Genomic DNA, 143,803 nt, shown 5'->3' on the forward strand with positions numbered 1-143,803 from the left:
TCTGTCTGTCTGTCTGTCTGTGTGCTCAGCTTTCTACAGCAGAATCCTGGGACCTCATTATTCCAGCTCCAGGGGAATTGATCAAACAATGCATTTAAACAGGGAGCCATGATAATCATCCAACAGCCATCTAATTAACAGTGCTCAGGAAAACATGTACACTGCTCAAAAAAATAAAGGCAACACTAAAATAACACATCCTAGATCTGAATGAATGAAATAATCTTATTAAATACTTTATTCTTTACATAGTTGAATGTGCTGACAACAAAATCACACAAAAATAATCAATGGAAATCCAATTTATCAACCCATGGAGGTCTGGATTTGGAGTCACACTCAAAATTAAAGTGGAAAACCACACTACAGGCTGATCCAACTTTGATGTAATGTCCTTAAAACAAGTAAAAATAAGGCTCAGTAGTGTATGTGGCCTCCACGTGCCTGTATGACCTCCCTACAACACCTGGGCATGCTCCTGATGAGGTGGCGGATGGTCTCCTGAGGGATCTCCTCCCAGACCTGGACTAAAGCATCCGCCAACTCCTGGACAGTCTGTGGTGCAACGTGGCGTTGGTGGATGGAGCGAGACATGATGTCCCAGATGTGCTCAATTGGATTCAGGTCTGGGGAACAGGCGGGCCAGTCCATAGCATCAATGCCTTCCTCTTGCAGGAACTGCTGACACACTCCAGCCACATGAGGTCTAGCATTGTCTTGCATTAGGAGGAACCCAGGGCCAACCGCACCAGCATATGGTCTCACAAGGGGTCTGAGGATCTCATCTCGGTACCTAATGGCAGTCAGGCTACCTCTGGCGAGCACATGGAGGGCTGTGCGGCCCCCCAAAGAAATGCCACCCCACACCATGACTGACCCACCGCGAAACCGGTCATGCTGGAGGATGTTGCAGGCAGCAGAACATTCTCCACGGCGTCTCCAGACTCTGTCACGTCTGTCACATGTGCTCAGTGTGAACCTGCTTTCATCTGTGAAGAGCACAGGGCACCAGTGGCGAATATGCCAATCTTGGTGTTCTCTGGCAAATGCCAAACGTCCTGCACGGTGTTGGGCTGTAAGCACAACCCCCACCTGTGGACGTCGGGCCCTCATACCACCCTCATGGAGTCTGTTTCTGACCGTTTGAGCAGACACATGCACATTTGTGGCCTGCTGGAGGTCATTTTGCAGGGCTCTGGCAGTGCTCCTCCTGCTCCTCCTTGCACAAAGGCGGAGGTAGCGGTCCTGCTGCTGGGTTGTTGCCCTCCTACGGCCTTCTCCACATCTCCTGATGTACTGGCCTGTCTCCTGGTAGCGCCTCCATGCTCTGGACACTACGCTGACAGACACAGCAAACCTTCTTGCCACAGCTCACATTGATGTGCCATCCTGGATGAGCTGCACTACCTGAGCCACTTGTGTGGGTTGTAGACTCCGTCTCATGCTACCACTAGAGTGAAAGCACCGCCAGCATTCAAAAGTGACCAAAACATCAGCCAGGAAGCATAGGAACTGAGACGTGGTCTGTGGTCACCACCTGCAGAACCACTCCTTTATTGGGGGTGTCTTGCTAATTGCCTATAATTTCCACCTGTTGTCTATTCCATTTGCACAACAGCATGTTAAATTTATTGTCAATCAGTGTTGCTTCCTAAGTGGACAGTTTGATTTCACAGAAGTGTGATTGACTTGGAGTTTCATTGTGTTGTTTAAGTGTTCCCTTTATTTTTTTGAGCAGTATATATTTCAGCAGCCGTCTGCCACAACATTGGAACATTTCCCACCAGAATTTTGAACCCAAGGCACAGCTCAATAAGTTAGTTGTTTGTGTTGCACAGAGGGACACAAAGAGGGTTTTTGTAAACTGTCATGATGAGGACCCGAGGAGAAAGTTAGTTCTTTATACTAATCGATGGAGAGAACATTGAGACTGTCAACACAATCTGTTACTATTGTGTCATATCATTTATTTCCATTCATCACATTTCATTTGCATGTTTATGTCATGAGTGCCCTCTGATGTTCAGAGACCAGTGTGCCACAATGGAAAGTAATTCCCCCCCCCCCCCCCCCCGCCCCCCCCCACCCGACACACACACACACACACACACACACACACACACACACACACACACACACACACACAGTCTCTCTCTCTCGTTCTCTCTCGTTCTCTCTCTATTTTATGACACACATAATAATTCAAGCCCATGCCTCCAAATAAATCAATGTATGTTTTCTGTTGCTGACGTGTGCATGTCTAATGGGCCTGTTAACAACTGTCCCGCTATGCCAGACTGCCAGTTGGAGAAATCCTCCCGTCTTTCACTTGAGGCAAACCCTGTTACCAGCAGAATACCAATCCACTGCTGTGACACAGGTCTTGCGTCTGGACCCGCTCGGATGAGGATGAATCAGACCAAACCAAAATGTTCTGGAGGCAATCCGGTTAGAAGTGCAGCGGAAAGGGATTCTAATAAGCCACGTAGTGAGTAGCCTGTCCTCTGTGTCCATTTATAAATGGATACTCATAGAAATATAACAAATGAATGCCGTTGCCTCTGGCACATGCTCTCCAGTACTCTGGTCACATTCACAGCCTGATTTGGTGCATTTGAAAAGAAATGTGAGTGGATGCAATTGCCAACCTGTCACAATAGTTTGAAATATGCATGCATTGCTATCTACAAATGAACAGCACACCAATTCTCCACCCTCCCATGCCAGCAATTTGCAATTTACTAATAATGGTAAATGCTGATTGTGAGAACGTGATTCAATGCAAAAACGGACATTCTGAACTAGCCTATTCAGCAATGAAGTGGCCTACTCTCAGACTCTAGTCTCTGGCTCACTCCACATAGTCACAGCTTTACACTGGTTCAATGTAACGAAGAACCACTGAGGATGGAAAGAGCTGCCAGGGCAGATCACGGTCAGCAGTACACTGTAATCTTTATGTGAGACTACTTTGCTGCCTTGCCATGGTAGAATTCTGCTGTGACCATGAATCAAACTCTCTGAGACATCTTCTCTGAGACCACCACTATAGGCAACTCCCACTCCACACTCATGATCACTTGTCTGGCACGGTTGCCTCTGACATGGACCTGCTATGGGTCAACCTTGCTTGACCTGCCTGTCTGTGAATTTAAATTACATTTGTTATGTAAATAATATCCTTGACTCACTTATTCATTCCTTGAGTAAGTTTGACAATCTAAATGCATGCCTTGTTCTGATTCAGAACTTGACAATGACAATTCAAATGCCATGCTGTGGCTACTCTTTGTCCAATGGGACATGGTGGTCTAGAATGTAATAGGCCTGCTTTCAGTACCATTTTGACTGCTGCACTAAAGCATCCATAATTGACATCACTTCAAAAGCCTATGTCCAAACTCCTGACCTGTCAATCACTTGTCCACCTGTCCATATCCTGATGCCGAGTCACTTTTACCCTGCCTTCATGAAAATATGTACCCACTCTCTGCACATTGATCTGGTACTGGTACTCCCTGTATGTAGCTCCACATTGATCTGGTTCTGGTACTCCCTGTATGTAGCTCCACATTGATCTGGTACTGGTACTCACTGTATATAGCTCCATTCTCATGTATTTTAGTTGATTCCTCTTGTGTTTCTATTTTCTACATTATTTTTTAACTCGGCATAGTTGGGAAGGGCTCATAAGCAAGCAATTCATGGTAAAGTCTACACCAGTTGTATTCAGCGCATGTGACAAATACAATTTGATTTGATTTTGACACCTGCCGATGCCAACACCTGTTCCACACACATGTGTAGGCTATTTAAACGTCCTGGGTCAAATATTACTCAAATACATTACATTATATCTGCTCCACTCGTTTTTTACTTGTCGTTTATTCCCATTGCGCAAAGAGAGAGAATGTTGGGTATCTGTATGGAGACACAAGACCCCCTCCCTCCCTTATGTCGCGCCGCTGCTGCTTCGCTCTGCTCTCCGATTGGACCGCCGCTGAGAAGGGCTGGCGTTAATGCAGCCTCGCTGCCTGGCGGTAGTTGCATCTAGCAGCCGTAGGCCGACAGAGACAATAGGGCAAGTCAGGCTGACAGAGGTACTGACGAAGCAGACAGAAGCACCAGCAAGGTGATATTATTGTGCGCCGCTGTGCATATTGGCAACAAAGCGTTGAATCTGCACTATTCGGAGACACGATTTTGCACAGGAAATCAGACCAGTCCTGTAACGGTTTATCCTGCTATACAATTAAAGTTTCTGCTGAACGGAATGACAGCACCAGCTATTGCATGCAGCGCAATCTGAAAGGTAAGAGACATTGATAACAATGGATCATCATGGTTGGTTGGATCATAACAATTTCAATCAATTTATCAGTGCTTTTATTTGGATTTTATAGACCTGCTTATTGATTTTGCATAATGTTTCACACATTCATTATTCCTGCTGGTATGTTTTCATCCCATATTGGCATATTTACAAGCAAGTCGATGTCCTTTAAAATATGGTTTAGAATTAGCTATGTGGTTTACATTTTGTGCTTACATCTCTCAAATGGTTATTTGTTGTGCATTATTGTCTTACTGTAACCTATTATTTAATACATCTACGGCATCGTAACATGTAGCCTGAGACCAGTATAGTAAACAGTAGGGGAAGGACAATGGGAATGATAGCCTATGGCTGAAGCTATTTGGCTTGATAGCATCATAGTGAAATAGCCTTCCAATGAATTGCAGTGATATTTATGTATATTAATAAATACCTGTGTAGAAGGCCATTTCAAATGTATATGATGCTCTCAAGTGCTACATCGGTCATTGTAAACTGTTGTGTATTGGTATGGATGTTCCTATGCTCCTCTCCTCAGTGCCTTCCTTGTCTGTCCCCCCCCCCCCCCCCCCCCCTCCCCCCACACACACACACACACACACCACACACACACACACACACACACACACACACACACACACACACACACACACACACACACACACACATTTACCTTTTACACAAATGATTTTCCTATTCCTAACACCTACAGTAAAGTTCCATATGAATCCTCCATGCTACTTGTAGACACAACATGTCATTGTTCTCGTCAGATGCTGTAGATAATAGCGTCTATGCTTTGTCTGTGCTGGGACATGTGATCCAAAGACTTGTGTGTTTTGTGGTCACTTAGCCAGAGCATTCAGAGGATATTTATTCTACCCTTTGCCTTTGTCAGCTTCATCTCACACTGGCCATACAGCACTGTGAGATACTGACCATACTGTAGATGTAATGGGGATCATATTCAGATACTCAGCATTACCCAGAGTAGCAGGTTGGATTGCTTTCCTCTCAGACAGACAGTGTTATGTAAGCAATGTGAGTGAAAACAGTTGACTTTGCTGTTGGTGGAGGTTGGAGAAACCCCTCTGGTGATTTTTCATGGTTTGTGAGAGACAACAGAAACCCATCCCTCTCTTACAACGCAAACTTCATTCTAGATGTACCGTTATATCATTCAAATTGTGAGCTTTGTGATTTGAGAGCTGCTGGTTTGGGGGCATTGTGGGTGTTGTCTTACTGGCACTCACCTGTTTGTATTTGACAATAATAAGCTAAGGGCATCAAGGTGCCAGTCTGTCTGGCATTTCTCCTTGACTGTGAGAGGAAACAACAGTGGCACACAGTTCACCTAGTCCTTGGGATATAGCCTATTTTACTAGTGGACAGACCCCAGGAGAAGGACTTCTGCACTGTTCTGCACTGTTCTATCTTTTGGTCTAAATTGCTCACTGTTACAACACCAAATAAACCATGTTGACCCGTATTATTCATAAGTGTTATGAGTCATGACTACTAAAGCACCCTCCACACAGGCAGACCTGTTCTGCACATTAGTTCTGGTACTATACAAACACACAAAACTATATTCACATCCCCTAGCTGTTTGGAAATGTAGGACAATGTACTTTTTTGAGCATGGTAAAATGGGCTGTGTTAGATTTGTTCAAACATTTACAGCAAATAGAGGCGAATGGCCCCCACTCCTCAGTTAAACAAAGAAAACAGTACATTGGCTGGATGTTCTGTTTGGGTTTAGGACGTACTCCAACAGCCTGCCAACATGGTCAATGGCCCAGGTAATTGAACTATCCACCAGACCAGCAGAACTCAAATTGCAATCTCACTGCATCAACGGCCTTCAGTCCAGTAAAGCTGTAGTTGGACTTCTCTAAGTAACTGTTATACCTTTGTTGGAATACCTACTGCACTGAACAACAACACAGAGAACATGCTATGCACACACAATCAACTGTAGATAGATGCTGTGTTGCATCCATGGATTAATACATTTTACAGCATCAAAGACCATGTCACAATTTCCATTTGAATCTAAATGGCTAAGTAAGACAAGGCAGTGGAAGTGTGTTACAGAGGACATGGGACATGTTTATAAGAGTGCCAGACTCCTCATTTAATCATGGACTGGGCGGCAATCATCCACATCGTAACTGTGGGAGACAGGCAGGGCCATGAAGAATAAATCACAAAACTGTGATCCCATTTCAGTTCACAGCTCAGTCTCTTGATTTGTGTAGATTTTGACATGTTAATCAATCATTTACATGGTTGTTTTGCCTCTAGAAAATTCTACTTAATCACATCAAATCTTGCTAACGAAGCTTGAGATTCACCGTTTACATTGCATATCTACAAATGAATCACTCCGGCTCATATTACAGTGATGGTAACATTTTGTAGGTGGATTACCTCTTTACTCCCAGATCTATTGATTAGACATTAGACATTATTATTAGGTGTAAATACTCAAGAATGGACCTTGGCAGGCAGAATTGATCAGCTGGCCAAGGCAGCTCTTGCTGTGCTGCTCTTTCTGTTGTGTGTGGGCTGTGTTTGTGTGAGTGTAAATGTGTCTGCGTGCACGTGTGTGAGTGTGGAGAGCAGGAGGCAGATGACCATTGCTCAGCACTTTGTGCGGGTTGTCACGTTTCCTACCTATAGTCACATAGCACCCAGACTGTAAGTCAATATTCCTGGCATCGCCAGCAATTAACTACAGCCTGCCTGCCTGCCTGTCTGCCCTCTATGAGCTGTGAGCTGCAGCAAGGCGACAAAAAGGTCCTCAGTGTCCAGGCCTCTCACTGCACTGCCCAGCCCCTCCCCCATCTGCAGTACTACCCAGCCCCTCCCCCACCTGCAGTACTGCCCCTTGGGCCCTCCAGTCACCAATCCTCATCGACCACCTTTTCTCCAGTGTGTTATGCAAAGACCAGCGTCACATGGGGATACAGGAGGAGGGGTGGGGATGAGAGCTGTGACTCAAGGTACACCAGTCAAACTGTGCACCGTCTGTGCTTTGAATACAGATGAGCTGAATCCCATTGAGGAGAGACATGGCACGGTGGTCACAGTGCTCTATCTGTGTGACAAACAGAGCTTGGTGCTCCCAGAGGTCCTCCTGGGAATAGCAGTGGCATGAATATTCCGGGGACCGGGAGCGGCGAGGGAGCGGGCCTGGTGGCTGAGTCAGGGCTGCAGCAGAGGAGCAGAGCTTAATTACCACTGTTTGACTCTCCTTTCATCTCCAGGCTCTTTGATATGACACAAACCATGCAAAAGTGTGTGTGTGTGTGTGTGTGTGTGTGTGTGTGTGTGTGTGTGTGTGTGTGTGTGTGTGTGTGTGTGTGTGTGTGTGTGTGTGTGTGTGTGTGTGTGTGTGTGTGTGTGTGTGTGTGTGTGTGTGTGTGTGTGTGTGTGTGTGTGTGTGGCGCTGGTTCATCTTCATATGTAGAAGAGAAATGGGACTGGGCTGCCTAGGCTGTTGTGTGTTTTAATAACCTTGTCAGTGGGATGCTGACTGGACTGCTGCTAGTAGTCATAGTACTGCTCTGATGGACAGCCAGCTGGCTCCCCTGTTGAAACAGCCCCCTCAGTGAATTGTCACACATGTACAATGCATAAACTCACAGAAAAATAAGTCCCCCCCACACACACACACACACACACACACACACACACACACACACACACACACACACACACACACACACACACACACACACACACACACACACACACACACACACACACACTGTGGAGCCGTCCCTGAGGCATACACAGATGGACTAGCCACAGGATCTCTCGCATCCTGTCTCATTCAACACATTCTTATCTTCATTAATGAGAGATGGCACAATTCTGCTGTACCATCAGGGCCGTGAAGTTCATTCAGTCATTCAGAGATTTGTCTGCCCTGGGTGATGAAAGAAAGGATATTGCAAATGAGTGTTTCTTGGCTTGTCGTTACATGGTCTTGGATCAGACGGCCAACTGAAACAGATCTGCAATGAGCTGAGCTGACAAAATTTTACTGGCAGGCAAGATAATAAAAGTGTCTGTCAAGAATTAACCACTGTTGTCGCTGTGTCTCTCCTTTGCCATGCAAGTGAATGTTGAGTTGGTGCTCTGAGTAATTTGAGGCTCAGACCTAGACTAAAGGTTTTGTGGATCTCACAGAACTCTAACAGGAGACATTTTGAAACAAAGTTTTGGAGGGCACAGAAGAGTAACAGAAGAAGCATAGCCAAATGATCTGAATCCAGAGTGCGAGTGACTAATTAGTGAAGTGGAAAGGGAATTAGCTGTCTCTGTTCTTTCCTCTGCAGTGGTTGTGTGTTCCCCAGCACTGTTCTCTGGGTGGAAACAGAGGCCTGTGATCTCGGTCACTTGAAAGGGGCTTCACACAGCGGAAAGTAGATCTGTGTTTAACGCAGGATGCAATGGTTACATAAGAGCTTATTTGTCTCGGATACAAAACACTCAGTGTCTTTGATGTTGTCGATAAACAAGGTGTGTGTCTCTCTGTGTGTAGAGAGAGGTGAGACACAAAAGCCATTGGTGTATCCACCATTTTCATTGTATAGGCTACGTGCCTATCTCTCTTTAACCTTGCATTCCTTCCTGCTCCTCCTGTTAACTTCTTTAGGAACAACAGCAGTCACCAGATCCCTGTGCTCCAGGCATCTCTCCTAGGCAGAATGAGCTCCTCTCCCCATGGGTCCCACGGGTCTGGGTCCCGCGCCTCCATCGACATCCTGGAGGAGCTGCAGCTCATTGCTGCCCAGAACCTGGAGAAGCTAGACATCAGCAAGTACTATGAGGTCATCAGAGAGCTGGGTAAGGGTACCTATGGGAAAGTGGACCTGGTCATCCACAAAATCAGAGGTGAGTTTGTCTCTGATGGAAGCTACCTGTGCCGTTGAGAATAACCAATGTGTTATATTCATGTCGGTTGGTCTATTCCAGACAGACCATCAACACAGCGCAACAAAACAGAAACATTGCTTGCTGATGTGAAAACAACCAAATCATATTTTTTCAGGGGTTTTATGTGTTTACAATCAGAACATTTAGATTCACTTCAGATTCCTTCTAATATATATATTTTTTTACATGTTTTCCATGGTCACAGTAATCTTACACATCTTTGAAGTATTTAGATCGCTCCACTCTTTAAAGAATTCATTTGTGGACCATAATTATAGCGAATGCAGCATCCCTAGTTTCGGAATAGCAGTGAAGCACAAACCCCATCCAGATTGCTTATCAAAATTACCTATTTTAGCAAATCTTTTCAACCTTTGTGACATAAAATGCAAGCCAAAATGTCAACCATCTGCTCAGTCCACTTTACAGTCTTGTTTAACCAACTCAAAAGTGTGTGGGGGGAGCAAATGACCCTCCTACATCTAGAGGAATAATGATATACACAAGCCACCAAAGTGCACAGTTTATCTTCTGCTCTTTTATAAAGCAGTGAAAGGACACACCATCTGGAAGTATCCAAAACCACTATCACTGGGTTGTCATTAGACCTAAATCATGTACAAAAACACTTACATCCAGGCTGTATCACAACCGGCCGTGATTGGGAGTCCCATAGGGCGGCGCACAACTGGCCCAGCGTCGTCCGGGTGTGGCCGGTGTAGGCCGTCATTGTAAATAAGAATTTGTTCTTAACTGACTTGCCTAGTTAAACAAAGGTAAATTAAGTATTTACCCAGCTCTCGGATCCCACGCTGCCATCATATTACATTCCCCAATTCAAACATTTGACGCTATCAGCTCAGGACATAAATAATGAAAAGATTTCTTGCCATCAGAGATGTGTTGAATAGTATTTATATGATGACTTCTAAATCATGCTGCTGTGTAATTGGGCTTTAGTGAGGCAGGCCAATTTGCTACCCTATCAAAGATCTGGGAATTAGGGTGGCTGTAAATTTGGGTATGAGTATAATCTCAGATTAGCATGATTCATAAGAGAGGCCAATCTTTATTTTATAGTTTGATGATAGCTTTGATAATGCTCACTCAATCCATCATACAGGTGTATATTAGCTTGAATGTAGACCTGTAGTGTCACGTTCGTCTGAAGGAGACCAAGGTGTAGGTAGGCGAACATTTTTCCTTTATTCAAAATGAACACCGTCAAAACAACCAAAACAATAAAGCACAAACGAAACGTGAAGTGAATGGCGTGCTCACAGGTAACTAACCAAAAAACAAGATCCCACAAAAACCCAGTGGGAAAAGGTTGCCTAAATATGATCCCCAATCAGAGACAACAAAAGACAGCTGCCTCTGATTGGGAACCATATCAGGCCAACATAGAAATAAAAAAACCTAGATATACATAATCTAGAATGCCCACCCAAATCAGGGTTAGGGTTAGGGTTAGGGGCGTGACATGTAGTTCTGGAATAATTCATTGCATATCAGTCATCATGTGGGATTACCAAAATTCAGCAAAAATGTATATTCGGAGATCAAATTTTGAAGGAAGCTATCAAAACAGTTCTATACTTTCAAATCTGATTTAGTTAGAATTAATATTCACAATTTCTCTGTGAGTGAATATCCATCTAAACCTCTTCAAAATGTACAGTATGTTCAATTAATATTTAGTGTTCACTTTTGTATACGACTATAGAGAGACAATATTAGTTATCTTGTATTTGCAGTGCAAATATTTTCCCAATACAATTTTGTCTATTGATTTTAATAGTTCAACATTCCGTTTTTACCAACATTCTGTTCTTACCATATCAACGATCATATCATTTGGTGTAGTTTTAGTTTAATTTATTCACTCAAAAAAAGACAAGTGAAAGACAAACAGTGACATTAAAAAAACAAGGTACAGTAAAGATGTGTGCAGGTGAGGTTGGAAACCCAAGAGGACTTTTATGAAAACCAAAAGATATACAGTGCATTCGGAAAGTATACATGTTGTTATGTTACAGCCTTATTCTAAAATGGATTAAATAAATACAAATCCTCATCAATCTACACACAATACCCCATAATGACAATGAGAAAACAGTTTAACATTTTTTTTAGCAAATGTATTAAAAATCAAAACAGAAATACCTTATTTCCATAAGTATTCAAGACTCTGCAATGAGTCTTGAAATTGAGCTCAGGTGCATCCTGTTACCATTGATCATCCTTGAGATGTTTCTACAACTTGATTGGAGTCTACCAACAGCCTCATTTCATTGGGGCATGGACTCTACAAGGTGTCGAAAGCGTTCCACAGAGATGCTGGCCCATGTTGACTCCAATGCTTCCCACAGTTGTGTCAAGTTGGCTGGATGTCCTTTGGGTGGTGGACCATTCTTGATACAACTGGGAAACTGTTGAGGGTGGAAAAACCCAGCAGCGTTGCAGTTCTTGACACAAACCGGTGTTCTTGGCACCTATAACCATACCCCATTCAAAGGCACTTAAATCTTTTGTCTTGCCCATTCACCCTCTGAATGGCACACATACACAATCCATGTCTCAACTGTCTCAAGACTTTAAAATCCTTCTTTAACCTGTCTCCTCCCCTTCATCTGCACTGATTGAAGTGGATTTAACAAGTGACATCAATAATGGATCACCTGGATTCACCTGGTCAGTCTGACATGGAAAGTTGTTCTTAATGTTTTTTATACTGAGTGTATATGAATCACAGGGATTTACAGACAGGCAAAGGAAAAGCAGCTCCCCCCTCCCAATCATTGACTCTAATTTTATTAGTGTTGCACTTACTGGCTCTATTTCAGTACGTGTTTACTGCAACACTTTTGTATGTAATCACTTTCAATTTACTGCCAAATCCGCTGCATCAAAGCTGAAGTGCCCATGCAGCCCCATCCCCTCCTCTCTGTAGGTAAAGAGGATGGTGTTGTGACTAAACTATTCTGACAGAGGCTTTGGAATATTTATAAATCCCCCTCAGCGAAAAAAAAAATGTGGTCTTGGATGAAATCCTGTAACCTCACTAAATTTAATTAATCCCAGACAGGTTTTGTAATTAATATCAGTTTAATTTATTTACAAGCCTAAATTTGGTGCAGCTAACTGTCTCATAGGACTCACAGAACATTTCTCATCCAGTACTGTACGTTATATTCTAGGCACTAAGATGGCTCTGAAGTTCTTGAGGAAGAAAACAACCAAACTGAAGAGCTTCTTAAGGGAGTACAGCATCTCTCTCTACCTGTCTCCCTGCCCCTTTATCATCAACATGTTCGGCATTGCCTTTGAGACAGACGACTACTACGTCTTCGCTCAGGAGTATGCCCTGGCAGGAGACCTCTTCGACATCATTCCCCCTCAGGTGAGATGAACAGAGATGTATTCATCTGCTGTTACAATAGAAGGCTCGCAACATAATGTCTGAAATATGAATAACATGAAAGCTATTTTATTTCCAGCTGAAGGATAATGTACAGATTTGACATGATAAATGTTCATGTGTAAAATTAATGTGAGATATTGGTGCTGTATATCTATTTTTAGAAAAAGCTCAGATAGCAACATAATCCAAGTCATTATCTAACCACTCGTCATCCATTGAAGACTATTTATAGAAAGTTATTTTCTATAACTAATATAATACCTGATAACCCCTAGTCAAACTGTAGTGTGGAGAGTTACATAAAATCCTTGGCTTATGGCCAAACACACATTCTCATGGACGGCTTAAATCTTTTACTTGCTGGTGGATTGTTTGACCTCAGTGTGTACTCGTCTCCTTTTAGGTGGGTCTTCCAGAGACGGTGGCTAAGCGTTGTGTCCACCAGGTCGCCATCGCCCTGGACTACCTGCACTGTAAGAAGCTAGTCCACCGGGACATCAAGCCTGAGAACATCCTCATCTTTGACAAAGAGTGCCGTAAGGTCAAGCTGTCAGACTTCGGCATGACGCGGCGTGCCGGCTCCCCAGTGAAGCGTGTCAGCGGAACCATCCCGTACACGGCACCGGAGTTGTGCGACGCCTCGCAGCACGAGGGCTTCTGCGTGGACTACAGCACTGACGTGTGGGCCTTTGGTGTCCTCCTCTTCTGCATGCTCACTGGCAACTTCCCCTGGGAGAAGGCCCTGCCGTCGGACGCCTTCTACCAGGAGTTTGTGCGCTGGCAGCGGCGCCGGACGGGCACGGTGCCCTCTCAGTGGCGGCGCTTCACAGACGAGGGGCTGCGCATGTTCCGCAGGCTCCTGTCCATTGAGCAGGAGCGCCGCTGCTCCGTTAAGGAGGTTTTCAGCTACTTCAACCACCCCTGGATGCTGGACAATGAGTCGGGCAGCAGCAGCGTTGCGGGAGGAGGGTCAGTGGGCAGTGGGCCCCAGGTAGAGCTCAGCTCGTCGTCATCTGAAGAGGATGTGCTGGTGGACAGGCTAAAGCAGCAGAGCCTGATAGAGCCCATGGGCGGACACTACTCCTCCACCGGCTCCCCCTCCTCCACCAGCAGCTACGAACGTGTCTCCCGTGACAACGGAGGGGCCGGACGCATCTTGGTGGCCACGCCCATTGAAATCTGTGTGTAGAGATTGGCTATGTGCACACACATACACACACTGTATGAACACAAACATACGAAGGTCAAATAACAGAGAACGATCTTCCTGGTTAAAGGAAGAGGTGGGAGAACAGCCTGGTCTCATAGACTAGAAGTAACATAGTAAATGTAAATCCTCGATACTGAAATTATTATGATATGTTACTTTTTGTATGGTTACATAAGACAGATGGTTACTTAAGGCAAAAACGAAAGTAGGGTGGTTGGTCGGGCTATAACTCGAATGTCTAGCAACCCAAAGGTTGCAAATTTGAATCTCATCACGGACAACTCTAGCAACTTTTCAACTACTTACTACTTTTTAGCTACTTACCATGTTAGCTAATCCTTCCCCTAACCCTAACCTTAACCCTTTTAGCTAACCCTTCCCCTAACCCTGACCCCTAACCCCCAGCCTAGCTAACGTTAGCCAGCTACCACCTAGATAGAATTCGTAACATATAGTACGTTTTGCAAATTCGTAACATATCAAATCAAATCAAATTTATTTGTCACATACACATGGTTAGCAGATGTTAATGCAAGTGTAGCGAAATGCTTGTGCTTCTAGTTCCGACCATGCAGTAATATCTAACAAGTAATATAACCTAACAATTCCACAACAACTACCTTGTACACACAAGTGTAAAGGAATGAATACGAATATGTACATAAAAATATATAAATGAGTGATGGCCGAACGGCATAAGCAAGATGCAGTAGATGGTAAGAGTACAGTATATACGTGAGATGAGTAATGTAGGGTATAAAACCATTATATGAAGTGGCATTGTTTAAAGTGGCTAGTGATACATTACATCAAGATGGCAAGATGCAGTAGATGGTATAGCATACAGTATATACATATGGGATGAGAATGTTGGGTATGTAAACATTAAATAACGTGGCTAGTGATAAATTGATTACATCAGTTTTTCCATTATTAAAGTGGCTGGAGTTGAGTCAGTATGTTGGCAGCTGTCACAGGTATCGTCGTCGGTGAAGGAGGACCAAAACGCAGCAGGCATGCGGTTGTTCATTTTGAATATTTATTAACTCCAAAATGAACACAAAAATAACAAAAGAGAACGAACGATAAACTGACAGTCCTGTAATGTTGACACACACTAAACACGGAACACATGAAAACCAAACAGTGCCCAAAAACCCTGGAATACTTAAATCAAATGCCCCTTCAACAAACACACCACCCCGAACCACATAAAACGAATACCCTCTGCCACGTCCTGACCAAACTACAATACCAATTAACCTTATACTGGCCAGGACGTGACAGTACCCCCCCCTTAAAGGTGCTAACCCCGGAAGCACCTTAACAAAAATAACCCCAAGCAACACCAAAAAAGAAAAATTCCCCCCTACTAAAGGGAGGGAAGGGAGGGTGGCTGCCGTCAACGACGGCACTGTGCTACACCCCCCCTCCCCAACCCACCTATCTCTGGAGGTGGCTCCGGCTCTGGCCGTTCCAGGCAGTCTGGCCACTCCGGCAGTTCAGGGCAGTCTGGCCACTCCGGCAGTTCAGGGCAGTCTGGCAACTCCGGCAGTTCAGGGCAGTCTGGCCACTCCGGCAGTTCAGGGCAGTCTGGCCACTCCGGCAGTTCAGGGCGGTCTGGCCACTCCGGCAGTTCAGGGCGGTCTGGCCACTCCGGCAGTTCAGGGCGGTCTGGCCACTCCGGCAGTTCAGGGCGGTCTGGCCACTCCGGCAGTTCTGGGCGGTCGGGCCACTCCGGCAGTTCAGGGCGGTCGGGCCACTCCGGCAGTTCAGGGCAGTCTGGCCACTCCGGCAGTTCAGGGCGGTCTGGCCACTCCGGCAGTTCTGGGCGGTCGGGCCACTCCGGCAGTTCAGGGCGGTCGGGCCACTCCGGCAGTTCAAGGCGGTCGGGCCACTCCGGCAGTTCAAGGCGGTCGGGCCACTCTGACAGTTCTGACGACTGTTGACTGGCGGGCAGCTCTGACGACTGTTGACTGGCGGGCGGCTCTGACGACTGTTGACTGGCGGGCGGCTCTGACGACTGTTGACTGGTGGGCGGCTCTGACGACTGTTGACTGGCGGGCGGCTCTGACGACTGTTGACTGGCGGGCGGCTCTGACGACTGTTGACTGGCGGGCGGCTCTGACGACTGTTGACTGGCGGGCGGCTCTGACGACTCTTGACTGGCGGGCAGCTCTGACGACTGTTGACTGGCGGGCGGCTCTGACGACTGTTGACTGGCGAGGCTGGGTTTACGCACTTGAAGGCTAGTGCGGGGAGCGGGAACAGGACGAGTCGTACTGGGTTGACGCACTTCCGGGTCCGCACGAGAGACAGGAGCTGGAAACCCAGGGCTATGGAGGCGCACAGTCGGTCTTGATCTTACCTCCTGCACAACCCGTCTTGGCTGGATGGAACTAGTAGCCCTGTACGAGCGGGGTGCTTGTACAGGGCAGACTGGGCTGTGCAGGGGCCTGATGGTAGCCGTGCGTAGAGCGGGAGTTGGGTAGCCTGGTCCTCGGAGGTGTACCGGCGACCAGATGCGCTGCGCAGGCATCCTCCTACCAGGCTGGATGCCCGCTCTAGCACGGCACCTGCGAGGGGCTGGAACAACGCGCACCGGACTGTGCGTGCGTATGGGTGAGATAGTGCGCTCCTCAGCGAAACATGGCGCTCTCCACCCCATACGCTCCTCCATATAACCACGGGTAGCTGGCTTCCGGCTCTTCCTATGCCTAGCCAAACTACCCGTGTGCCCCCCCCAAAACATTTCTTGGGGGTGCCTCTCGTGCTTCTCCCTCAGCGCGTCCATGGCCTCGTACCTCCGCCTCTCTGCCTTGGCTGCCTCAATTTCCCACTGCGGGCGGCGATAATCCCCAGCCTGGTGCCAAGGTCCGGCCCCGTCCAGAACTTCCTCCCAGGTCCATTTCTCCCGCCAGTCCAACTCGAAGTCCCTCTGCTCCTTCCTCTGCTGCTTGGTCCTTAGTTGGTGGGAGATTCTGTCACAGGTATCGTCGTCGGTGAAGGAGGACCAAAACGCAGCAGGCATGCGGTTGTTCATTTTGAACATTTATTAACTCCAAAATGAACACAAAAATAACAAAAGAGAACGAACGATAAACTGACAGTCCTGTAATGTTGACACACACTAAACATGGAACACATGAAAACCAAACAGTGCCCAAAAACCCTGGAATACTTAAATCAAATGCCCCTTCAACAAACACACCACCCCGAACCACATAAAACGAATACCCTCTGCCACGTCCTGACCAAACTACAATACCAATTAACCTTATACTGGCCAGGACGTGACAGCAGCAGCCACTCAATGTTAGTGATGGCTGTTTAACAGTCTGATGGCCTTGAGATAGAAGCTGTTTTTCAGTCTCTCGGTCCCCGCTTTGATGCACCTGTACTGACCTCGCCTTCTGGATGATAGCAGGGTGAACAGGGAGTGGCTCGGGTGGTTGTTGTCCTTGATGATCTTTTTGGCCTTCCTGGGACATCGGGTGGTGTAGGTGTCCTGGAGGGCAGGTAGTTTGCACCCGGTGATGCGTTGTGCAGACCTCACTACCCTCTGGAGAGCCTTCCGGTTATGGGCGGAGCAGCTGCCGTACCAGGCGGTGATTCAGCCCGACAGGATGCTCTCGATTGTACATCTGTAAAAGTTTGTGAGTGTTTTTGGAGACAAGCCGAATATTGTACGTTTAGAAAATGTGTAATATATAATATGAAATGTAATTCGTTATATATCATACGAAATGGGTGATGGACATCCACAAATTATACATACCATACGAAATGAAACGTAGCATATCATGCTAAATGGAGTGTCACGGATTTATGTACAGAGTAATACGAAATGCTCTGAGACCAGGCTGGGGAGAAAGGAAGATGAATAAAAATGATGGTTGGTGCTTGAAGGAGGTGGTTGTTTCACTATAGATTCTGACAAACATTCCTATTGACGATTAACTCTGAGGGAATGACAAAAGACAATCACAACCAGTACTGATTACTGAACAGATGTGTGTGCGTCTGCAGGCATTTATTGATGTATTGTACTGTAGCTATATTCAGACTAAAATATACAACAAGATCGGACAGAGACAACAAACATGTGAAGGACAAAACAAGCTTTTACAAAATAGCAACATAATGTCATGGTAAGTTGTATTGGAGCTCACCAGATCCTATCGTAAAGCAATATGTTCAAGCAACTTCTCTGCAAAAATGACTTCTCTGATAAATGGTTCATGGAATAATGGAAGAAATGAAACCATTTTGAATCTGCTGTAATTGCATCAGTAAAAGATAATTGGAGAGTGTAAAGTTGGCTGTCATTGTGACTTTTACCATAGTGCAATGTGAACCAATGGTACTATGGTGTGTTTGTATTGTATACCCTTATGTTCTGTGGGTATAAGAGCTTTATGTAATGTCGTTTTTGTTAATATTATTTATTTGAGTCCTTGATTTCTGAACATATATTTTTGCTATTTATTTTATAAAGTAGCATTAGAGATTTGACTTTTTTGATACTTTACGTTTGCCAATGTTTTACTGCTAGCGCAATTTAAGCAGCCATTTTGAAAAGGGAAACTGCATTTGACCTTCCCCCATAGCAATGTCATATAATCCCATGGAACTGCTTTTCATCTCATGTGAATGGATTAAGTTGATGTTGGCCATTACCTCTATAGCAGTAGGTATAGTGCATTATTATGTCAGTCAGAGTGTTTAGTTCACCTCCTCTTGTCTGCGTGCTATGCCTGCTAGGCCTGGTACACCATGACAGTAATGCAGTAATGGATAAGAACACCGATGCTGACTTTACGTGATAGCCTGCAGTATACATAACCATTAGAACCTTAACGCTACTATGGTTTTACTTTAGTTTATTGACTGTTGTGTCATGGTGACATGAGGACGAAATGTCCATGTTTTATGTAAAGCATAAAGTGGTTTCATTTTGTTTTCTCAGGTATACTCTTTATAATGTATTATACCATATGGGTAAAAAACTGTTAAAAGACTATGATAGTATATGGCCAATACACACCATATACATCCTCTTTTGGGGATCATTTAAAACCTCCAGCTGAACCTAAATGTTCTGTGGGCATGTCGTACCATAACTCATTTGTTATCTTTTAGCTTTTAACTGTAGTTAAAGAGCAGAATCCTAAAAATGAATTTCCTTGACTGGTCTTTTATTTTATACATTAGTTTGGCAAATTTGTACATGCAGATGTCAGATGAAAGCATCAAAGGATGAATGGATGAGCATTTTTTTAATTGCATGGTTAATAAAGAAAACATTTGTGAAATCAGCTCGTACAGTAATTGTGCCAGTGAAAAATATGTGCAAAAAAATGGTTGTATAGTGAACTTTTGCTGTAGCACAAATTTGCATAATTTGATATTGTTCTCAAAACAAAATCTAGGGCTGAAATAGCAAAAAAGAATTGTTCCATTGTATTTGACGTGCTATATTTGTATAGGCTTCCATCACAAGATCACAGACGATGTAGTTGGACTATGGGGATACTACCTACATGTCCTCAAGCACGTTTGGGATGTGACTTGAATTATTTGTTTTATTTTGTGTGACTAACCTTTAAAATGGAAACATTTCAAAAGCTGGAAAACAGGATGTGATACTGGATATAATGTCCACCATGTAAATCTGAAATACATGAGGCATTTGGGAGAAATGCACAACAGCTCATTTTGGAATAGACTCTACTCTCTCTATGTGTTGTGTTTTTCAGAAATGTTTGCATGAATCAATATTGCTCTGGAGAAACGCTGTTGAAATAAATCTGTGAAAAGTTGCAGTATTTATTTTTCTGCCACTGGAAAAAATTGTTATTGTATGTAAACAGAGGCAAACACACTGGGCCCTATTTCCCCCTCTGCCACACCCACCACCCCCTCAGAAACACACTAGACTGATCAGGAGAAAAATTTATTCAGCACTTTTTTGTCTATAAATAAACATCAATGCATTTTGAAAGCAGCAGTCCAGTTCTGTTGCCTCTCAGCTGCTGATATATTCCCATGAGTAGATATTTCATAAATCTGTTATTTATGTGTTTTGTTATTAGTAATGTTATGGGATTTCCTTGTCTTTCTGTGCCGTGTAATTTTACCACGCTGCCGTGTTGTGGAGTTTGTCTGTAGAACATGCGCTGCTAGAACTCGTCTCTTATTCAGTCCATCCAATAGAACGCTGTCTTCCCTAAACTTTCCTCTCCTTTCATTCAAAATGAAATAAAGCAATCTGAAATGAAGCTTGAATCTGTTGTGTGGTTTTGAAGTTTGCGGTGCCTGAGAGGCTGCAACATGGCTGGCTGGTGGCAACAGAAAGGAGATGTGCTACTAGACTAGATCACGGGGGAAATGACCCCTCTGTATTTTGTTGAAAGTATAATTAATCTGGATGAATCATGGTTCTGGTGTTTATTTAAAAGGTATTTTAGAGCGCTCACTCAATGATGCCCCACTCAATTCTGAAACCACTGATGCATTGTTTCTGCTCAGTTGTGATGTACAGTAATGTGATTCTATCCAAAACAGGGTTGGTCTGTATTATACAATCCCAGATGGGTTTTTGGCAAATGTGACCCAGGATTTCTAGTTAAACCACGTTAAATCCTCACTACTAATCAATAACTACTTGCAAAAGGCTTATGTAGTCTAATAATGTAGAGTGTAGTTCGAAGACTACTGGCCACAAAATGTTGCTAGCTCATTTGAAAAATATATATTTATATTTGATTTTTTCTCCCCAATTTCTATCTTGTCTCATTGTTGCAACTCCCCAACGGGCTTGGGAGGCGAAGATCGAGTCATGCGTCCTCCGAAACAAGACCCACCAAACTGTGCTTCTAACACCCGCCCACTTAACCCGGAAGTCAGCTACACCAATGTGCCTGAGGAAACACTGTTCACCTGACAACTGAGGTCAGCCTGCAGGAGCCCGGCCCACCATAAGGAGTCGCTAGACCCGCCAAACCCTTCCCTAGCCCAATTGTGCACCGCCCTATGGGACTCCCGATCACGGCCGGTTGTGATACAGCCCGGGATCAAACCTGGGTCTGTAGTGACGCCTCTAGCACTGTGATGCAGTGCCTTAGACCGCTGCGCCACTCAGGAGGCCTGAAAAATATTTGATATTCTTTCTGGGGCCGACACTGTGTATCACAATGATGGAACTTGTGGAGATAATGAGAGTGGGTGAGTGAATAGGGTGAGCATCAGTGCTTGAGACAACCAGTACCAGGGCAGGCCTGTGGATCTGCTTGGATGCAGCACAGCAGGGAAACCAACAGTTCACCCTGGCCAAGGCAGTGCTGCTGCTGCTGGAGTGGAAATCATCAGGGCTGCATGTTCAGCATAGCAATTACTATTGAGTACTGCACTGCACACCTCACTGCCTCTCCACTCCACTGTCATGTTTACTGTCTCTACTGTAGCTGTGGCTAGCAGGGGGAGAGTGGCTGGGAGGATAATGGTTTGATACATCCTTAAATACTATCTGAATGTTACTTCTAATGAAAAAAATACAATGATGTTCAGTCTCTTTAGCTAATCATGCACACAGAGTGTAAGACCACTGTCACGACTTCCTCTCCTTGTTCGGGCGGCGTTCGGCGGTCCACGTCACCGGCTTTCTAGCCATCGCCACTCCATTTTTCATTTATCCATTTGTTTTGTCTTGTTCCCTGCACACCTGGTTTTCATTCCCCAATCACACTACATGTATTTATTCCTCTGTTCCCCCTCATGTCTTTGTGTGTAATTGTTTGTGTTACGTGTCAATTTTGACGCGCTAGACTGGTGTTCGTTTGTTCCGTGTTTTATTCACGAGATATGTTTATTTGTTTGAACATAATTATTGTGACTGTTTGCGCGTGTTGCACTTTTGCATATTGTCTGGAGGTTTTGACGCAGTGGCGTCCGTCTGTTGGTTTCTCCTGCCTAAATAAAGTGTGTGCCTGTTCACAACTCTCTGCTCTCCTGCACCTGACTCTGCTCCCAGTACGCACACCACTGACAACCACAGAGATGAGCTGTACAGATGTAGGATCTTAATTCAATCACCCTGTTGCAGGAAAACTTGTAGTGTTTTCAAGGTTTAAAAAGGCTTCTGAAGTTTGTAATTTCCATTTAGAAATTTCAGACTTGATTTTGTGTATCAACACCAACAAAAATGTCCATTAGTTATAATCCACATAATAATTCCCATTTCCTGTTGCTGCAGGATTGTTTTCCTGCTGTAGCAAACTGTCTCAAATGAAGATTTTACATATTTAGGTGTGAATAAAAAGAATGTGATACTGTATCCAACTCTGAGGGATATTAAACTGGCCACAGTGTGCCTGTTTAGCCTGTGTGGACGAGCCTTTATAAGAGCCTTGAGCAAGTGTGTAAGAGCGTGTGAACTCATTGCCAAGTAGAGAGAGGAATGGCTTACAGGTCTAGTGGAACTGTGCATTTCATCTCCAAGTCCTGGAGGTTGGAAAACCTTGAGGGGTAAACATGCAGGAGGCATCCACAAGAGTATATTGTTGGGAGCAAGTTCTCTACGTATAGACATCTCAAATCAAATCAAATCTAAAATCAAATCACAGTTTTGTAGATGTTATTGCAGATGCAGCAAAATATTTATGATTCTAGCTCCAACAGTGCAGCAATATCTGCCAATACCAATAGACACATAATCCAAAAATTAACAAAAATTAAAAAAAGATGGAGAACAAGAAATTAAGACATATCACACAGAAAAATATGTTTGGCAAAATATAGATAACTGGTGTGAAATGGACTCAAATTATAAAAAAATTATCTGACTCAAGCAATAAAATATAATCTGACTCAAATTATAAAAGATAATCAGACATAAATTATAAAAAATAATCTATATTAGGAAATTCTCCATTACAACATGAATAACTATTTTTCAAAGAGTAGATTGAGTCATGGTTACACGACAATAAAATATTAATGTGAAGGTGATTCCACAACTTCTTTCACTGAGGGTACTACTGAAATATTTAACACTATGGCAGCAATAAGCATGCATGTTTCTATTACATGACATCTTCAAGGACATACAGTACAAGGTCATTGAACCCAGGGGAGAGAAGAAGCCTTCCCTCATGGTCCAACATTTATCACACTGTGTCCAACACCGTTAACCTGATGCACTCCGTAATTCTCCAGGTTATTTTTGGGCTTCAACAACACAAGCCAATCTGTAATAGTGTGGTGAAATATTGATTCTCGATTGCGTGCTGCCAAAATGACTGGCACCACTGACAAAGTACAGAGCTGTAACCTATGTCACGGTGATATACTCTGGGGGCACTTACATGATTTGCAAAGATGGTGTTTGATCTATTATGCCTGGATTGATGCTGTCTGGTTGGTGGTGCATGTGTGCCTCAAATGTGTGACATCTGATTATGTAACAGAGAATTTGTGAGGGCAGATATTTTGGCAGAGATAAGAGTTATAATGATGTTATTTTGTGCTTTCACATTTTGTGCATTATTACAATATTTGTGAGGAAGAACAGGGCAACTCTGCTGCCAATGAGCACTCCGCAGGCAGAATGTACTCAAAAATGATGGCGCTGTGCGAATTTATTACGATATTTGTGAGGAAGAACAGGGGTACCCTGCTGCTAACGAGCACTCTGCAGGCAGGATGCACTCCAAAATGATGGCGCGGTGTAGACAGCATGCTTTCCATCTGATCCTGCAACCTCCACTTATAGTATGCTACAAGCAGGCCGTATGATTGCTCTGGTCTCCAGAGAAGTGACATGATATACCCCAAGTTGATATTAGCTGCTAACATTAATGAATTTCAGCTATAAATGCAGGTATAAAACGCAGTTATGTAGTCTATATTGCGTTTTTAAAATGCATCACTGTTTATGGCTGTAGTGACAGGCTACATTTGTGCAGCGACTGTGCGCGCATGTTCGTGTGTACACATGTGCATGTGCTTGCATTGGGGTCACAGGTGTTGTACCAGTCCTTAATCGGGGTCTGTGCATGGCCCTGTTGTGCATCCTTTATTTTGTGACCCTGGATGAGGAGATTCTGAGTGACCTGCAATGGCATTGTGCTGCTGTGCTGAGCTGCTGAGATAGTGGGAGGGATTGTGATCGAATGAGCCTGTCAGAGTCCTGGGAGCTGAGATAACACTGCGCCCAGAGCTAAGGCTGCTGCATGCACAGAGAGAGAGAGAAAGAGTGAGTGAGAACGAGACGGAGGGAGCAGGAGAGAAAGATTGGGAGAGAGATGGAGAAAGAGAACGAGTGAGAGAGAGAAGTGTGGGCCTTAGGCATAAACACTATAATGAGACAACTTAGCGTGACAGAGCTCTCCCTGTCTCTCTTAACTTAATCTCTAAGATAAACAAGAGCGATTATTTATCTTAGATACAGCTAAAACGCTTGTCCTAACAAACCACTTGATACATAGTTAAATGATAGCTCTCATAGGTCACTCCATTCACTGAAATGGCCCAAAGTTAAACAAGTTTAGCAATTATGAGGCTGGCATTTTGCTGTGTTTACAACTTACACCTACATTAAATACATTTTTCTTATACCGTCAACATTTGACAAGGCTCTTATCGTGGAACTGCCCTAGTTACAGCATTATCTGATGAGTTCTACTGTGTTTACAACCTACGCCTGCGTTATATGAATATTTTTTATACCAGGTCAACATTTGAAAAGGCTTTTATCATGGAACTGCCCTAGTTACAGCATTATCTGACGTGTTTTGCTGTGTTTACAACTTACACCTACGTTATATGAATATCTCTTATACCCGGTCACAGCATTAACTGATGTGTCAACTTGTTGGATCCCACACATTGGTGATAGAGGACAGGGTTGGGGAAATACTTACAGTAGGGTACTGTAGGGAAAATGTGAAATGTCATGGTATTTATGCAAGAAGCAATATTTCCACTGTCATAATGGCTGAAATACAACCCACATTATGTTGGATGATGCAAGTGTTTCATAATTGTCCAATGAGGCATAATACATGTTTGGTATTTTCCACCAAACTCTTCAGCATCTGTCATCTTCAGACAGACAGCCAGCAAGCACCATCAGTCACCTACAGGTGTAGGATCTTCATTTGATCTATATTGTCACAGGAAAATAATTAAGCCAAAAGTAGGCTACATGAAAAGTGCTACTGTTAATACCTTTGGAAAAGTATTCAAACCGCTTTATTTTTTTCACATTTTGTTGTGTTACAGCTTTATTCTAAAATGTATACAATAGTTTTTCCCCCTCATCAATCTACACACAATACTCCATAATGATGAAGCAAAAACATGTTTTTTGAAAATGTTAAAGTAAAAAGACTGAAATATCAAATTTACATAAGTATCAGACCGTTTACTCAGTACTTTGTTGAAGAACCTTTGCCAGCGATCACAGCATTGAGTCTTCTTTGGTATGATGCTACAAGCTTTCTGAAGACACTGCATAACCATGTGTTAGTGTGGGTTTTCAGTGAATTTATGTAAATCACAAAGTTCATCGGTACTTCCTGCAGTGCAGGAGCATTCTCAGCAACAAAAGTGCTAAAATTAAGATCCTAAGAGATGAAACTGTTAGCATATGGAGCTGCCATTCCAAATGGCTGGCCATGTGTAAACCCTTGTAATGAAAGGCAGCTAAATATAGTCTCATCTTCCATGGGGAGGAAATACAACAGCTGTTTGAATATTCTCTTTGAAATTGGCTGCTTAAAATGCAGAGATTTGCTCAGTTAAACCCTCTGCATGGAGACAAAGCCACAGGTCTCTCACACAGGAATGGGATGCCAGTCTATTTTAGCAGGTGGGAACAGTTATATTCTGAGTTCAACAAGGTGAGATATGCTCTTTGAGCACCACCCACCAGGTCAGGATGACACCCAGTTAAAAGTGAGGCAGACACGTTTAGTAAAACATTGAGCGCAGATTATTCCTGATAACAAAGGTAGAGGAATAGAAGAATAGGTCACAGAAGGCGTCTGAACAGTTTGCAGAATAATTATTCATACAAGGAGAGGGTGAATGGTTCAACATGACTGTAGCAGTCTAGAATAGGGCAGTTATCTACAATTACTGTACTTACATAGAGAACATAAACAGCGCGGATACATCCAGACTTCCCTTTGTTGTGTGCTACACAAGTTCAACATATGTTCGAGCATTTTTATACAGAATATCTTAACCTAACCTGTCCCACTGAATCACGGCTACATCTAATAAAAGAGATTCATTATGATGAAAAGGATCACATCTTAAAACAGGGGACATACACAAGAATGTCAGCTTTTATTCAAACAGGTGACAAAAAGGCAACAGTTGCAAGCTGTTACAGACAATTCATTCCATGTGTTAGCCATCTCTTCCTCACACATATGTAAGACTGGAACACCCATACATTTCCTTAATGGACTGCATTAACAGAACCCAGTATAAAATCATAATCTCTAGAGCCAATGATATCAGGTCAAATTCAAAATCACTTCACACTGGGCACAGACGTCAATGCAACGTCTATTCCACCGTGGTTCAACGTAATTTTATTAAAATGACGTGGAAACAACGTTGATTCAACCAGTGTGTGCCCAGTGGGTTGAATGTACCAACCTTTGCAAACTTTGTGCAAAACAGACATTGTACCTTTTCCTCATTGAGCAGCACTACCACCATGTCAGCTGAACATTACATAAATAAATATGCACGACATGATTAAATCATAAATAGAAAATAAATATGTCTTCATGACTGCATTTAGATAGGCAGCCCGATTGTGATATTTTTTTCACTAAAATGGCTTTTGACCGATCTGATGTGAAAAGATCTGAAGTGATTGGTCAAAAGACCAATTAATGGAAAGAATATCCGAATTGGGCTGCCTGTGTAAGCGCAGCCATAGAAGCCTTTCTGGAGATCCATCACTTCCTCTGTTGACATTTAGATCCGAATGATTACCAAAGCATACTACCAGGATAATCTGAGATGCAAAAATCCTTATAGTAACATACAGAAATCTGAATTTCAAAGTAGCAATCTTGCAAAACAAGTCATATTATCAGGGGAGTTACTGGTTGGCCTTTCAATCACTGTTAATTAGGATGAATACTGAACGGAACTATTGTTCTCTCAGGGTTCCTATTAAATAAAGGTTCCTATCAAATAAGGAAACAATAGCAAGTCTGTCACACATTGTGAACACAAAAACATGTCAATCATACTTTCAGTATTAAAAGGTAAAAAAACCAAACATAGATATAAAACTTCAACAAAATAAAACAGAGGACCAACAGTGATATTTTGGTCTTTCAACAAAGCAAACAGCACAACAAACCTGGCAACACAACTCTCAAGCTTCTACAGTGGAGATGGGCCAAAAAGACCACGGCCATCTGCAGGCAGACACAAAATAAGAGCATTTGGCTTCATTGGAACAATCAATTCAGAATCATTAATAATACTAAAGTAACATGGACTCAATGTAAACATTCAAGAGATAAAAGAAAACATGAATAGAATGTTGCAGTTCTTCCACAGCCTCTTCTCTGGGTTGAAGGAGAGTATCTATCCGATGGCTGCTGCCAATGAGGTTTAGCTGTCAGGGAAACACAAGGGAACAGTGACACACTGTTATAGAATTGGACAAAAATAATCAGTTACTCAAGTTTACAGTACAGCTATATAGTAGCTAGGGTCACACACTGAAAGTACATATTTTCTGCACCACATTCACTCATTTATCTCTTGCCCGAGATAAAAACATATACTTTTTTTTACAACTGCAGAGCAAATCGAAATCAGTTTCAACATGGTATGTTATGAATGTTAACCCAGAAGCCCTTGCAGCAGATTGAGGATATTCTTTTAGCACAGTTGGCAAATCAAATCACACCTTGTTCTGCCAGGGTCCCAATCACTAGGTATGTTCTCATGTTCCACACAGCTCATCTCACTGAGGGAAGGTCTACCTACACTTCTTAAATTAAATTCAAACCTCTTTAAACTTCAAAGTAATTATCATGGTTTTTCTGCCATTTCTGTGCACATTCCCTGTCAAACTGACACTGTAGATTGTGTGTGTGTTCCTTAATCAACTAATAATCCAACTTGAATTTAGAATCCTTTAGAGCAGGGGTGGCAAGTTTGAATCCCAGAGCCAACTATGTGAAAAATCTGTCGATGTTGTCCCCTTGAGCAAGGCACTTAACCCTAATTGCTCCTGTAAGTCGCTCTGGATAAGAGCATCTGCTAAATGACTAAAATGTAAATGTTAATGTTCCCAAACTTTTTAGCTTCGCGATCCACCTTAAGTGTTTGAGCTGTGAAAAAACATACACAGACAGAACAAGTAAAAAATACAATATAAAAAGAATAAGTGGAGAGAAACATTTTACGTTTTGAAGCTCATTTCCAGCAATTCTACACATTTTGCCGTAAAGTTTAAATAAAATGTTGCTTTATAAAGCAAATGTTCTTCTGCAGTTGTATACATGTTGCAATGGAGCTGGGAGAAAATGTGGCAGATCTTAAGCACATTTCCTGCAATTCTACACATTTTGACAGATTAGTGCTGTATTCCTATGCTCAAACATTATAACAAAATCAATGGGGCCTGGTTGTTTAGCTCAAAGATTATAGGCTATTATTTACAAATATATAGGTCCATTATATTTTCTATTTGGTTTTAATCATTTAAATTCACACAAAGCATTTTTCTATCTCAAAAATGTATCATCAAAAAAATTATGTTTTTTGGTAAAAATGCAATGGACAAAAAATGTAATCCCGCGACCCACCTGGACCCCTGCGACAACCCACAAGTGGGTCCCGACCCAGTTTGGGAACTACTGCTCCAGAGGATCGTTAGCACGAACTTCTTTGAGTTTGATGTCACTTTGAACAATAGTGAAATCTTACCCTAAGTCCTGTTTTAAACATACTGTGGGTAAAGATGCTCAACTTATTTGTGGAGAAAACAATCAAATCAACACAGTCTTAGGGAAGCGTAGCTGTTCCAAACACTAAAACAAGCTCTAACACGATGCACAATCACAGATCTCTCACAGTCTGACTGATGAGCATCAATGACTAAATACCGTCCTATTTACAAATAAACCCGGAGCCCTTCCAAACACACATCTATAGTTTGTACATTTTAAACCGTCTGGTCTCACATGATGAATGTAACATGTCAAGGGCATAAAAAATCACATACCTTCCATGGTGTCCAATTCCTTCTGTCCTGTCATCTGTTGTCTGGCATGTTCACACCTCTGAATGATTTATTCTGGAAAGGACAAAAGTGCAATATTTCAGATATAATTGCCTAGATCGCCGATCAAAAAGTAATGATCTTTAGGCAACCCTATATTTTAAGGGTCCATAATAAACCATTTATAAGGCATTTACAAACCGTTTGCTCACCATTTATTAATCATTACTCTTACATTTGTAAATGTTAGTAAGATAGCTATTCACAAATATATATTTCCTTAAACATCCTGTGTTTTGTTATTTTACCAGGTACTGCTGGAATGACAATTGCTACATCTACCTTGTGCTTTGGACATCTCATGGAGAAGTTTTCCTCGTTAAGCACACAGCCTGCGAAGATAGATAGAAAATAAAGCATTTAGTCAACACAATGTTTCTTCATTGACATAATTGTACATAGGCAGAGCAGGACAGCTTCCCACCTGACTGAGCTGCACAGCTGTAGTGGTACTTATTGGGGCACCCTTTCTGGAAGCAGCCCATGGTTGCACCCGCTGCGTGGCATGTTGAACACACCTGGAGAAGAAAGGAAATGTAAAAAAGCATATTTGCATAAAGCTGTATTTGAGAGGCCAATGACACAGTGAAGGAGTAAGGTATTGTGTGTTACCTAGTCACAAGCATAATGGTCCTCTGTCTATCTGAGCTGCTTCAGTTTGACCTTGTTTACATATTTTGATAAAGTGAGGCAGACCGAAGCTACATTTCAGGAATGTGAGGAAGACACCAATGCATTTTGATTTAGCATACACAGCAATATGATCATATTTTCAGTTATGTTCTCATCTATGTTGCACTCGAGATACGCAAGCACAAATGCACATTATCTCAAACAAAGAGGTATCGTTGAATTTGACTCACTGTTTCTTGGGCGAACCTAACAGCCTCCTCCAAGCCGTAGAGCTTTCCTTTAACTAAGAAAACACCTGTGGACCATATGCCACAGTCCTCGTGGATCCAGCATTCATTGGTGTTGTGGGGTACCACAGGCAGACTGTGGCCATCCATCAAACTGCCATTTGTTCTGAGCTTTTTGGCTGAAGGCAATGTGGAGCTTTCACAATCACTGACTGTGATGCAGCAGTCATCAACTACAGCCTCTACTCTAGGCACATTGCTCAGTTCATATAACCCATTCTCCCCTACCTGGCCACATAGGCCTATCTTACAATCTACAGACAGTTCACTGTCCTTGTATTCTTCCCTCTGGGCCTGCTGTTTGCCTTGTTCCTCCAAAGCAGGTCCAGTTGGATAGTAAGGTCCGTGTAGGTCCCCTAGGCCCACAGCATTAGCAGACCCACCACACAGGCAGCACACCATTAGGGGCTGACACTTACTCTTTGAGTTGAGGCGACCCAGACGATAACAAGACGTCTTAGGAACGACACCAGACAAAGACCCAGTTGGTTGTTGTTGCTGTCCTTTGTTACGCCTCATATCCTTCTCCTCCTGCTGATCGTTGATCACTGTACAAGCAGAGTACTCCCTCTGCTCCATGTGCACAAAAGGGCAAAAGTCCTCTGATTTACTGGCCCTTTTGTCCTGTTTGTAGTTTGCATATTTCAGCTTGATTTCTGCCTCTTCATGGGAGAACATGGAGGATGAGCCGGCTTGTTTGTGTTTCTCCCTCTGTTTTGTTTTACTTGCTGCTGCTTTTCTACTACTTGCGGCCTGCTTTGCTGGGCTTCTCTGGTGGGTTTTCTGCTTGGTTCCTGACCTTTTGCTCCTGGGTGAAGAGGGCTTTGTCCACTCCTGTTGGATGTCATCCACATGTGTGGCCTTGAGTCTTGACTCTGTAGCAGGTGATGATCCTCTCTGTGGCCTTCTAGAGGATCGTAGGCTCTCAGAGGGGTCCTGTCGAACTGTCCGACGGTCCACATCAGAGTCATCAGATTCTACTACACACCTGTACAGGTAGACAGTTGGCTGTAACCAAGACTCATCCTCTGAACTAGATGACTTCTCTTTTGAGTCCATTGTGTCGCCAGAATGTTCCTTGGGTAATATTCTACTTGAGTTTTTGGTATGTATTTTTGAATGATGGCGAGTGACATTGTTGGTGAGTTTCTGAGCGCTGACCCCAGGCTGTATTGTTCTAGGATGTGGAGAAAGGCTTTTTTTTACAACATTACTAGCTTCACCTGTCAGCCGTTTCTCATTTTGAACATCAACAGGTAAACTGTGAATCTTTTTATTTTCATTGGTGATGGGAACTTCAATGACATCACTATCATCACTTGAGATATCTGCAGGAGACCTGACATATTTCCCATACACAGCAGCTAATTCCGACAGGTTAAGAACAGGTTTTGCATTCACCGACATCTCTGTGCTTTCAGATGAATCTTCTGAATATGTATTGTCAGGACTGGGGGAACTCAGTGTCTGGGGCAGTAGAAAACAACCTTTAGCTTCACCCAAAGAGACAGCGCCAGGGGATGGAGAATCTACTAAGGGACTAACAGATCCCCTGTCTAAATAGTCCTGAGGTGAGGGTGCTTCCTTAGAACTGGAAACAAGCAAAATGACATCAGAGTCACTCTGACTCTCGTCTCCCTCAATACTTTCAGAAATGGGGCTCTCTGCATTTAGGCTCTCTGTAGGGTGTGGCTCGTACAACCCTGAGTCCCGTAAGCTTCTGTCCATACCATTATGTAAAAGGGGGGAGCGAACACAAGTCCTAGTCCCATAGGAAAGTCTGACACCTGTGTCTGTTAATGTTTTCTCAGAGAGGAGCTGCATGCAGGGCATGGACACATGGTCGTCAGTGATGCTGTGCCAGCTGGGCTTCTTCATCAGGTCCAGAACCTCTGTGGTCCTGGGATTCAGATGACTCTTCCCACATCTCTTTGAGAGATCCAAAGCCATAGGATGAGGGTCTTGAGACGACAGCTCCATAACCTTAAGACAAATAGTCACAAAGACGGTTAGGCCCATAGGTTATTCAGTGGGCAAACTTCAAACCTAGCCTATATAGGCCGAATTTCAAAAGCAGCATTTCTACATAATAGCTACAGATGTAGGATTTTAATTTGTGGCAGTTTGCTACAGCAGGAACATAATCATGAAGCAACAGGAAATGTGAATTATTAGCTATGTGGATTCTAATTAATGGACATGTTTTGTAGGGATTGATACATTTTTCATTAGGGCAAATCATGTCCGACATTTTAAAGCTAAATTACACATTTTAGAAGCCTTTTAAAACCTTGAATACACGATTAAGTTTGTATTTCCTGCCGTGCAGGAAAATTCTCAGCAACAAAAGAGTGATCAAATTAAGATCCTACATATGTACTATTAATGCATCACTATAACAATAATTTATCGTTAAACCAAGCATTAATATTATTATTGATGATTATTAATTTGCAACTCGTGACAGCAAATTCAGTCTACAAAATGTAAAGTCGCATTGCGTGATACCATTTCGAGATAGAACCAATTTCTGAAATATTATCTTTTTCTAACGTCGTTACTAGAGAAAAAATGGGAGCTGCCCGTTCAACGTAGTACCGGTTACCTACCCTTCGTCGTTCCTTGCTGCAGGTGAGTGCACTGATGATGGTAGCTGGCTAGTGGCTAGCTAGCTACTTGCATCCAGGCCTTTGTAAACAGTGTGTAAACAAAGCCGCAATATAACCACAGCTAACGTTAGCCAGCGACTGTGTTGACCCGACTTTAGCTAGCTAGCTGGAGTTAGCTCGCTATTCATCCATAATAACATGCGTTATAACAAACATGATGCCGAGGACCCCTTATATTGGAAAATAGTTGTAAATGAACTAACTATTTTACCTACCTTATTGAAATTAATAAAGTAAGCTGAAGGGGTGCTTCCTTTCCAAAAAGGGCATCTCGTAGTTTACTTGCATTGGTGAAGAACTCAGCTGGCAGCTGGTGGTAAACGGGCAATGCATTATGGGAGATGAGAGTTTTGTCAGTTTCATTTGATGTGGACCTGAACAAATATTTTATTAATAATGATAAACGTATGAATTTCCATTCATGATAAATATGTACTTTTTTTCGTTGTAAAATATAATATAATACATTCATAGAATATTTTGTATATTTCCCTGTCCTCTGATGATTTGATTATGTGATGATTATTCAGTAGCAGACTGATAAAAGGTCACACAATTATTTAAAATAAATCCATTTAATTTATCATTAGATTACTTGACATGAATAAAGAACATCAAAATGTGTACTAGCAGGACCAAGATAAACGCATACAAATAAAACCACCCACACACAAACAAATAATACTTTTACATTATAGACTCAGATGGTACATACATACTTTTTCATGTATTTCACAGGTAAGAAAAGCAAACTTAATTTGAGTTGTCTTTAGAAATATCCCCGTTCAATAACTGGATTGGACATAGCAGTGTAATAATTCTACACATTTTACAAACGTCTTGAGATAAATGTTCATCGGGAAAGGAAAACGTCTACAAAATGTGCGTTTAGATACAATGATGTAAAAATACAGAATCCTCAAATAATGCGCTTTTAAAATTCTGTAGTACAGAAACGGTAGATAGGACATAAAATGTTTGACAATATAACTTTGGATCTCTAAGTGCTAAATGATGTAAACATGGATAGACCGATGAACAATCCATGTTGTGCGTTGTGTCTTGTTGTTCAGCTGCAGTTATCTTCCTTGACACTCTACGGAGAAAGAAACAGATATCAGAAATCAGATCCAGCATCATGACTATTAAGTCATAATGGTAAAGCTTGTGTTTCAAAAGTGATTACTGTCAGGCCACATAAAGAATCACCAACAGCTTTTCTAATACTGCCATGACATAGTATTTTTTCCGCTGTCACTCCTACATTTAGCAGACATGCAGAAAATATAAGAACATTACACCATTCATTGAACTTGTAGAAGATTATTCACAAGATGCAGCCATGCACAAAATGTTGGCTACATTACCAGGACAGTCTGTTCTATTATTCAGTCTAACAGAACTAAGGAGTATATGATGGATGAAAGAAGGATGAAAACCAACTAGTTGCCGCCAATATAAGGATGAAAACCATTAGTTGCCTCCAGTATAAGGATTAAAACCATTAATTGCCTCCAGTATAAGGATTAAAACCATTAATTGCCTCCAGTATAAGGATTAAAACCATTAGTTGGCTCCAATATAAGGATGAAAACCATTAGTTGCCTCCAGTATAAGGATTAAAACCATTAATTGCCTCCAGTATAAGGATTAAAACCATTAGTTGCCTCCAGTATAAGGATTAAAACCATTAGTTGCCTCCAGTATAAGGATTAAAACCATTAATTGCCTCCAGTATAAGGATTAAAACCATTAGTTGCCTCCAGTATAAGGATTAAAACCAACTAGTTGGCTCCAGTATTGAGAGGTCAAATCACATGTATGAGGGAGAATATCGGACAACCACACCCCTAAGAGACACTGTAAAGGCCCATGAAAGGGCAAAACAGATGTTTCAGATATTTAGTATATATGTGTATCCAAAGGAGATCTCTATAGGGTTATGCTGCACCACTGTACAATATGACTTCTAATAAGAGCCTCTTTCTTTCACTTATGTAAGAAATGGACAGAACGTCACAGGTTTTTCAAAATCTAAAGGACTAAGTGACATGCTACAGCAAACTGCACAGATGACAGTCAGAGGATTTAGATACACCCAATATTATTAAGATACATAACAGGTTATTCAAAAATTGTCTGTATTACGCAATGAATGACATCTATATGATACAGACTAGTGATGCTGCCAAAACCAGAGGTGGGTGGGGAAACATCCAGCGAGACTTGGCTGTCATGCAGGTTTTGGCCTAAGAGTGGCAGCACTCAACACCTTGTCGTTTTCACATCAGTGTTTCATCTCTGAATCCCTGAAGGCCGGGCCACCAGCATAATGTCATGTATACCATTATTATCTGTGTCCACTGCAGGTGAGAGCTCTCCTAGTGCTTTGTGGGCCAACCTCAGGTTCTCCCTGAGCTGTCCCAGGTCTCTCTCTGCCTTGGCCCTCATGATGCTTAGCTCTGTGTAGATGTCCTTGTACGTCTCTGTTGCATACCTCTTATCCTGGGGGGAACAGGGATTAGGCTATAAACAGGCACTATTACCAGGTTAAATAGAGTATGACCCATGCTAATATTTGTACAGTAATACATGATAATAGCAGGACAATAGTGTTGTCCATCTTATGTCTCCTAGTCATACATTTATACAGACAAAGGCTATTGTTATTCTGCCAGTGTGTGCTGTGATCTCACCCTGTGGGCTGTCTGGAGTTCATCCTTGAGCGAGGTGATCTTCTGCTTGAGGCACTGCACCTCTGACTCCTTCACACGCAGGGAGATCTAACAGTCAGACAGAATCACAGTTGATTCCTCAGACACAGGTACAACACCAGACACAGGTACAACACCAGACACAGGTACAACACCAGACACAGGTACAACACCAGACACAGGTACAACACCAGAGGACCAAGGTGCCATAGATCAGCACAGAATGTACAGCACATGAGTATGTCATATGTTTTAGAGGCTGTAAGTTGGTCATGTTGCTAAGGGTGACATCTAGTGGCGTTACCAGTCAAAGGCAGATACAGTTTACCTTTACATCAAACTTTACTTGACTGGGCTAGATAAAGATTATATCCAACAATTTTTTGTTATACTTAAGCAACATAGCTATTGTGCAGTGAAGTACTACTGAAGACTTACCTCCAGCTCATACACATCTCTCTCCTGACTAAGAGGGAAGGTGTTCTGCTTGGCCAGAGAGCAAAGTCTGGTGATCTCTGCAGCTAGATGGCCACTCAGCTCCTGGAAAGACAACCAGCTTCATCATTACTAACACCGCTACTTTGTATCTGATGACGAAGACAGAATTGGGAAATACTAAGGGAAATGTAAGGGACCCTCAAGGTTTTGTTGCAGAGTGTTGTAACAGTCTGATATGAAGTTTATAAAAGAATGCGTTATGCATTCTACTATGTGTGTTAAGACAGAGGACCCGGCAGCAGATTTAGATGGCTTGGAGCAGAAACACTTGTGATGGTACATGGTCATAATGTGACTGACCTGGTTGCAAGTTCTGAGGTCCTGGTTCTCCTGCTGACACTGACACAGAGCCTGTCTCTCTGCCTCCAGGGCCTGGCCCAGGTGGGAGCTCTCCAGACACTTTAGAGAGTACTGCTGGGACAACACCTCCAGCTCCCTGTGACAGGAGGCCAGCTCCTCACTACACACACACACACACACACACACACATGATCCTGAGAGCTGAAAACCACGGCCAAGACTAGACACAAGGTGCACTGTGTGTTATACAGACAGACAGATACAGAGCCAAGGACAGGGAGTATGCAGATTATCAGTCCAAAACTCAGTGTTTGTCAGCCAATCCAGTGTACTATCCGGTCATGTGCTTTCCTTGACGATTTACAACCACATAGATCAACAGGTAGTACATTTACCTGTGTTGCCTGCATATCTCTCCAAGGTTCATGTCTCCTGCATTGTTGTTTTCATGGCATGCCCTCTGTATCTCTCTCTTGAGTTCGGCACGGTGAGCGTTCTTCATTGCTTCAATTGCTAATGCCACAATAAAAGGGGATATGTTCACTCCATTAGAGTGGCATGGGAACGTGAGCTTATCAATATTCTGAGAAACTCTGCCTTCACACATACTGTAAATATCCTAAAAACGTTTAACCTTTAAACATACACACACACACACACACTGTCCCCCCTCACCTGTGATAGTAGCAGCCGTCTCCTCCTCCAGCAGTCTGTCTGTGTCTAACTGCAGGCGCTGCAGGTCCTGCTGGTGTCTGTGCTGCAGTTCCCCCACGATCCTCTGCTGGGACTCCTCCATGGTGACAAATCCATGCTCATATGTGGCCTGCAGGGGCAAACACAGACGCAGTGGACTGTTAGGTGATTCATCCACAGATCCATTGTTATAATGGTCACTACTCCCTGGGGTTGGTTCATTACATCTTAATTCTAGTGAATTCAGGAACTACCAAAAATCCCATTGATGATTATCGACAATTGTTATTATGGGAGTTGTCCTACCTTTAGCTTTTCTATGTCCTCCTTATGTTTCAGCTGGAGAGATGCCATTCTCCAATCATGCTCTGCTTTAATGTTGGCCATGACAGACAGCTGCTTCTCCAGATCCTTCACACGACCTCTCAGTGATGATAACACATTCTCCAGCTCCTCCGCCCCCAGAGTGTTTGCTTCTTCATGGGGTTCAGTAGTGCTCCTCTCCTCTACATCCTTTTCAGTATCAACTTCCTGGATTCCTTTCTCTACCTCATCTACCCTACTCTCTACCTCATCTACCCTAATCTCTACCTCATCTACCCTACTCTCTACCTCATCTACCCTACTCTCTACCTCATCTACCCTACTCTCTACCTTTATCATTGGACTCTCAATGCTGTTGGTCAGGAAGTCACGCTCCACCACTTCTGCACACCTAACCCTGCACACTTCCTCTACTGCAGTCACTCCCTGGTTTGGGCTTTCCACCTCCATTTTACCTGCAGCATTCATTGCAGGCGTCTCTGTCTTCTGCTCACTTGCAGTGTCTAGTAGCTGTGTGGCTGTTTGCTGTGAGTCTATGTGTTCTCCCTGCCTCAGGGGGGTCAACCCTAATCCCACTGAGGAACTCCCCTGTCTCTCCAGGTCTGACAGTCTGGCCCCAAGCTGCTGGTTTTCACTCAGCAGCCCAGCACATCTGTTGCACATCAAAGGAGAAGAAGCAATGAGCAGTCCCTGTTGAGTCTCTTGAAATTGGCTCTTGTGTAGAGTGTTAAGCCTACTGAGACGATAGGATGAGAAGGCTTCCATGGCGGTGCAGTGTATGGAAGCTAACCGGGGCTCATTTACATTGTGGAAATGACAAAGTCTTTGTGCCAGGGACTGGAGCTCGTCATTGGCCGAGGCTCCGACTGAGGAGGCGATTTGGTTGAGCAGGAAAATTCTCTCCTGTGTGATCTCTGTGAAATGTCGGCTTATGAAGTCATCGGTGTCATTATGCTGGTTGTACACATTCCATATCCTCTCATCATCATCTTCCTCTTTCATTTCTGAACCTGTTTCACCTGCTGTGTTTCCAATGATGTCCAGGTCTCTCAAAGACCTGCATCCATTCATCCTGTCCAGGCCTCCAGTGTTTATGTTTAAATCTTTCTTATTATGAGAAAAAAGACTATGAGCTAGGAGGAGCGTCTGCTTTTCCACTACCATGTGTTCTAAAATCTGACTTAGAATCACATCTGTGAGTTTATCCTCATTGGACTGGGATGGGTTGACCTTCAAACTGTTCAACAGCCTTCCCCAAAACTCCTCCTCTAACTGAAGCTGCCTGACCACTGTCTGGTTCACCTCCACACACTTTCTATCTAATGGCATCTTTACCACACCCATATCTGACCTGTCAATCACCTGCACTACTCTCCCTAAGGTTCTGGACATCAACCTTATCCCTTCCACCACTTGCTGAACCCTTTCTTCACCTGAATCCAATATTACCTCCTGCCATTTTCCTTCACTGCTACACCTCAATCCACTTTCTTTCTCCACCGTCCTTTCCTTCTCTACTTCCTCATTAATCCTTACGATGTCAGCCTCTGCCTCCATGGCTCTCTGGCTGTACAACCTCTCAGCCTCTCTGAGTTGTGTGTTGTGGGCCTGCAGCTCCCTGCAGGTCTGTTCTGTGTGCTGGAGCTGTCTCTCTAGTTCTAATTGCTTGGCCTCCATGGCCTGCAGACACTGTTGAAGGTGTTCCCGCTCCTTCTCTCCAAGGTGGTGTGTGTTGATATTCTCTTCCTCAGCTTCCTCCTCTTCATCATCATCATCATCCTCTTCTGCTGGGAAGCCCAGGTCTTTGAAAGTGTCCTCCCTGAGCTGCAGCTGTACCTCTGTCTCCTTCAGACGCTGGTCCATTGAGGATAGTAGGGACTGGGCCTCCTGGAGCTGCTCATCTCTCCTTCGCAGCTCCTTCTCCAGGCCTTCCACTTTGGTCTGGCTGTGTTGCTCTGCCTCAGGGAGGAACTGAGGCCCACTGTACTGAGTGATAAGCTCTGCTTTCAGTCTCTCTATCTCTCTGTCTGCCTCTGTCAGCTGGTTGAGCATCTCCTGGTTGTGCTGGTTGAGGGCCTTGTTCTGGCTGCTGAGCAGCTCTACCTCCTGGGATAGTCTCCTCATCACGATGGCCTGGTCTGGGTCTACGTACTCCTCCGTGGGCCTGGGTGTCTCACAGCATAGTAGGTTGTCTATTCTCACGCTGTTGGCTCTTTCCTGAGTTTCCTCCATGCTCAGTGAATCTGGGCTCCATGCACAACTTTTTGTGTGTGATTCTGGAATCGATGTCTGTTGATGGCTTCCATTTTCAAACTGTGTCGGAGAGCTAGTTTCACTGCCCAAGTTAGGCCCTCTGTTCTCACTTCCATTCTGAGGCACAGAGTCAGATGAGAGTTCTGTGTCTGAGGTTGGTGACATGACAGGTGTGTTTACTGATATAGGGCAGTCAGGGAACAGATCCTCCAGCTCCTGGAGCTTTCCCTCGGTGTCATGCAGCCAGATGCTGGGTGGTGGTGATGGGTGAGTTCCAGGGGAGCGGTGTTTCTCCAGAGGGGCTGATGACAGGGACAGGCCAAGCTGCTCCTGGAGCTGCTCCTGTATGTTCTGTCTCTTCAGCTCCTGTTGCTGGAGGAGCTCTCTGGTCTCCCTGTACATGTCAGTCAGGCTTTTCAAAGAGGGAAGATCATCTTCTGGGCACATTGGGGCCTCAAGCTTACAGGAGGAGGCAAGACAATTGTCTATAATTAGGTAGTTATCATTGCTGCAAAGTGGAAGTATTATAGATGGAAATACAGAGCATATCCATACTATGTATAGGCTAAGATATATTTTGCCTTACCGGCAGGGAGGCATGATGCTGGCATCCTAATGCAGTGCTCAACTGAGCCTTCAGCTCAAGCCTGCGATGGTCTGACTTTGCCAACTGGCCCTTCAAATCCTCTACCTTTAATCCCACGACACAGAGATACAGTAAGTCCACCGTTAAGCCAACCAGCAGCAGAGAAAGCACCTCATAACGTTAACATTGTTCCTGTTAGGAATCATTTTGAGACACACAGACTCACCCTCCTGTGGTAGGTCTCCAGTAGAATCCCCATATCCTCTTTATCCTTGCCCTGGGACTCAGTGTACAATGGAACAGTCTTCTCCTGTCTAAAGGCAGTCCTTTCCACCTGCTGCCAGCATTGTTCAATCTCCCTCTGCACCTTCTGGTGAGTCCTGGGTGACCTGGGACTGATACCTCCTCTGTCACAGTCCATCTCCCAGCCCACAAGGAAGCCTAGCATGCTGTCATACCTCCTCCTCCTCTCCTCTCGCCTCCTCTTCCTCTCCAGATCCCCTACCTCCATCCGAAGAGGCTCCTTTGTTTCCTGCTGCACCTCCTGCTCAGAGGCTAGCAGGGCCATAGGGCTGAACTCAGTCCAGTCAAAGGTCTTGGAGCGCCCTTCGCGTCTCCTCTCATGGATGCGGCTCTGTTTGGGCCCCTGGACTCTCTCTGTAGGGACCTCAGAGGAGGGGGAGGAGTCCTGGGTCACGTCTGGCTTAGGGAGGGGCAGGGACTCTGTTGGGCTGCAAGGGATGCGATGGACTGGCAAGCTGCTTTACAATCACAACAGAATAACACAAATACTTACTGACTGAGGAAACGAGGCATTCTGCCTAAACAAAGGCAGAGACCTTCCCATCACTACTATAGAATGGTGGTAGTCTACGTACATGTAGTAGTGAGGCTGGTATTACAGACGCCATTTACCTGGCTACATCAGGAGCGTTAGATGGATGGACATTCTTCATGAGGGCCTGGATCCAGTTTCTCCGTATCCCTGCAGTCATGGCTGACAGAGTAAAGACACACTTCTGGGTCTGAGGGAAGACATTAGGAATATTATTTTGATTGAGTATAGGAGACTTACTGTATGTATAGAATGGATCAACATTCATCTGTTGATTTACATTTTTGTAGGTATAGATTTAGTCTTACATGGATCTGAAAGCCGTAGTTCCTCTGGACCTGGTACTCTGAGACATTATGACACTTGGTCAAGTCAATCTCCCCCTCCAGATCTGAGTTCTAACAAGAGAAGATGACAAACATCAATTCAAGACTTGGGGTGAAAAATAACAAAAACATGTTTCCCTGTCCTCACAAAATCACATATCTGTGTGTACAGCATTCAGTGAAAATGAAAATGCACATGAACTTGCCTCCTCTGCGAAGGAATCCTTGTAGTACCTCAGACTGTCAGCTGACAGCACAAACCAGTATTTCCTCCACTAGAGGGGAGCAGACAGACATTATGATGGATAGTAGATACAGAAACCTACATAATACATTTGAACTGTCAGGCTTCACCTTCATAGCAAGGACCCACAGCACCTTAAACATCACTAAATGTACATGCACACATTCAGGATCCATGCGCCTTTGGGGTAGAAATGTGGGAAGGTGTTCAGTGACGAAAGTAAAAGACATTCTTGATCTGTCCATTCCTATACCTGATCCTCCTTATCCAGTTTCATCATCCACCCTTTCTTGAAGTTCAGCAAATCAGGCTGTAAGGAAGATAAGACAGTAAGTTAGTCAGGAGGTCAAAGAGGCACGGTCATACAGTTGTTTTCAGACACTTCAACATAAAAGTAAACTGCCAGCAATCCACCTGGGGCTTTCATTTATACTTGTTTAAATTATGAGAGCATCCTTGTTTGAACTGTGACAGTTTTCTGACATGTTTTACAACTTGACCCCATGCTTTCAGTGCACAGAAATTCCAAAAGTAACAAGCACTCACAGTCATGACAGAGTCCGAGGTCCTGCGGTCCAGTGACTTAGCTCTTCTCTGAGGAGGAGGGACGGTGAGTTGACCTGGGCTTAGATCTCCACACGACTGCAGTTTCTGGGTGTAACAACAGGACACTATCAGTTACTGAAGTAACAATGTAGAAGGTGTAAGATGGATTAGCAAATGTGATCATGTCCTGTATTACTGTAAGCTTGTTGCAAATAAAAAACAAGATTATGTCGTTTATCATGACTGAGACAGCTTGGACGTGTGCATTGTATCAAGCAGAGAATCCACAAGTCATGGCAGGTCTCTGGCAGGTCTCTGGCAGGCAGTGTTGCGAGATGTAAGGCTTATTTTGGGACACAGCAGGAGAGAGGAAGTGCTCTCTATACAGGGGCTATTAAACCTTACTCACATTAAGAATGAGTTCCACTCTGGTGACTGGGCTTGGCTGGGGAGTGTATGAAAAGACTTTGGAGGCTGTATTATCCCTGATGGCCCCTGGCATCCAGTCTCACAAGCCCAGGGATGTTAAAAGTCCCAAATCTCTGTCTTGACAAGATTCCCACATCCCTGACTGTTACCTACCAAAGCTACCTTATATTGGGTTTCATCCTGGCTAACTAAATAGCTCTAAAAAACACATCAGTGAGTCCCTTTAAATCTAGATTAGCCACCGCTAAATGAAACTAGAGACAGCGGCACCATATGAAACAAGATTATTTTCTCATTTACTTGAGCCTTCAAAAGCCTCATTCTTTTAACTCTTACGTAATAAAAAAAAAAAGGAAAAAAGACCACTTCAGTAAATCCAGAACATTCTTCGTCTGTGCCCAGCTATTTGCATAGAAAACTATCCAAGGACACATAACATGAGGGAGAGAACACTCTGCTCCCGCCAGCAGTGTGAACTAGCCTCCTGTCTTCTCCAACAAACACTGACCATTCTGGACAGTTGCTGTCTTCCAATGAAGTCCCTTTTCCCTAGGATAGGATGGGAAAGGGGAAGTGGGACTATCTGGGGAATCTGAGACTGGAGGACAGAGTGAACTGTGAACAGTTCCCCCCCCCCCCCCCCCCACAACAACAAAAAAAGTACTGGAGGAACATAAATGATCACATGGGATACTCATAAATGATCACATGGGATACTACGTTCCGTTGGGCAGGAATTTAAGAGAAAAATCCTACAGAGGGATTTAATCAGAGATTAACATTAAACCTTTGACCCCATGGGATGGCCATACTGTGTATGATGTGTCTAACTAAATCATATTACTGGGTTCAACAGTTCATACAGTATCTCATAATATAAACAGAAAGATATACAGTACACCAGCCGAAGTCTGTGAAAAATCAAATACAAGCAGCCAGTTGTACCTTAATTGAGGAGGACGGGCTCATAGTAATGGCTGGAACGGAATAAATGGAATGGTATCGAACACATCGAACACATGGGAACCATGTGTTCGATACCATTCCATTCACTCCATTCTAGACATTATTATGAGACGTCCTCCCCTCAGCAGCTTCCTGTGACATCAGCAGTATGTTTTCTACATATAGTACAGCGTGCATACTGTGTACCAGTATGGACTGTACATGTGTTCTATACTGTAGTGTTAATCCTAAATGCTGGTCATGTATTTGTTGTTGTCAGGAGTAGACAGACTGATACTTTAGTCACTACCTTAATCACAGAAGCCAGTCTGAGAACATGGTGACTGTCATTTCACAAACAGATGTGCACTTGACTCAGGAGATACTGTACAGTGATAGTGCCTCCCAGCCTCAAACACATGACCAACAGCAGCTCCCTACAGATACAACAGCTCCCTACAGATACTACAGGTCCCTACAGATACTACAGCTCCCTACAGATACAACAGCTCCCTACAGATACAACAGCTCCCTACAGATACAACAGCTCCCTACAGATACTACAGCTCCCTACAGATACTACAGCTCCCTACAGATACTACAGCTCCCTACAGATACTACAGCTCCCTACAGATACAACAGCTCCCTACAGATACAACAGCTCCCTACAGATACTACAGCTCCCTACAGATACAACAGCTCTCTACAGATACAACAGCTCCCTACAGATACAACAGCTCCCTACAGATACAACAGCTCCCTACAGATACAACGGCTCCCTACAGATACTACAGCTCCCTACAGATACAACAGCTCCCTACAGATACTACGGCTCCCTACAGATACAACGGCTCCCTACAGATACTACAGCTCCCTACAGATACTACAGCTCCCTACAGATACTACAGCTCCCTACAGATACAACAGCTCCCTACAGATACTACAGCTCCCTACAGATACAACAGCTCCCTACAGATACAACAGCTCCCTACAGATACAACAGCTCCCTACAGACACAACAGCTCCCTACAGATACAACAGCTCCCTACAGATACAACAGCTCCCTACAGATACAACAGCTCCCTACAGATACAACAGCTCCCTACAGATACAACAGCTCCCTACAGATACTACAGCTCCCTACAGATACAACAGCTCCCTACAGATACAACAGCTCCCTACAGATACTACGGCTCCCTACAGATACAACGGCTCCCTACAGATACTACGGCTCCCTACAGATACTACAGCTCCCTACAGATACTACAGCTCCCTACAGATACAACAGCTCCCTACAGATACTACAGCTCCCTACAGATACAACAGCTCCCTACAGATACAACAGCTCCCTACAGATACAACAGCTCCCTACAGACACAACAGCTCCCTACAGATACAACAGCTCCCTACAGATACAACAGCTCCCTACAGATACAACAGCTCCCTACAGATACAACAGCTCCCTACAGATACTACAGCTCCCTACAGATACTACAGCTCCCTACAGATACAACAGCTCCCTACAGATACTACAGCTCCCTACAGATACAACAGCTCCCTACAGATACAACAGCTCCCTACAGATACAACAGCTCCCTACAGACACAACAGCTCCCTACAGATACAACAGCTCCCTACAGATACAACAGCTCCCTACAGATACAACAGCTCCCTACAGATACAACAGCTCCCTACAGATACAACAGCTCCCTACAGATACAACAGCTCCCTACAGATACAACAGATCCCTACAGACACAACAGCTCCCTACAGATACAACAGCTCCCTACAGACACAACAGCTCCCTACAGATACAACAGCTCCCTACAGATACAACAGCTCCCTACAGATACAACAGCTCCCTACAGACACAACAGCTCCCTACAGATACAACAGCTCCCTACAGATACTACAGCTCCCTACAGATACTACAGCTCCCTACAGATACAACAGCTCCCTACAGATACAACAGCTCCCTACAGATACAACAGCTGGGTCATTGTACTGTAAGATACCATCACTGTTATGAGTTAGCAGAGGTTTGTCTGGGTCTTACAGGCAGATCCCTAATTACATAGTATCCATGTTTAGGTAAATGGAAAATGTGTCTAAGAGGAATTCCATTCTGAGATTACAACACACAACATGAAGTGCAGACGGAGCCCTGTCAGAGCATTAAAACCAGCTAAGTTAGAGAACACAACATAGTCCTGAATTATTCACCTTCTTCTCCCTGTCTTACTCACACACTAACACATGCCTCAACACGGCCGATGGGAGGCTGACTTAGTCATGCCAAACTCCTGCATTTCGGTATGGAACTAAACACACATATATTGATACACATGGCACACACACACACCTGACAGTGTGGAATGTAAGAGTAGCGCTTCATCCCTGTCCATGAGCCTTACACACCATGCAATCAGGCCAGAGCCGAACCGTTTGAGGTGACGTCTTTGCCTCTCCAACACCTGGTTTTATGAGTCATGTCCAAACAAGTCCAATGGAGAACCAGCGGGAACAGCTGTGCGGTGTACACGTGTACGTTACCTTAACAATGACAGACTCCATCAATGGTGTGTAAAATACCAATCTATATGTGTAGATGTGGAAACACTATTCACTGGACACTGTCCTAAAGAGGTCTGCCGAAAGGGCAATGCTTGTCTTGGGCCGTCCTGGTGGGTAACAGGTGTTGCTATTCTTAAAAGCTATGGCTACTCTTTGGATTATGAGGTGTGGTTCAAGTGATGGTGTTATAGTGGAGGAATGTGACAAGCCTTACCGAGAGTGGGAGGACTGACTGCAATGTAAAAATACTGGGACGGTGTGACTAATACCTCTCTCTGGTTGCTGCGAGCTTCACTCCTGCCCTTCCTGGATCCAGCCTGACCCAGGTCCTCTCCCACAGCACTCCTCGCAGCCTTCCCTGGCTCATTGTAGCAGCTGAAAAGCAGGAAAATCAAGTCTGTCATTCAACAAACAGCCATGGTGTCCTCCATGGCCCCTCACAGGTGGGCTGTGACATCACTTCCTGCAGGAACAACTTCAGGATGACAGCTGAATAATGTCACCACCACTTATTCTGTACCCCCAAGCCGGGCCTAGACTGAGGACATCCATGTCACCTACATCCATCTAGTGCTACTGTTGAATTGGAATTTCAAGTGACATCCTCACCTCCAGTGTCATGTTTTGTTTAGAAAGAGAGCAGATATTACATAGATGGAATTCCCTAGAAGAATCCGATAGAGAGTTTGTATATACAGTTGAAGTTGTACGTTTACATACACTTAGGTTGGAGTCATTAAAACTCGTTTTTCAAACACTCCACATATTTCTTGTTATCAAACTATAGTTTTGTCAAGTCGGTTTGGACATCTACTTTCAGCATGACACAAGTAATTTTTCCAACAATTGTTTACAGACAGATTATTTCACTGTATCACAATTCCAGTGGGTCAGAAGTTGACTGTGTCTTTAAACAGCTTGGAAAATTCCCCCAAATTATGTCATGGCTTTAGAAGCTTCTGATAGGCTAATTGACATAATTTGAGTCAATTGGAGGTGTATTTGTGGATGTATTTCAAGGCCTACCTTCAAACTCAGTTCCGCTTTGCTTGACATCATGAGAAAATCAAAAGAAATCAGCCAAGACCTCAGAAAATAAATTGTAGACCTCCACAAGTCTGGTTCATCCTTGGGAGCAATTTCCAAACACCTGAAGGTACCACGTTCATCAGTACAAACAATAGTACGCAAGTATAAACATCATGGGACCATGCAGCTGTCATACCGCTCAGGAAGGAGATGCGTTTTGTCTCCTAGAGATGAACGTACTTTGGTGCGAAAAGTGTAAATCAATCCCAGAACAACAGCAAAGGACTTTGTGAAGATGCTGGAGGAAACAGGTACAAAAGTATCTATATCCACAGTAAAACGAGTCCTATATCGACGTAACCTGAAAGGCCGCTCAGCAAGGAAGAAGCCACTTCTCCAAAACCGCCATAAAAAAGCCAGATTACGGTTTGCAACTGCACATGGGGACAAAGATAGTACTTTTTGGAGAAATGTCCTCTGGTCTGATGAAACAAAAATAGAACTGTTTGGCCATAATGACCATCGTTATGTTTGGAGGAAAAAGGGGGAGGCTTGCAAGAACACCTTCCCAACCGTGAAGCACGGGGGTGGCAGCATCATGTTGTGGGGGTGCTTTGCTGCATTAGGGACTGGTGCACTTCACAAAATCATGAGGAAAGAAAATGATGTGGATATATTGAAGCAACATCTCAAGACATCAGTCAGGAAGTTAAAGCTTGGTTGCAAATGGGTCTTCCAAATGGTCAATGACCCCAAGCATACTTCCAAAAATGTGGCAAAATGGCTTAAGGACAACAAAGTCAAGGTATTGGAGTGGCCATCACAAAGCCCTGACCTCAATCCTATAGACAATTTGTGGGCAGAACTTAAAAAGCATGTGTGAGCAAGGAGGCCTACAAACCTGACTCAGTTACACCAGCTCTGTCAGGAGGAATGGGTCAAAATTCACCCAACTTATTGTGGAAAGCTTGTGGAAGGCTACCCAAAACGTTTGACCCCTGTTAAACAATTTAAAGACAATTCTACCAAATACTAATTGAGTGAATGTAAACCTCTGACTGGCTGGGAATGTGATGAAATGAATAAAAGCTGAAAGAAATTATTCTCTCTACTAATATTCTGACATTTCACATTCTTAAAATAAAGTGGTGATCCTAACTGACCTAAGACATGGAATTTTTACTCTGTTTAAATGTCAGGAATTGTAAAAAACTGAGTTGAAATGTATTTGGCTAAGGTGTATGTAAACTTCTGTCTTCAACTGTATAACCACAAAAGCGAATACTATCTTTAATAAACTGTGGGTGTAGCATCTGTCCTGTTATAAAAGGGATGGTACATTCTTGTTGAGGCATGTATGTATCTGTATGAGTTGGCACAAACATAATACTGTGCCTTCAGTCAGTGTAATGTCTTGCCTTGACATTTCTCCTACTTTCTGATGACTGGCAGTTTGTGAGAAACTCAGAAATAGAATTCCTTCAAAATATCTAATTACACAATCCTTTAGGAATTTCGAGGCCTTATTCAGGGCAAGGATTTTGTCTGTCCTTAGAAGGCAATGAATGAAAAATACAGACCAAGAAGGTATTCCCGTCACGTAGCCCAAATAGTGTATGTGTTGTTAGTTAAGGAACAAACTGGGAGTGCTTCTATAAGCTAAATTTAAAAACCGTTACCTCCCTAATGGAAGAATATGGATCTTTGATGTGCTGTTGGGCTGTGTGTAATGTGTGTACCATTTTATACAGAGAGAAACAGGGAGGCATCTGCTGTCCTTTAGTGCTAATTGCTAGCACATTTGGTCCTAGCCCATGCCAAACCCGTTATATGCCTGTTAGCAATTTCATGACAACACACAACAAATACAAAACCAAATAAATAAAATTGTAACTAATGTCCAAGAACATTGCATTCATTATAGATCTCCCAATATCAGACACAACTGATAACATGTATTCTCCATGATTCTCACCTTCTCTCTGCCCTGTTGTTCTTGTTGGCAGGTGGGTGGTCTCTGTATGGCATAGGCTCTGTGGGCTGGCTGTTGCTGCTGGTGTCAGTCCCCTCGCTAGCCACAGAGTCCAGGGAACTCACAGAGCTACTGATACAGGAGCCGTTGGAGAGCCGCAGACTACTGTCAAAGGTCAGGGAGTCACTGGATGCTGAAGGGAGGTAGTGGGGATCATGACCTGAGGAGAGTTGTTAAATTAAGAGGGTTGTTTTCAGACTGTGACTGCACAGGTTAGGTCTATGTTTTGCATGATACTTTAGGTCATTGCTTTTGGACCGAAACACAAATAGCAGGACAGTGGCAAGATTTTTATGAGAATCCTCTTCTGAAAAATAAAACTTCTAAGACTGTCTCCCATCTAAGGAAGTGTCACGTTTGACCATAGTAGACATTTGAGGGACACCCCTACATAGTGTCACTATAAAGTTGCACCTAACAGACCACAGCTCATTAAAGAGATGCCTCCAGTTTGTTTTCCGTTTCATCTGCTCCCAGGCCATGGAAAAGCAGCTGTAAAATCTGTAATATACATCAGCCTAATGAAGTCCCCTACAGGCACAGTCTGCACTACAGGAGTTGATCCTGCTCTCCGTTATACCCTAGGCCCAGACACACCAATAAGTCTGCCTCCACATAGTTAGTGTGCACTTACCGTTCATCACATGACCGCTTTTAAGAGAAATGTCTGCTCTGCTCGCATAATTAATCTTAGTTGTGTCTGTGAAATATATTAGAGATTATTGTTTACCATGAGCCCTGCATCCTTTTCTACAGTCTTTCAATAACACTACTACACTGGTAATGAATCTGTCCACTAATAAAGGCCAACTTTCTCATCCTGTATGCATGACCACCTGCAGGAAGTTAGGACACTGTTAGAGGGCAGGAAATGTCTGTGAATGTCTGACAGACTTCAAAGCCTGTCTGAGTGTGTGTGTATGTGTGTTGGCTGGTTTCTTTCCTCCACACCTGCAGAGGTCTCGTCCAGGCCCAGGGGATCAGTATCTGTCACTGTCCAGACAGGAGCCACATCCGGACCCCCACTGGGCCGCTCTCCCTGCCACAGGCTGGAGTGAGGGTCACCACTTTTCATGACTGAGAAACTGGGCTCAGTGGCAGCCATCTTTGCTGGGCTGGGCTCCTGATGAACACAATGTTTTCATTATCATAATGTGTAAAGGCATAACACATCATTGACATATACAGCAGTTGACATATATTTCTGCAATATTTTCAAACATGTATTTAGGCCACCGGTGACCAGGCATCTTGGTTACAATGTTATGAGAAGAAGAAGTTGTCACCTGGGAAGTAGTGGGTTCTACTTTACGTTTCTTCTTCTGATTCTGCTTATAAGTCCGTGGGTAAACGGCTAGTTGTTCACTCCAGCTGGTAAAAAGAAAACAACACGGACATGACAGGGATTCAAAATATTGTCCATTAAAGACAAGAATTTACAGAAAAGATAAATCAGGAGTGATATCATATCATACTGTAATATCAGAGAAGTTAAGTCAGGAGTGATATCATATCATACTGTAATATCAGAGAAGTTAAGTTAGGAGTGATATCATATCATACTGTAATATCAGAGAAGTTAAGTCGGGAGTGATATCATATCATACTGTAATATCAGAGAAGTTAAGTCAGGAGTGATATCATATCATACTGTAATATCAGAGAAGTTAAGTCAGGAGTGATATCATATCATACTGTAATATCAGAGACGTTAAGTCAGGAGTGATATCATATCATACTGTAATATCAGAGAAGTTAAGTCAGGAGGGATATCATATCATACTGTAATATCAGAGAAGTTAAGTCAGGAGTGATATCATATCATACTGTAATATCAGAGAAGTTAAGTCAGGAGTGATATCATATCATACTGTAATATCAGAGAAGTTAAGTCAGGAGTGATATCATATCATACGGTAATATCAGAGAAGTTAAGTCAGGAGTGATATCATATCATACTGTAATATCAGAGAAGTTAAATCAGGAGTGATATCATATCATACTGTAATATCAGAGAAGTTAAGTCAGGAGTGATATCATATCATACTGTAATATCAGAGAAGTTAAATCAGGAGTGATATCATATCATACTGTAATATCAGAGAAGTTAAGTCAGGAGTGATATCATATCATACTGTAATATCAGAGAAGTTAAGTCAGGAGTGATATCATATCATACTGTAATATCAGAGAAGTTAAATCAGGAGTGATATCATATCATACTGTAATATCAGAGAAGCATCACTGACCCATTGATGATCTCCTTGTTCTCCCCCCGGATAAAGAACTCCTGTTCAGGTGTGATGATGCACAAAGCGTTCCTCTGGCCTGTCTTAGGCTCTGCATCAATCACCGCTGTACACAGATTCATGTTCACTGTTCCTTGTGGCAGAGTGCTTGTCTAAAGGAATGATACACAATGTCAATCATTTTGTATGACTGGAAATTCTGGCAGAGATTATGATGCTAATCATGGTATATTTTTTACACCATCTAGAAATATCAAAAAAAATATATAAGGATATTTTGGAGGGTTAAAGGCCATCATGAACAAGACATTACCCATTGCAACTGAGTTTTTATACAGGCTATATAGAGTGACATGAAAGAGAGCAGAGCAGGAGATTTCAGAAGATCAGTGGGAGAGGGGGATGTGGCATTAGAGGACAGATTAATCCCAAATCATCTGCTCTGGTACCACACACAACATCTGGCAAAAAGATGCATAGTGAATCCTCTCATAAAACATTAAAACATACATCAGGACAATATACTGTAGTTAACCTCTATTAATGTTGGATGATCTGGTTTGCTTAGCTTTTTGGTGTGTGTGTGTGTGTGTGTGTGTGTGTGTGTGTGTGTGTGTGTGTGTGTGTGTGTGTGTGTGTGTGTGTGTATGTGTGTGTGTGTGTGTGTGTGTGTGTATGTGTATGTGTGTGTGTGTGTGTGTGTGTGTGTGTGTGTGTGTATGTGTGTGTGTGTGTGTGTGTGTGTGTGTGTGTGTTCAAATACAGAATTTCTTACCAACTCATCCAGTGCAAAGCTCATGCTGCCATGTTCATACAGGATGAAGAATCGTCGCTGCCATTTCTGCCATTTAGAGATAGAGTTGTTATGGATAATGATGCAATAATGCCTACAAATATTGAATAACTTGCAGGTCTATCAGAATATAAGCTAGTACTACTGATACATTTCTGTACAACCATAGTCCAAGACTAGATAGTTATTTGTCATTCTCTTACCCTTGACCTCTGAATTGGATTGTCAAAGTCTGTCCCCTCAGCAGCCAAGCAGAGCCAGCCTCCATAGATGGGTTTGGCCTGTCAAGCATGGGAACGCAAGGAGAAATGAGTTGGGTCTTGACCTGTGAAGGTTCTATCTGATGAAATCGTTTTTCTATGCCATCCTATGGGTCTTGGCTTTTTCTGGCAGGGAGCATCAATACTCTTTGATTCATGTTTTGAATGACAAAGGAATAACAATCCTATCTTTTTAGGGAATGTCCTTTGTAGGATTAGCCAGTGACCGTTCGTGATTCAGTGTTTTTATTGCATGGAAATACTTAATCTAATCATACTTAATATGCTGCATTTACAAAGTGTGTGAACAAATTAAGTATGACCATGCAATAGGCCATAAATAAGAGGCAGGGATAGTCTTGTTGACATGGAAAAGAGAAGATAAACTGCTCTTTGTGCTCTTTTTGAGATGTCCCCAAAGACTGGAATGTTCTGACTCTCTGCCAGTTACTCAACTTGCGCAACTCTTTGTCAGAGAGTTTTGTTTCTTGTTTTATGAGTGCCTCTCAACATGAGATAATTCTTTCCTCAAAACTTCCAACAGACGTGGATACTTTATACTTAACCTTCACACCTGAGTCAGATGCTTTAAAACAGGAGCTTAGCTGAGTTTCATTGACCAATGGCTCTAAATTTACAAGGCACACAGAGATGAGCACAAAATAATCAGATAGCAATGGTGTATATGTTTTCTAAAAGAATAATAACCTGTTGTGACCTATGGCATGCTGAGTACTGACAGTTGGACTGTCAACGGTCTCTTTACAACAGTGTGGGAGGTGTGTGGTGACAAATATTTGACTCATGCATGTTCTACAACAGGTAAATTAGGCTATTGCGTTATGTTCATTCAATTTCATAAATTAACGTGATAGCTGACACAATATGAAGGAATGTCTCTGTCTGATATAACATTGAGTGCATGCCCATCTGTCATCCCTGTCATCAACATTCAGAAGAGTAATAGCCAAAGTATTAAAACTAATAAAACATAAATATGTTTGTTCACTTACCTGGTCCTTACCATGATCAGTTGGAAGATGCAGCTCCCGAGACTTGAAGCAGTTCTGACATTTACTTTTATAAAAAATGTTCGCTTGGAATTTATTACACGGATTCGCACTCTTTTGTCCAGACATTTTGTCGCATATAGGCTACCACTATGTAAATCCGAAATGCTGCACAATTCTCTCTTTGCGGTGCAGTTTATCCGATTCGAACATCTGTCAAATCCTGTGCGCTTTGAGCTCTCCCCGACCGGTCGAAATCTGGGATGTCCTAGGCAGCTGAGAAGTTGGCTATATAAATCCAACCTGGACTCATGGGTTGACGTAATATATCAAACGAAAATCCGTGAAGCTGAAACCAGTATGATACGTCACATTTGGTATGTATTCATTTGTGGATGTCCATCATCCATTTCGTATTATATGTTATGAATTACAATTCGTATGATCTGTTACAATTTGTATGTTATCTTACGAATTCTAATCCGTACTATATGTTACGAATTCCAATTTGTTGTGGCTAACGTTAGCTAAGTGGCTAATGTTAGCGAGGCTAGGGGTTAGGGTTAGAGGTTATGGTTAAGGTTAGGGTTAAGGTCACAGATGGGCAGTAGCTCTGTTACAAGTATTTGAAATATGTACTTTAATTACTTCTGAGTATTTTGTCATTTGTATTACACTGGGTTGAACTACACTCCAATGTATTTTGTAATAAGATACTTTCGAGAGCTATAAATTGTATTTACAAAATACTTTTCAATATATTTTTTTGTAGCGGTTCACAATTTTGTTGCCCCCTTTCACCCTGCATTGGTATCATACGTCTCATGGCACTATGGTGTGATAAGAGCGTCTGCTAAATGAGCTAAATATAAATGTATATGTAAAAATGGACAATTGCAAAGCATGCTAAGTATTATTCCAATGAGCTCCACCCCGAAACAAGGTACCTTATTATTACAAGGTAATAATACCCAGTGTGCTTTGCAGTTCATTTTGATATGTTCATTTTCACATATACATTTTGGTCATTTAGCAGACACTCTTACCCAGAGTGACTTACAGTAATGGCATTCAACCAAGGAAGATAAACAACAACATTTCACAGTTATAGCATGTAAGAAGTTTCTTTAATGTTATTGCTATTCTGGGCTAGCTAATTGCAAATATATTTCTGTATTTTAAAATACAAAATACATGTATTTTAATTAAATACATTTCAAAATAGAAGTATCGTGTGGTTTAATTTGATACAATATTTATGGTATTTTGTGTAATCATATTTTGTAATTGTATTTTGTAAATTTTTCCCATCCCTGGTTAAGATTAGGGTTAAGAGTTAGGTTAAATGATTAAGGTCAGGGTTAGGGAAAGGGTTTGTTAACATGCTAAGTAGTTGCAAAGTAGCTCAAAAGAAGAAAGTTGTTGCAAAGTTACAAATTAGCTCAAATGCTTGTCCGTGATGAGATTCAAACATGCAACCTTTGGCTTGATACACATTTGTGTTATATATACCCTCCTTTCGTTTTTGCCTGAAGTAACCTTTTTTCTTATGTCTTATTAACATATTATACTAATTTGAGTGTCCTGGATTTTCGTTTACTATGTTATGTCTAGTCTATGAGACCAGCCTGATAAAGCTCAACTTTGCTGCCTTCTACTGACCAATAGCTGAACTGGTAATCAGTCTGGTGTGAGTTCACAGTATATTCACATTTCCTCACCTGATCTGATCTCACAAGATGCCCCTGTCCTGAAATTGACATCAGCCTTATTTCAAAGCAACAATAATGATATTATAGACTGACAGAGGATGCAGGCATTTATTCAAGGCATGGCAGTGGCAGGTTAGATGTGTACATAAAAATGCTTTCTGTTTTGGCACATTCAAAACCACATTTACAAAAACAGTATTTATAATTATTTTGAATCAATGAACTGCATTTATTTAGTTGAAAGCTGATTTCCAATGTACCCATAATGAAGCATACTGTTTTTGTTGTAATCGTATGTGATATACAGTACATAATAAAACACTCAAAGGTCGTCTCACTGTAATGATGAATGGTATGAATTACTGTCATACGACACAATGTTGGATCAACTCACGTCTGCAATTTTCATGAAGCTTAAAAAACCTTTGGGTAAAAATAAATAAACCAATTTTCTTCCATACAATTGCGAAAGCATCAGATAACAAAAACACAGGATATACATTAGCTACATACATTATTTACATAAATTAAAAGCACATCTTCTAAAATCTCGTATTTTCCTGTAGGATAACCAAATATTTCTTATTCAAAAAACTATGCATAATGTCCATTTCTATTGCCAGTATGGTATTTTTGTAACCTTGTAATTTTTTGCTACAATCTAAATGACACAAATTCTTAATCCAGAGCACGAACACAAAACAATCTGCACATTTCAAGGTTATGAGTTTAAACAACAGTGAAAATGCCCAAATCATGACTTTGTTGAAACAATTGTTTTGTTCACCATTTGTCATTATTAGTGTTGAGAGTGTTTTTCTAACACAAGTTTTAGGTGTTTGAGTTTTAAAAACTTCAGGATTTTGGGAATGTTTTCTACTTCCCTAGTGAGATGAACCTGTGGAAACCATTTTTATGTCTCTACGTGCAGTTTGAAGGAAGTTGCTAACTAGCGTTAGCGCAATGACTGGAAGTCTATGGTACTTGGCCCGTGAAACTACCTCTAACTTCCTTCATACTGGATGCAGAGACATAAACATGGTATTCACAAGTCCATCTGACTCTGGGGGTATACAATAAGACTTCACTGTTAGTTACTTCTCAGAATCACACAGTGAAAGTATGATAGCTATCAAATATAGGTACATCTCGACTTAACAATTCTTTAAGTTAAGAGACAAAATAAGAAAACAGCTTGTGCTCAGAATAGAAATCTAATCATTTCACTTTTGTATCATCTCATTGACTCCAGAGTTAAGAAAGACAGCAACACTGGCTATGTTACAGTAGTCTGGTTTTAGATCTAAGTACACATGACATTCATACTACTTCTGCAAAGGGAATTCTACACAAATAGCATGGTTTTATTTATTTGTATACATTTCAGACTAAATTCATTCACTGCACACATCTTTTTTGTTGGTGTAATATATCAGTTAGAGTATCTAAAAGACGCATGTAAAAATCTAGTATTTTTTTCCCAAAAATCTGTACTACTGTAGTAAATGAGGATAGGGTTACAACGTACTAGCTGTGAATACTGGAAAGAGAACACACGATACTGAAGAGCTGAAACCAGGTTTGAGGAAGCAGGAGAGAGGAGGTCCCAGATAATTCCATGTATTGCCTCCTGTTTCCCCTCTACCCTGAGAACTCCTGTCTGTGATACATGTCTGGATCATAGTATTTGGTGACCACCACTCTGTTGGCAAACTTGCGGCCAGTGAGGGCCTGCATGGCTTTCTGACAGTCTACAGCAGAAACGTACTCCACAAAGATCTGAAACAAAAAGAACCATCAACCTCATCAGGATCCAAATAGCAAATACATACGTTACTTCAACAACAATTCATACTTCATGTGGTGTATTACAGTTTGTTATTTTGTTCAGACCAATTACTTATGTTTAACAACTGTGAAGAGCAGAGTCTCATTCTGTATTGAATAACCTCAGTTTAGCCTTTTACCTTGCCACAGCCAGGGACCTCCACTCCATCGACAGGCCGGGGAATCTCGATGGAGCGCACGCTGCCGTACTTGCAGCACTCCTCACTGATGTCCTCCAGGATCTCCTCGTAGTCCTCGTCATCCACCAGCTCCTCAGGCATCACCATGTTGAGCAGGCACAGCACCTCCGTGGGCAGCCCAGAGTTCTGAAGTCCCTGCAGCCCAGGCACCTGCAGTGTCACCGGGGTCTCGATGATGGCAGTCTAGGTGGGAGGAAGGAAAACAGGTCAGACAGACGACACATTTAGACTGCTGGTACTCACATTTGTTTCTTGCAATTCAAAATGCACAAGGGAACTGCGCTCACCGGATTGGCGTTTTTGGCCCCCACACTTGCTCTCTGGACGATGAGCTTTTTGTCACCCAGTTGCATGCCATTGAGCCCAGCCACCGCCTGACAAACATACACAGAAACTTTTAAAATATGGAATAGAACCTTAAAAACAAGATTGATTTGACACCAAAAAATGATAAACCATAACCATGAGAAAGCATAGTATTTGCTCATCCGTACCTGATCAGTAGCACTGATGTCAACATATTCACAAAAGGCATAACCTTTGGATAGTGACGTGGCACTGTCCTTGACTAGGTTGAAAGCTTTGAGTGGTCCGAATGATGTCAAGAGCTCCTTCACCTGCATAAGAGATGAAGACAAGCAGAGGCATAAGCAGGGTAATATGAATCCACCACATATTCTACTGAATGAATTCTAAGCCTCCATTTCATAGTCATGAGGAGAGAAATCATACCAAGGTGAATGGCCTGGAGAAGTGCAATAAATGACATGGTCAAAGAAAACTAAATATTTGTATCTTGTATTAAAAAAAAAAATTCTAATTGTAGAACGTTTATCAGTTTCAGTGTGATGAGATTAAGATTGCTTAATTACGAAGCAAATCAATTGTTTGTTAATAATTTGTTAATAATTTGTATATGCATACAACGGCTCATGTTTTACAGACGAACTCTATTTAAGTATGACATATACTAAATCCACAATAATCCAGGGAAACTATATATGAGATTTTTGAAAGAGCCCTGAATGACTGATTTTCTGTATGACAAAACATTAACAGGTACAGATAGACAGAACTGGATTAACAAACTTTGTGTAATGTATTTCATTTTATTCATATTTTACCAGACATTCATTTACTTAACAATAATATAAAGTTATTAAACAGTAATAACACACGTTGTGCTGAAAATTGGGCACTGACTATAAAATCCAATACTTGTATTTGTTTACTACTTCACCTGAGCTATGAAAATGATGAACCCATCATCAAAGTAAACTGATTGGCTATCACTTCATCTACAAAATGCACTTGTTTCATGACAGTACATCATGTTAACACAGTCTTAACTTTATTTTTAAGGCTGAGAACCACCCCAAAACCTAACATTTATCGGGTATCTGTTTATTTTATCCCACCCCTAACTAATTTAGTCCTTAACGCGTTTCAAAAGAGTGATGGGAGAGAGAGAAAGAGTAGCCAGGAAGGGAACCTGCTGGCTAGGAGTGTATCCGTGGGAGGAACGGAATGTCTTACTTGCCTTGTGTTACATGTTGGCATGGCAGCAGTAGATCAGTACTACTGAACAAATTATGAGCGCAGACTTAACGATCTTACAGGCCCCTAGCTGGGGACAAAGTGGGGGAACAAAAATGAAAGAGCTGTGAGTATCAAAGCAGTAGCAGTGACTGCAAGAGTAAAAAAGAATAAGAAAATAAACACCAGGGTACAATCAGGGTACTGTTTAGAAAGAAATCAGGAGGAATGGAAAGTTAGAATCCAATTCATTTAGTGCACAACAACATTGCAGAACTCTGCCGTTTCCCAATCTCTCTGGAACTTGGAGTGAAGATGTAGCAGTCAGGGCTTAATATGTTTGGTGTGAGGAATCATGGAATACGGTTGTTGGCAATCATTTGACTTAACCAGGAATTTTACTCAAGCCTTTTGTGATATCTAGGACATGTTACCTCGCTGCATCTTATGAACTGGACTTTGCTTACCTTTGTCAAATAAGCATGGTTAAAATGAGAAATTAGCATACAGCTGAACAGTTACAATTTTCACTCATTGGAGTACTGATAATCAAGCCTATTAACCCACCCCATTCATATACTTATAGCTCCTGCTAGCAGGTGGTCACGCATTTATCCCATTCAAAAGTATGTTTTCATGGGACCATTAGTGACTATAAACTACTTATCTGATAGAGATGCTATTGTTATCTCTGAAATCAAGTGAACGAGATTGAAACTGGGTTGATGATTATGCATAAATAATATATGTAAATATTCATTCACAATTTAGTTCAGTCATGAAATCACTAGCTGAGTTTTTATTCAAACACATTAGAGCGATTCATGGAGTGAAAAATAATGTGTTCACATTAACTAATGCTAATGAATAATGCTAATGAAATGTAATCTCATGATTGCTAACAGAAGTGTAACAACAAACTGCATAAAAGGAGGAGTTACTGGCATCTTCACAAATATCAGACATAAATACTACATTCATATTTTGATTTCCATACAACACTGGCCAAATTGTAGACACAATGAAAACAGAACCTGAAAAAATATGAATTTTAAGAAAATTGTAATTCAATTGAAGGTCAATTATTCAATGTTTTTCAAACAGCAACTTCTCCTTTGGGTAGGGTGCACTCTTACACCTGCAGGGTGTGACTGAAGCAAATGATGTCAGTGCTGAATGTGTTAGTTCTTATAAGCAGCTCTACACTACTAGACGCCTGCCATGCACTCAGGGCCAGGGAAAGAGCGTCAGCTACAGTTAAATTCATACGGTCTACTTTAGGCCAAATGTTATTCCCATTGTTACTCCCTAGTGTGTTTTATTCACGTGTGCCTATAAGCTCTATTTAGCTCACAGTATCTCAACCAGTGGAGGCTGCTGAGGGGAGGACGGCTCATAATAATGGCCGGAAAGGAGCAAATGGAATGGCATCAAACATCTGGATACCATTCCACTGATTCCGCTCCAGTCATTACCACAAGCCTGATCTCCCCAATTACGGTGCCACCAACTTCCTGTGGTCTCAACATGGTTGTAAGTGTAAAGGACAAAGGTCACTTCTCCCCCACCCAACCAGAACACTGTAAGTCTGTCACTTCAGTGACCAGTTCAACAAAGTAATACAAATGAGAAGGGTAAGGTATGCTTGTGTTGTCAATGTGAAATGACTGTTTGAGTGAAGTACCTGATCATCATTGAGATAGTTGGGTAGGCCTCCAATAAACAGTTTATGTGGGGAGTCTGGTACCACTGTGGACACGACGCCTACAGAGACAAAAACAACAATAAACACATTCAACTGCAATATACCTGTACTGTAGCTGATATCTACTGGTGCTATGAATGTGAACTACATAACTAAGAAAGCGTGTTGCCACTGTACAAACCTGGGACATGAAAAGCAGGTTGCTCTGAAATGCCAGGTAGAGGCCGGTAGTCATGTGGTCGTCTTATCTTCAACGACTGACCTTGGAAAATGATTCCATCGAAAGCCATGGCCTGTGTGGTCTCATCGACAGACCGAAACTGGAGAGGAAGATGCCAAACAGGGAGTTAGACAGTTTAAGTAAGTTATGCAAGGCAACTAATGTTACACACCAACATATACAGAAGAGAGAGGACACAAGGCAACCTACCTCTAGGAATGCAAAGTTTTTATCCTGATTTATCTGCACAGCAAGCACAGGGATGCTAGGGGCTTGCGATAGGCCTGCAAGCCTCATTTGGGCATTGAAGAACTCTGCCATGGACTCCTAAAAACAGAAATAAATAAAGGAAAAAAGAACAGCTGAAACCTATACAGTAACTGCAAAAATACCTTGAAATATGATGTTGTCACTTCAATGTGCAAGACAATGTATGTCCACTGGGAAGTTTACCTCTGTCACACCAAAGGGAATATTGCCAACATAGAGACGTCGAGCCTGCCTAGTCATCTGACTGCCAACTATGGGCACTTGGGTGGGTGTTACTGCCAACCCACTCGTGGCAGATGATGCCAGCAGGGCTATTGTGGGTATCTGCCCAGCCGCTGAAGGGAAAAGTGGAGAGTAAGAGAAACTTCACACAACCTTGGTAACTGGCACTGTTATTGACAATTCATTCTTATATGTATGAACTTAACAGGAAATAAATAAAACAGGGGAACATTACAGTGGGATATTAGCCACTTAACAGGCAAAGAGAAGCTGACAGATACCTTGCAAAGCTTTGTACTGCAATGGTGTGATGTGTTCAAAGCCAGGGGGAGGCACATCCCAGTATCTGCAGGTCCTTTTCCTCCTTGTTCTTCGTGGAGAATAGCTGAGTAAACAGAATACATGTTGGCTCATTGTTGGCAAAGGTAACACTGAAAAGGCAATACCTTAGTATACCTGACATGCTGCTTTCTGTCAGTGAGTGGCTCGGTACTGTACCAGGGGCTAAATACTCACCTGTGCTTCTTGTGATCCCGCGAGGTGCTCCTCTGCTCCCGGCTCTTCCTGTCTCTACTGCGGCTTCGCTTCTCTCGGCTCCGGTTTCCCCGGTCTTTGCTCCAGCTGCGATGTTTCTCACTGCGGCTCTGAGACCCACTGCCGCTCCTCTTCTTGCGTCTCTCCTTCTCTCTCTCTATGTAGGTGGGAAGAGAAAGGATGGAACATAAGCCAAGCTTTTGGTAGCTATATACAATCATGTTTCAGCATCATTAAGCACAATGGGTCACTATAATACACCTGACATAGCTAACATGCAGAGAGAGGTTGTAATAAGCTAGTATGAACTCTTGAATAAACTTAACTTGATCGGGGTAAAATACACAGAAGCTGCTTCCAGCTATGTGAATAGATTTCACAGAAATTAGTTCATAACATTCCAGTGGTATGCTTATTATGGACCAAGATATAGCTAACCTACCAGCAAGCTGACCAAGCAAACGAAATTGATCAGTCAGTCTGGGATAGCTAGCTTGATTATCTTGGTAACTAGCTAGCTAACTCTAACTGGCTAGTGCAATGGATCAGTGAGTGCATCTAGATATCTGGTGCAGCTATAGTTAGCTAGTTAACTAACTATCAATTTAGCTAGGTAACGTTAGATAAGCTAATTCACTCGAACTATAGCCATGCCATGTTTGCTAATCAATAAATTAAGTGGCCAATGGTTAAATTAGCTAGCTAGTCAAATAAGCTACATCTGAATATAGCAGGACTAGCTCTTCTAGCAAAGCTATCTAGTTAACTTGACAACTAGCCACAAAACCACAACAATGCATGCTAGTTAGCTAGCTAATGTTAGTTAGCTATCTAAAAGCTTCTAGATCGCTAGAACCATTGCAACACATCCAAAATCGAAGGCTGAAATAAAATGGGAAATCACCCTGTCGGTTCTCGCTCAGCTGTTTTTCGAATTCCTCAAAATCAGCCATGATTAATGCAATATTTTAAACCGATGATATTCTGTATCTGCCTGACTGCCTTGACGGATCAGACTTGGCTGTCCAGAGTCCAGCTAGCTGTAATTGGACAGTACTGTAGTAGACGGCTCCATGGATTTTTCCAGTCGACCAGGCAAACTGCTTGCGCTACCCATTCCACAGAGTGATAGAACATAGCTACACAGCAGCAACCCAGATGAGAGAGTAACCAAACATTCCAAGAGTGTGCAGATCAGGGAATATCATAGAAACGACGCGCAAGGGGAACGTTCAAGAGCAATCACACTTTGTACGTAGAGCAATCGCACTTTGTAGAGTTTTAGTCAATCCTGTAATCGTAATCAATATGAGAAACTGAATGCCACGTGAGGATTAATTAGTAAAAAGATGAGAAGATAGCAACATGTTTTCTCTACAACACTTATAAGGTTTATTTGATACATGTTGGAGATGGAGACATTGGGTCAACATTTGGCATGGAATAAAACAGCTCAAAGAAGCTGTGAAGCTGATAAAACTGTGTGTGTGTGTGTGTGTGTGTGTGCAGGGCTGGACTGCACATCTGGGGCCGATGTGCAATGAGACTTAGAGAAAATCTTGCAGTTTTAAAGCATTTTTTTTTAACCTATTCTATATATTTTGCCATGGCTAATGACATGTTCATTTGCTATCTGGAGGGCCCTCAACTGATGTGTTCATAATATGCCATCTGGAGGGTCCGACCTCCAGGCTGCTCTCAACGCCCCAAAATAAAAAAATAATATTAACTTTTCGTTTGGGGGAGGGGAGGGTTGGAGTCCCCTGGAGGTCGGGGCCCCATGGCACGTGCCCTGCGTACCCGTTCGGTAAGCCGGCCCTTTGTGTGTATGTGTCTGTCTTTCTGTCTGTGTGTGTAGGCTATGCATGCTCACTGGTACGTCTGTGTGAGTGTGTGTGATTCAGTTTGTTTTCTATGCCATATCCTTGCTTTGTGGTGCACTAAATGAAAACAGAGGTAAATAGAGCAGGGCCTTAGCAATGGGACACCATCTCCCCCACGACCTCTGCCTCCTGGAGGTGTGAGCTGCCTTGCCATGCTAAACATAACATGTATACAACATGCATGGAAAATGACTGACTCAGCTGTGCGCTATTAAAAGAGCTCAAATCCCAAAGTATTGCTGGGGGGATGGGGACTGCTGGTTAGAGCTACACTCTGAATGGGCTGGGGCTGGGAACATTGCCCCAAATGAGAAGACCTAACCAGGAATACTAGCAGACATTTTTCCACCAGAGGTCTAGCCAACCCAAACCGTAAGTGGCAGTTGTGTGAATGATATCAAACCATACTATAGGTGTGAAATGGAGACAGTCAGCCAATGACACCCGGCCAGGACAGTATTTGCACGTTTTGTGTTGAGACACAGGGAAACTTGTTCTGATTTCATTGTAGTTGTGTAAGGATGGCAGGATAACATCTATGATTAAGGTCTTTAGTTTTTTTCACATTGTGTCTTTATTGCATTTGTTACATTCATGTTATTCTTGGATCTATTAAGTTTATCTTGCAGTTGTGCTGATGTTACCGTACAGCTTTTGAAAATAACGTTGCTATAGTATTTCTAGGTCAGGGTATATTTGGAGCCTCCCTTTGGACAGACACACACTGTACAGTACATGGTAAACTGTGGCTTAAGCGCTATTACAACACCCAGTAGAACAAAAACTGTGGACCAATCACACTTAAACTGTAATGGGACAAACTGGGATTGTCGTATGTGGTTATTGCAAAGATGTAGTAATCTGAGGAGAGAAAGTTACTGTAAAGTGACTGTATCTTATACTGTATGAATGAACTATGAAATGTTGAGTCACCTTGACTGTCTGACATATTCGGTATGCTTCACATTGACGCTGTCCTAACTGAAGATGGGTTTCACTTTGCCCTTTGTGATAATTTGAGGTCATGTATCAAGGAGTATGTTTAGCTCCTTCTGATGAAACAACCAGACAGCATTTATTAGAGTGATCATAAGCTCTTATCTTTTTACTTGCTCTGTCACTACAGTACATGGTCAATATCTGTCTCTTCTGTTTCCATTTCAGAGTTATAAGAGTAACTAAAGGCTTAAAGGCCCAGTGCATTCAAAAATGTGATTTCTCTGTGTTTTATATATATTTCCACACTATGAGGTTTGAATAATACTGTGAAATTGTGAACATGATGATAACGCCCTTTTAGTGTAAGAGCTGTTTGAAAAGATCACCTGAAATATCAGCCTGTTTTGGTGGGATGGAGTTGTGGCCTGCCTGGTGACATCACCAGTTGGTAAATTAGCTAATAGACCAATAAGAAAGAGAGCTCCAACACTCTCAGCCAATAACAGCTAGTTTTCAGTTTTCCCCTCCAACTCTGACCACTCCCAGACAGTCCTAGCTAAATTCTTATTTGAGAAATTGCTCTTTTCTAAAAAGCATTTTTTTCTTCTTTTTGACCATTTTAATTGAAAACAATGACAGTAAGGTACTAATTGTTGCCCAGAAATGATTTGATATTGAAATCGAAACATCTGCATTGGACCTTTAACGGTTGTCTTTAACAGGGTCTTTTGGATACCAAAATCATGGACCTGGAATATCTGTTGGTATGAAATACATTTTTGAGAATGTTCAATATTTTCACTTTGATTATGTAATCACCCATAGAATTTGAATTGAATTCTTATTCTATGTAATCACTCCTCATCCATTAGTCAATCCATTGATTATTGATTCATCTTGAACATGCTTTCATCACATCATATAATGGCCTGTAGACCAACGTGTATTTCTATAAGAATGCACTGCATACTTCCGAACAATACATTTACTGCCTGTATTTTTAATTCAAAATTATCAAGTTTTCTCACTGAACACTAAAACATGGCACTATATGCTACTGAAAATGATATTCCCATTGGTCTTTTCCAGAGTATGGACCCAGCTGCTATTCTGCTGGTGCCTGTTGTGGTGGTGGTAACAGCAGCGGTTATTTTCCTGCACAGTCTGGTGCTCAAATTCTTGTCCACAGCAACGGTACGCAACAAGGTGGTCGTGATAACAGATGCCTTAACAGGACTGGGAAATGGTAAATCCTTTGTTTTGATTTGGGGAAAAAAGCTCAGATATGAAGTGCACGTAGAAAACTGTTATTCCATTGTTACTAAAACAGTATTCTGTCTGTAAATGTATTAATCCAAACCTTTGCAGAATGTGCAAAGATGTTTCACGAGGGAGGAGCTAGAGTCATCCTTTGCGGAAAAACTTGGGAAAAACTTGAAGGTTTTGCTGATAACCTGACTAGCGCTGCAGACCCTAAATTAGTAAGTATGTCATAACTCTTAAACCCAACAGAGCAATTATATGGTATTTATATGCCTGATACAAAGTTTAGTTTTATTAGCATTTATATCAATATGCATAAATTGTAAAGGGATCATGAATATCTTAAAGATTAATAACCATATATTACGAGAATTTGGTCCTGCATCATTGTGAAATCCTCTTTCCCTTTCCTAGACCTTCCCTCCTAAGCTTGTGCTGGTGGATTTCGGTGACATGAACAGCATGCCAGATGTGATCGCAGAGACGCTGGAGTGTTATGGCTGTGTGGATGTGCTCATTCTCAACAGCAGCCTTAAAGTCAAGGCCCCAGTACAGAGCACATCACTGAAGATGGACAAGCTAGTTATGGACAATAACTACTTTGGCCCTATCACATTGGCTAAGGGTACTATATCACAACAGAGCATAATTGAACTCAGTTAAAAGGAATTTGAGTTTGTGAGTTGTGTTACATTGGTCCCTTCCGCAGGTTTTCTGCCATCCATGATGTCGAGGAGGACTGGCCATGTGATTCTGGTCAACAGCATCCAGGGCAAGCTGGCTATGCCTTTCCGTGCCACTTGTGAGTTCAGTCATTTTCATACCGACAGTAGGCCTACTTCTGAATGTAGTTTGATGAAGTTTGAATTAACAGGTATTCAGATGTACAGTATGAGTTCCCTCAATAATGAAACAATAGTATGAGCGGGAGATCAGGGTCTGAATTTGGCTTCTGCTGGGTTTCAGATGCTGCCTCTAAGCATGCGGTCCAAGCCTTCTTTGACTGTCTGCGGGCTGAGGTCCAGGAGTATGGCATCTCTGTCAGCACTGTCAACCACACCTTCATCATCTCTCCTCCACCTGGGGAAAAGACCAAGAAGTCCATCTGGTCAAGTAAGCTGCTGTCTCAGTTGATGATCTTAAAACTGTGTGTTGTGTTGGTCTGACTACTCTAACCAACCTTATCCTGCCCCCCCTCCCAGTCTTCTCCAAACAGAAGGTTATGGGCATCACACCAGTAGAGGCTGCCAATGAGATCCTGAAGATTCTGAACAGCAAGAAGAGAGAGGTGGTCATGGCTCACTCCCTCCCCAAGATGGCCATCTATGCCAGATCCCTTTTCCCAAATGTATTTTTCGCTGTGATGGCTGCAGGAGTGAATAATGCTGCAGGAGTGAATAATATTGCAGCTTTAGCAGACTCAGAGGAGCTGTAGTCAACATAGCATTGGATTGGCACTGGATTCTGGATACACACCACATAGAACTGGGGATAAGATGACGTGTTTGGCCAGCACTTATTACTGTCAAATATGGAGGACCAGCTGAGAACGGAATGAAAAGAGAAGAAGACAAAACGATTATTGAAATGTTAGAATGTTTTCAATGCTGAATGGACACAGGTGACTGAAAAAGATGTTAGAAAAATGTTTACTTGGAAAATAAAATAACTTGGGTATCTCATAAGGTACACAACTTGCTTCAGTAGAACTGTCATATAGCAGAAATTAGGGAAACTGTTATTTGTGTTATTGGGAACCGTATATTAGGCATACTGAGCCTAGAAATAAACCTTGTTTTGACCTCTGTCTCCTTGTCTTTACCTTTCATAATATATGTAACATTGGTAAAGAGACCACTTTGTAGCCTACAGATGGAATTGAAGACTCATAATTGTATTTTGTGACAGAGGTGGATGGTAATTTAATTACAATCTCAACTCATTATAGTCATGAAGAACTATTTTACGCCGGCTAGTGGGCATCAATGGAATTGCATTGGGAAAGACGGCGCACAGCCACGAGCGAGAACTGACTCGAGCAAGAATATCGACATGGCTTTACGAAAATTGCTTTTTCGCGTCTATGCATTGAACAGCACACCTCATTCTGTAAAGGTCTTGAATACTCATATGTCTGCCTTTAGTGTATTGAGTCCTAACAGCGACTTGAGAGTAAAACATGACCGACACAACCTCTGCTTTTCTATCACCATGGACGGCGAAGGTGAGCGTGAAACAGAGCAGGGATTGCCATTTACAACCAAGGGGTTATAGTAACTCGAGGCCGGAGTTCATGCATGGCCCACTTGGGAACGTTCCTAGTTAGGAACGCATGACTGCGGGGAATATAATATGTTACACGTATAAATAACATTTTACTCTCTTGGCACAGGACATCAGGATAGCGCGGTGCTGCGCTACAAATTTACGAGCAAGAAGGAGGTAGATCTACTGTCAACTTATGTACCCGAGTCTTTCAGGGGTAAAGGTGTTGCAGCTCTTCTGTCAAAGGTAAACTGTCATGACTATGGAATCCCATTTCCGCCACCCCAAAAAAATGTAAAGGCCCAGCGAAGTCAAAAACGTGTTTTACTGTGTTTTATATATATTTCCACACAGGTTTGAATAATACTGTGAAATTGTGAAAATTATGATAATGCCCTTTTAGTGTAAGAACAGTTTGAAATGTCATTCTGTTTTGGTGGGATGGAGTTTTGGCCTGCCTGGTGACATCAACAGGCAGTAAATTAGTTAGTAGTCCAATTAAATATTGTTCCAAACTACTCAGTTTTTCCCTCCCTACTCAGACCACTCCCAGACTGTCCTAGCAAAATTATTGCTTGAGAAATTGCTCTTTGCTATTTGAAAACAATTTTGAAAACAATCACTGTAAGGTACTTAATTGTTACCCAGCAATGATTTGATATTGAGAATTTAAAAAACGTCTGCATTTGACCTTAGAAAATTATTATACTATCTAAACATTTCTAGGTAGTATCTACAAATGTTGAGATACGTTTTTTTCTAACCTTAATTTAACTAGGCAAGTCAATTAATAACTAATTGTTATTTACAATAACGGCCTACCAAGAGGCAAAAGGCCTCCTGTGGGGATGGGGCCCAACTTGTTTAAATGTAGGACAAAACACATATGACGACAAAAGAGACACCACAACACTACATAAAGAGAGACATAAGACAACAACATAAAATGGCAGGAACATGACAATACATGGTAGCAGCACAACATGACAACAACACAACATGGCAGCAGCACAACATGGTAGCAGCACAAACATGGTACAAACATTGTTAGGTACAGACAACAGCACGAAGGGCAAAAAGGTAGAGACAACAATACATCACGCGAAGTGTCAGTAAGTGTCCATGATTGAGTCTTTGAATGTAGAGATGGAGATAAAACTGTCCAGTTTGAGTGTTTGTTGCAGCTCGTTCCAGTCGCTAGTTGCAGCGAACTGAAAAGCGGAGTGACCCAGGGATGTGTGTGCTTTGGGGACCTTTAACAGAATGTGACTGGCAGAACAGGTGCTGTATGTGGAGGATGATGGTTGCAGTAGGTATCTCTGATAGGGGGGAGTGAGGCATAAGAGGGTTTTATAAATAAGCATCATCCATTGGGTCTTGCGCCGGGTATACAGAGATGGCCAGTTTACAAAGGAGTATAGCGTGCAGTGATGTGTCCTATAAAATGTTGAGATATTAAGTCCTCGCCCTAGGGAGGACTCCTGGTCCTTTACACAGACTCAGAGACAACAACTGTGAGTGGTCAATAGAGCTAACAGTGCTGAGCTTGCTTTATGCAGGGTTGCATCATGTAGGACTTTGCATCTGTAATTGAAAAGTTAATCACACAACAAACCATCGCTATTGTGTTGATTGATTAATTGCAGTCAATCATTTTGGATTGAAAAGGTAGCTTAGCCGCACAAAGTTCAAATATAAATCAAATTTGATCACATTCATATTTTCTCTTAACACAAATAAATGGGCCTATATTTAATATATAATTTAGGTTGTAAATACGTAGCTTAGGCTATAAATACATGACGTTATTGCTTTGTTTCACTTGCCCAGAGGGAATCTGAGTGCTTAGGCTTCTCTAAGCTACCTACAGCTGTGGTTGTTTTCAGTACGCTACAGTTGATCAGTTTGTGCTCAAGTTGACAGATGGAAATCACCACACAATGCTACAAAAAAATAAACATGGCGCGGCAGGTAGCCTAGTGGTTAGAGCGTTGGGCCAGTAACCGAAAGTTTGCTAGATCAAATCCCCGAGCTGACAAGGTAAAAATCTGTTGTTCTGCCCCTGAACAAGGCAGTTAACTCAGTGTTCCCTAGGCGTCATTGTAAATAAAAATGTGTTTTTAACTGACTTGCCTAGTTAAATAAAGGTTAAATGTGTAATATATATATATATATATTACACATTTAACCTTTATTTATTTACACATTTAACCTTTATATATATATGATTTACCATCTCTACATTTTAGATAGTATTGACTTTTTTTATGTGGTGTGAATTGGCTTCCATACATGACTCATGATGTCTGTGGTAACAATAAAATAGTTGCATGTTTGGTCATATTTTTTAATTGCAATATTATTATTATTATTATTTGTTAATACATTTGAACCATTCTCTCCTCTATTCAGGCTGCCATGGATTTTCTGGTGGAAGAAAACCTTAAGGCCCATATATCTTGTTGGTATATTAAGAAATATGTTGAGGAAACCCCACTTCTTGGTTATAAGGATCTTATTATATTCTGAATAAGCTGCATCCTCGATGAATAGTGATTGGAAAGCATGGTAATTGTAAAAATACAAAATACTTAAAAATAATGTATTCAGTATATACAGTACTAGTCAAAAGTTTGGACACACCAACTCATTCAAGGGTTTTTCTTTATTTTTACTATTTTCTACATTGTAGAATAATAGTGAAGAGAATCAAAACTATGAAATAACACATGGAATCATGTAGTAACCAAAAAAGTGTTAAACAAATCTAAATATATTTTAGATTTTAGATTCTTCAAGGTAGCCTTGATGACAGCTGACAGAAACGGAAGTCCACCATTACTTTAAGACATAAAGTTCAGTTAATCCGGAAAATGACAAGAACTTTGAAAGTTGTACAGTCGCAAAAACCATCAAGCGCTATGATGAAACTGGCTCTCATGAGGACCGCCACAGGAAAGGAAGACCCAGAGTTACCTCTGCTGCAGAGGATAAGTTCATTAGTTACCAGCCTCAGAAATTGCAGCCCAAATAAATGCTTCACAGAGTTCAAGTAAAAGACACATCTCAACATCAACTGTTCAGAGGAGACTGCATGAATTAGGCCTTCATGGTCAAATTGCTGCAAAGAAACCACTACTAAAGGACACCAATAATAAGAAGAGTCTTGCTTGGGCCTAGAAACACGAGCAATGGACATTAGACCGGTGGAAATCTGTCCTTTGGTCTGATGAATCCAAATGTGAGATTTTTTTTGTTCCAACCGCCGTGTCTTTTTGCGACGCAGAGTACGGATGATCTTTGCATGTGTGGTTCCAACTGTGAAGCATGGAGGAGGAGGTGTGATGGTGTGGGGGTGCTTTTCTGGTGACACTGTCAGTAATTTATTTAGAATTCAAGGCACACTTAGCCAGCATGGCTACCACAGCATTCTGCAGCGATACGCCATCCCATCTGGTTTGCGCTTAGTGGGATTATCATTTGTTTTTAAACAGGACAATGATCCAACACACCTCCAGCTTGTGTAAGGGCTATTTGACCAAGAAGGAGAGTGATGGAGTGCTGCATCAGATGACCTGGCCTCCACAATCACCCGATCTCAACCCAATTGAGATGGTTTGGGATGAGTTGGACTGCAGAGTGAAGGAAAAGCTGCCAACAAGTGCTGAGCATATGTGGGAACTCCTTCAAACTGTTGGAAATGCATTCCAGGTGAAGCTGGTTGAGAGAATGCCAAGAGTGTGCAAAGCTGTCATCAAGGCTACCTTGAAGAATCTAAAATCTAAAATATATCTTGATTTGTTTAAGACTTTTTTTGGTTACTACATGATTCCATATGTATTATTTCATAGTTTTGATACCTTCACTAATAATCTACAATGTAAAAATACAAATAAAGAAAAACCCTTGAATGAGTAGGTGTGGCCAAACTTTTGACTGGTACAGTATATATATATATCAAGATATATTTTAAATTTTAGATTCTTCAAGGTAGCCTTGATGACAGCTTTGCACACTCTTGGCATTCTCTCAACCAGCTTCACCTGGAATGCATTTCCAACAGTTTGAAGGAGTTCCCACATATGCTCAGCACTTGTTGGCAGCTTTTCCTTCACTCTGCAGTCCAACTCATCCCAAACCATCTCAATTGGGTTGAGATCGGGTGATTGTGGAGGCCAGGTCATCTGATGCAGCACTCCATCACTCTCCTTCTTGGTCAAATAGCCCTTACACAAGCTGGAGGTGTGTTGGATCATTGTCAATTTATTTGGGCTGCAATTTCTGAGGCTGGTTACCCTTGAATGAGTAGGTGTGGCCAAACTTTTGACTGGTACAGTATATATATATATATGGATTATCAGCCTACTTTCAGTCTACCTTATTTTGCATTCTCTGACCATGCCTTTGAGAAATATTTATTCAGGAGTACACGTTCATTGAGAGGCCAAAATAAGCAACCATGTTTGAGTCACTTCAAATGTAGCTTACTATTTCCATCAGAAAGGAAACATTATATTGATAGAAAGAATTCTTCTTTATAAAGTTGTCTGTTGTATTACTTGCTTGTTTAAATTATTTGTGAATAATCTCTTTTATATTTGTTTGTACATTTTTCATTGATTGAACAATTGTCATTTCTATAATAGATTACATTGATATCAAACACCCTCTCCTTGTCATGTCTTCAGTAGAGAGATACCCAGTCTAGTCCGGGTCTTCATAATGTTGTTTTTTGGTTCTCAAGAAATATAACACCTGCAGAATAAAGGATAGACTATATTGATTGAATCATCACAATTCAGGATTTGTACAGAATAAAAATAGGATAAAGAAACATGATGTTTTTTGCAAATCAGATTACAGTTTTTAATCTAGTCATAGATAGGGATCCTGTATTAATCTCTGAATACTCAAGAAGTAAAGAGTAATCTCCTTTAAAATATTATTATCTGGAAGTGACAGTGGGTTTAAGGGCTTTAGTTCTAATCAAAAGGATATTGCCTTTCAGGACAGCAGTATAGTGCTCAGACCTTATAACTCTACAATTACTAGTGTACTAGGGGGATTTGGAAAGTAACCTTATCCTTTGGACCGGTTTTGGAGAGAGAAAATACGGTTAGTGTAATGATACCGCACTGATGATATAAGGACAATGTTTGTTGAAAAAGCTGCTATTACTACAGTACGTCACAGACACTTTTTAGTTCCAATTAATGTAACATTTTGTATTAAATATTCATTGGACATGTTGAGGGCAGTTATATTGTGTGATAATAAGGAAAGATTATTGTGGACCAGTGGTGACTAATTCATTTTCTGGGGGCGTTTTAAGCTTACATGATTGGGTATAGACCAAAGATCCTTGAAGAGCAATACACCTTTTGAAAATAACACGACATAACAATCTCTTAGTACTCAGCTCAGAGGTCAAGAGTCTTATCTGTGATTGCAGGATGGGGAGGCGTACAAGGTAAAAATGTCACATGTGGGGCCACATTAGCATACTATTGTGAACAAGCCTCTGCATACATTTAAGAAGATCTCTATAGGTAATCGACTGGATTCAGAGAATTGGATTGAGATTCAGCATGTTGAAAGAGAAGAGGAGCGGGTTCTATAGAAACAGTTAACAACTACTATTATAGTCATTTCTCATAGTATACCTATTTATTTAAGAACATGTTTAGGAAAGTTTACCTTTACAAAGCACTAAGAACTAAAACAGAACCACAAGCCATGAAATAAATATTGGGAAGAAGTATTACAGCACAGTATTGATTTAACCTCACAACAGACCAATTGCCTTGGAGCAGCTGTGAGAAAGACCTGTCATTTCAGTTGCAGAAAAATATCTTACTGTTAACTACAGAGAAGCAGCTCTACTTGGTTATGAAGTAAGAAATAGCACATATATATTGATCACACTTACATCTATCTCCCTTCAGAGTTTGAGTGAGTTACCATCTTTATTTCCTGAAACTAACAATTTAACAGATGACACTTACCACTTAGCAGCAAACCTACAGTGGACAAATATCTCTATCACCCATCTAACATGATTTGAGTGTCATAATAGTATTGCAGTGGTACAGTATAACATTAACTCAGCAAAAAAAGAAACGTCCTTTCACTGTCAACTGCGTTTATTTTCAGCAAACTTAACACGTGTAAATATTTGTATGAACATGACAAGATTCAACAACTGAGACATAAACTAAACAAGTTCCACAGACATGTGACTAACAGAAATTGAATAATGTGTCCCTGAACAAAGGGGGGGGGGTCAAAATCAAAAGTAACAGTCAGTATCTGGTGTGGCCATCAGCTGCATTAAGTACTGCAGTGCATCTCCTCCTCATGGACTGCACCAGATTTGCCAGTTCTTGCTGTGAGATGTTACCCCACTCTTCCACCAAGGCACCTGCAAGTTCCCGGATATTTCTGGGGGGAATGACCCTAGCCCTCACCCTCCGATCCAACAGGTCCCAGACGTGCTCAATGGGATTGAGATCCGGGCTCGTCGCTGGCCATGGCAGAACACTGACATTCCTGTCTTGCAGGAAATCACGCACAGAATGAGCAGTATGGCTGGTGGCATTGTCATGCTGGAGGGTCATGTCAGGATGAGCCTGCAGGAAGGGTACCACATGAGGGAGGAGGATGTCTTCCCTGTATTGCACAGCGTTAAGATTGCCTGCAATGACAACAAGCTCAGTCCGATGATGATGTGACACACCGCCCCAGACCATGACGGACCCTCCACCTCCAAATCGATCCCGCTCCAGTGTAACACTCATTCCTTCGATGATAAACGTGAATCCTGTCTGGTCCAGCGACGGTGGGTTTGTGCCCATAGACGACGTTGTTGCTGGTGATGTCTGGTGAGGACCTGCCTTACAACAGGCCTACAAGCCCTCAGTCCAGCCTCTCTCAGCCGATTGCGGACAGTCTGAGCACTGATGGAGGGATTGTGTGTTTCTTGGTGTAACTCGGGCAGTTGTTGTTGCAATCCTGTACCTGTCCCGCAGATGTGATGTTCAGATGTACCGATCCTGTGCAGGTGTTGTTACACGTGGTCTGCCACTGAGAGGACGATCAGCTGTCCGTCCTGTCTCCCTGTAGCACTGTCTTAGGCGTCTCACAGTACAGACATTGCAATTTATTGCCCTGGCCACATCTGTAGTCCTCATGCCTCCTTGCAGCATGCCTAAGGCACGTTCACACAGATGAGCAGGGACCCTGGGCATCTTTCTTTTGGTGTTTTTCAGAGTCAGTAGAAAGGCCTCTTTAGTGTCCTATGTTTTCATAACTGTGACCTTAATTGCCTACCGTCTGTAAGCTGTTAGTGTCTTAACGACCGTTCCACAGGTGCATGTTCATTAATTGTTTATGGTTCATTGAACAAGCATGGGAAACAGTGTTTAAACCCTTTACAATAAAGATCTGTGAAGTTATTTGGATTTTTACGAATTATCTTTGAAAGACAGGGTCCTGAAAAAGGGACGTTTCTTTTTTTGCTGAGTTTATGACTGTTCACTGACAGAACTAACCATGTACACACACACACACACACACACACACACACACACACACACACACACACACACACACACACACACACACACACACACACACACACACACACACGATGCTTGGGGCATGTGAGGCTGTGGAATGTAAGCCGTAGGAAGGTGAATTCAGTAGAGGGTAGCAGCAGCATCCTCACATCTTCACCCATCATTTCTCCACCCTATAATCCAATGTGGTCATTTTCCAGAACAAACAGGGATTTATCTGAGATAACAGACGCGTAGACATGTCTCTGCTTTCTAAAGTGATCTATAATCCCTACGTATTTACAATGCACCGGGTCTTATTAAACAATGATCCCAGATGTGATGCAGAAACCAGGTCACCCTGCACTGCACAGCAGGTATCCCGTATGACTGTAACGCCTCGATCACACCGACAGCGTTATTGTATTTTGGTACACCAGAAGTACATTAATTTCCAGTGGAATGCTGCATTTGCCTTGCAGCATTGTGTTGCAGAGGCATTGCAGTGCATTCTGTGTGGCGCATACGTTGGATTTATCGAATGTATGCATCATACTGTGTGCGTAAACGGCTTGACAGAAATTGTAGCAGAAGGTGAATGTTGAACACACATATCCAGCTGATGCTGTGTATTTTAGGAAACCAGTGATGGACACAGTCTAATTTAGATGTAGATGAAAGCCTCTATTATTTTTCCAACCTTCAGATGTGAGTCTGGAAGAGAAAGACAGGGTCCCCGTATTGAAGCCACATCATTGGTGGCAATACCTTGTGCTTTCACAGCAAACTGTTTGAATTCTCTCTTCAAATGAAATGAAATCAAATGTTATTTGTCACATGCGCCAAGTGCAACATGTGTAGACCTTACTGTGAAATGCTTACTTACAAGCCCTTAACCACCAATTCAGTTTTAAGAAAATATAATTAAGAAAATATTTACTAAATAAGATAAAGTAAAAAATAAATTACAAAAATAACACAATAAAATAACTTGTCCTATCTCACATGATCCTTGCTTCAAATGTAACAATAAATGCTTTGTTTAAACTATTGTGTTCCCACTGGGCAAAAACTGGTTGAATCAATGATGTTTCCCCGTCATTTAAAAGAAAATCTTTGTTTAAATGTGATGATGTTGAATAAACGTGGAAAACTGATTGGATTTGAAAAAAGACATCAACGTAAGGGAAAGTAGTCATTTTTTCACCCAACTTTTAACCTAAATCCAAAGACATGGTGGCATGTTTTGTTGATTTCATGTTGAATTCACATTAGTTGACAACAAATGTAAATCAAAACTAGACGTTGAACTGAAGTCTGTGCCCAGTGGGTTATTTTCACTGATATTTCCACAGCATATTATTTGATCCAATATGAATCTCCTGGTGCCTTCATTTATACAAAGCTTGTTAAGGCTTCTCTCCACCTGAAGGCTTGTGAAGGCTTCTCTCCACGTGAAGGTTGTGAAGCTGTCTCTCCACGTGAAGGCTTCTCTTCAGCCTCTTGCGTCTATTGTTTGTTCTAGCTTTTCACTTATAAGGATGTGCATTGGATTTCTGGTAAACTACATCTGAGTTTGAATCAGAAATGGCATTATTTGATTATAATACCATGGATTGCTCTTTAAAGGTTCCACCAGAGTACACAGATCATATTAAATTAAGGGACATAAGTGGAGTTGTCTCCAATGTCAGATTGTACAGTGACCATTTCCTGGTAAACCGTGTAAGCTTACAATACACAGTTTCCTGTTCAGAGGAGATTTCACAGTATCAGAAGTGACCCATGTGACCCATAATGCAGTCATTATTGGGCTGTCCTTCCATAAAACAAGATTTTCACTATGATGCTACAAAAACAAGCAGAATCAGACACAAACCCCCTCCCTGTATTACTTAATACCTCTGCCTGGAGATTATCCTGGTTGTATTACCAACGCTTCCTATTACGTCATGATGCCTATGTACAGGGCTTTCTGTCTGTGGATGCAAAGAACAATATTCAATCATTGCAAAACAATAATGTGTGGTAAGTCATGCAAGGAACCCCCCCAAAAATCTGCATGATCAGCTGTTCCCATATATGCCTCAAACTGTAATATGAATTGCAAAAAAAATCTCTTTAACAAGTATCCTACTTTATTCACGCATAAATAAATATTTATTGAGGAAATTGTGACCTGAAAATGATGTCAAAGCTGAAATGAGTTGCCTTGTGGTGTTATTTCCCTCCTGACCAACATAATACCATAGCCTGAGGAAGGAAAGGAAATTGCCTGTCTAATGCAAACATTGAGAAAGAAAGTTATCCTAAAGCTGCTGTTACTGGATCATGGCTCAACAGTTTAAATTTGAGCAGTGAAACCCGCCTTCTCTACCATCCCTCCAATCAAGGTAGAGCAGCACTGAAAGATGCGCACAGCATCTCCAGATGATGGTTAATATAGCAGTGTCAGATGAGCAAGAACATACTATACTAGCTGTGTGTGGAAACATTACACCGTCGTTTATGTCCAAAAAAATATTGTTATTATAGAGAGAAGGAACAATTTATTGCGTTGAAGTGTTTAGAGATCAACAACGTGTCAGTATGGGATGACAAGCGTATTTGGCACTTCGCTTGGAACAGCCGGCGCACCATGTTTTTGGGCATGGAATTATGATTATGTGCTTTTGCTTACAATAATACCATATGTACCGAAAGAAGAGATGTGTTGTTCATAGAATGGCCTCAATTTGTTTGTGGGAGAAGGTATGGCTGGTTCTCATCACCTTCAACAAGACGTTCCGCGATTCCTGCATAAACTTCTCTTCATGTTCTCCCTTGCTGTGGTTTGCGCGTCGCTGTACTTCATTCTCTCCGGCTGCTGTGATTTTATTTTAGTGGATTCTGCGAAACATTTGAAGCAAACCTCTCAACTTTTACCGTTGACTGAGCTGTTTCAAAGGAAGAATGCCTCATTTGAGAAGAGGGCTACAGATGTCGGTGCGCGCTCAGCATCCCCCGTCGGCAGCACAGGTGCGACAGGTGCAGTTGGTGCGCAATCAGCCAATGTTGGTAAGGACTGGACCGCAACAAGGAGACTACCCCAAGCAATCATCATAGGGGTGAAAAAGGGCGGAACACGAGCTCTTTTGGAATTCCTACGACTTCATCCTGACATTCGAGCACTTGGCTCTGAACCCCACTTTTTCGACAGACATTACTCACGTGGGTTGAATTGGTACAGGTATGTACCTACCTACCTATCGATGATGATGATGATGATAATGGTGATGATGATGATGATGATGATTAGAATGATTATGATGATTAAAATGATTAGAATGATAATGCTGAAACACACATTTGTGTTTGGTTGATATTTGTTTATATATATGTGATTGAAAGGAGGGTTTCATTGTTTGCGTTCTGATTATGTTTACAACTTGCAAAAGGTGAAGAATGATGCACATTCCTCCTTGGAATTGCTGCTTGCGCATGGTCAGCCGTGTGTATTGCAAGTTAAAGGGGTTATTTAATGGCTGGGAGAATTTCTCTATGGGCTGTCCTACATTTACTTATTTTTTTTAAATGTATTTAACCTTTATTTAACTAGGCAAGTCAGTTAAGAACAAATTATTATTTACAATGACGGCCTAGCCTCGTAAAACCCTAACCCGGATGACACTGGGCCAATTGTGCACCGCCCTATGGGACCCCCAATCACAGCCGGTTGTGATACAGCCTGGAATCGAACCAGAGTCTGTAGTGACACCTCTAGCACTGAGATGCAGTGCCTTAGACCGCTGCACCACTCGGGAGCCCTACATGGCCCATACATACACTCCGAAGAACAACTGTAAAATCAGTAACACAAATATTATGGAGCAATGTTCTCTATGCCATTATGATTTTATCATTTTGACTGTTCTCCAAAAACAAATAAATGTACCAAACATTCCCCCAACTCCTGAACCTAACATCTACATGATCAATCAATCAAACTTTATTTATATAGCACATTTCTTACAACAAATGCATTTCAAGGTACTTGGGAACAGTGCCCCACAATATGGACCTTGTTTGATGTCTTGTGGTGAGCGGTTATTTTTCGTTTTTTTTTAAACAACTAATTGACCAACTTTGGTTCAATTATTTGAATTCCATTTTGTTCAGTTTTCTTGTGTGCGCTCAATGCGCTCATTGTACAGTTTCTATAGAGATGCATCAGATCCAGCCTCAGCTGTGCGATGTAGTAAGAAGTTGTAGTTTCCAACAGGCCAATATTCTATTGTTTAGTGCGTAAAACGTGAGAATTAACTACAATGACCACAATCCCTTGCGCATCTACTGTCCGGTCTTTGTTTCTTTTACGCCTGCTATGGAAGAGACAGAAGAATGTGCGATCATGAGGTGCTATAGAGCAGCTGTTGCTTCACGAGGGTTTATCTCTACCTGAAAATACTGTACATGATTGATATTTGGCATTCAGCAGTCATAAAAGTATGCCTTATTTACGTTGAAGGACTACAAAATTGTGATTTTGTCAGACTGCATAGACAGCAGCTCAATAGAGATGAGATGATGACTTAGAATTAAATATTAAAGTTATTAAATAAAACATATGTAATATACACAACTGAAATATTTTATTAAAGTAATGTGAATAAATTATGGTTGATAAGGGATAAGCAGTAATGGACAGTCACTACCATCATGTGACTTTTATTAATTGTTTTATTCTGTCTTGTTACAGCATTCAGGCCACACAATGCATAGTGCATTCAATGTTTCAAAAAATTATTGAAACTTGAAATTGAAAACCGTGATTATTTTTTTTATAATCGGACCGAACTGACCTCAAAAAGCACTAATCGTCAAAAACCATTAATCGCTCAGCACTGTTGATGTCTGAAATATCATACTGTCTGTTCCCAAAATGGAAATATTCATCAAGCTGCTTGATCAAAGTATAGCACCACATTGTCTAATGAGAATATGCACTGCAGTATGCATTGTTTCTGCTGAGAGGAAAATAATCAAGGCTCTTTATTGAAACACTACCCATGGAATTGAACTCGATCTTGATAATGGTTAGATAACAGTTCCAAGGGAGAGAAGCTGAGTGCAAATGCCAAGCGAGTCAATGCAACACAAAAGCTACATATTCTGACAGTGCCAAAATCTGTCTCCAAGGAAAATCTAAAGTGGGCTCACTAATGGAGTTTGCTTGTATTTGTGTGCTCCCTCCCTCCTCCTTTCTCCCAGTCTCTCTTTCTTTCTTCCTTCCTTTCTTTCTCTCTTGTCCTTCATTTGGATTTCTATTCTATTCTATTCAGGCAGATAGCCGAGTGTCTCTCCCTGGTAGCACATGCTCTTACAAGGGGTGTGTACGAGTTTCAGTGCCCCTCAGCCCTCGTTTAGTTGAATGGGAGTGTATTAACATCCGGCAGGGAGGAAGAGCTGAGTGAGGCTGGAGAGCACACTGGGGAAAACTATATAACACCATGTAAATTATTAAGAACCAGCAGGCCTGTTGGCTTCATTGGCACAGGATGACATAGAGATCTGTGGGGAGTGAGCATGACCAGATAGGTCATGGTGTTAAGGGATTATTCAATCCCTTTATTTGGCTATAGGATTCAATCAATAGTACCTTGATTGGTTGATGGTTATTCAAAGAATTAACCCTCTCTTCGGTCTAAAACAAATGGATATGGTTATATTCTATTTTGGCTGTATTTTGTGTATTTGATATAAGATTGAACAGCCTCATTGTCCCTCTCAGGAACCTGATGCCCAAAGCTCTGGAGGGCCAGGTGGTCCTGGAGAAGACACCCAGGTACTTTGTGACGGCGGATAGCCCCGGCCGGATCCACGCCATGTCCCAGGAGGTCAAACTGATCGTGGTGGTGCGTGACCCTGTGACCCGCGCCATCTCTGACTACACCCAGATCATATCCAAGACTCCGGGCGTTCCCAGCTTTGAGACCCTGACGTTCCATAACGGGACGGAGGAGGCGTTGAAGGTGGACTCCCTGTGGAGCCCCATCTGGATTGGCCTGTATGCTCTGCACCTGGAGAGGTGGCTGGCCCACTTCCCCTTGGAGCAGATCCACTTTGTCCATGGGGAGAGGCTGGTGAGCGACCCTGCAGGAGAGCTGGGCAGAGTCCAAGACTTTCTGGGACTTCAGAGGATCATCACAGACAAACACTTCTACTTCAACAAGACAAAGGGTTTCCCCTGCCTGAAGAAGCCAGAGGGCAGCAGCAAGCCCCACTGCCTGGGCAGAACCAAGGGCAGGCCACATGCTGACATCCACCCTCAGGTCATCCTCAGGTTACGTCAGTTCTACCAGCCACACAACCTGCGCTTCTACCAGATGACAGGGCAGGACTTTGGCTGGTAGGATGGGAGCCTACAATGAGGTGGAAAATAGATGGTACCATTGTTACCATTCAAAACACAGGCTGCATGAAGAGGATGCAGGACAAAGCTTGAATTGGTGTATTTTGTGACGGTCCTGATGTCATCTGGAGTAACTCAAGTCCTCATGAAACCTGTATTGGCAAACAAATCAAAACAGACACACTTTATTTTGTGACAGTTAAACCGCAAGAAGTAACGTGAGTAATGCCATAGGCCTACTGTGTAACACCATGGACATACAGAGGAAAGTGACAGCGACATCCACGGTCGGAAAGCAGGTCCTCAGAACTCATGTGAACTTACCCTTTACTCCACTAGATGGCAGTCCTTCACCAACAGAGGCTTAGACGTATTGTCGAAGTACTGTAAACGACTTGGGAAAATGTGGATATTTAAATATTCCCACGTTATGAGGGGCATTTAAACCCATTTCCTCAATATTACCAAGAATCATAGGCAGATTCACAGTCTGTATTGTCCTTAATTTCTGACAAAGTTTGTGTTCAATACATTTCCTGTGTATGTTTATGGGTGCTGCCTTTTTCTTCATTACATTCTGAAGCAAATATTAAGATCCAACTTTCTCTCAAACACAAACTTACATACAGAACACATAAACATAAGCACCATATTGTAACCTACTGTACGTGTTGGAAATAGCCGTCTGTACACCAAGCATCCATATGGCAACTAGACTTGGCTGATATTTGCAGCTCCATGCCGAATGTGGCAACAAAACTACTAACATAGCTTGTAAAAACAGCTTTACCATCTGCTCCAGAATAACAGTCATGATAAGAATAGTCATGGCCTTGGCTCTAGAAACATACAGGAGGAAGTTGAGGACAAGTGTTGTTTATTCAGGCAGCTCCATGTTCCTTTAGCCATAATATTAGTAATGATCTTCTCAATGGGATCCATTATGCCCTATATAGTCCAGTGAGTTTGGGATCCTGTATATGAGCGCCAATTTATGGTCATTTTAATGAAGAGGTCACCAAGCCTGGTCCTGTAAAGCCTTATAGATCTCGTAGGCCCTGTTCTGATACTGTGAAAATGCATCCTTTCTTCCTCCCCTTTGTGTTTTGAATTGGAACCTATCCAATCATGTTGGAGCAGTCATAACCTCAATGAAGGGAGGATGGAAGGTACATTCTAACAGTATTGGAATGGGGCCCTGCAGGCCCAGGGTTGGTGACCACTGTCTTAGCAGTAAGCCTCTCCCTGTGGTTCTGTCATGCTGTCCAGGCCCACTACATTGGCTGCTCCAGTGGAGGGGTTGTGCCCATTGACAGGGAGGTCCAGATGCCCAGCATTTCCTTCTCTACTTGCAGGCACAGCCGTCAGGTACATGTCCCACATCTGCTCTTGCAGGTCCATCTCCAGCAGCTTCTGCTTGATCCTCAGCTTCTTCTCAATGTTCCGCCGCTTGTACTTGAACTCTACGATGGTCTTGGTGTACCTGTTCAGTGCTGTCACCGCAGAAGCCATGCAGGTGGCGAAGGAGCCCCATGCTAAGCTGGGGAGGGGGAAGAAGAAGTACAGAGGGTGTGAATAACCTCAGCATACATGCTCTCTCCATCATGACTGTGCTACTATACATGGCCTCAGAATGCTAGCGTCGCTTAAAATTGCACGAGTATCACATAGCTGGGTATTAGAGTTTAATCAGAGACAACTCCTATTGTTCAGCACCTAGTGTAATGGTAAGTGACCTAGTCAGTACATACATGTAGGACCAGCTGTAGTCCCAGGTCTTGGGCCTCCAGTCCTCCGGACCCATAGCCACAGCCAGCTGAAAGGCCGTGGTGAACATCATGTGGGCAACCATCCCCAAAAGGCCTGGATCCCGAGGGACACAACACAATACAAAACGCAAATAAAGTTGGTGAATGAAAACCTGAGATAATATATGAAACTATATATATTTTTTGTATAATGGTTGTACCTTTCAAAAGCACTGGTATAAGTACAGCAAAAAAATTGTATCTGCAATTGATATTAGTAGCCACACATGGCAGTATTGTACACATTATGAATTGAGGGCTATCAGTTTGGATACCTTTCACTTATTTTAAAAACCTTGCATGAGGACAGGTGTTGGTGTGAACAACATTGAGTGCAGTCCATTCATTTTCACCATGATCATGCTTCCTTATTCACTGGATATTCAGTTTATAGTATTACTGGGGAAGCTGATAGATTACATTAATACAGTTGCAGCCATTCCCCTTCATAACAATGACAGATAGAAGAGCGAATGATGAAGAATCAAAGCTCACCACATCACAGTGTTCCCTCTACTCTCGCTTTCTCTGCTGCCTCTTGGCCATCTCTCTGCCAACATTCTGCTCGTCTACAGCTGCTTTACTTGGGATTAATGCCCTAACAACCAGAGGAGGGGGTCAGGGGAAGGTGGGAGGGGAGGGGTGGGGGTATTCCTCTGGGTAGGCCTTGTCTTGGCCCAAAGCCACTGCCCCATCTCCAATCCGATTAGTCCAGAAACCAGCAAATCCCCAGAGGTATTGGATACACAGACCATAGACCACTGCTCTACGCGCTATGTTAGCACTTAGCTAGGCTAGCTTCCCTACAACTGTACCTCCCTGAGCAAGGCTCCCATCCCACCCTGCTACTATTATTGCTCTGCTTTTCTGCTAACAAAATCATATTCATATTCACATTCATATTTGTACCACAGACCCAAGGAGAGTTAGCTGTAGGGATTCCACAAATTCTGTGGTGCTAAACCCCATTTTAAATGTGTATATTCACTCCTACTTACCCCTACAATACAGTTTGACAGATGGATAGCAACACAATAACTATTATTGACAATACAGTGAGTGAATCTAAATGAACATGACTCCTGATTGACATACATTTTCTCAACAACATCTTGATTTCCCTCCTATCAGCTTTGGAAATGGTCTTTGAAAGGATGAAAACTGTAGATTCAGCAGTGCACTGAATATCGTATCTGTAAAATTTAAGTAATCCATTTAGGATATGGACTAGCCACAGTCACTCTGGCCGGTCTCTGCCTGCCTGGGATGGTTAGTGGGTTGCTTGCATGGTATTAGATGATGTAATCCCCTTGGTGGGTAGTGTTACACACAGACACGCTGGCCTCTGCTCTACTGTGGAGCTGGGACTCCCAAAGCCTGTCTACTGTAGGCTTTCTATCGAATTTGACCAGCCCAGTGCCAGCCTTAGTGTGATAGCGTGGCATGGAGGTTGACATGGCCTCTGGTCATTGAGAAACAGAGTCAGGGGATGTCCACTCACTAGTGTGCCCCCTCTGTGAAGCCGACTTCATAGTTAAGGATGCAGGGAGATAATCAACTCCTCAATGGCTGGTGATCAGCTTTGAGTGACTGTATGAAAGTATTCTTTGATGACTTGTTCATTTGACAAATGGTGAACGTCACATTTTTTAAAATAAATATGACTGTGTACATCATTCCCAGGCACAGATGTGTTACCTGACAGTGCGGTGAACATAGCAGCAAAGGCGTTGAGCTTCAGCTTGTTCATGATGCTGAGGCAAGGACACAGCTCTAACCACATGAGCACACCGCCCGTGAACAGCAGGATGAGGTAGAGACACTCAGCTGTGATGCACAGCCACAGGACCCCTGGGAATAGAAGGAAGAGAGGAGTCAGTCAGAGTGAGTACTACTGTCGCCTCTAGAATCCACTTCCCTCTACTAAATAATCCCACCTATAGGAAGGGAGACATCAACTCCACAGACCCAGACAGGAAGAGACCCCTGAGCTCTCTGTAATGAGGTGCGTACTGGCGGCAGAGAAGTCAGGCGCAGGAGAGCGAAAACTGATTTACAACGGTGTCGTTTAATAAACATAAACCACCGTCAACAGAACAATACATGAAAGGGGTCAAACAAAACCCAGTAAACCAGCATATCGTGCACAAGCACTACAAGAAACAATTACAGACAAGGACATGGGAGGGAACAGAGGGTTAAATACACAACATATAATTGATGGAATTGGAACCAGGTGTGATGGAAGACAAGACAAAACCAATGGAAAATGAAAAGTGGATCGGCGATGGCTAGAAGGTTGGTGACGCCGAACGCCGAACGCCGCCCAAACAAGGAGAGGGACCAACTTTGGCAGAAGTTGTGACACTCTCTGTAGGCCTGCTCTGGTGGGACTTGGATAGAGACGACAGGTGCCACTGATAATAAGATGAAAGCTGCTTCTAATGTAAAACTACTACAACAGCTTTACTTTTGTTTTTAGACTGTTGTTGTGGATTTCCTATGGAAGCCCCGATTGCACGGTAGATTATGTTCCAGTAAAAAGCAAGAGTTGACGGACATTCTAAAAAAAGTTGCAGAGGAATAGTACACTTATGAAAAAAATGAAATAAAGTCTATATATACTACCAATAACTTAATGGGTTGTGGGGTAGTGTCGCGTTAACCCATTTAATTATTGGGAGCACATATAGAGTGTATGACTGTCTTTATTTCTTTTCACAGTAGATTATGAACAATTGTTGATGCTTCATATAGATTTTGTTAAGAGAGTGAAAAAGGGGACACTTGCAAATGGCATCATCCTATAAAATCACTGTCTTGATATATTTTTGATGACTGGACTTATATAAAGTTGTGGTCAAGAGGACAATATAGATTTATCAGGGCTTTACACTACTAGACTGAAAGATAATCGTTTTACAAATGGGTTTTACCTACCTTTTTCATGGTCAGGTGCAATGTCTTTAAAGTCTCTGCAGTTAAATCCTGGAAGCAAAGAAGCATTCATTTAGTTCATGTTGTCTTGTTCTTTTTCTTATCTTCTTATGTAAATTGTAGTTGTAGAAATAGGTAATGCAATCAAAACTAATTTTACCCTTCTTCGTTATTTTCTATAGATGAAATATAAATGTGTTAGTATGCACAGAAGCATCAGCTAAATGGTTATGATCAGGATTTTCACCTTCATGTTGTTTGACCGATTACTCCCCAAGATAAATCTCCAGTCCTCATGTCTTCAGTCCTTTTTCTATCCCACTAAGCTGTTTGTAATGTCACACCTCAGGACTGGCTACTGCTGACTCTCACAGCTGTTTGTTCTGTCACACCTCAGGACTGGCTACTGCTGACTCTCACAGCTGTTTGTTCTGTCACACCTCAGGACTGGCTACTGCTGACTCTCACAGCTGTTTGTTCTGTCACACCTCAGGACTGGCTACTGCTGACTCTCACAGCTGTTTGTTCTGCCACACCTCAGGACTGGCTACTGCTGACTCTCACAGCTGTTTGTTCTGTCACACCTCAGGACTGGCTACTGCTGACTCTCACAGCAATCATAGCAAATCAATGTTGGGTCACAGAGTTCTGCAAGCATTTCAATTCTTGCACTCAATGATCTCCATACTGTAAAACTCCTACTAAAACTGATGCATCGTTATAACATCAGTCCATTTCAGTAAAGTCAACACAAGTAACCTGATACCAAATAGAACATTACTTTTTGCTTATTTTATCAAATCTCAAAGACTAAAAAAAGACAAAACAACATGATGATGTAATTGTGCAAGTAAATAGTAGACTGTCAAATCATTTGCATCTTGATCTTATTTTAGTCTCTCCCAATGTACTTCCTCCTTCACTTCCTGTTGTAACGTACCCAAACCACATCAGGTTTAGAGAGCATGGTCACACAGGACCAGCTGCTGAGCGGCCAACATAGTCGCATGTTCTATTTCAACATTTCTGCAAGTTGTACATGAAAGTTATTTACCATTCATGTCAGCAGCCTGCTCACAGGAGAAGAAGATGCCGGTGTGGAACTTCCTCATCAGGAACTTCTCTTCTCCCGACTCCCAGATGTACTGCACCAGCCTGCTGTCATTGATGTTACTGCTGTTGAAGCGAATGCAGTACGACTGCCTGGTCGTCACCGGCCCCGTGCAGAAAGGCTTGACCACCTTCCTGGTCCCCTCGCACCAGAAGCTAGTGGTCACTGCTGACAGGGCACACGTAAATGCTACAATGTTGAGGGTGAGCGCCAGGGACCCCCGCCTACTACACTCTGTCCCCATGCTGGAGGTTGGGCAAAATGAAATAAAATGAAAAAGCAACTAATCCAGGCTTTCGATATGTCGCTGCCGTGTTTCGCCTCTCAAATATATCTCAAATCTTCATAATCTTGTGGCATTTGAGGTTCCTTGAGTGATGCTGTATGTACATCTCTCCTGTGGCTCTAAGGATGTGCTGCCTGCTACCTTTATTGAAGGATTTGTTCTCTTCCTTGCTTGCGCTCCCTTATACTCCAATCCTCCAATCACTCTTTTTGTCTCTCCCTTGTATATTTGAACTCTCTCTCTCTTTTCTCTTCTGCTTGCTGTGGTCTCTTTTTCTCCCATCTTTCTCCACCCACTCACCAAATGCGTAATTTATTACTCAGGACAAATTATATTCTAGACCTCCATTTTATTGTCATATCTAAACCTAGGCATTTTTTTTTAGCATAGTAATAAAAAATATTAATTTGGGCTTACTCTTTAATCTGGAACAAGGCTCTCGCCAATGCAACATTGGACTGGACATGTTCTGGCATAGTTGGGCATTACTGATGCATGTTTTCACAAACTACAGTGAGTGTACAAAACATTAAGGACACCTGCTCTTTCCATGACATAGACTGACCAGGTGAATCCAGGTGAAAGCTATGATTCCTGATTGATGTTACTGGTTAAATCCACTTCAATCAGTGTAGATGAAGGGAAGGAGACAGGTTAAATAAGGATTGTAAAGCCTTGAGACAATTGAGACATGGATTGTGTATGTGTGCCATTCAGAGGGTCAACGGGCAAGACAAAATATTTCAGTGCCTTTGAAAGGGGTATGGTAGTAGATGCCAGGCGCACCGGTTTGACGGTGTCAAGAACTGCAACGCTAATGGGTTTTTTACGCTCAACATTTTCTCGTTTGTATCAAGAATGGTCCACCACCCAAAGGACATCCAGTCAACTTGACACAACTGTGGGATGCATTGGAGTCGACATGGGCCAGAATCCCTGTGGAACGCTTCCGACACCTTGTGGAGTCCATGCACCGACAAGTTGATGCTGTTCTGAGGGCAAAAGGGTGTACAACTCAATATTAGTTTTGTACACTCAGTGTATAATTTCATCATACTGTACCTGCTATCATAAAGGTCAGATCAACTCAAAGTGTGACAGTGACTTTAGGTTGTGAAACACACATTATTGCATGAGGCTGCAGATCAAGCATCAACATGTGTGCATGCAAAGTAAATCTGTTCCTATTTGATAACCTGGTGATTGGCTTATGCAGGATGTTACATGCAAATGTAGGAAAACTGCTTTGGGAAATAGGCTTAAGAGATGACAGATGTTGGGAGAAAGGATCCTGCATTTTCTTCAACTGATTTGTCTTGTCCATAACTACTCTCCACTAGGCCAAGGAATACCAAGAGGGCAGCAAGTGCCACTTCCTTCACTGATCAGCAGTTGTGACCTACCTATTGGAGTTCAGTGCATGGAGCTGACTTGAGTGACACAGAATGGACACAGGGTCACAGGTATCTAAACATCTCCACTGTGTTGGTGAGGTGCAGTAATTCTTGACATGGAGCTAACATCCAACAACACTGAATGATTGTTTCTATTTTGATACTGACATTTGTACTCAGCTTCCTGAGAGACCAAACGTTTCTGCACAGACCGTAAAAACAAAGGACCCAGAAGGATTGTTAGATCAGGGAATGCGGAATGAATTCCTCATGGCAGAAGTTACACACTACACTGTGGATCTACCATGATAATGCTTAGTAATGATATTACATCTTATGTAATACCAAGCTTTAAATGTACTCTCTTGTGACTTAATGTGGCAGTGTCACTTAATAGATCCAACAGAAAACAGAGATGACAGAGATGACTCTGCAGATTCAAGTGGTGGGGAAAACAGGGCAATAAAACGGATGTATAATCAATCAATATTTGACATAATATTGGACACCTATTGGAAAGTAAGGCAAACCCAGTGAGCTGAGAGTATACGATTGAGCACAACAATGTTTTGTCATAAATTCTGTAAACATAATCCATATGTTTGTATATTGCCTTCCATGTGCTATTTGCCTTAAAAAGGCACAAATACCAAAACATTACTTTCAAGTGAGTGGAACCAGACCAAGGGTCTGAGACATTTTTCTTTGTATTCTTGTAGTCATCTTTCAATTCTGTAGTATGTTGAGGGTTGGGTAATATTTTCCCTAGGAAATATAGTCTACCCTTGATTATGGAGCCATCTTAGTTGATTTACAATATTATGTGCAATGATATGCTAATGACCCAATTATTTTGAGTCCATACTGTTTGAGGGGATTTTGATATATAATTTTGGAATGTACACTTGCCAAATGCCCACAGTCTATATCTTCACCAGCTTCAGAGTAGTGCTGAAAAACATTCACCAACAACTATCTACTTCCAATTCCTCCTATTCTTATATAACAACCAATAAAAAAATGAACATGATTTCCCCTCTCAACTATGCCTGTATTGTTTTTGTTTTTTGGCCAGAATCCACAATTTACAGAATCAGAAATGACCAGCAGTAGATGAAACATGCAACCTTAAAACTAAAAGCTTACAAAGGTATTCCAGCAAAAATCATGATTATCCTCAATCTGAATCCTTTCATGTTTGCCAGGCAAACTGAGCACCATTGATGGATGAGGACATTGACCTTGTTCAACCCCATGTAGATACACGCTGCTCTGAACACGTCAGCACGCTCAGCTGTTGTCCAGGCTCCTGGATGTCATGAGAAACATGCATACACTGGGCTGTACAGAAGCAAGAAAACAGAATACAGGAATACATTTGGACCTGATATACTTGTGAGAGTTTAGATGCCAATGTAAGAAATGTTCATTTTGGCATCATGATGGTACTGTAGGCTGCTATGTCCTGAGGCTCTACAGAAAACACCACTCAGTGTGTTGTTATGGATTTAGATGTCCACTTCTTTCTTTTGCTGTAAATAGCCAGGAAGTTATTATAACTGGAACTCAACTTACACTATTATATCCTGACCATTATAAAGATATAAACATCAGTAAAGACTAAAACATCAATCTAATTTCCCACCAACACATTTTTTACAGTAGTATTTCTTAATGCTGCTTACATATATTTGAGATACTGTGATTGGGTTAACTTGCCATCTGATAATGCCCGAGAAATTCCAGATTGATGGCATAGGAGTGCTTTGAGTGCTTAATCCATTAAAATGTTCAGTACATAAATATGAGTTAGGAATCCATCTGGCTGAACATTGTGCTCAGCAGTTATGATTTGCACAACTATGTTTGTGTCCCCTGTGTCACACTGCCATCACGTCAGACATAAGCTGGTTACACTAGCTTCATTCCCTCTATGACGTCAGTTGGTTTTACTAGGTAACACATTAAATCAAGACCTAAGCTGATATGAGCTCTACTGGCGCTGCCAAAACTAAAATGAGATGCAGTTAAATTAATAAAACATTCACACACACCATCCCACCAAAATACCCTGAAAACCCTGAAAGTTATTTAGGTACGGTATAAAGTTCTAAAGATATACGGTATAAAGTTATAAAGATGCTGACATTAACATCAATACCATTTCCCCCATTGTGTCATAGATGATCAGACGTACAGTACTGTAAACGGGTTGCTTAGACTTCACTCTCTTGTAACAAGAGGGCAACGCAAATACCTTGAGCTGAGCTCAGCACAGTGACATCTTAGCCTGGTACCTACACAACATACCACTAACACCATAACACACATAATGCTAATTGTCTCACTATCATTTACAGTTTTTATGCTGTTAATACCATTGCCAGTCATAACAATTTACTTGAAGATGGTATTATAGGCTTCCATATTATTGATCATTCAAATAATAATTCTGAATTTCAAATCAAGTACTCCAGAGAACGCGCTTCCACTGCTCCAGAGTCCAATGGCAGCGAGCTTTACACCACTCCAGCCGACGCTTGGCACTGCGCGTGCTGATCTTAGGCTTGTGTGCAACTGCTCAGCCATGGAAACTCATTTCATGAAGGTCCAGAAGAACAGTTCTTGTGTTGATGTTGCTTCCAGAGGCAGTTTGGAACTCGGTAGTGAGTGTTGCAACTGAGGACATACGATTTTTACGTTCTACGTGCTCCAGCACTCGGCGGTCCCATTCTGTGAGCCGTTGTTGCTCCTAGACGTTTCCACTTCACAATAACAGCACTTACAGTTGACCGGGGCAGCTCTAGCAGGGCAGAAATTTGACAAACTGATTTGTTGGAAAGGTGGCATCCTATGACGGTGCCACATTGAAAGTCACAGAGCTCTTCAGTAAGGCCATTCTACTACCAATGTTTTGTCTATAGGGATTGCATGGCTCTGTACTCGATTTTATACACCTGTCAGCAATGGATGTGGCTGAAATAGCTCAATCAACAAATTTGAAAGGGTGTCCAAATACTTTGAGGATGTAGTGTATAACAAAGTTTCCTTGTTTAAATCACTACCTTCTGTAACCAATACTGAAATAAAAATGAAGACTTGCTTTACAACACTACGTAAAAAACTTCACATCTGTCAATGACATGGCAATGTTGACATGGTCTGAGCAGGGTCATCTAATATGGGTGTCAATATTGGCAAAGACTCTGTGGAAACATTCATCATTTTCAGGAATTTAATCTAAATTAGCCAACTTTTCTAATTCCGCTGAGCATTAGCCAGTTCTAGTAGAGGAGTGTATGATGCTGTGACAGAGCTGTCAGAGTAAAGCCATCACTCTCACAGCACAGCACTTACTCAGCTCAATTACTGATTTCATTGAGGTCCAATTACTAAAACAGCAGATGGTCCAGTAATCTGCCATGAGACTGTTACAATGGAGAGACAATTCATCTCATCTCCCTATGCTAGCTACAGGGACAGCCCCGAGCTGCTTCACAGACATGAATACCCTGCTCTACAGGTGGGCTGAAACTTGCACACCTTTCACCCTGCTCATTCACATATCTTGTTAACCACAAACCAGGTAGCCGGCAGGTAGCCTAGTGGTTAGAGCGTTGGACTAGTAACAATAAAGGTTGCAAGATTGAATCCCCAAGCTGACAAGATAAAAATCTGTCGTTCGGCCCCTGAACAAGGCAGTTAACCCACTGTTCCTAGTCTGTCATTGAAAATAAGAATTTGTTCTTAACTGACTTGCCTAGTTAAATAAAGGTAAAATAAAAGTTAAGTCAGTGAACATCACTGTAGTGTCAACTACAATAGGTGAAATAGGACGGTAGTATCAGTATTTTTTTTATGGAAATCATGTAACATCGTTATTTTGGCAACAATGGACATATTACATCCAGAAAGCTCAATCTAATCCTTGGCTAATCTTAAACTGTATCAACCTGTATTATGCAAAGCTTGATGTCATTGTGCCTGTATGATGCACACACTACTACCTCATTGGACCCTAGAAAATATGTCAACCTCGTATGACGTAGTTATCCTCTTTATCTTCAAGACAGCTTGTCTGGTATTTAAGTAGCGATGACCATAATCCTGTTCAGCACATTGTGAAGTGGTCAGGGTGAGAAGGAGAGTCAGACCAAGTCAGGAAGAAGCCAACAGGAGGTTTCCTCCAAGTCAGGTGAGAGAGGTAGTACACACAAAACAAGAAAAATAACAATATTATCCCTTCACCATAGTGTTTCTTTGCAGCATGGGGAATTCTAAGAGTGGGGCACTGTCCAAGGAACTTCTGGAGGACCTGAAGTCCAATACTAAGTACAACGAGGCCGAGCTGTGTGTCTGGTACCAGTCCTTCCTCAAGGAATGCCCCACAGGCAGGATCACCAAGGAGCAATTTGAGGGCATCTATGCCAGCTTCTTCCCTAACGCAGACCCTACTGAGTACGCAAGGCATGTCTTTAGGAGCTTTGATACCAACGCAGATGGTCAACTGGACTTTAAGGAGTACATTGTGGCCCTGCACCTTACCTCCGGAGGCAAGACCCTGCAGAAGCTCGAGTGGGCCTTCGCACTCTACGACGTGGATGGAAACGGAACCATCAGCAAAAATGAGATCCAAGAGATTGTTAAGGTACAAAAACAAACAATTTCTCTGCCTCTAGTGTGTAGACACAGTAGCGGTGGTGGTAGTTACTGAACCACACAGTATACAAAATGGACATAAACAAATATTTTAGTTACAACCAAAAAGTGCAACAAGATGAATCAAATTAAAAGCAGAACATATATTATTTCATACATTTGTGAAATGATAAGGTGAATTGTTTAATATTCTACGTATTCAGTCATCCCGTAAAAATATGATGGGAGAACAATCTTCATGGAGTCTGCATTTCATGAACTGTGCTATTATAGAACATGTGCTGAATTCAGTATTTAATCTACATTTGAAAGTTACATGTTTTTCCTTATTGTTTGATTGCTTTACAGTCAATATTTAACATGATCCCCGAGGAAGACCAAAACGACCTGCCAGAAGATGAGAACACACCTGATAAGAGAGCAGACAAAGTCTGGGACTTTTTTGGAAAGAAAGAAGATGGTAATTTTGATTGTGAAGAATTTTCTAAATCTGATAGGATGAGAAGTTCTGGCATGACAGACTTCTTATGAGTTTTGCACAATTAGACACATTAAATAAACAACCATAATAATGTTGATTCAGTAATGACATTTTCTATGTTTCCTTTCCAGACAAGATTGCAGAGAGGGAATTCATTCAAGGAGTGATGGACAACAAGGACATCCTACGGTTGATTCAGTATGATGAGCCCCAAAAAATCAAGGACAAACTGAAGGAGAAGAAACAATAGCTTTCCGACAAAATCATTCTTTTGAATTCTATAAGACTGTTCAGAGCTTTACTGTTTACAAACCCAACTCTCCTGCCAGACCTGGGCTCTTTGTGCGCTAGACAACATTGGCATACACATTGAAGTACCGCACATTGTGGTGGATGACCTGTTTGTCTATGAGCCACCTGGACTTTTCTTCCCACTCAAATAACTGTTCCGTGCTCTAGAATTATGGGTATTCTTTTCTATTTCGTATTGAAATAATGGTTTCCAAGATTCTGTTGCCTGCTGCTGTGTTCACTTGCGTTCATTAGTTTAATAAAGAGAAAGCCACCAGGAAAGGACCCACTGGGCACACACTGGTTGAATCAATGTTGTTTCCATGATATTTATATGAAATTATGTCGAACCAACATTGAACTGACATCTGTGCCCAGTGGGGAGCTTCTTATGAAGGGAATTAGGATGAAGTTAACAATCCCTGTCTTACTATCAATCCTATTAGTATGTGAAGGTCAGTTTAGAAACATCCTGGCAGAGGTTTCTTATTAAGGTAATCATGTCTATAGAATGTGTCTTATAATGTGCTTAGCAGGACTGAAACCTCATACAATGTACAGTATTCAACTGGTAGAACAAAGGAAAAGGAGTATTTTTCTTGAATATTGTTGACATTTTGTTGACGCTGTCAGAGACTGCTGGAAACTATAATACAAAACACTGTGAAAAAAGACATTATAAAGCGGTTCTAAAAAACGTTTAAATGAATAAATATATATACTGCTTTGAGTGAACATGCAGATTGGTCACTTCAGGTAGCTATGTTTTTAAAGGGATTTAGGTAGAGAAAACTAGTAAATGTGATATGTAATATTCATTTTTGGTTGAAAGATTCAATGCATTCTAAAAAGAGCAATACAGATGTGCTTTCAAACATTGTCTGCCTGGTCCTGAGGGAATGAGATTTCTCTCTTGTTTGCATTTTTATTGACCTTCAATAAGCGTGTATTTAAGTGTGTAGAGTTGTTACTTTGTTTAGAAATGGTATCATCGTGAATTTGATCATATAAAACACCCTATGTTGGTTTATATTGTTAAAGAGACATACTATAGTATCAAATACAATAACTGTCTTTGTTTACAAGAACAATAGTAAACATAACTAAATTACCATAATTGCAATCTAAGAGAATGGCTCAATAGTGTTAATGAGATTGAGGAGCAGCCTCAAACTATGAGAATAGAAAGGTTCAGAACTTTAGTGAAAAATATATGGCAAGTAGAAATCAAAACTAGAGCTAGATGGGAGGGACTAAAGGGTAGCTGAAGGGTGGGACTAAAGGAAGAGGGATAACTAAGGTATAATGTACTGTGTCTGTAAAATGTATTGTATAAGCAGGAAGTATAAGTCTAAGTATTGTTGTCCATTAGTTTACTCCAATTAGGAGAGGGGTGGTAGGGTTAGGGGAAAATAATAAAGAAGAAAAAAATATATATTGGATATGATGCAAACAATTACATTGATAGAACCCACAATCTATCTGCAATATTAAAGATGATCTAGATTGAGGAGCAGCCCGCTCCATACATTACACACGTCAAATAATTCATTACAGAACATGTGCTTTAACTCCAATCATGTCATCTTGGCACTGAACTTGTCCAAGCTGTAAGGTCAGAATTACAGGGCTTGACTCGTTCTCTCTCTAAAGCCTGATTTGGCTCCCAGTAATGCATGGCCTGGTTTCATGTCAATATTCCCCCACCTGGCCTATCTCCCTGGATCTCCCTGGCCAATCCACAGACAGTCAGAGGGAAGGGGATTGACTGTAAAAGCCGGAGGCAAAAAACTGAATTTCATCTGCTTATTGGGATGAATCCAATTCATTTAAACATGTCCCAGAACTTGAAGTAAGCCAAACTGTATGTAAGCCAGTATATGATAATGAAGCAAAACCCTTTTAAGTCTTGTCAAATCGTATTTCAAAGGAAATGATTTATTGTAGACACAGCATTCTACAGTATATTGTCTGGACAAAGGTCACCAATGATTTGACATTTCTTTAAAGATTGGAAACATTTCAATTGATGTACATGAGAAATGGAAATCAGTTAACAAAAGGCAATTAAATCAACATTAACATTACTACAAAATGACTGGTTAAGTTAAGTACATTAACTTCTAATGTAAGAACTTTACCATAACGCATATAACATTGACACATACTGTAGCAGGATAACTTATACAATAAGTACAACATTTCAATCTGTATTAGTTTGGGGTAGAATAATGCAAATCATTTCAGTGGTATTTTCATATTTTCTCATCGAGAAACAATGTGGATAAGGCATGTATATACTGAATAGATGTATTCTCTGTATGCATGTCTTGGCATAGTGAATGTATTATCCACATTTGAATATGAAAGGGATGATAGTTTGAGGAGATGGTCCATAAACACAATAAATCCCTGCTTTGTTACACTTCGAGAATAACTAACAGACAGCAAAATACAGACTGACAGACAGACACACAAACATGCAGTATTTTATATTATGTACGCTTGTTTAGGTGGATATGTTGGCTAAAGGCTATGCTATTATCTGTTAATAGGATACTGTATGAAATGTATGGACAAGTACAGGTTCCAGTGCAAGTAACACTGACCACTTTTTCTGATGAGCTTTGCGAGTCATTAAAATGTGACTTGGAGCTTCCAACTGAGCACTCCTCTTGGATATACAAAGTGTACTGTATTTAGGATAAATGCAAAATAGCAATTCCCAACTGTAAGCAATGGTTGACTCACAAAGTGCCCGTGCAAAATAAATGAATGATTTTAGAATCTGTTGACTATTATCCTGTTATAGTTAATTGACAAACAACAAGTTACAAACATTTAGTTGACCGAAAGTGCAAGGCCACAAACAGTTAACAGCAAAATACATCTAGCTTGTATCTACAAATATACACTGATGCAGAATAGAATATATCAAGAACATTCCAGGTACTGTTTATAACCTTGAGGCACTAAAAGGTGTTCATTGTAACATGGATCGTCGTCATCATTGTCTCACCACTGATCCAAAATAGACTGTTCCAATCTGCCACATGAGGTGACTTGTGACAAACATGCTGTTTCACAATCCTAAACATCTTACCCTATTCATCTTTGAGAGGTTGTTGTACATAAATTCATGTTCCTGACAAACCTTAATGAGTTGATTCACTCTTGTTCATTGAGTGCAGTAACTTGGAGTATATACTTTCTGTAAACACATCCCATATACATTGTACTACAGTGCCAAGACAGCCATCATACTTCACATATTTCACAAATATGCACTTAACCATATACAGTAAATGTTAGATATTTTCCCAAAACATGCATATCTTGACAGGTAAAATGAATGGGCGTAAATATGAAAATATATCATATTTAATCTAGGATATCACATAATGTTTCATATTCCAGTATCTAAAATAAAGTGAAATGTTAATAATTAGTTGTTCAATTTATATGCCAAAATTCTAAGGTTTTACAATGCATCCAATCTATTCCTCAAATACATACAAATGTATCCTTCTTAATCGTGTAAACTTCTAATTTTACAACAGATAAAAAACAAAATTATTGTTTAAGCTTGTTTAGTGGCATTCATTATACAGAGTAAAACTATCAAACATTGTATTACTGTAACATGCTGGTATTTGGACTGTTGATCTATCTCGTTTTTCCATTGTAGGTTCAAAAGCACTGCATTGGGAATGCTAACTTTTCTCCAGTTATCACAGTGATAACATTGTGCTATTCTGATGTCATCATAGACAGAATGTACAGGCCTCACCTTATCCTGAACATACATGCACCTGTAGCTGTAGTTGGAATGTTCTGTGAGAGGCCTGGGATTCTGACAGTATGGAGGTGGAGGTGTTGCCTCTGGCTGCTTGAGGTACGTCAGTGTAATTGACTATATGTCCATGTCCACAGGGCGGAGCTCCCCGGTCTTGTGCTCCTGCACCCACAGCTCTCGGTCTTTGGCTGGGTCCACACTCTGAAGCAGCTGATCCACTGGCTCCACCGTCTGCCCCCCCCCCCCCCCCCCCCACACACACACACACACACACACACACACACACACACACACACACACACACACACACACACACACACACACACACACACACACACACACACACACACACACACACACACACACACACACAGGCTCATATGGACCTTCATCACACATGAAGCCAACACTGACACATCTCATAGACAATGTAAATGCTTAGAGAACTCATAGATGCTCATACAGAACACAGTACAATGAGGGGAGAGACAGACACTTCTATCCATAGTGGACAGGGTTAAGCTTACTATTTTTGGAGACACATCAAGCTGCCTTCTGCTAATACAACTGGAGGCAAAGAAGTGTGCCAGCAGGTATCAGCTGAGCTTGTTCTAGTGGCCTTCTAAAGGACAACCTCCTTATTAGGCTGATCAGTAGTGTGCCACCTGTAATTGGCCTTCACCATCACCCAAAGTGGCACTACCCTTGGTACGGGACCCTAAACGTCTCGTTAGATCTGCAGGTGTTCGCACCTCCTAAATGAGGAGAGCACCTGGGTTCATTCTCCCTGTTCAAGTATGGCCCAGTGAAGCAGCCAGCAGGGGATGAGAACAGCTGGTGAAGGGGTGACAGAGGTATGGTGATCGAGTTTGGAGGCGGTGAAATCCTTTTAACTGTTTGTCCAGCATTTTCACAACAAACATGCTTGCCAAAACGTTGATCTGAGTATATTGCACAAATCCTTTGTATTGGGATACTTGATCTAGAATTGTTTACTAAAAGGATCTGCTTTAAAAAGACAAATCAACATACACCACACACTCCAAATGACCTATTTCACTGATGACCAATTTGTTTTACTGTAGCACTATGCTCTCCAAAAGAAGGTCATCATCACAAAGTGCAACCTATGTTGTATATTTCATTATTTAACATAACAGTTAAAAACTGCTCATCAATTAACTAGGCTGACCATGGCCAGGCTGGTCTTACAGACTAGACGTAACATAGTAAATGTAAATACGGGACACTCAAATGAGTATGATATGTTACGTTTGGCATGGTTACATAAGACAGAAGGTTAAGGGTATAACGCGAACGTCTAGCAATCCAAAGTTTGCGTAATCGAATCTCATCACAGACAACATTAGCAACTTTGCAACTACTTACTACTTTTGAGATACTTTGAAACGACTAAGCACAGGGGTCTCCAACAATTCTGAAAGTACATGCATTTTTCACGTTCCACCGCAAACTGAGAAACAAATCTCACAAGTATCAGAGACCGCAAGCTCCCAACTACAATCTAATCAACGCAGCATTGACATTATCCCACCATTGGTTAGCCACTATTCGCTTAAAAAGCCAAACCTAACACGATATCTGCCAATGAATTTCTTACCTGACAGAAGTACTCTATATGATGAGTAAGTATATCATTTGTGTCTATTATTTGCAAACGTTACCATTAAATAAGCATCAGTAGTACAGAACCATTGCTAGACCGGCAAAATCGATGTCACATTGCCTCACTCTCTAGATGCGCAATTAAAGGGCCAGATGCACAATTAAAGGGGAATTATACTCAAAAATCTAAACGTGTAGTTTTCTTCCAGACCAAAAAAATGAGTCTTCTGATGTGATTTAAGCATTGACATGGACTCAGAACATCCAATGTCGTTGTTTCTCTATGAACAAGTGTCATTTTGAAATTAAAAAACCAAAACAATCTTAAACCAGGAAAAATAAAACTGAAAAAACATAATTTGGGAAAATATAAAACAATTAGGATTTTATATTTTAGATTTGTTTATTAACCATTTTTTTTACCAGGTTTATTGACAGAAAACATAATGCACTACTTTCTCCTGTACACTAAGGTCCCAGGGAAGAGCTGGAGGGGAGAGAAAAATAGCTGAAAATAGGATTTTATTACCGGCATAAGGCTTGTTTTTTTTTTGAGGCAAGGAAGGAGCTGGTACGATGTACATTACTGTCGGTTTTAGATTTTAGTGATGTTATATATATGCAGGCCTCAGCCACTACCCTGAGAGCACTTGATTCAGTGTATCATGCAGCCCTCAGGTTCATTACAAATCAGAAACGTCTAACACATCATTGTGATCTCTACAGCGCTGTTGGCTGGTCGTCATTGACCTTGCGTAGGCTTAAACACTGGTATACACTGATTTATAAGGCCATATTGGGTAAAATGCTATTTTATCTCTGTTCTTTTTTAGTCAGGTCAGTAAATAAGTATCAATTACGGTCCCATTCTGATTTGCTTCTAACAGTACCAAAAATTAGAACAGGTCATGGTAGAAATAGTTTTAGTTACTTAGCACCGTGGTCCTGGAATTCTCTTTTGAACATTTTAAAATGTGATGATCTAGTTTCGTTGGCGGAGTTCAAACACTTGATCGATGTATATATTATAGAAGAGTGTAATTGTTTTTAGGCCAGCTGTTTTTAGTCAAGATGTTTGTGTTTTTAAATGTAATATGTTTTTGTTGTACTGTATGTGTGTTTATAGTTTTGTTTAATGTTGTGTGAGTGTATGTCATTTGGTTTGTGTGAAACGTTGTTCCCCTTGCTGCTATTGGACCAGATCTCTCTTGGAAAAGTGATATTTATCTCAATGAGAATAAACCTGTATAAATAAAGGTAAAATAAAATAATAAAAAAGGAGAAGAGAAGAAAGTGACTATTTTAAAGCTAGAAAAAAATGAGTAGCTCGTGACATGTTTCATTTTTTAAAAGTAGTTCTCATGTCAGAAAATGTTGGAGACCCCTGATTTAGCATGTTAGCTAAACCTTCCCCTAACCTTAATCTAACCCTTAACCTAACTCCTAAAACTAACCTTAACCATAACCTTAAGCCCTAACCCTAACCCCTAGCCTTAGCCACCTAGCTCACATTACAATTCATAATTCGTAACATATCATACGTTTGGCAAATTCGTAACATATTGTACAAATTGCAATTCATCACATATTATACGAATTGTAATTTGTAACATATCATACAAAATAGATGATGGACATCTACAAATTAACACATACCATACGAAACGTTACATTTCATGCTAATTGGGGTGTCCCAGATGTACTTTTACTATGTTACGTCTAGGTCTGTTACGGTGACCGTATTCTACCCTTGAGTCCAGGCTGTCATGACTGACAGATTGGTTGTCTGACTCCAGCAAACAGCTACATGTTCTGTAAAGCTGACTCAAGGGAACAGCCACTTGTACTGTAAGTGAAATGGACACATGGCTCACACTTTGGTTGAACATGTCAGTTTCATGTCGCAGCGTTGTGTACTGGCGTAAATTTTGTCGTATCATCTCCACCCTCTCAACCTCAAGTCTCTCCAGCTCCTGAAGAACAGAGGGAAATAAATAGACAAGGAATCAACCTCACTGTCAAAACAAAGATAACAATGAACATGATCAGCTTTTATTGTTTGTTATCAACAATGAGACTATGAAGAGTTAGTTCAATTGTTTTACCAGGCTTGTGGTGACCATCTCCTCAAACCACTTGGACTGGGCCCGGTTGTACAGGTCCACATTGTGCATGAGGTCATCACCTGTAGAGAACAGATTCAGTGTGGTCATTCAACACAGTGTATTTGACAAGGAGGTAATACTCAACAAATCAACATTAAGTTTCTGGTATACCTGTGCAGTTAAATTGAGGTAGTTAAAGATGAAGTACTACGGCTTTGAAGTATTTACTACATTAAATGTAGGCCCTAAATTAACTTATGCATGAGGAAAAGTGTGCATGAACTCAGTCCCTATGTCTCCAGCAAAGGTCACTCAGTAACCATGCCTGTTGCAGTGTGGGACATCTCTATCAATGCAACGTAATGCAAAGGCTAACCTCTGATGCTAACCTCCAATGCTAACTTCAGAAGCTAACCTCCGAAGCTAACCTCCGAAGCTAACTTCCGATGCTAACCTCCGATGCTAACCTCCGATGCTAACCTCCGATGCTAAGTCTATAAAAGCTTGGTTCAATAGGGTTGAAGAAAAGTGCAGAGCAAATGTGACCTAGAAACGTTCTTCTACATTTCAGCCTAATTTATTGGACATATATTACAAAGGCCTACTGTAGAAAGGGTGTAAGAAACAACCTAAAACAAAACTACAGAGGAAGTTATTTTACAATCCAGCCTCTCCAATAATAGCACATCTCAATCTATATGGAAATGAGGCCATGGTTTTTAATGATATTTGCCCCTGGAAAAAGTGAAAGACACAAGGCAGACATCATCTAAAGCGTGCCTAACGGGATCTATTGATTAGAGCTGTGAACTGAGACTAATTACCTGAGTGGAGAGAGAATGAACAAGATGCCGGCTTTTATTTATTTATTTTTTCGTGCTGGCTTTTTCCTCTAAAGTGTCTGCATAGATATGTAAGGAAAAAGCAATTACGTGGCACCAGAACTATTTGTACCAACATACTATCTGGAATACAGAGAAATGGGAGCCCCAGGCATTGTACTGCATGGCTGATCATAGGCTCATGTTATCTGAATTAAGCATATTCACTATGATTCCACATTCAAATATAAATGCAAAGCAAGATGTGTTTGTCTCCTAAGCACATGATAATGCAATGTTTTTGAGATCCACAGTACAACACAAAACACTGGAAAATAGACTTGCAGTATAACAGATGGTTTTAAGTATAAATGAAGAGACATTGCTCAATATTTTGACTAAGCTAATTGCTTAGTATCATTACATTACTATTGGCTGCTGTTGGCAGTGAGCTTTAGTGTTGTCGGCCTCCTGTCTGAGCTCTCAAACCCCATCCATGTCTGACTGAACTCCCCCAAATTCCCTATCTGACTGCAGCACAGCCCCACCTCACCCCCTCTGCCTCCTGCTGGGGAAAACATAGTCTTCTTAGGCAACACAGTCTGGGAATCCACCCCCAAGTCTGAACCCTGAGCGTGTGAAACATATCTGCACTGTCCGCACCCTTGTCTCTGCTCCATTTACACAACAGGCCTGGCCATGTGATCCATGTTGCCAGATCTGACTGTTTGGGATGCCTGGCTGGTCTGGATGGGACAAGTCCTCCATTGATACCCTTGTTCACTGCGACCAAAAGATTAGCCCTGGGGATTGTGGGTAATGGTCCTCTCCCAGCCGACTTATTATCCCACCACAAAAATAGATCATTAAACTTGTTTCCATGTTGAAATACTACTGGCTCTCTTTTGCAATGTTTTCTGGTGTTGTGCCAGGGGGTGCTTCCCTCAACAGAGTTCTCACTCTGTCGGCTATGCCTCTTGCTGTTGAAAACACCACCACAACTTTACACAATGGCAGCACAACATCACAAGGTTAGGCAATTTGCGTGCAACGCAAGAGTGGCCTCAAAAGCGGCTAACGCAAAATAAAAGTGGCTGCTCAGCGATACAGGGCTGATTTATCAAGAAACACAGCTGTGGGTGAATTGAACGGCTCAGATTTGAAAGGAGGCAATTTGTCGCGTTTAGAAGTACACTGTGGTAAGATGCAGCATGCTTTGGGTGCATGTTCTCTCTTCTCTGGGGGTAGAATCGGCACTGCTATGCTGGTGTTTTATGGAACTGTGACGTGCGGCTGCTCTACACATACACATACACATACACATACACATACACATACACATACACTGTGTGTTTAACCCCTGACCTGCTTGTGTGGATTTCCGCCGGGCCTTCTTGATGTCCTCCTCGTGTTTGTTCATGTGCTTGATGTCCAGCTGCTGGGTCTTCACCTCCAGATCTTTCTGCCGGTCTGCCAGGGCTTTACGGGCCTACAGCAACCCAAGTAGCAGTGTGAATACAGAAACAATATGAGTAATTTCATGCTAATCCCCAGATCTACTGAACCTACAGCTATTACCACAGCCATTGCAGCCCTTTCATGTCGGCTACCTATTTCCCCACTCAAATCCCGCCCTCAGCCCTTAATCTATTCTTATTTCACGTCACAGGATCTTCCTTCATCTTCGTCTGTTGAGGCAATTCTCCAATGTCATGATGTAACACTGTTGGAAATGTAAACACAGCACTTGGCAGGCACGAACCGTAAACCCACAAAATCTCCTGTGTTTAATGGATGCCAACTAAAATAAAACGAACAGGACGTTATGATCGTATGAAGTCAATCGATTGATTAATCTAGTCTATATGATTACGATGGGGAGAAAGATAGGCAACAAAAAGCAACAGTTTTTTCCTGAGCAAAAAAACAGTTCATCTTATAATAGGTTGAATGGTTTCCATAGTCCAACAGAATAATGCTGTGGTGTAGTCAGATCATCCCTAAAGCACTTCTTCTGACATACACTTTGGATCGTTTAAAGCTTCTCTGGGAAAACCTGAATTGTAGGACAAGGATTATAGGATGCTTTGGTTTAGAATGGTCCATACCTTCTCCACACCTGCATAGCGGCTGGCCAGCTGCTTCCTGAGGTCTATGATGTGGTGATCGTACTTCTTCAACTCCTTCTTGAAGTTGTCTCTGAATGTCAGCAGGGGCTTCTCCACCTCACACTGGAGCTGAAGAGGTACAGTCATTACAGTTGTAATTGATATGTAATCATGTGTAACTACACTGTACCTGCCTATCTAACTACTATATAAATACACCGATTTAGAGTCCTGGTAGGCCTATACAGGATATATGTGACCTAGCTGCATAAAGCATGGATACAAATAGTCATGAAAAGTGCCCTTAGGCCACTATATTTTCAAGAGGATTTCTCACTCTTCCGCACGTTACCTAACCCCATCCCATCAGCCGGGGTGTCTCCGAGCTCAGAGGAGAGAGGATCATGGCGTGCTGCATGTCCGCAGCCTGGGGCTCATCAGAAGACACCACTAATTAGTCAGACAATGGAGGCTATATAAAGCTTCAAGCCTACCTCTGCTTTATTTTAAGCATTCTGAAGACCCAGTAGAGTTTTTTCTTCTCTGGTAATTGCTGCTGTAAGCTCCCCCCCCTTTGTTCTTTGCCCATGTCAGAGCAGAGTGAGGTAAACAAACACCCCAGGACGTGGCCATAGAGACCTTGGATTGACCAAAGGAACACATAAATAAACTGATTGCCAACTAAGCCTTCTCTAAGGGCTCATAGAAAATACATCTTATAATGTTATTGAGGGTATGAGTGAAGCAAGGATGTTGTCCACTTCTGTCGGGTTCACATCGAGATTTTAGAATTTTCTTGGTCTGTTACAGTACATGCAATCTATAACATCCACAGTATCTTCTAGCAAGACAGTAGGCTACCTTGTTGGAGAACTTGAGGTGGACTTCAGCCTCGTCATGACAACTCCTCTTCAGCTGGGCCCAAGCTTCCCCAAGGGTTCTGGAATGGGCTCAAACAAGAGACATCAACCAAACTGGATAGAATGGATGGGAAAACACCCAGGTAGCAAACAGGTATATGGTGAAGAATATAGAACCAATAGAAATCTATTCTGTTAACTCACTCACCCTTCCTCCTGAGCAGCCAAGGGGCTCTGGGAGAGCTTGGAGAGGTTCTTAGAGTATTCATCTTCAATCTTTATCCTGCAACAGACAAAGACAGCCATGGGGCTCGAAAGTATGGGACTCCAGGGAAGACCAATAGAGGATAATTTTTTTAAAAGCTGACAGAGTTTCAGAGGAGCATTGGGGCATGGAGACACTGTCCTCCAGTATATCACCGACACCCAAAGACATATTGGCACTGTGGCCACTATGATGTTCAAAGGCAGAAGCGTATTATTCTGTGCTGAGAAGATATCAAACAATATCCTGTGACAACAGCCTGGATATGAGTTAATGCACTTTCCTGTGGAAAGGCCAGAGATGGGCATGATGTGAGGCTATTTACTCATTGCCACCCTGAGGGCGACTCAGAAAGGCCAGCCATATTTCTGTGACATTCAATTATCCCACAAATACCCATTAACCATACACATCTGAGTAAACCTGTCCTCTACGGGAGGTCACTAAGGCCATTCCAAAGAAATGGATATGGCCAGAATCTGACATCAGGTCAGCTGTCTCACTGAACCAATGAAGAAAGGTCAGCCCTGAATTAGAATGTTGGGGAATGGGGCCTTTAAATGAATTGTGTGAATACAGTCAGGGGAAAAAGTGAAAGTCCACTTAATTCTCAATTCTATTGAGTCAATGGGAACTTTTGTTGTGGGCGCAAAATGGGGCCTCTTGCTACGCTGAAGCCTATGAAAGCATATGTTTAGGATGTCCACTTTATGTACGTCTACAACTTAACGTTATAAATCTAGTACGGTACAACACATTTATCTGAATTCAAATGTGCATGGGGATGATATACCTGGGGCGGCAGCTAGCCTGGCGGTCAAGAGTGTTAGGCCAGTCCCCAAGTCGACTAGGTGAAAAATCTGTCGATGTGCCCTTGAGCAAGGCACTTTGTAACGGCCGTCGTCGCAATGAGACCAAGGTGCAGCGGAGGATGTGTATTCATATTCAAGATTTAATAAACCGAAATAGAACACTATACAAATAAACCAAAATGACAGCCGACAGTTCTGTCAGGTACTCACAACGAAACAGAAAGCAATCACCCACAAACCCCAAAGGAAAAACAGGCTGCCTATGTATGACTCTCAATCAGCAACAACGAACTACAGCTGTTCCTGATTGAGAGCCATACACGGCCGAAAACAAAGAAAACCACCAACATAGAAAAAGAAACCTAGAACGCCCACCCATGTCACACCCTGGCCTAACCAAAAATAGATAACAAAAACCCCTCTCTATGGCCAGGGCGTTACACACTTAACCCTAATTGCTCCTGCAAGTCGCACCGGAGAAGAGCGTCTGCTAAATAAATATAATGTAAATATATGAATAGATTCTATAGAGTGGAGCCAAGTTGTCAAGGACAAAATAACTCATGCTCTACAATAACATAATGATAAAGACTAGAGAACCCTGTTTCACCCTGATAAGACACGACAAACAGTCCAAATAAGATTACGATCAAAAAGATGCGATAAAGAAAATCAATAACATTTCCCAACACACAAAATACACAGTACCACTGACCCCTTCCAAGCTGACTATGTTGTGTTACCTCTCCCGGACGAACTCAGCCATCTCTTTCTGCATCTGTTTGCCCTTGAGCTGTTTCTGCAACAGCACCTCAAAGCCGCCCACAGAGGGGGTCCCCTGGGGGTCCTTCTTGTCAGTCTGAGGGAGAGGATGGAGCATCAATCACACACGCAGACCAATACAGCCACAGACTTCATTTCATGGAGAAAATGACATTGTTTACATTGAGTGTGTGTGAGTGGTTAGGGGTGTTTGGGAGTGTGTGTGTGTGTGTGTGTGGATGAGTGTATGAGTCAGAGAACTACAAATGTATGTGTCAAGACGTGCATGCGCACATGGGTGTGTTCGTCATTTGCCTGTGAGTTATGAGTGTGTGTGTGTGTGTGTGTGTGTGTGTGTGTGTGTGTGTGTGTGTGTGTGTGTGTGTGTGTGTGTGTGTGTGTGTGTGTGTGTGTGTGTGTGTGCGTGTGTGTGTGTGTGTGTGTGTGTGTGTGTCTAAGGGTTGAACAAGGAGCAGCACATCCCACTATGTGAAACAGGATGTGGATAGGACAGGGAGTGATGTGGTAGCCCCACGTGAACCAGAGGTGACAGATTCATTTCACACAATGGGCTTGAGCTTTGGCTGAGTGGAGCACATAATGCCACAGAAATACAGACAGCCACTGAGAACATGACTCAGTGGAACAAGAACAACCATCCAAATCACAGTTCAGTGAAAAGAGGCTTCTGTTACAATCATGTTTGTAGACACATGAGTTGGCGTTAATATGACAGACAAAATCTACCCTATTGGATTCAAAGTCATATGTAACAGGGCTGAGATTCCTATAAACATAGGAAGTAGGGATCTTATTCTATGAGCTGGATAGTGGTTTAGAGGTGTCAGGCGCTATCTTACCCAGAAGTAGTCACAGTAGCTCCACTCATTGGGCTTCAGTAGCTGCTGCTCTGGCTGATCTGGCGTCACACTGGGCAGCGGGAAGGTGACGCAGTTGATCTGAATGCAAAAAAATAGTGAGACGAATTCAAGAGAGTGAGAGACAAGTGAGAGAGGTTTCTGTGAGACATCAGAGGGAGAGGAAGAAAGAAAGGAGGAGGAGGAGGATAAGAGACTAATTGCCTTCAACTCTCAGGAATTAATGTGGGAGAAAAGCGATGGTTAGAGCAGACATCAAAGGTGTCATTTGTGGGAGATGTGCATAGAAGCTTCTCATTTGGAGACGGGACATGGAGGCTCGGTTTGTGTCTGTCATGAGGATGGGAGTAAAGGTCAGGAATGAGTAAATACTCTCAGGGGGTGTTGGTCATCAAGATGATGATCCAGAGAACCCTCGGTGGTGGAGATGGAGGGAGAGGGAGGGGAGAAATGGAGGGGACAGATAGAGGGGAGAGGGACAGAGAAAGAGGGAGAGAAAAGAGGGGGGGGGGGGAAGAGAGAGCACAAACTGTCCAGTCCTGGCCTTATGATCCTTACACTTATTTGTGATAAACTAAAACAACATCATAACGTAGAGAAAGACCTACAATTAGTGATACAGAGGAAACAACCAACAACAACCCAAACCACTGTAGAGTGGAGTCACAGCTAAACACACCCAGCACTCAGACTGAATACACACTCTGGTCCACAGCGTCTTCAATTACCCTTAGAAGACTGCAATTATGTAATGTTCACCATCTGTAACCTCTCCCTGCTGGCACAACAACCTGTCCTCTATCTATGCCATACTGCCAATGATGTCCCAGAAGACTACATGAACATCCAGACATGCTGAATCTCAGATGCACAAATATGTATTACATGTTCACTGCTTGGCTAAAGCACACGACGAGGAAAAACACACCGCAGATTTCTACTAGCTGATTACCATATTTGCTTATGTAACTATGACATTGTTTGAAGCTTTGTGTTGCAAATCATTGAGCCTATTGGGAGTTGAAACTATTTCGAATTAGGGAGAGATTTAGAGAAGTCAAACAGTGGAAGCAAGCCCTTAAAGCTATTCTGTAATAAATATTAACACGAGCTCCATTCTTTCCTAAAGGCAACCAGCCGTCTGCAGAGATCTCCAACTCCTGCTTGAAACCAGTTCTATCAATGAGCCCTGGACATCTAATATGTACACACTAACACCCACATAGAGACAGGCAAGAGAAAGGAGGTGCATCAATCACACACACACACACACACACACACACACACACACACACACACACACACACACACACACACACACACACACACACACACACACACACACACACACACACACACACACACACACACACACACGTCTGCATAATATGCATGCTTCCACACACCACATGAGATGCAGTAGTAGAAACACACACATAGAAGTGTCGTAGACTCTTTCTAACACTACGCAACCGGATTTACATAGTTGGTGGAGCCCAGTCACTATGTTCATTTTCTGCCTGAGAGATCAGACTGATTGTCACGGACACCAGATTTTCCATCACACTGACCCGCCATCTATCACTGCTGTTGTTTATCTCCTGCTCACATCCTCCAGAAAATGAGACCATTTATCTGCAGCATGGCTGTCTCTATAGCTCACTACTCTTTTATGGGCTCTTAGTGGGGTGCTACACTGTTAGGACTCAGAGAATCATATTCATTACCTCTGGGAAAATCAGGGAGAATTGTATGGCACTGTTGGCACTCTGTGTGGTTTAGAGTAGTTTATGTTTTTGGACAGTCAGCAAATCAAGGGTGTTATGGTTCAGCCTGACAGTGTTATAGAGATTCTAAGAGAGGCAGGCAGGGTCATAGCTTATGAATGATTCACATGATGTATGGTCATTCCTGTAGTTTAGAACAGACTAATTACACTTACCCCCAACAGCAGACAGTGTTGACAAGTGCCAGTTTGCCTAGTTAACCAGAGGGACATTCTGTCCTCTGCCTGCATTCATTATACAGTCATTTCTACCCTAAATGCTGAGGCAAATGTAGAAAGGTTCATTTATTACCTGGACGTTTAAAAATTGTGAGCTGGACCTCACACATTGGAATGGTTTAGCTCTGCTGAATAGACACAAATATCACTAACAGCATGGAAAATAACCCATGCTTAAAGACATAAAACACAGAAAATAACCCATGCTTAACCTGTCTGGGATAGGGGGCAGTATTTTCACGGCCGGATAAAAAACGTACCCGATTTAAACTGGTTACTACTCTTGCCCAGAAACAAGAATATGCATATTATTAGTAGATTTGGGTAGAAAACACTCTAAAGTTTCTAAAACTGTTTGAATGGTGTCTGTGAGTATAACAGAACTCATATGGCAGGCAAAAACCTGAGAAGATTCCAAGCAGGAAGTGGCGTGTCTGCGAATTTGTAGTCCTTCTGTTGCTTCTCTATCGAAACTACAGTATCTGAGCTGTTTCGTGACACTTTGTAAGGCTTCCATTGGCTCTCTAAAGCCTTCAGAAACCGGATTGAGGCGTCTCCTGTCTATGGGCAGATAATAGCAGCTCAGTTTGTGGACTGCCTGGTGACAAAGAGATTGGAGATGCGCGTTCACGAGACCTCGCCATTTTTTCTCTTCCTTTTTGAATGAATTCAGCATTGTCCGGTTGGAATATTATCGCTATTTTACGAGAAAAATAGCATAAAAATAGATTTTAAACAGCGTTTGACATGCTTCTAAGTACGGTAATGGAACATTTTGAATTTTTTTATCTGGAAATGCGCTCGCGCGTTACCCTTTGGATAGTAACCTGAACGCACAAACAAAACGGGGGTATTTGGACATAACTATAGTTTATTTGGAACAAAAACGACATTTGTTGTGGAAGTAGCAGTCCTGGGAGTGCATTCTGACGAAGAACAGCAAAGGTAATAAGCCCCGAAGTTGGCGGGTGTCTGAATCGCTAGACTGTGATGGCTGAGCTATGTACTCCAAATTTTGAAAAATCTGCTTTCGCCGAAAAGCTATTTTAAAATCTGACATAGCGATTGCATAAAGGAGTTCTGTATCTATAATTCTTAAAATAATTGTTATGTATTTTGTCAACGTTTATGATGAGTAATTTAGTAAATTCACTGGAAGTTTTGGGTGGGAATGCTAGTTCTGAACATCACATGCTAATGTAAAAAGCTGTTTTTTGATATAAATATGAACTTGATTGAACAAAACATGCATGTATTGTATAACATAATGTCCTAGGAGTGTCATCTGATGAAGATCATCAAAGGTTAGTGCTGCATTTAGCTGTGTTTTGGGTTTTTGTGACATATATGCTTGCTTTGAAAATGGCTGTGTGATTATTTTTGGCTGTGTACTCTCCTAACATAATCTAATGTTTTGCTTTCGCTGTAAAGCCTTTTTGAAATCGGACAATGTGGTTGGATTAACGAGAGTCTTATCTTTCAAATAGTGTAAAATAGTCGTATGGTTGAAAAATTGAAATTATTGCATTTTTGAGGTATTTGTATTTCGCGCCACGTTCTTCCATTGGATATTTGGCGAGGCGTTCCGCTAGCGGAACGTCTAGATGCAAGAGGTTTTAAAGACATAAAACACATAAATATAACCCATGCTTAATGTCACGACTTCTGCCGAAGTCAGTCCCTCTCCTTGTTCGGGCGGTGTTCAGCGGTCGACGTCACCGGCCTTCTAGCCATCGCCGATCCACTTTTCATTTTCCATTTGTTTTGTCCTTCCTTGTTTTACACACCTGGTTTCAATCCCCCAATTACTTGTTCATTATTTAACCCTCTGTTCCCCCATGGTTGTTTGTGAGTGATTGTTTGTTTGTAATGGTCTGTTATTGTGGGCTCGATTTATTGTGTTGTATTTGTGAATATTTGAGTAAATTACGTTTATTACTCATAGCCAGCTACACCAGCTACACACAGGCCCTCTTACACTTAAAGACATAAAACACAGAATATAACTCATGCTTAAAGACATAAAACACAGAAAATAACCCATGCTTAAAGACATAAAATACAGAAAATAACCCATGCTTAAAGACATAAAACACAGAAAATAACCCATGCTTAAAGACATACACAGGGTGTCAACACATAAATCTCTTGCCACCTTAGCTAACCCTATCAGAAAATAACTCTTCCCCCGGCACGCACACACACACACACACCACACACACACACACACACACACACACACACACACACACACACACACACACACACACACACACACACACACACACACACACACACACTGAGACTGTAGGGTGCTCAGCCACTGTTGCTAAGCGACAAATTACTTTTGCTGTAAAGGCACAATCCCCATAATGTCTCTAATGGAGGGGCCATGATCCATCCCATATGGGATCTGAGACATGCTCCAGTGGTGGACGTTAAAGTTGTTCATCTGTCCATGACAGCTGGAAGACAGGACGCGTGACGCAACATGCACCATGGCACAACAGAAAAACACCCTCCTGGACTGGCACCATGATGAACACCATATTCAGCATCAACGACTACAACCTCCCATTATTCCATCAGGCTACCTGGGGCGGCAGGTAGCCTAGTGGTTAGAGCGTTGGACTAGTAACCGAAAGTATGCAAGATCAAATCCCCGAGCTGACAAGGTAAAAATCTGTTGTTCTGCCCCTGAACAAGTCAGTTAACCCACTGTTCCTAGGGTGTCATTGAAAATAAGAATTTGTTCTTAACTGACTTGCCTAGTTAAATAAAGGTAATAAATAATAATTACACAACATCACTTCTTCTATGCAACAAATGAGTCACTGAACAAAGCCATGCATATCAATTATCACAGACCAATTACCCATTCATGCGATTTCTCTTTACACCGCAAAGTATAAAACTGCATTATAATGGAATGAATGTAGCCTAATCTAGTGGTCTCCTTTTCTGAGATATTCAGTGCTTCATCCATTCATATTTCAACAGAAGACATGACATCATGGTTAAATGTTGAGGATGTGTACAGACTAGTAAAGCACAGTAACCATCATGGCTTATGTAGGATTGGATAGTACACTGAGGATTGAGGTGAACAACAGCAGATCTACATATAAAAAAAAAAAATGTTTTCTATTTTTCCACAATATCAATTCAATTCGTTTTCTGAATGGCTCCAGTGTTTCCTATGGCAGTGTTTTCCATTTCAGCACCATTAATCAGTGTGCTATTGCTTTTGTAACCATGGAAACTGGCCTTGCTGCATCTCTCTGTGCAGGTTGGTGGGGCTTCACAATAGGCAGACTGACGGCTCCCGTGGCTGGAGCAGGTCAGCGAGCCCACCGAGCAGAACCAACACTGGGCACACACAGAACTGTCTGTCAGCCCTCAGCCCAGCACTCACCATCTCCTCCTACATTCCTCATTATAGACCCATAGGTTACATAACCACGAGGTCCAGTGTCAGAACAACTTAAACACTCTGAGGGATGTTTTATATAAATCTGGTTACATGTGGTCCACACAAATCCCTAATTTGCTAGAAATGAGTTTATATATTTCTGAGTATAATGACTTTAATGAATGCTAGTTATGGATACGTGGGAGTAGGAATTCAAGCTGCTTGTGTGATGTAAATGTTTTCATTAGCTGTTGTTGATGGAGAGTAGAACGGAATTATAATCATGGCTGTAATGTGGAAGTGCTGATGTTGTGTTCTGGTGAATGCAGTCCTGGGTGAACGGTATTGTCTTGCAGCTAGATGTCGGGTCCATTGGGGGATGGGAGGGATGCAGCATTACGCTCATATAATATATTTCTATGTCTTCTAGAGAAGAAGACTCAGAGGGCTCGTCAGATTCTGGACCTGTCAGAGAGAAATATACTCTAAATATACCCAGAGATGTCAACTGCCAGCTACAAAGGTCTTGTGCTTTTCAAGAGAAAATCAAAGCCCATCATACATTTAAAGAGTATGATAAAATAAAAAAAATACTTTGCTGCATGGGATACCTATTCTTACTCAAAGTCTGCGGCAGCTTCTGTGAACTGAGAGAAATCTGAAACTCTTCATTTCTTGAGGACGCATCTCCTGTGTGTAAATGCAGCTTGTGCAAGCCTCAGTCCCAAACACACAAGACTGATAGAAGGGAGTAGACACAGTACAGTCCATGAGAAAAAGATTAGCAGTTGACCTGTGGAAACCCCACTGATTAAGACTGATGTTCTATCCAATAGGCTGTTTGGTGTGGTGGCAGTGTTCCTGCACTGTGGGTTCCCCCATTACTCCACAGAGATCTGCAGCCAAACACAGAGACTACACTGCTACACGGACACACTGTAGCATAGTGGGTAGATGCAGTACATTTTAACGTTGGCCGATGGTCGGATGAAATACACAAACATCTAGCCTATTGTCAGGTAAAACATTATCTTCTTTCTTCTGTTCAATTATCTCGAAAGGGAATAATCCTAGCTAAAAATAAACATTCTGTCACGTCTGCTGTTTCTCCCTGGTGATATTGGTGCACAAGATCTGTATCCTAAACACAGTCTGAGGCTTCTGCTGCTCTGGGAAAGAAAGGAAACAATAGAGACAGACAGAGAGAGAGAGAGAGAGAAACAGAGAGAGATAGAGAGTGAGAACAACACAGAGAGAAAGAGAGAGTGAGGGAGACACAGAGAGAGATGGGTAGTGAGATGGAGAGGTTCTGGGTTTGGAGCTCCAGGGTACTCACTGTTATCTTGGTCTCCTTGATCTCCTTGTTCTGCCTCTTGGCTGGTGAATTGTTCCCCGGGTTCTGTTGGGAGAGACAGGAGGCATCGTCAACGTCAAAGCTCTCCTCGGTGTCAAAGCTGGCCGCCTCCATCATCACACAACACCTCTTCTCCTCCTGCTCCTCTCTCTGCTCCTCACGGGGAAACCCTGCTCCTGCAACTGAGGCTGCCTCTCACAGCCTGCCTGACGTGGTGAGTCGAGTGGAGACGCGTCACGGGGGTGGGGGGTGAGTAGGGGGCTGGGGAGAACGGAGGGGGAGGTGTGGAGTGGGGGGAGGGGGTGGAGGCAGTTGGTCGTAGTCCTAGCAGCGTGACGAGGCTAGCCTCCGGTTAAACTGCTGTCACCCGAGTCTGGAGGTTGACGGCAGGGGGAGGATGCAGCGAGGAGCCGTGTGTCTCCTTACTGTCCATACTGAAAACTACTGAGACAACACATGGATGGAGCCAGCGGAAGACAGCGAGAGAGCAATGTCAACATATGTTCCCCATGCCAATAAAGCCCCCTTGAATTCAGTTGAGAGATGGAAGACTGAAGGAGAGGTGGGGATTTATTTACACATTCGATCACCATTCCTCCCTCTTCCCTCTTCAGAGATAGAAAGAGACAGAGAGAGAGAGGGAGGTTGGGGGAGAGAGAGAGAGAGAGAGGGAGAGAAAGAGGGTTTTGAATGAGGGAGGAGAGGATAAAGAGAGAGGAGAGGGGGCAGGGTCTGAGGGAAATGGCTTAGTAATGATAACTAGAAGGCTAATTATTATTAGGAGGAAAGTTGGAGGAAAAGAAGAGGAGGAGGGAGAAAAACACAACCAATGAACAGCCTCTCTAGCCCCACATGTGTGTTTATGAGCTTTAGAGCTTTGGTCGTGTGTGTGTGTGTGTGTGTGTGTGTGTGTGTGTGTGTGTGTGTGTGTGTGTGTGTGTGTGTGTGTGTGTGTGTGTGTGTTAGCGTAATGACAATTCAGAGCGGTGTGGGTACAGGATAATAGTGTGTGGGTACAGGATGTCTGATAATAGTGTGTGGGTACAGGATGTCTGATAATAGTGTGTGGGTACAGGATGTCTGATAATAGTGTGTGGGTACAGGATGTCTGATAATAGTGTGTGGGTACAGGATGTCTGATAATAGTGTGTGGGTACAGGATGTCTGATAATAGTGTGTGGGTACAGGACGTCTGATAATAGTGTGTGGGTACAGGATGTCTGATAATAGTGTGTGGGTACAGGACGTCTGATAATAGTGTGTGGGTACAGGATGTCTGATAATAGTGTGTGGGTACAGGATGTCTGATAATAGTGTGTGGGTACAGGATGTCTGATAATAGTGTGTGGGTACAGGATGTCTGATAATAGTGTGTGGGTACAGGACGTCTGATAATAGTGTGTGGGTACAGGATGTCTGATAATAGTGTGTGGGTACAGGATGTCTGATAATAGTGTGTGGGTACAGGATGTCTGATAATAGTGTGTGGGTACAGGATGTCTGATAATAGTGTGTGGGTACAGGATGTCTGATAATAGTGTGTGGGTACAGGGTGTCTGATAATAGTGTGTTGGTACAGGGTGTCTGATAATAGTGTGTGGGTACAGGATGTCTGATAATAGTGTGTGGGTACAGGGTGTCTGATAATAGTGTGTTGGTACAGGGTGTCTGATAATAGTGTGTGGGTACAGGATGTCTGATAATAGTGTGTGGGTACAGGGTGCCTGATAATAGTGTGTGGGTGTTTGTGGAGGTGTGTTCGGCAGGTGTGTTTGTGGAGGGCTGATGCATCTTTGGATGTTTTTCAGGGGTTGGGGTCCAGAGGGTGGATGAGTGGAAGAATTGATGTACACATGTGTGAGTGCATCGTATGTGAGTGCGGAGGGAGCCGAAGGGTGGGTGTGTGTTTACCCACGCGCGTGTGGTGGTGTTATCTGTGTGGGCAGGGCTGTAGCCACACTTATCCTCTCTCTCTCTCTCTCTCTCTCTCTCTCTCTCTCTCTCTCTCTCTCTCTCTCTCTCTCTCTCTCTTTCTCTAATGATAGCGTTCCACCAGAGGCAGCAGCATGTTTGCAGCAAAAAGCAGAGCTGCCACCATATGTACACGTGATCGCCCCGAGGACACCACCCCACTGTGTCCTCCTCTCCACCCCTGCTTATAACACCCCCCTGCAGAGGCCAACACAACAACACAGTCAGCTGTAGTAACCCAGTGAAAGCCTCATGCTTCGCATCGACGCACTCTCACCTTCCTCCTCCGAAACATGGCGCCGTTGACCAGCACCTACCGATGTGTCCGGGCTGCTCAGAGCGCGGCGATCCAGCCAGCGGACTTTCCCAGAAACCCAGGACGCCCAGTTCTCCCAGTTTGAGCTATAAAGATTCTCTTGCTGGTGTCCTTTCAAAAGCTGACAACAAACCCTGCGGCGTGGTCCAAATCTCAGCTGCCCATATGGCCCAAATCTGTCCATCTATTCTCCCGTTAGCTGATGACGGGCTACTCACTAACGGTGAGTAATTAGTCACGTGGGTTGGCGTGTAACACTTCTTGGCCCGGGTTCATAGCTGCTCAAAGCAGGACCATAGAGGACAATTTTGTCCTGAAGAATGTTTGATGTGTGCAATGGATTTCAAGCATACCATATCAAGAATAAACAGTGAATTATTGCATTCAAATAGTAAAAGTGTTAATTAGCTTGCCTGCAACATGTTATAGGTGTTACAGGAACCATTATTGAGTTTGAGCTGCTTAATGTTGATGTGAAATCAAAATCAGACAACTATTTCACTCCGATCAATATGTTGAGCTGATTGCAATGTTCCAACCGTAATAGACTTAACGGGTTGGACAAAATATAGGTGTATCAGGTGAAGTCCCTTTTAAAAAGGGTATTGCAGACTGCAGGGCTGAGTTGAAAGTCTCACCTGTTTGTCCATAGTGGCTCTCCGTAGGGGCACGCCAGGGGGGTCCGTGGGATGCATAGCACTTCCTGTGGTGTAACGTGTTCCATTGACTACAGGGGAAAAGATCATAAATGTCATTGAGATGATTGACAGATTAAACCCGCTCATTACTGAATCAGTTCAGAACGATAAACAGATGAGGGAACATACAACTCCTTCATGTGAAGGACTGTGTATCAATCCATTATAGTAAAACGGTCAGGTTTTGCTTGTCTTAAAGTGGCATCTTAATGTTATGGAGTCGTTTGCATCCTAACAGTAGGGAATAATACATCCCCATTCATCATCCAGACAGAAAGCAGTTTGCACTCCCTTATATCCCTCCTTTGTCCCAGCTCCAGTCCATCTCACTGGGCTACGGCTCAGTACACAGCATATCTCATAGGTGTTTTTATCTTCTTCTCCCTCTGGCCCATAAGAAAACAATGGCCTTAAAATAATGCCAACAGCCTAAAGGGAGATGCTCCTGTGTGTCTGTACGTGTGTGTGTGTGTGTGTCTGGGTTTGTGTGTATCACAGCCCTGCATACGTCTATGGTAATTTCCCTACTCACATCCTCCAGGGTTCTAATGGTTCCTCATCAGCCGTGATTCATGGCCTGTCGCTGCATATCAAGGCAGCCCATCTCAAAATGAGCTAGAGTATTATTACAGTTGAAGTCGGAAGTTTACATACACCTTAGCCAAATACATTTAAACTCAGTGTTTCACAATTCCTGACATTTAATCCTAGTACAAATTCCCTGTCTTAGGTCAGTAAGGATCACCACTTTATTTTAAGAATGTGACATGTCAGAATAATAGTAGAGAGAATGATTTATTTCAGCTTTTATTTCTTTCATCACATTCCCAGCGGGTCAGAAGTTTACATACACTCAATTAGTATTTGGTAGCATTGCCTTGAAATTGTTTAACTTGGGTCAAATGTTTCAGGTAGCCTTCCACAATAAGTTGGGTGGATTTTGGCCCATTCCTCCTGACAGAGCTGGTGTAACTGAGTCAGGTGTGTAGGCATCCTTGCTCACACACGCTTTTTCAGTTCTGCCCACAAATGTTCTATGGGATTGAGGTCAGGGCTTTGTGATGGCCACTAAAATACCTTGACTTTGTTGTCCTGTTCTATTTTTGTTTCATCAGACCAGAGGACATTTCTCCAAAAAGTACGATCTTCGTCACCATGTGCAGTTACAAACTGTAGTCTGGCTTTTTTATGGCGGTTTTGGAGCAGTGGCTTCTTCCTTGCTGAGCGGCCTTTCAGGTTATGTTGATATAGGACTCGTTTTACTGTGGATATAGTTACTTTTGTACCTGTTTCCTCCAGCATCTTCACAAGGTCCTTTGCTGTTGTTCTGGGATTGATTTGCACTTTTCGCACCAAAGTACGTTCATCTCTAGGAGACAGAACGCATCTCCTTCCTGAGCGGTATGACGGCTGCGTGGTCCCATGGTGTTTATACTTGCGTACTATTGTTTGTACAGATGAACGGGGTACCTTCAGGCATTTGGAAATTGCTCCCAAGGATGAACCAGACTTTTGGAGGTCTACCATTTTTTTCTGAGGTCTTGGCTGATTTCTTTTGATTTTCCCATGACGTCAAGCAAAGAGGCACTGAGTTTGAAGGTAGGCCTTGAAATACATCCACAGGTACACCTCCAATTGACTCAAATGATGTCAATTAGCCTATCAGAAGCTTCTAAAGCCATGACATCATTTTCTGGAATTTTTCAAGCTGTTTAAAGGCACAGTCAAGTTAGTGTATGTAAACTTCTGACCCACTGGAATTGTGATGCAGTGAATTATAAGTGAAATAATCTGTCTGTAAACAATTGTTGGAAAAATGACTTGTGTCATGCACAAAGTAGATGTCCTAACCGACTTCCCAAAACTATAGTTTGTTAACAAGAAATTTGTGAAGTGGTTGAAAAACGAGTTTTAATGACGCCAACCTAAGTGTATGTAAACTACCGACTTCAACTGTACATCAGCATGACTCCTGAGGGAAGCTGAGCACCACAGCCATGTAAAGACCCAACATAATGGCCCCTGAGGGAGGCTGAGCACCACAGCCATGTAAAGACCCAACATAATGGCCCCTGAGGGAGGCTGAGCACCACAGCCATGTAAAGACCAAACATAATGATCCCTGAGGGAGGCTGAGCACCACAGCCATGTAAAGACCCAACATAATGACCCCTGAGGGAGGCTGAGCACCACAGCCATGTAAAGACCCAACATAATGGCCCCTGAGGGAGGCTGAGCACCACAGCCATGTAAAGACCCAACATAATGGCCCCTGAGGGAGGCTGAGCACCACAGCCATGTAAAGACCCAACATAATGGCCCCTGAGGGAGGCTGAGCACCACAGCCATGTAAAGACCCAACATAATGACCCCTGAGGGAGGCTGAGCACCACAGCCATATAAAGACATGACATAATGACCCAGCTCTCACACATAATGGAGCAGAGACCAGGCGAATAGGGATCAGAGGGGGATGGATACTCTGTTAGAGAGACATATACCGAAATATATAGGGATCAAGCTATTTTACGAGGTCTCAGAACAACAGTGTGCTGAAATGTAACGGTATGAAGTCTCACTAGGTGGGTATCTGCTGTTTCATCAACAGAATGCTCTTCCACAGATAGGGAGCCCATGGCGGTGCCGTCATACTTATTCTAGAGCCCATGGCTGTCTCCATGAATGCTTTGCATTATCCAAGCAGACTGAGTTATGGACTCAGATACAGGCAGTGCAATCTGAGCCCACTTCCTGTTCAACACTACTTCACCCTCTCTAACCTTACCCCCAATCCACCCAATCCCTAACTTCCTAGGGCTCATCTCCAGTGCCGAGCCGGGGCATCCGGAGCCCAGGGAGGATCCGGGCTGGACTAGCCAGGCAGAGAGATCCCTCAACCTGGGCTTCATTACTGCCTGCCTCCCCTGGGAGGATTAGCCTTGTCTGGTCTGACAAATCCCTACAGCTGGCTGTTCTCTCCCTGGTTGTTCTCCCAGTGTGTGGAGAGAACATGCCAGCAGTGGAATACCATCTACTGGCCTGGGATGGTGTTCCTCAGACATACAGTAATGAGAGGCAAAACCTGAAATGCCCCTAAATAAGCCAACAAGGGTTTCAGCTAGCCAGGTCAAGTTAGATTGCTAATGCTTCAGTTGTACAGCTACTACACAGTGAAGAAGAGGAATTGCTATATCGATGCAAGCAACACTTTTAAGACTTATTTAACTCAATAGATATGCTAGATTTAAGTCAGAAGAGGCTTGATGTTACCTTCTGGTAAGGAGTTCCTTTGTGCCGGTGGTCCAACTGGGGTTCCATAAGTAGCGGAGGGCCGTTCCCATGTTGTTTCTGGAAGGGCACATAAATGGTTAAAGCCAAATGAGGAGTAAGGCACAATGGACACACAGTTCCACAGTTTCCCTGAACGCTGAATGAAACTCTAAAGAACACAGGTGGAGAGCACAACCATTCAGAAATGTTGAAAAAGTATTGTCGAGGACATGGTCACACAGGACTAAAGCGGGCGACTACAGTGTTCTGATAATCAGTGTTCTCTTTCAGTTGAGAACAGAGAAACAGGAAGAGAATACTTGAAATGAAAAGTATTCAAATGAATGATTCACTTGCAGAAAAAACTATTGCGATTCTTGACATTCTCTCAGAATGTTCCTGGGGCATCAAACAAAAATCATTCCAGTTAGTGGAGCAAGAAGTCCTTTGTCATCTGGACAGTGTTAGAGATGCTCTCTGACTATCAGGCAGAGACACTGTATATACAATGATCTGATAACGTCGGTACTTTACAGCCTCTTGAGTAATAAAAGTGTTAGATTTGCTTGAAAATACAACTGAGTGCCCATTAAAAATAGCATCTATAATCAGTGTAATTCAAAAACACATTCTAATCATTATGCAGTTGAATTAAAGTGCATAATAGAATTCAGTATAATAATGAGTGTTACAGCATATGGTTTTATGAAATAGCCCCTGGGTCTTTATCTCTACTACAGTGTGTGGTGTGCCAAGGTGCAGTGTTCTGCCAGGGTATTGGAGCTGCCGTGGGTGAAGCCTGGCTTTGTCCTGTGGGAAACAGTCTTTTTCTCTGTCTCCTATTCCATTCACACACACACACACACACTCACACACACACACACACACACACACACACACACACACACACACACACACACACACACACACACACACACACACACACACACACACACACACACACACACACACACACACACACACACACACACACACACACACACACACACACACACACACACACACACAGGGGTTGTTTAAATGTCATTACACAGGACGGCTTTGTGGAACACATGGGTTGAGCTGCTGAGGTACCTGCAGCAGTGGCTGCCATCACCACACATTTGGGCTAATCAGATGAAAGTGGATGAGATGTTAAGCCCTCCTTCAGATGAATGGGATGGAGAGATGTTGATGATGGGGAATGGTAATGAGCTCTCTGAGACGGCAGCATTTCACAGCAGAATTGGAAACTATGGTTACCAAACAAACACTGACAAATGGAATGGTTTCTGATTTAAAAAGATGTGAACCTACACACTGGAGAAGGCTGTTAAGGAAACATTTGTGTTTGCTAACCTGACGCAGTAAAAAAATGCCCCAAAAAATGAAGTAAGCTTTATGTGTGTGGACGCATCCCACTTTTTTGGCTCGTGAAATGATGAAATATGTATTGGTTCCAGCATAATCGGGCAGATTATATAGCTACAGTAATAATGCAGATATATACATTACAGTGAGGGGAAAAAGTATTTGACCCCCTGCTGATTTTGTATGTTTGCCCACTGACAAAGAAATTATCAGTCTATAATTTTAATGGTAGGTTTATTTGAACAGTGAGACAACAAAAAAATCCAGAAAAACGCATGTCAAAATTTTTTATAAATTGATTTGAATTTTAATGAGGGAAATAAGTATTTGACCCCCTCTCAATTAGAAAGATTTCTGGCTCCCAGGTGTCTTTTATACAGGTAACGAGCTGAGATTAGGAGTACACTCTTAAAGGGAGTGCTCCTAATCTCAGTGTGTTACCTGTATAAAAGACACCTGTCCACAGAAGCAATCAATCAATCAAATTCCAAACTCTCCACCATGGCCAAGACCGAAGAGCTCTCCAAGGATGTCAGAGACAAGATTGTAGACCTACACAATGCTGGAATGGGCTACAAGACTATCGCCAAGCAGCTTGGTGAGAAGGTGACAACAGTTGGTGCGATTATTCGCAAATGGAAGAAACACAAAAGAACTGTCAATCTCTCTCGGCCTGGGGCTCCATACAAGATCTCACCTCGTGGAGTTGCAATGATCATGAGAACAGTGAGGAATCAGCCCAGAACTACACAGGAGGATCTTGTCAATGATCTCAAGGCAGCTGGGACCATAGTCACCAAGAAAACAATTGTTAACACACTACGCCGTGAAGGACTGAAATCCTGCAGCGCCCGCAATGTCCCCCTGCTCAAGAAAACACATATACATGCCCGTCTGAAGTTTGCCAATGAACATCTGAATGATTCAGAGGACAACTGGGTGAAAGTGTTGTGGTCAGATGAGACCAAAATGGAGCTCTTTGGCATCAACTCAACTCACTGTGTTTGGAGTGGGAGGAATGCTGCCTATGGCCCCAAGAACACCATCCCCACCGTCAAACATGAAGGTGGAAACATTATGCTTTGGGGGTGTTTTTCTGCTAAGGGGACAGGACAACTTCACCGCATCAAAGGGACGATGGACGGGGCCATGTACCATCAAATCTTGGGTGAGAACCTCCTTCCCTCAGCCAGGGCATTGAAAATGGGTCGTGGATGGGTATTCCAGCATGCCAATGACCCAAAACACACGGCCAAGGCAACAAAGGAGTGGCTCAGGAAGAAGCACATTAAGGTCCTGGAGTGGCCTAGCCAGTCTCCAGACCTTAATCCCATAGAAAATCTGTGGAGTGAGCTGAAGGTTCGAGTTGCCAAACGTCAGCCTCGAAACCTTAATGACTTGGAGAAGATCTGCAAAGAGGAGTGGGACAAAATCCCTCCTGAGATGTGTGCAAACCTGGTGGCCAACTACAAGAAACGTCTGACCTCTGTGATTGCCAACAAGGGTTTTGCCAGCAAGTACTAAGTCATGTTTTGACATGCGTTTTTCTGGATTTTTTGTTGTTGTTATTCTGTCTCTCACTGTTCAAATAAACCTACCATTAAAATTATAGACTGATAATTTCTTTGTCAGTGGGCAAATGTACAAAATCAGCAGGGGATCAAATACTTTTTTCCCTCACTGTATATATACATAGTCAGAGGGGTATTGTAGAAATCTATGGCGCTGTGAATCACAGCCAATAGGAATGGAGGATCTGCCAGATTTCTTCCACCCTCCTCATAATATTGATCCTCCTCTCACATGAGTGAGCATGTCAGTAGGGTTGTGGTGGAGCTGTGTGCCTGGCTTACCTTTGCTGCCGGTGTTGACGTAGTACCTGCATCCCTCGGGTGACATGTAACATCTCCAGCCTTGGGGAAGAGGGACACTCTTGGTCTCATCCCCCGGTGCAGGGCTGGTGGCCGCTGGCTTCTGTTACAAACATACCACTCGTTTCACTACCAGATAGTTCATATAAGCTGGGACTGTTTCCCAGTCTTGCTCATATAAATGGTGAGTACAAATATTAACTATTCATTGACAAATGTTGATTTTGTTCTGTTTTTTTTTTACTGTAATTGATTTGCGCACTTGATTAATATACATAATATTCCATACTACGTATCTGCATATCAAGGAGGGGTTGCATCAGCCTCTAATGTTCCCAATTAGCAGTGTCTGCTAATTTCTACCCAGTTACAGTACAAAGTACTCCCACATTTCTAAAGCAGGCTGATTGCAGGCGCAGACACAGTTGTGTATGAAAGATCTGTTTTAATTAGGAACAATGTCATTAATAATGATTCATTCAGGAAATATTGAACTGTGGCAAGGACTGGGAAAGCTTGTTTGATTGTTGGAAGGGTGTTCTTTTCTTTGAACCCTTCATGTGGTTGATGGTAAACTGAGAAGACCCCACTGCTGAAAGAGACAAAAGAAGGCCCCATTGCACTCTGAAACCCCCACCTAAACCAGCCTAATGGAACATAATTAGAGCTCTTTGACAACACAGATCAGCCTTATGTTTATCGATGAGCAAATGAAGCAAACAAAGAAAAGAACACCCTCCCTACAATTAAACATGGGCAGGTTTGATAATGCTGTGGATTTGCTTTGCTGCCTCTGGTACTGGGGGCTTTGAACGTGTGCAAGACATCATGAAATCAGCAGACTATCAAGATGTTCTGGAGTGCAATGTTCAACCCAGTGTCCAAAAACTGTGTCTCTGTCAGTGATGTAAAGTACTTAAGTAAAAATATTTTAAAGTACTATTTAAGTCGTTTTTTAGGGCATCTGTACTTTACTTTACTATTTATATTTGTGACAACTTTTACTTCACTACATTCCTAAAGAAAATTATGTACTTTTTCTCCATAAATTTTCCCTGACATAGTACTCATTACATTTTGAATGCTGAAGCAGGACAGAAAATGGTCCAATTCACACACTTATCAAGAGAACATCCCTGGTCATCTCTACTGCCTCTGATCTGGCGCACTCAGTAAACACAAATGCTTTGTTTGTAAAGGATGTCTGAGTGTTGAAGTGTGACCCTTGCTATCCGTAAATAAAAAAAAACAGAAAATTGTATCATATGGTTTGCTTAATATAAGGAGTTTGAAATTATTCATACTTTTACTTTTGATACTTAAGTATATTTAAAACCAAATACTTTTAGACTTTTACTCAAGTAGTATTTTACTGGGTGACTTTCACTTTTACTTTTTTCTATTAAGGTATCTTCACTTTTACTCCAGTATGACAATTGGGTACTTTTTCCTCCACTGGTCTCTGTTGAAGGTTGTGGGGCTTCCAGCAGAACAACAACCCAAACACACATGAGAAAGCACCCAGGAATGGTTCAAGAATAAACACTGGACTCTTCTGCAGTGGCCAGCAATGAGTCCAGATCTGAATCCCATCATAAACCTATGGTGAGATCAGAAAACAGCAGTTGGTGAAAGGCATCACTCAAACATGGAAAAATTGGAACAGTTTGCAGCTGAAAAATGGGCCAAATTCCCATGTGCAGCAACCCCATTGATGATTACAATAAGTGTTTTTTTGCAGTTATGTTCGCCAAAGGCTGTTTAACCAAGTATTAGCTCCTGGGTGCCATTTATTTTGTCCATGCCATTTGTTGAAATTTTCTTAAATAACATTGTAAACTTAAGTGTCCCCCCCAAAAAATGGTTCTGCAATGTTGACAATCCAATAAAAGAATGGTTCCATTTGAACTTATTTCAGAAGTTCAAAGGGTCCAATATATTTGTCCACCACTGTACATGTTTCCTTGAAATGTGCAAACAACATCCGTTCCGATGTGCTGTTATTATTTAGAAGCTATTCTTTTCGGCTCACAGTGCTTTCTTCAGGGCTTTCACAGTGCTTTCCCTTGGTTAGAGGGTGTTATTCACAATGATCCACTATCTGGATAAATAACAATAACAGCTTCTTGGACCTTATCAGCAGTTCCCAGAAGGCTCATACACACCCATAAAGCTCCTGGTCACATTGCGACTACAGAATTTACTGCAGTGTACTTTACAAGGCAAAAGTCCTCTTTAATCTACAGGGATGGCCTTACCGACGATTCATTGTCATTAGCAACAGTGTGTTGCTGTCACGACTTCCGCCGGAGTCGGTCCCTCTCCTTGTTCGGGCGGCGTTCGGCGGTTGACGTCACCGGCTTTCTAGCCACCACCGATCCACTTTTCATTTTCCATTTGTTCTGTCTTTTCCATTTGTTCTGTCTTTCATTTCCTGAGTTTTCCCCGCATTCCCAGCATAAGGCGCTAGTAGATTCAGGCGCAGCTGGGAATTTTATTGACCGTTCATTTGCTCATAGTTTAGGGATTCCCCTTGTTCCTGTGGATATGCCCTTCCCTGTGCATGCCTTAGATAGTCGACCATTAGGGTCAGGGCTGATTAGGGAGGCCACCGCTCCACTGGACATGGTTACGCAGGAGGGTCATGAGGAGAGAATCAGTCTCTTCCTTATTGATTCTCCTGCGTTTCCTGTGGTGCTGGGCTTACCCTGGTTGGCCTGTCATGACCCCACTATTTCATGGCAACAGATGGCTCTCAAGGGCTGGTCACGAGAGTGCTCAGGGAGGTGTGTGGGGGTTTCCATCAGTGCGACTACGGTGGAAAGTCCAGACCAGGTCTCCACCATGCGCATTCCTTCAGAATATGCCGATTTGGCTCTCGCCTTCTGTAAGAAGAGGGCGACTAAATTACCACCTCATCGACGGGGGACTGTGCGATAAATCTCCTGGTAGACGCAGCACTTCCCAGGAGTCACATGTGTCCTCTGTCACAGGAGGAGACGGTGGCTATGGAAACATATGTCTCAGAATCCCTGGGGCAGGGATACATTCGGCCCTCCACTTCACCTGCCTCCTTGACTTTCTTTTTTGTGAAGAAGAAGGATGGGGGTCTGCACCCATGTATTAAGTATCGAGGGAACAATCAGATCACTGTGAGGTACAGCTACCCGCTGCCTCTCATCGCCAGTGCGATCGAGTCAATGCACGGGGCGTGCTTCTTCACAAAATTGGATCTCAGGAGCGCTTACAACCTGGTGCGTATCCGGGAGGGGGACAAGTGGAAGACGGCATTTAGTACCACCTCAGGGCACTATGAGTACCTCGTCATGCCGTACGGGTTGATGAATGCTCCATCAGTCTTCCAGGCTTTGGTTGACGACATTTTCCGGGACCTGCACGAGCAGGGTGTAGTGGTGTATATCGACGACATTCTGATATACTCCGCTACACGCGCCGAGCATGTGTCCCTGGTGTGCAGTTGCTTGGTCGACTGTTGGAGCATGACCTGTACGTCAAGGCTGAGAAATGTCTGTTCTTCCAACAGTCCGTCTCCTTCCTAGGGTACCGCATTTCCACGTCAGGGGTGGAGATGGAGAGTGACAGCATTTCAGCCGTATGTAATTGGCCGACTCCCACCACGGTAAAGGAAGTGCAGCGGTTTCTGGGGTTTGCCAACTACTACCGGAGGTTTATCCAGGGTTTTGGTCAGGTAGCAGCTCCCATTACCTCACTGCTGAAGGGGGGACCAGTGCGGCTGTAGTGGTCGGCTGAGGAGGACAGGGCTTTCGGTTATCTGAAGGCTCTGTTTACCTCGGCTCCCGTGCTGGCTCATCCGGATCCCTCTTTGGCGTTCATAGGGGAGGTGGATGCGTCCGAGGCTGGGATAGGAGCCGTGCTCTCTCAGCGCTCGGTCATGCCACCGAAGCTCCGCCCCTGTGCTTTCTTTTCAGAGAAGCTCAGCACGGCGGAGTGAAACTATGATGTGGGGGACCAGGAGCTGTTGGCTGTTGTCAAGGCTCTGAAGGCGTGGAGACATTGGCTAGAGGGGGCTAAACACCCTTTTCTCATCTGGACTGACCACCGCAATCTGGAGTACATCCGGGCAGCGAGGAGACTGAACCCTCGCCAGGCAAGGTGGGCTATGTTCTTTACCCGTTTTGTTTTCACTCTATCCTACAGACCAGGTTCCCAGATCGCTAAGGCAGACGCACCGTCCCGGATGTATGACACAGAGCGGTCCATGGATCACACTCCCATACTTCCGGCCTCTGGTGGCACCGGTGGTGTGGGAGCTGGATGCGGACATCGAGCGGATGTTACGCACAGAGCCCACTCCCCCCCAGTATCCAGCTGGGCGTTCCGTCTGCTGTCCGCGACCGTCTGGTCTATTGGGCCCATATGTCACCCTCCTCTGGTCATCCTGGCATCGGTCGGACGGTGCATTGCCTTAGTGGGAAGTACTGGTGGCCCACCTTGGCCAAGGACATGAGGGTTTATGTTTCCTCCTGCTCGGTGTCCGCCCAGTGCAAGTCTCCCAGGCACCTACACAGAGGGAAATTACAACCCCTACTTGTTCCACAACGGCCGTGGTCGCACCTGTCGGTGGACTTCCTGGCGGATCTTCCTCCCTCACAGGGCAACACCACAATCCTGGTCGTTGTGGATCAGTTTTCTAAGTCCTGCTGTCTCCTCCCTTTGCCCAGTCTCCCTACGGCCCTACAGACTGTGAAGGCCCTGTTCACTCACGTCTTCCGGCACTACGGGGTGCCTGAGGACATAGTCTCTGATCGGGGTCCCCAGTTCACGTCCAGGGTCTGGAGAGTGTTCATGGAACGTCTGGGGGTCTCGGTCAGCCTTACCTCAGGTTTTCACCCCGAGAGTAACGGGCAGGTGGAGAGAGTAAATCAGGATGTGGGTAGGTTTCTGAGGTCATATTGCCAGGACTGGCCGGGTGAGTAGGCGACGTTCATCCCCTGGGCAGAGATGGCCCAAAACTCACTCCGCCACTCCTCCACTAACCTCTCTCCTTTCCAGTGCGTACTGGGGTATCAGCCGGTTCTGGCACCTTGGCATCAGAGCCAGATCGAGGCTCCTGCGGTGGACAAATGGTTCAAGCGCTCGGAGGAGACCTGGGACGCCGCCCATGTGCACCTACAACGGGCCGTGAGGCGGCAAAAAGCGAGCGCCGACCGTCACCGCAGCAAGGCCCCGGTGTTCGCACCGGGGAACAGGGTCTGGCTCTTGACCCGAAACCTACCCCTCCGCCTGCCCTGCCGGAAGCTGGGTCCGCGGTTTGTGGGGCCATTTAAAGTCCTGAGGAGACTGAACGAGGTATGCTATAGATTACAGCTTCCCCCAGATTATCGCATTAATCCCTCGTTCCATGTGTCTCTCCTCAGGCCGGTGTTGGCTGGTCCACTCCAGGAAGCTGAGGTGCGGGATGTTCCTCCGCCCCCTTTGGACATCGAGGGGGCCCCGGCGTATGCTGTTCGAGCCATCCTGGACTCGAGGCGTCGGGCGAGGGGCCTTCAGTACCTCGTGGACTGGGAGGGGTACGGTCCGGAGGAGAGATGCTGGGTGCCGGTGGATGACGTCCTGGACCCTTCGTTGCTGCGGGATTTCCACCGTCTCCATCCAGATCACCCTGCGCCTCGTCCTCCGGGTCGTCCCCGAGGTCGGTGTCGGCGCGCCGCTGGAGCCGCGCATCAAGGGGGGGTACAGTCATGACTTCCGCCGAAGTCGGTCCCTCTCCTTGTTCGGGCGGCGTTCGGCGTTCGGCAGTCGACGTCACCGGCTTTCTAGCCACTGCCGATCCACTTTTCATTTTCCATTTGTTCTGTCTTTGTCTTATCACACCTGGCTTCACTCAACAATCACTTGTTTATTATTTAACCCTCTGTTCCCCATGTTGCATTTGTGAGTGACTGTTATTTGTTACGTGGATTATTTATCAGGCGTTGCACTTTTGTTTTAGACCGTGTTTTGGCACTTGTATGTGTTATGTGCTGTCATTTGGTAACCGGTATTAAAGTGCGCCTGGTTATTATACTCCGCTCTCCTGCACTTAACTTCGCCTCCCATATACACGCATTACAGTTGCCAAAGCTGTCTGCTGTATCCGACAGAGGGCCTGCTGAAGTCTGCCTGTACCTCTTCTAACATGGTGACTGGCTGCTAGTCACGACCCTACCCCAGATCCACTGAGGAGTGTGGGGACAGAGGGGGAGGAGAGGGGGAAAGGGAGGAGAAGAAGGGAAGGATATTAATGGAATGATAAAGCAGAGAGATCCTGCGGATATCTACATTTACATTTAAGTCATTTAGCAGACGCTCTTATCCAGAGCGACTTACAAATTGGTGCATTCACCTTATGATATCCAGTGGAACAACCACTTTACAATAGTGCATCTAAATCTTTTTGGGGGGGGGGGGGGTTAGAAGGATTACTTTATCCTATCCTAGGTATTCCTTAAAGAGGTGGGGTTTCAGGTGTCTCCGGAAGGTGGTGATTGACTCCGCTGTCCTGGCGTCGTGAGGGAGCTTGTTCCACCATTGGGGTGCCAGAGCAGCGAACAGTTTTGACTGGGCTGAGCGGGAACTGTGCTTCCTCAGAGGTAGGGAGGCGAGCAGGCCAGAAGTGGATGAACGCAGTGGATGAACGCAGTGCCCTTGTTTGGGTGTAGGGCCTGATCAGAGCCTGAAGGTACGGTGGTGCCGTTCCCCTCTCAGCTCCGTAGGCAAGCACCATGGTCTTGTAGCAGATGCGAGCTTCAACTGGAAGCCAGTGGAGAGAGCGGAGGAGCGGGGTGACGTGAGAGAACTTGGGAACTCGTTTGATGTACAAGATAAAAGAGATTCCTTTCTGTCTCTCTTTCTGATATAAAGCACTGGGCTTACAGTGAGCAGTTTGCAGTGAGTACAATACAAAACGCCTCGTCTTCATTGACGAGCCATGCTGTGCTGCAGGAAACTGTCCTCAGTCATTTATCATGAGCTCATAAAATGCATTATCCTTCCTCAAGCTCCCAATAAGGACATACTGTATGTGATTACACTATGTCAGACAAATCATGAACATACTGTATCACCAAGGAGCACAATGTCCATTAGCTTAACGTAAATCAGACGGCAGCATACAATCCTCTGAACCATGGAATAGTAGTGAACTGTTACTTTTTGCCAGAGACATGAATCGTTAACTAATTAATCCTCCCAGAGAGATGTAAATGACAGATTCTTATCTTGAGATTTGTATCATTTGTGATTTATCTCACTTCCCTGAGCTGTAGCGATTTCACATGTCCCCTGGCAAAAAACTGTTGAATAAAGCGTAACGGCGTCCAAGCTTTCAAAGAATTTAAAAGGACAAAATCCTCTGATATCTCCTGCCAAATCCCACAATCCTCTGGGGTGGTGCTCCCACTGCAACCCCTGGGAGGAGACTCTTTATAGAGTATACTCCCCTCCAGTTTCCTCAGTTCCCATTGAATACCAACAAATCAACAGGACAGGCCCTCTCCCATCACTACAGAGGAGAGTCTGGGCTCTTGCTGTTAGCATGCCCTTCTGTGGCTTCATTGGTATGACTGGGAATGAATGAGAGCATTAACCCCACTTTGTGCTACCTGCAATAGGGGGATTATTATAGTGCAGCACCTGAAGCTGGTTGGAGACAGGGGTACTAAATGAAGAGCCTGGCCTAGTGTTAAATCCTCACCGCTGACTGATTTTCTCTACACTCGGCTCTGCATGTCAATGTATCTCTCTGCCTATTGTATCCTACTTAGGGCCTATCTCGCTCACTCAGTGGTGTGGCCCGGTGGGCAAAGCCCTTTCACTGTCACTCCAGGAAGTCTTGGTGGTGCACCGAGTGCCAGAGTAACAGTTTTAAACTCCAAATTGCTTTCAACAGCAAATTACCATTCGCTAAGCTCTGCCCCAGAATTTTTAGCAACCAATCGCAGTGCAACAACTGTCGAGTCCGACACATTGGACAAGCTCACTTTTCAATTGCATTTGCCAGTGAGGGCTATGGCCCCAAACAATAAAAAAAAAAAAAAATGAAATAGCTTAATAATTGAACAGTGCAAAGGGAGTACTGTGATTCCTGAAGTGCAGAGTCTGTTGATGGAGTATTTTTCGATTCCGAAATTATACTTTGTTACATTGTATAACTTGTTTTCAAAAAATGTATGTTAGCTAGCTACGTTAGCAATGTTATGAATACAACTCTCATCTGCTGTCGACATCAGGATACGATTTGAGAGCACTAGTTAGCTCCAGAAGTGGATATTATAGCTTTGACTGCATGCTGAGTGAATTCAGCACCATTCAGTGGTTAGCTACACTACAAACATTACCAGGTTCCCTTGAAGCAATTGAAATGACAGTCCACCACAACATAACCAAGAGTTAGTAAGGCGTAGTCTGTGTAAGGCGGAGTCTGTGTTTAACCCACTGAGGTAGGGTTTAATTTCATTATATATTATAAACAGTTTGAGATCATTGGGAAATGTTCCAGAGTACGAGAGTGGGAGGAACAGATGAAATCCCACTGCAAATGTGGTACTTGTGCTAGCTTTGAGTCATCAGTCAATCGAGTTGATTGTCATTGTATGACCCTTTGTTTAGAATGTCTACATACTGAGGTGATTTCAAAAACACTGCATCTGCATTGATTCAACCTGCTACCTCAGGTTCTGCTATGCACATAATATCTTCCATTCTGTCCAATCAAATCAATTAAAATGAAGGCACTGTGGTGCTTGTTGTCAGTCACCCACATTTGTGTACATGTCAAATAATATATTGCAACAAAATGTTGCAAGTTCAGTAAGGTAAGTGACTCTTTATCTGAAACACTCACAAAACAGTAGACTAAATGTAATTCATTTTTACATGATTTTCTCTGTGGCTCCAGGGCATGTACAGTACTAACTGTACTGTAAGTTTCAGTAATTATGAGAAAAGTCTTGTAAAACAACATACTGTAACTCCACACATGATAATGATAAAAAGGGGCGAACATGGACAAATCAGTGAGCCCTGTTTCTTACACAGGCCAATGAACGTGACAATAAACATTCCAGACTTCATTTAACAGGTTCTGTTTTTATCTTTCAAGGGAAACAGAGCCTTCCTGAAGACACAGAAGAAGAGGGACTTTGACTGAGCTAGGAGAGCAGGGAGGCTGAGGGACAGTTAAAACCAACAGTGAAGATCAAAGTGTTTTGGCAGGCCCCGCCACAGGGCACACATTGTGCCGCAGAAGAAGCGGGATATGAGAGCTATATCTGGACAGAGACAGACAGACCATGTCTTAGCAGAATAAACATCCACCAAACTCAAAAGGATGAGAAATAAAATACAACTACATCCGACACAAAGGCTTGAACAGAGCCAATGAATCTCCTGTACCCATTCTGTCTGACTACCACAATTGTTCCACTGAAGCAACTCCCAATTCTGTCAAAAAATGTAACACCACACATAAAGTACTGTCAAAAATGTCATTGATAACAGAGACTGATAATAATAGCATTAAAAACAAAGCCTTACCATGTTGGGCTGAGACTACGTCGTAAGGAAGCAAACAGCCAAATGAGAGAAGTGTCCGTTAACTAGTCACAGTGAACATTGAGTGGGACAAGGCTCTTTTAGAACCAGGAGGAGGAAACATTTGTCACACATATGGGTTCTCATTACTGGCCAGAGTGACCCGGCACCCAGGGTCAAAGCTAAGACATGGAAGGAATGGACAGACACTAAACATCTTTCTACTCCGCCTCTTTTCTTTATTTACAAGACAAAGAATAAAACGGTCCAGGAAGAACCATCTTGTGGTATGAGACGTTTTCTATGAGTCTTTGTTAGTGTCCAGCAGATGTAAGGGTCTGGAAGCCCGGTCTCAGATGCAGCCAGGGGCCTGCTCCATGGCAGGCCACACAATGGCCAACACTGTGAGACAGAGCTGTGAGGCACTCGCAGGCAACAAGGCCCGTTTTGTGTTGGTCCGTCCCTCCATTTCTTATAAATCAAATTGACCCTGTGTGAAGTGTGTTCGAGCTGCCACACTCCCCTCTGATACAGACTGATTGTGACTGACTATCTCTAAGAAGGCATGCAGCCGGCCAGGCTACATCATCTGGCAGCTGGCTAGACAGAGATCTAAATGAAAAAGCGATAAGAACCAGTGAAGACAGCAGACACATTTTCAATCTTTAGAAACCCAACTTTCAAGCGAAGTCGTCCTGTTCAACATCAAGTTAATTTACAGCCAGGATGTCTGACATGTCCTTAAGAACTCATCAAGGCCATGGGGGACTATTTGTGTGGAATATGTTTATATGGCCTATTTATTTTGTCCTTCTCACAATCACTCAGCTTAATGCAAATCAGAACAAAGGCTTACATTACCTATAAGACACTGAACTCGTACTCAGCATTAAGTTATCAAAGCCTGTTACAGTAGTATATCTGGTACGCAATGTGGACTATAGGGACGGCTTCATGATGAGATTCTTGAGATGTTGATGATTGACAACACATGATAATGTCTGAAATGAACACGTTGTCCTCTTGCGTTTTGAATATGAGTTAGAAGAACACATAAGCTCACACTAAACGTTCCATAAATGAGGACACAGTGTTTCTTGTTGACTGAACTTGTTGACAAGTGGCAAAGCACCGTTTATTAGCTCCAGAGCATACTGGAGCATCATTGACCGACTTCAATGGAGTATTTCATGTTAGCAAACAATCTTCACTGAAGGAGCAGCAAGAATTCAATGTTGGTTCTCTCGTCTGATATGAGGAGTATAAAAGACAAACATGCGCCTACAGCAGCTGTGGAGTATCTGTATCTGATCAGTTAATGAGTGGATCAGACTGATCAGTTAATGAGTTCATGAGTTGATCAGACTGCAGAGCATAATAGTCCCTTTTCAGATTGCTCAACTTTCAAATACACTTCATATACTGTACCTTTGATCACTATTGTAAAGTGTACTGTATATACATATAGGTACAGCGTGTGTGTGTGTCTGTGTGTGTGCATGCATGCTATTACTGTGCATTATGACATGAAAGATGACAGGTTTGAAAGGCTTGCTTATTGTCATCGATATCTTGTACTAGAAAAGCTTTTCACACCAGAACGTGATTGATGTAGCTACGTTAAGAACAAGGAGTTGCTTAAGCTCAGTAAGTAAGCACCCTCTTATGGAAGATAACGGTGAAACAAGCAGTGTGATGCTTTCACTCATACAGAATGAAAAGGAATAGCCTTTAGAATATTTGATTTGACAATTTAAAATCCATAAAATGTTACACCAAGCAACAGATACATAAATAAACACAGTATCTGACATCTCAATACATGATCTGTAATTCTTCAAATTGAATTACGTTTGTCACCCCAATGCACAATATTCAGTGTCCAACAACTTGAACTACAATGTCTTATTTGATCGTTCTCAGTTTATGTATGTATTTATTCATTTGTTATCCCATCCATTCATTGTGTAAGGACACCTTGTGTGTGAATATTACGTTCCAAGCCCTTGCAGACTAGGCTATCCTGCTGTCCATGACATATCAAATGTTCAATCAAAGTGAAATACAAATCCTGCTTTGTAAATTTCTAGTTGGCATACACTTGGATGTCACTATGTGAGTACACTGTCCTATCGCTCACCATGCTGTGACATTGCACTCTACAGTCACATGGTATAATAACGTTCTGATAAAGCCTTGTCTTAAAGGGGACTTCCCCAGAGTGAGATGAACTTGTGGACACCAAATGTATGTCTCTGCATGCAGTTTGAATGAAGTTGCTAACAAGTGCAATTGCAAACTAGCGTTAGCTCAATGACTAGCAGTCTATGAATATCTGCTAGCATGCTAGTAGATACCCATAGACTTCCAGTCAGGGGCGGCAGGTAGCCTATTGGTTAGCGCTTTGGGCCAGTAATGGAAAGGTTGCTGGATCGAATCCCTGAGCTGACAAGGTAAAAATCTGTTGTTCTGCCCCTGAGCAAGGCAGTTAACCCACTGTTCCCCAGGTGCCATGGATGATGATTATGGCATCCACAAATTCATTTGACTCTGGGGAAGTAGATAAAATCCCGAAGTATCCCCTTAACAATGAACAAAAGGTCACATGAATATGATTAACTTTACTTCTTTGTGAATATTATGGTCAGTAGAGTGGACATATAAGTTATGCCGGTTAATTCTGCCATTCTGATGAACAGGAGAAGAACAGGGTTCATACTGTAACTGCTGTTTGGATTGGACTGTGGCCATGTACTTATTGTTAAAACAGCTGTATCCAAGTCCGGGGCTATGTTCGCCAGTATTTTAATCCCAATTAACCTGAATTATCCTTTAAAAAGAAGGGAAACAATCCTTGTCAAATCTGCTTGAACGTGTCTGAGTAATCATGCTACTTTTCTACAATCACTGAAATAGCAACCACACTAAGACAGTCATTAAACAAGCTGCTGGTTGTCAGATGTCTCTGTTATATCACATTTCCTGGGGTAGAGGAAAAAGGGACAAATCTATTAGCCCATAATTTATATAGTTTGCTCATACTGTAACTATGGTACGTAAAGTTGTCTTTGGCCAATGTTAAGTCTGATATGGAATATTTAGTAGAGTACCCCTACTTTATTTTAAATGTAGCCGAGTCTATGAAATTGGATCTTGATTAATGCAACAACCTGGATGAATGAATAGGGAGTGTGTCCAAAGTGCCTACTAAGCACAACTCATATTTATAGCTTTGGGGTCATTTTCAAATGCTCTTCTCAACAACAGCAGATGAATGCTTTGACAGATATTACTGGCGCAAATGTTTCCCCCCTATCGTTTGGCTTGCATTGTTACTATATCATCTTTATATGTAAGTTACAGTATTTCAGCTAGTTTTTCATCTGTGAAATATTGGGAGTATCATGTAATATTGTCATTACTATCCATGGCTCTATATATTATTATATGTATGTATAGAGAGAGAAACTTATGACCAGATCACTGAGCATAGAGCTAAACAGTCACAGTTCGTTGCAATTGATGTCAGGTTCTTTATTGAATGGAAATGTGACATATTATAGTGTGCGAATGGTAGGCCTAAATATAACCATAGAGTACCTTGTGCTTAATGGAGTTATCTATGGGCAACAGGTTCAGCAGCTCAAACAATGCATGCCCATGTAAAGGAAGGAGGATTCTCACCAAGGACAATAGCCCAGTATAAAAGAGGCTTCTGCAGCAGGCTATGCTTACCCCCTAGCATCAGCAACAAGGTAAGTCTCCCCCCCGCTTGACAAGAATAGCTGAATTCTTTTAACTTCATGTTAAAAAGCAGATTTCCATGTTATGTGGTTGCATTCTCAGACAGGCTTCTGGACCGTTCAAGCGCACAGCTTTTTTGGTGTCAAGGGATTCAGTGATTGCAGTAAGCTGCAAGAAATAGGTAGGTAGAATGACAAATTCCAATTTAATCTTTGACTTTCAAGGAAGAAAAAGCCTGAGATTAAATGTGTTATGTTATACTGTATTCTTAGAGGTCAAAATGAGCGGGGATGGAGAAATGTCCATCTTCGGGCCAGCTTCCCAGTACCTGAGGAAGTCAGAGAAGGAGAGGATCGAGGCTCAGTCTACGCCCTTTGACGCCAAAACAGCCTGTTACGTCAGTGATAACAAAGAGCTCTATGTGAAGGGGCTCGTCCAGAACAAAGACGGAGACAAAGTTACCGTCCAGACCCTGGATGACAGAGTAGGTCCACGGTGGAACCAATGTTGTAGCAGTCAGTGGCAACATGGGCTCATTTCCATTCAATGTGCCAGATTGGAGGCTTGCCTTCAGCAGCTTTCAGAACCCTGCTGTATTTTGTTTCTATTTTCCAGACTGTAACAGTCAAGGAGGACCAAGTCTTTCCAATGAACCCTCCCAAGTTCGATAAAATGAAGGACATGGTTATGATGACCCACCTCAATGAGCCCTCTGTGCTGTATAACCTCAAAGAGCGTTACGCAGCATGGATGATCTATGCAAGTCTTTTACACTGATACACATTTTTTTAAATTGATAATCTCATTGTTAAATGTATCTAACAAGGGCATATATGTTTCTTTTGTATTGACAGACCTACTCTGGGCTGTTCTGTGTGACTGTGAACCCCTATACGTGGCTCCCGGTCTACAACCCAGAGGTGGTGAGTGCCTACAGAGGGAAGAAGAGGATGGAGGTCCCACATCACATCTTCGCCCTCTCTGATAATGCCTATCAGCTCATGCTAACGGGTATGTCACCCACTGCTTTAAATGTCTTTTCATTACATATTGTGATTTTGAACATCCAACCTATTGTGCTTATTTTTCTTTAGATCGGGAACATCAGTCTATCCTAATCACGTGAGTATCATGTGTTTTTCTTTTTTTAATTGATGCAGCTATAGTAGTTGCCAATTAAGTGTATTCGAATTACACAATAATCTGATATTTTTCTTCAACAGGGGAGAATCCGGTGCAGGCAAGACTGTAAACACCAAACGTGTCATCCAGTACTTTGCAACAATTGCAGTGTCTGCGGACCAGAAAAAAGAACCAGTCAGCAAGATGAAGGTAAGTTTATACCTTTTGTAGTGCAGTGGCTTTGACCGGTGCTGTACAGAAATGGGCTTTAACTGGTGCTGGTCAGGAATGGGCTTTGACTGGTGCTGTACAGGAATGGGCTTTGACTGGTGATGTACAGGAATGGATGTCAGATACATTTCCTTTCTTGTGGCAGGGAACCCTGGAGGATCAAATCATCCAGGCCAATCCTCTGCTGGAGGCTTTTGGGAATGCCAAGACAGTGAGGAACGACAACTCCTCTCGCTTTGTGAGTGAAACCAGAATCCAACAGAATAGTTTTTTTTACGCAGAAGCGTAGCAATAAGAGCTGAACAATGTTAAACTTACAGTAAAACATTTTTTTTTTTTCTCAAAAAGGGCAAATTCATTAGAATACACTTTGGTACAACGGGTAAACTGGCCTCAGCAGATATTGAAGTGTGTAAGTACAACATTTGTTTTGTTGCTAAAATGCATTTCCTGACTTTATCCATATACTGTATGAGTGATGTTGAATTAATTCTGCTTTGTTACTGAAAGATCTGCTGGAAAAATCTCGAGTGACATTTCAATTGGATGCTGAGAGGAGCTACCATATATTCTACCAGCTTACTTTCAACAAAAAGCCAGAGCTTATTGGTACATAGAATCTTGACATACTGCAGTATCTCTCTTACTAAGCCTCTCTCTCTCTCTCTCTCTCACACACACACACACACACACACACACACACACACACACACACACACACACACACTAGCAAATAATATGGGACCCCCATCATATGTGACCCCCATCAAGTGTGACCCCCATCATATGTGACCCCCATCATACGGAACCCCCATCATACGGGACCCCCATCATACGGAACCCCCATCATACGGGACCCCCATCATACGGGACCCCCATCATACGGAACCCCCATCATACGGAACCCCCATCATACGTTAGCATGTCTTGTCATCAGGTGAATCATAACTCCAACACATTTTTGCTAAGAGCAGCTTTTATATACAGTATATATATTTCACACTCCATGGTGACATCATTTATTCATTAATAAACCAATAAGAAAGAGAGTTCCAAACCTCTCTGCCAATAACAGCAAATTTTCCATTTTCCCCTCCCCACTCAGACATCTCCCAGACAGTCCTAGCAAAATTCTTGCTTGAGAAATTGCTCTTTGCAAAGAAGCTATTTTTGTTTCTTTTTGACCATTTTAATTGAAAACAAATAACGGTAAGGTACTTAATTGTTACATAGAAATTATTTGATATTGAGATAAAAATGCACAGGTACACTGTTTGTGGGTGCTTTTTCAAAGTCTACATATGTCAGATACTCCAGTTAGTGTAACTGGCTCCGGTGAGTGTAATTTGCTCAATATTAGGAGTTGAGAAATAAAGTTAGAATGAAGATATTGTCCTCTTTTCTACTGTAGGTACTGTATGTCATTCTAAACTTGTCTATTCTGTTGCTGCTAGCGATATTCATAAAAACATTGGGAAAAATTTACTTAAAAACAAAATAAAAAATTGGGGACCCCAGTCTAATTGAATTTCCCCCTTTCAGATATGCTTCTCATCACCACCAACCCCTATGACTTTGCCTTTATAAGTCAAGGAGAAATCACTGTGAAGAGCATAGACGATGCAGATGAATTGATAGCTACTGATGTGTTGAGTTAAGGGGATCAAATATGCATGGTTTCTTTTCAGATAGCTTTCATTTGATGTCCCTCTTTTATGGCACAGGAAGATATTGATATCCTGGGTTTTACTGCTGATGAAAAGGTTGGCATCTACAAGCTGACTGGAGCCATCAATGGGAACATGAAGTTCAAGCAGAAGCAGCGTGAGGAACAGGCAGAACCTGATGGCACCGAGGGTGAGGTGGGAACACTCTAAAAACCCTTCATCACACGATTGTGTATATCATAACTGAATCAAATACAATTAATCAGGTAGTCATCAATCTTTGTCATAGAGAACAGGTATTAACAAAACAAAAGTTGTAATGTCATAAATTGACGGTTGTCTGCTCTGTTTGTAAAGTATTGTTGTGTTCTCTATACAGAAGCTGATAAAGCAGCTTACCTGATGGGCTTGAACTCTGCTGACCTGCTCAAAAATCTCTGCTATCCCAGAGTAAAGGTTGGGAATGAGTATGTCACCAAAGTACAAAGCGTTCAGCAAGTAAGGCAATAAGACATGGACAATATGTGTCCTTAGACTAAGCAATGGTCAACTAAGAGGATATTTTCTATACATTATAGGTGTACAACTCCATTGGAGCCCTTGCCAAATCAGTCTATGAGAAGATGTTCTTTTGGATGGTCTTAAGGATCAACCAACAACTGGATACAAAGCAGTCCAGACAACATTTCATTGGTGTTCTGGATATTGCTGGATTTGAGATCTTTGAAGTATGGTTCCAACATATTGATATCTTTCATTACTAATGTTTTGTGAAATGAAACAAGCATACATTGATCCTCAGGCATTCATTTGCATGATACGTTCATATTCCCTCAGTACAACACACTGGAACAGCTCTGCATCTTCTTCACTAATGAGAAACTGCATCAGTTTTTCAATCACCACATGTTTGTGTTGGAACAAGAGGAATACAAGAAGGAAGGAATAGACTGGGAGTTCATTGACTTTGGTATGGACTTGGCTGCCTGCATTGAACTTATTGAGAAGGTATTGTCAAAAACCATATACATTGATTTAATCATGTTGAATGCCCTGCATTTGACTAGTTATTCTCAGTAATTAATAATCTCTTGTCCACCAGCCAATGGGCATCTTCTCCATCCTTGAAGAGGAGTGTATGTTTCCTAAGTCAACAGACACTTCTTTCAAGAACAAACTCTACGACCAACATCTTGGAAAGAACCAAGCTTTCCAAAAGCCAAAGTTTGTCAAAGGCAAACCTGAGGCCCATTTCTCCCTGGTGCACTATGCTGGTACTGTGGACTACAGTAGCACTGGCTGGCTAGAGAAGAACAAGGACCCGTTGAATGAGTGTGTTCTGCAGCTGTACCAGAAGTCATCTGTCAAAATACTGTGTATGCTTTATGCAACCTTCTCTGCAACAGACGGTAACCATGCATTTTTTGTTTATATTACCTGATCAAATTAGATCAACTGACCACGAAGACCATCTTAATTCATCTCACATAGCTAAAATAACAGGCCATGCAGTATTGATAATTATTTCAACATTGTTTCTTCAGAGCCTGCGGCAGGTGGTGCGGCCAAGAAAGTTGCTAAGAAGAAGGGAGCATCGTTCCAAACAGTTTCCGCTCTGTTCAGAGTAAGGTGTTGATCAACGTGCAGAGCTGCATAGACAAAATAAGACATAATTCTCTCCCCACATGAGCTATTGTATATAGTCTATATACCTACACTTCCTGATACATTTTTACGTTACATATTTTCAGGAGAACCTTGGCAAGCTCATGACAAACTTGAGAACAACCCATCCTCACTTTGTGCGGTGTTTGATTCCAAATGAGACCAAAACACCAGGTACTCAGGATAATCTGCTCAATTTCAACTCCATTGAACTTTACTGCCTTGAGATACTGCTAAATGTCATTTTATGCTTTCATCATAGGTACAATGGAAAACCAATTGGTTATCCACCAGCTGCGCTGCAATGGTGTGTTGGAGGGTATCAGAATCTGCAGGAAGAGATTCCCAAGCAGAATCCTTTATGGGGACTTCAAGCAGAGGTAAATTGGGGGACACATGTTAATGTAACGGAGTTAAGAACGTGCCTTAAGCTCACTCCACAGCTGGCTTGAAATGTCGCCGATGGAGCTATTCAATTGGTACCTTTTGTATAGCTCAAATGGTTGGTAAGTTGTCAAGGAGGGACGGCTGTGTATTTGTGAGCAGAG

The 143,803-nt window shown here is 42.6% G+C and overlaps 9 protein-coding genes, 1 non-coding gene and 1 pseudogene across 15 annotated transcripts; 6 read left to right on the forward strand and 5 right to left on the reverse strand.

Moving 5' to 3' along the window:
- Positions 1–4,045: 4,045 nt before the first annotated feature.
- LOC106606909 (serine/threonine-protein kinase SBK1) lies at positions 4,046–20,201 on the forward strand. The gene is made up of 4 exons (XM_014203370.3): positions 4,046–4,312; positions 9,006–9,244; positions 12,487–12,689; positions 13,114–20,201. The coding sequence occupies exons 2-4, from the start codon at positions 9,058–9,060 to the stop codon at positions 13,897–13,899; spliced, it is 1,176 nt and encodes a 391-aa protein (XP_014058845.1). The 5' UTR covers positions 4,046–4,312; positions 9,006–9,057; the 3' UTR covers positions 13,900–20,201.
- Positions 20,202–26,255: 6,054 nt separating this feature from the next.
- Positions 26,256–33,165, reverse strand: LOC106606935 (uncharacterized). 2 transcript variants are annotated; one of them, XM_014203421.3, is made up of 6 exons: positions 33,056–33,165; positions 30,115–32,154; positions 29,676–29,769; positions 29,534–29,583; positions 29,195–29,266; positions 26,256–27,574 (listed from the first exon to the last, which is right to left on the reverse strand). In XM_014203421.3, the coding sequence occupies exons 2-5, from the start codon at positions 32,149–32,151 to the stop codon at positions 29,225–29,227; spliced, it is 2,223 nt and encodes a 740-aa protein (XP_014058896.1). In that variant the 5' UTR covers positions 32,152–32,154; positions 33,056–33,165; the 3' UTR covers positions 26,256–27,574; positions 29,195–29,224. The 2 variants fall into 2 exon arrangements, with proteins under 2 accessions (XP_014058896.1, XP_014058898.1); XM_014203423.3 differs by lacking the exon at positions 33,056–33,165 and adding an exon at positions 32,781–33,046.
- Positions 33,166–33,402: 237 nt separating this feature from the next.
- Positions 33,403–53,728, reverse strand: LOC106601458 (uncharacterized). 2 transcript variants are annotated; one of them, XM_082976492.1, is made up of 23 exons: positions 53,484–53,728; positions 52,414–52,491; positions 52,193–52,258; positions 51,418–51,569; positions 50,455–50,539; positions 50,120–50,291; positions 49,112–49,328; positions 46,377–46,482; positions 42,160–42,264; positions 41,867–41,923; positions 41,576–41,644; positions 41,352–41,441; positions 41,124–41,233; positions 40,435–40,966; positions 40,209–40,313; positions 37,352–40,081; positions 37,028–37,175; positions 36,748–36,865; positions 36,353–36,512; positions 35,993–36,094; positions 35,537–35,623; positions 35,186–35,345; positions 33,403–33,936 (listed from the first exon to the last, which is right to left on the reverse strand). In XM_082976492.1, the coding sequence occupies exons 1-23, from the start codon at positions 53,607–53,609 to the stop codon at positions 33,920–33,922; spliced, it is 5,592 nt and encodes a 1,863-aa protein (XP_082832618.1). In that variant the 5' UTR covers positions 53,610–53,728; the 3' UTR covers positions 33,403–33,919. The 2 variants fall into 2 exon arrangements, with proteins under 2 accessions (XP_082832618.1, XP_045576206.2); XM_045720250.2 differs by having other exon boundaries at positions 40,435–40,969.
- A 1,558-nt stretch (positions 53,729–55,286) lies between these two features.
- Positions 55,287–62,891, reverse strand: LOC106601453 (splicing factor U2AF 65 kDa subunit). Its single transcript, XM_014193671.3, has 11 exons — positions 62,611–62,891; positions 61,689–61,863; positions 61,454–61,557; positions 61,134–61,285; positions 60,891–61,007; positions 60,642–60,780; positions 60,440–60,519; positions 57,714–57,836; positions 57,507–57,593; positions 57,160–57,402; positions 55,287–56,971 (listed from the first exon to the last, which is right to left on the reverse strand). The coding sequence occupies exons 1-11, from the start codon at positions 62,657–62,659 to the stop codon at positions 56,834–56,836; spliced, it is 1,407 nt and encodes a 468-aa protein (XP_014049146.2). The 5' UTR covers positions 62,660–62,891; the 3' UTR covers positions 55,287–56,833.
- Positions 62,892–63,830: 939 nt separating this feature from the next.
- On the forward strand, positions 63,831–67,592 carry LOC106601452 (dehydrogenase/reductase SDR family member 7C-B). Of its 2 annotated transcripts, XM_014193669.3 has the most exons (8): positions 63,831–63,961; positions 65,251–65,292; positions 65,618–65,774; positions 65,897–66,009; positions 66,206–66,416; positions 66,501–66,593; positions 66,758–66,904; positions 66,994–67,592. In XM_014193669.3, the coding sequence occupies exons 2-8, from the start codon at positions 65,272–65,274 to the stop codon at positions 67,224–67,226; spliced, it is 975 nt and encodes a 324-aa protein (XP_014049144.1). In that variant the 5' UTR covers positions 63,831–63,961; positions 65,251–65,271; the 3' UTR covers positions 67,227–67,592. The 2 variants fall into 2 exon arrangements, with proteins under 2 accessions (XP_014049144.1, XP_014049145.1); XM_014193670.3 differs by lacking the exon at positions 65,251–65,292 and having other exon boundaries at positions 63,839–63,961.
- Positions 67,593–67,778: 186 nt separating this feature from the next.
- LOC106601455 (uncharacterized) lies at positions 67,779–70,550 on the forward strand. Its single transcript, XR_014392639.1, has 3 exons — positions 67,779–68,015; positions 68,184–68,302; positions 70,469–70,550. It is a non-coding gene; the product is annotated as an uncharacterized LOC106601455 (transcript).
- A 7,524-nt stretch (positions 70,551–78,074) lies between these two features.
- Positions 78,075–82,552, forward strand: LOC106601451 (heparan sulfate glucosamine 3-O-sulfotransferase 6). Its single transcript, XM_014193667.3, has 2 exons — positions 78,075–78,841; positions 81,383–82,552. Exons 1-2 carry the CDS (start codon positions 78,366–78,368, stop codon positions 82,002–82,004), a joined length of 1,098 nt encoding a protein of 365 aa, XP_014049142.1. The 5' UTR covers positions 78,075–78,365; the 3' UTR covers positions 82,005–82,552.
- An 83-nt stretch (positions 82,553–82,635) lies between these two features.
- LOC106601449 (germ cell-specific gene 1-like protein) lies at positions 82,636–88,172 on the reverse strand. Its single transcript, XM_014193665.3, has 5 exons — positions 87,803–88,172; positions 86,752–86,799; positions 85,510–85,662; positions 83,755–83,866; positions 82,636–83,543 (listed from the first exon to the last, which is right to left on the reverse strand). Exons 1-5 carry the CDS (start codon positions 88,101–88,103, stop codon positions 83,231–83,233), a joined length of 927 nt encoding a protein of 308 aa, XP_014049140.1. The 5' UTR covers positions 88,104–88,172; the 3' UTR covers positions 82,636–83,230.
- Positions 88,173–93,641: 5,469 nt separating this feature from the next.
- On the forward strand, positions 93,642–95,636 carry rcvrna (recoverin a). Of its 2 annotated transcripts, XM_045719477.2 has the most exons (4): positions 93,661–93,734; positions 93,806–94,187; positions 94,547–94,658; positions 94,811–95,630. In XM_045719477.2, exons 2-4 carry the CDS (start codon positions 93,807–93,809, stop codon positions 94,927–94,929), a joined length of 612 nt encoding a protein of 203 aa, XP_045575433.1. In that variant the 5' UTR covers positions 93,661–93,734; position 93,806; the 3' UTR covers positions 94,930–95,630.
- Positions 95,637–98,549: 2,913 nt separating this feature from the next.
- On the reverse strand, positions 98,550–134,929 carry LOC106606940 (growth arrest-specific protein 7). Of its 2 annotated transcripts, XM_045720247.2 has the most exons (14): positions 134,830–134,929; positions 125,254–125,374; positions 122,030–122,107; positions 118,700–118,788; positions 115,757–115,819; positions 108,986–109,084; positions 108,107–108,222; positions 106,495–106,569; positions 106,288–106,366; positions 105,427–105,555; positions 104,684–104,807; positions 102,498–102,577; positions 102,267–102,365; positions 98,550–98,997 (listed from the first exon to the last, which is right to left on the reverse strand). In XM_045720247.2, exons 1-14 carry the CDS (start codon positions 134,830–134,832, stop codon positions 98,884–98,886), a joined length of 1,269 nt encoding a protein of 422 aa, XP_045576203.2. In that variant the 5' UTR covers positions 134,833–134,929; the 3' UTR covers positions 98,550–98,883. The 2 variants fall into 2 exon arrangements, with proteins under 2 accessions (XP_045576203.2, XP_045576204.2); XM_045720248.2 differs by lacking the exons at positions 118,700–118,788; positions 122,030–122,107; positions 125,254–125,374; positions 134,830–134,929 and having other exon boundaries at positions 115,757–115,974.
- A 3,921-nt stretch (positions 134,930–138,850) lies between these two features.
- Positions 138,851–143,803, forward strand: part of LOC106606932 (myosin heavy chain, fast skeletal muscle-like) — a 10,956-nt pseudogene continuing 6,003 nt past the window's right edge.

The sequence above is a fragment of the Salmo salar genome, chromosome 06 (genome assembly GCF_965601325.2).
Source record: "Salmo salar chromosome 06, fSalSal1, whole genome shotgun sequence".
Taxonomy (NCBI): Eukaryota; Metazoa; Chordata; class Actinopteri; order Salmoniformes; family Salmonidae; genus Salmo; species Salmo salar.

Coding starts and splice junctions, on each gene's coding strand:
- LOC106606935 (XM_014203421.3), bottom strand. CDS start 32,151: ATGGAGCTGTCGTCTCAAGACCCTCATCCTATGGCTTTGGATCTCTCA. Junction 29,770..30,114: donor TTAGGTTCGCCCAAGAAACA/GTGAGTCAAATT, acceptor TTTCTTCTCCAG/GTGTGTTCAACATGCCACGC. Junction 29,267..29,533: donor TGAGATGTCCAAAGCACAAG/GTAGATGTAGCA, acceptor TGTCCTTTCCAG/AATAAATCATTCAGAGGTGT.
- LOC106601449 (XM_014193665.3), bottom strand. CDS start 88,103: ATGGGGACAGAGTGTAGTAGGCGGGGGTCCCTGGCGCTCACCCTCAAC. Junction 83,867..85,509: donor TATGTTCACCGCACTGTCAG/GTAACACATCTG, acceptor CTCGGGATCCAG/GCCTTTTGGGGATGGTTGCC. Junction 83,544..83,754: donor GACTACAGCTGGTCCTACAT/GTATGTACTGAC, acceptor CCCCCTCCCCAG/CTTAGCATGGGGCTCCTTCG.
- LOC106601458 (XM_045720250.2), bottom strand. CDS start 53,609: ATGTCTGGACAAAAGAGTGCGAATCCGTGTAATAAATTCCAAGCGAAC. Junction 51,570..52,192: donor GCTTTGCACTGGATGAGTTG/GTAAGAAATTCT, acceptor TCATTCCTTTAG/ACAAGCACTCTGCCACAAGG. Junction 37,176..37,351: donor AGGACATAGAAAAGCTAAAG/GTAGGACAACTC, acceptor TTGCCCCTGCAG/GCCACATATGAGCATGGATT.
- LOC106601452 (XM_014193669.3), top strand. CDS start 65,272: ATGGACCTGGAATATCTGTTG. Junction 65,775..65,896: donor CTTAACAGGACTGGGAAATG/GTAAATCCTTTG, acceptor AAACCTTTGCAG/AATGTGCAAAGATGTTTCAC. Junction 66,417..66,500: donor CCCTATCACATTGGCTAAGG/GTACTATATCAC, acceptor TCCCTTCCGCAG/GTTTTCTGCCATCCATGATG.
- LOC106606940 (XM_045720247.2), bottom strand. Junction 118,789..122,029: donor AAGGAACTCCTTACCAGAAG/GTAACATCAAGC, acceptor TTTCCCCTGTAG/TCAATGGAACACGTTACACC. Junction 106,570..108,106: donor GCTGAGTTCGTCCGGGAGAG/GTAACACAACAT, acceptor TGTCTGTTGCAG/GATAAAGATTGAAGATGAAT.
- LOC106601453 (XM_014193671.3), bottom strand. CDS start 62,659: ATGGCTGATTTTGAGGAATTCGAAAAACAGCTGAGCGAGAACCGACAG. Junction 61,008..61,133: donor TTCCCTTTGGTGTGACAGAG/GTAAACTTCCCA, acceptor TTCTGTTTTTAG/GAGTCCATGGCAGAGTTCTT. Junction 57,403..57,506: donor GGGCCAAAAACGCCAATCCG/GTGAGCGCAGTT, acceptor CCTCCCACCTAG/ACTGCCATCATCGAGACCCC.
- LOC106606909 (XM_014203370.3), top strand. CDS start 9,058: ATGAGCTCCTCTCCCCATGGGTCCCACGGGTCTGGGTCCCGCGCCTCC. Junction 9,245..12,486: donor GGTCATCCACAAAATCAGAG/GTGAGTTTGTCT, acceptor GTTATATTCTAG/GCACTAAGATGGCTCTGAAG. Junction 12,690..13,113: donor TCGACATCATTCCCCCTCAG/GTGAGATGAACA, acceptor GTCTCCTTTTAG/GTGGGTCTTCCAGAGACGGT.
- LOC106601451 (XM_014193667.3), top strand. CDS start 78,366: ATGGCTGGTTCTCATCACCTTCAACAAGACGTTCCGCGATTCCTGCAT. Junction 78,842..81,382: donor CGTGGGTTGAATTGGTACAG/GTATGTACCTAC, acceptor TGTCCCTCTCAG/GAACCTGATGCCCAAAGCTC.
- rcvrna (XM_045719477.2), top strand. CDS start 93,807: ATGGGGAATTCTAAGAGTGGGGCACTGTCCAAGGAACTTCTGGAGGAC. Junction 94,188..94,546: donor AGATCCAAGAGATTGTTAAG/GTACAAAAACAA, acceptor ATTGCTTTACAG/TCAATATTTAACATGATCCC. Junction 94,659..94,810: donor TTTTGGAAAGAAAGAAGATG/GTAATTTTGATT, acceptor TTTCCTTTCCAG/ACAAGATTGCAGAGAGGGAA.